Below are 144,179 nucleotides of genomic sequence, written 5' to 3'. Positions count from 1 at the left end.
GAGGCACAGCCAACACAATAAAGGAAGTGTATGTGGGAGACCGCTGGAGGTCCACGGCTCATGAAGCAGGCAGCCTGAGCCATGTGGGGACACCCGGAGGAGTGCTCCCTTCCAGCACGCTTGGCTGTTAGTGCCCAGTCTCCCCCTTTTCTGGGCAGAAGGGGCTGCAGCCAGCAATGGCTTGCTCTCTGCTCCATACACTTCTCAGGGTCTCCTGTGAGTGTCACAGCTACAACTCGGAGGTGCCAACCAGACCCAGGGCTCTGGCCTCTTACGGAGTCAGGCCACTCTTGAAGTCCTTCGCAGACACTTCCTGTTGGCCCGGGACCATTTTCTCTCCCGAGGTACCACTCGCTGACTGAGCACCTGCGTGGCTGACTTGACGATACGGTCCATGATCTCATCGGCCGCATCATCCATGACCTTAGGAGAGTCATCGGTTCCCACAGTGCAGGAGCTCGTGGACCATTGGCTTGCGTGGCTGCGGCTGCGGATAGTGCTAGCATCTTGTACGGGCACTGGTTCGAATACAAGTTGCTGCACTTCTGACAGCTCCCTGCTGATGGCCTGGGAAGGCAGAGGAGAGTGGCCGTATGTATTGGGCCCCTGTACCCAAATGAGAAACCCAGAGGCAGCTCCTGGCTCCACACTGGCTCAGCTCTAGCCAACTGGGGAGTGAACCGATGAATGGAACCATGTTCTCTGTAACTCTCCCTTACAAATAAATAAATTTTTAAAAATGGCAGCAGCAGCTAGGAGGGAAAAAGCAAGACTTGAAGCAGAGTTTCAAAAGGGGGTGCTAGTGTCACTTCTTGAAATGAACCCACCCTACCAAATCAAATCATCTAACGACAGCCCACGAGGGGAGCACTGGAAAAGAATGAGCCTAACTTGATTCTTTGTAAACTGAGTTACAAATGAAACATGTTATGCAGTGTGAATTTGGGGAATTATTGATTATTTGTTTTCCTTACCATTTCATTCATTATTTTAAGTTGCAATGTTATTACTTAAAATTTACTCTCTGCTCTTGTCTCTCAAAACTGGATTTTTCATTCTATTTTGGGGGTAGCATTCCTTTGTTGTGGAGAGGTCCCCAAATGTCCCTTCGTAATTATGACCATGAAAAGCAAGACCTTACCTCTTGTGGTGACAGCCTGGGGTAGAAAACTGCCTCAGAGCCTCACCTGACTAGCCCCATAACCCGGTGCGAGGCCCACCTGGGAGACTGGCACCGAGGGGCCAGAGCCAGCCTGCAGGGCTGGGGGGCTGCATTTTTAGGCAATACTTTCACTGGTGGGTTCTGCCTGCCAGGAGGAATGCTGATTCCTGGGCCAGAGAAAGCAATTTTGTGGAATTTTATAAACTTGGAGGAAACTTGACAGTATTTTAATAATCATTACAATTTAAAATTCACTAATAATTTCGTAAAAGAAACCTGGGCTAAAGGCAACATTGATGATAATTAGCAAGGGCCCAAGTTCATTGCAAAAACTGGGACAGAAACAAAGACAGTAACTTGCATGTGTGCAGCACACGGCTCAAGGGCAATGCCTTCCCATCACTACCTGGCAGGGGCATGTGCACACGGCGCTGACTATAAAAGCAATCAGAGGGAAGGCGAGACCTGGGTCTGACGACCTCTCGTCCTTCCCCATCCCGCCAGCCACCTCACTTGCACAGGCCCAAGGTCAGAAAGCAAGATGGGCAGGGCTGTGAGCAAGAGCCTCTGGCCTACAGAGGCAGTTTTCAGAGCTTTACTGCCCTGTGCTCACACTTCCCTACCTCCCTGTGCTGCAGGATTTAAGCCTGCTCATTTATACAAAGTTTAGACCTTGTCACAGGCAGGGTTTTGTTTAACTGAGGAGGATAAATAATCAGAAGTTGCCAGAAATGAGCAATGCTCCCTTCAAACACCTAATCTCTCTGGCCTTTGTTAGAGAAACATCAGAGGAAATTGATGACCATAAAGATTTATATTTATTAATCTAGGGGGATTTTTTTTCTAGCTCTGGAATGATAATAGTTATTTGAGTTATAGCTAAATAATGGAGACTATTGAATCAGTGAGTCCCCTTACGGTTAACACCCATTAATCATTTTTGTAATTAAAAATACTTTTCTCAACCCAGTCTATTTTTCATATTTAAAGAATAGCTATCTGAATAGAACTTTCCGGACTCTCAATATGACATGTTTTTAAAGAACAGAAAAGGAAGTCTAACCAACACAACATCATTATTCACATCATGCATGGATAGAAATATTTATACTTACAGATATGGGGTTTCCATTTTTAATTAAACATAATGACAACCTGATTTGTAAATGTAAAGTAGCTTCAATTCTATTTACATAAGTTAATTATATGTGCTCACTGAAAAATTTGACACAAAGTACTGTAAAACAAAAACGGCTCCCACTTTCCAAAGGAAGCCACACATCAGGGCTTGGTGACTGCCTTGAGCCAATGCCCAGGCCTGTGTGCACAAGCACATGAAGTTTTCATACTGTCAGGGCAAGTTGAGGCTACCGATTTAGAGCTGGTATAGCAAGGGACTCATCACCTTCAGGTGTACCCATCAGAGACGCGAGGCAGGAAGAGACAGGACATGGATTACAATGCTGATTGCAGGCTGCTGGTGTTAGAAAGTTGGACCGAGCCAACAGGAAGTGGGGCACATCATGTCACTCCTTCTCGGAGTGACTTCCTTCACATCCTTCTCGGAGTGATTTGGAGCTGAAGATAGGGGTGAAAAAACAAACCCAGGAGGGAGCCTGGCAGTGGTGGAGCTGGTCCTTGCGAGGCCACGTTGCAGAGCCCCTGGCTCTTCAGTCTGTCCACTGGCAGGATCCGGAGCAGCCTCAACCACACTCTGGCCCCTGACCTGCCTCTGCAGGGGCTTGCTGACCTCTGTGGCTACAGCTTGGATTTCCCTTTTAACAAACAGGTCCAGTGTTCACTATGACATGTTTAAAGGCTAGATGAACCATAATATAATACTAACTTCATTTTAATGTCATTCAGAGTATTGCAAATTATCTGAAATTTTACAGTGATAACACATGCTTGGAGATCAGCATCTCTACGCTTATCCACTTAATATTTTGAAAATTAATTTCAGAGTCAAGTATATTCACACACATTGAAGTGTGACTACAATGTGCTGAATTCTTCACCTGAACACTAAACTCCATTAGTGAACAGAAGTTTTACTAATCCAGTTGTTTTAAAATATTACTATGTCCAAGCAGGATAAAATTATTCACTGAGGAGAGAGATCATCTTCAAGTATTTGTGTTTCTTTCCTTCCCCGTCTCACCAGGTCATGTCTTTGGCCCACATTTTTGTTGGTAGAATATATTTTTATTCATGAGCTCTTTTTATGTTGAAAATGTTTTACAACGTATTTCAAAATGGTGTTGTGTTTTAGGTTTGCTGGATGAAGCACTTAACTACGAACGACCAAGATTTGATGCCTACATATGAGGAGTTATGGCCAGAGGGCACCATTGTCTTTACAAATAAAGAGAGCGACCGGCTCTGAAAAGCCCATGGTACTACTTCAGTTGTGATTAGAAAAAAGACTTGAAAAAAACGTGTATCTCCCAAATAATTCTGTAAGGACCAATTAGATGTCTTTCTGTTCTTCTGCAGGAAGGTATTTCAATGCATCAGGCTACTCAGGGCCTGCCTTTGCCCAGCTCACTGCGGCCAGTGGGCACAACCCTGGGCTTCCCTTCCTGCTGTTGCCCTGGGTGGGATGCAGCCTTCCTCTGAATGCTGGGACTGCGTGGAACCCAGAAATCCCCACATGGCAAGGTCGAGCCTCCCAGACCCATGGTTTTCCACCCAGAAGGTTCTCACAGCATCTTCAGGGAGTCTCAACATTGGCCATAAATTGGCCATATATCTATATAAAATGCATTGAAATCCTCTTGATCTCATCTCCTTACTAGAACATTTGATTTACTGCTCTGAGGTGGAACCTCAACAAACTTAAAAATTTAAAAAAAAAAAAGAAAAGAAAAGAAAAAAACTTTCCAGGTAATCCAAGGCACCTTGAGTTACTAATCATGTTAATTCACGCCATTTATATAAAACTTACCTTCCATAATATGTCAAATATAAAGTTATTTTCATTTACACTAGCTTGTTAAGCCTTAAATATAGTATGTTACCCTGTGCATAGTTTCAAATATAAAATGAAAGCAACCTGTTATAAATAAGCAGCCTTTCTTCAATATTCAAATCAGATAACGAACCGGGTTCACTGACCACCCACAGACTCATAGATCTGGAAAGATCCGCAGCACTTATCTAGAGGGGACCTGGACAATCACCTAATGTCTAACCATCACATAGCACATGCATGACTTTCATTTACCTGAAAGGAATACATATTACACGGCTACTGCGAAAAGTTCAAGTGAAATGAAAAAACTTTATTTTGCAGCAAAAAGGAGCCCACAGTTATTCCATAATGTGTATTTTTTTTTTAGTTTTTTAGATGGTTTCTTCATGTGATTGAACTCTACAAGTTTTAGACTAAAATACACCTCTAATTTGATTTTCCATAAATTTCTTGAAGTATATGTGTGTTTATATACGGTGTGTGTATGTGTGTATGCATACATCTTTAAGGAAATTGAGACCCAGAATAATTCAGCCACTGATCACAGCGCCATCCAGTCTTGACAGATTTCTTCCCATATGACTGACATACACCTCACGTTACTCAGCAAGTATGTTGTAAGAAATTACTCCAACACTCGTCAAGTGAAACATGCACACGAATGTGTGGCCTCACACTCTTCAGCCCATGTTCAGAGTGGCACAGCTCACAGCTGTCACTTCTGCTCACAGCATGTCATGAGATTGTATTACAATGCTGCGGACTCAGATGCCTGCCTCGGCTGGGAGAGTCTGCTTCCAAGAGGCTCCATTTCTCACACGGCAGCTACGTCAGGCCTAATGCCTCAACGCAAGGACCTTTCACAGGGCCAAACACCTTCCCGACCTGCCAACCGGCTCATCCCAAGAACTCAGGGCTTAACAGCCTCCATTTGCTTTATGCAAGAGACTTGGGAAAACACGTTCCATGTTACAATGTTCTTTTAGCTATACGAGACACCTCTTGCCTTGGGGGTTTGGGATTGAGGAGTCCCCAAGTACACGAGTACCAAGAATCCTACGGGGGCCACTGGAAGGGTTGCCAACCATGGTGTCTTCGCACTGCCACCCTCAGTCTCAGCTCACCAGCAAGTACTCGGTCTAGGAATCTGCCAGCCCCTTTGATTCCACCCACTAACATGACAGTTCATGCTTCGTTATCACCGGCATATCACATTATGATTTGACAATGTCACGTGGTAACAAAATGAAGAAACAAGAACTTGAAAAGAGAATGTATCATTATTCTGTGATGTTTTAGCAAAATCTATTTTGATCTCATTTTAACATTTCTGGCATCATCTTGAAAAAGCATGCACTTTTTTTTCAGTTTAAAAATTCTAAGTAGGGGCTTCCAAAGTTTTATTTGAAAAAGCATTTTAGGTTCATCTTTCCTACATAACTTCAGAAATTTGTAATAATTAGCAATAGAATGTTTCATTTCTCATATTCAGTACCACTTAAAAACATTTTTTTTGGCCTAGAAACCAAGGGTAAAGAATTATACCATGTGAACCCCTCGTTTCAATATAATTATTAATCCCCTATTCGTCTAGAACATCAGCAAAGATTTTGCATTTCAGGACATACTGAGCTGTCTAAATAATTGTGGGTAAATTCAATCAGCAGTTACACTAGTACTAATGCTAAGCCAGCAATAACTAATCTCTATGTCTTGAGCCCAAATCTATCCTGTGGTGAATTTTACATAGTTTAGAAACAAACACCTGAGTGATAGCTTCACACGATGCTGACAAGAAATACATCTTAATGGTTTTAACAGCAAGATCCTGAGACTGCAGGGTACACGCATCATTTTGAGAGAGTGGAACAGGTGTGAGCTAGGTCTCAATGCATTTGCAGCCCGGTGTCTAAGTCTCGTGGACCTTCGCACGCCAGGCCTAACGGACACTTTCCGTACCGATGTTCTGCTGTATTTGAGTCTGACGCTCCCAGCCCACATCTCGATGCCCACTGCTTGAACAAACGAGTTCATCTGACAGCACCTGTATACCTGCATGCTTGTTGGATGTTCCTTTATTTTCTGTGTACATTTTTATGTGTCTTTTTGGGTTGAACAACTGGTTTTTAAGTCACCAATGAGCCATACACCGTTTTCGTTACACCAGGACTTGAGGCAGCTGCACGGGCCTGTAAGTACAAGCTTCTGTATGTCCTCTGGGCCTTCCCCTGCACCTCTGCCTTGCCCTCTCCTTCGCCTGCTTGCTTCCAGGCTGCCAACAACCCCCCGTTTTAAACTATCACCTCTTCTCTGTTCCTCACACTAAAAACGTTGTCACATTAGATGAGCCTCCATACGGTCTTATTAGCAGAAATGGGACTACCCTCTCCATGCCTGCAGGGTTGTTTCAGCACTCCCACGGAGTCTCAAATATATTATAACTAAACTTCACAGAAGTATGCTTCCTAAACTTCAGATCACAGCCTCTGTCCCCAAGCCATGTGAAGATCGATTGCTAAAGAGACAAACTATGTTTGTTCCCAAAGCAAATCTGCTACAGGCAGCGGCGGCTGATGAGTCAGGACCTTACATATCACAATCTAATGAGAGCAGAAAAACACGGGCAGTCATCACAGCGCTGCCTGGTTTTCTGTTGCCTTCCTTAAAAGCAACACCTGCAGTTACTGCTAAGTGAGGTAGTCACTGGACCTAGGAATTGAAAATTATCTTTAAGGTCTTGCTCAACCCTGAGGTTCAAGAACCTATAAATATTGGATTATGAGACAAATTTTCTGAAGGTACATTTTAGGAAACACGATTGGGACAAGATGGTCAGACTGTTTGAGGCTCTGTGTTATGGAAGTGAGATGCCTGACAACAGGAGGTGGGAAGAAGGTGGCTGATATTTTCCAGACACCTCATGAGATGCTGTCTCGTGTTCCTACTGACTGTTTTATGCATAGCCTTACAAGATTAAAGATGGCGGCAAATATTCTAGTAATTTTTTCCATGAAGAAGGTTCTCATTCTCCTCTCTTAGTCTACCGTGGCCTTGGTGACGAGCATAGCTAGACGGACTCAGGAGAAGCTAAAGGATACGGCCTTTCGGTTTTCTCTTGGCTGCGTTTGGAATATAGTTCCCAAAAATTCCCTGAGTCACTGACTGGGATGTGAGGAAACTCCTCAACAAGATGACTGAAGTGAAGCGGCCACGTGCAAGCGCCTGGAAGCCACTCCAGCTGAGCCAGTCCTCAACCGCCCCACAAAGGTGCAAGACATGCAAACCAAGCCGCACTGGGCCTGCCGGTCCACCTCGTAGCTGAATACAAATGTTTTGTCTCCAGAAACTGATGCATACTGGAGACACAGAGCTATTAACCCTATTACACACACCCAATTTATGCTTAGGATTTTTAAAAGCAAATTCTGGAAAAGATCTTCCTTTATACTATGATACACAGGGACTACATTAGCCTCCCAGGATATCACTGTACCCTCTGCGATTAATCTCTGTGCCTCACTGTGTCTGTGTGATCAGTCCATGTGCCTCAACCCTATATATCAACTGAGTACCTTCAATTCCTCAAATCAAAAACCTGTATTTCAGATGCAGTTTCCGAAAAAAATTACCATATTGGCTAGATTTCACAGAGCACAGAAAATAAAGATTTGTATATCAAAGTGAACTTTTAACACCAAGATCCCTTTCAGCAAATTCTTCTTTCCCTATGTGAGTGTTTGAGGAGACCAGCAGCAGACTCTAAGGACACAGGGCACAGGACAGTTAAGCGCACAGGAGGTCTGCTTCAGAGCTGTTAGCAAAAGATTAGAGAAGCTCAAGGAAGGAATTCCCTAGAGGTTATTTTCCCAAACACAGTGATTTTCTGCACCGTAACAGGAAAAGATAAGTCATGAGATTCTAGAGCCGCGGCCAAGCACACAGAGTGTGTAGAAGCTCTGGGCATGATACACACTAAGAAACACCAAACACATCTTTCCAGGAATGCGTGTGACTCGTTACGGAACCCCTCTCTCTCACAGGGCCTCGGGGTCCCCAGGCCACATTCTAAGACACAGCCGGGGCACTGCTCACCTGTCCTTCATCAGGAGCTGTGCTTCAGGGAATGACAGCCACACGGATGCTTCGGATGCTTCGCAGTATCCTCCCAAACTAGAAGTGCATGCTCCGCCTCTGACTGCCCTGCCAGCGCAGGTCTGCCGTCAGCTGCTGCTCACAACTTCTCCAGATAAGCTCATAGCTCTCAACTTGAGCTCAAGTCGTTTTCCCTCTTGACTTTCACGGCTCCTGACTGATTCTGAGTAGACTGGGATGGTTTTTCTTACCAGTGACAACTGAGTAAATACTTCAGGAATTGCAGTTCTCAGAGTAAAACACACCAGCCAGACCGTACCCACGTGCCAGAAAGCGGCACATTCTGGAGCCTCCCGCTCTGAGAAGCACTTCTACAGATTAGAGCTGAGAAATCATGAATTCCTTTTATCCTCTCTGAAGCTTCCTTGCAGCTAGGAATGTTTATTCAGAAGGGTGAACATGTGAAGACACTCGGCCAAGGTAAAAGGAATAGCACAAGAATTTCGTTTTGTTAGCATCGCTCCGATGTCACTGTAACTCAGCTGACTGAACTTGCCTACAGCTGTGGTGTTCCTTTCCATCCAGGTGTTCCCAGATGAGGCATCAGCTCTGTTCAGATCCCATATACCACTGCTGCATCTTGGCACAAAGGACCCTTAATCCCATGTACAGGACGCCAGCATGCAATGTCAGGAGCCAGGACAGCTCTGGCCAGCAGGAGCTCACAGGCCTGGAGACTTGGGTCTCCAAGTCCCAGGTCTCTGAACTACCTGGAACGTGAAGGCAGTGAATGAGCGCAGAGATGTACTCACCCTGTCCTGCCCTCCTCACGTAACTAAGACCAACATGGGCTGTTTTCAACCATGAGAGCAACATTTACTGACTGCATGGACTTTTACTTACTTTACCTAGCGGAGCAACATCTGACAGGAGTTAAATTTCTGAAGTTGCTTATAGAGGTTCACATCATTGAAGAGCTGGTCCTCTTCCCTCAACCCCATATGGCAGCCAAGAGGTGGGTTTCCCTTACTCCACCAGTCTGCCTCCCTCTCAGACACACAGGGGTTTGGAAGCAGCTCGTGATGCTCATCTGAGCTCCAGGGTGCATGGGTCTACACAATCACAGTGCCAAATAAGCCCACTGGGGAATCGCTTCATCAACGGGAATAGGACAAACACGAGAGGCTCACACCTATGTTCACTGACGTCACTGTCAGCCTGCCTTTGCAGCTGTGCCAGGGAAAGCTTACCTCAGGATGGTCTGCTGGGTGCACTACCCCAGCCCTGTGCACACACTACCCAGCCCTGTGCACACTACCCCAGCCCTGTGCACACTACCCCAGCCCTGTGCACACACTACCCAGCCCTGTGCACACTACCCAGCCCTGTGCACACGACCCCAGCCCTGTGCACACTACCATAGCCCTGTGCACACTACCATAGCCCTGAGCACACTACCCCAGCCCTGTGCAAACTACCCAGCCCTGTGCACACTACCCAGCCCTGTGCAAACTACCCAGCCCTGTGCACACTACCCCAGCCCTGTGCACACTACCCAGCCCTGTGCACACTACCCAGCCCTGTGCACACTACCCCAGCCCTGTGCACACTACCCAGCCCTGAGCACACTACCCAGCCCTGTGCACACTACCCAGCCCTGTGCACACTACCCCAGCCCTGTGCACACTACCCAGCCCTGTGCACACTACCCAGCCCTGAGCACACTACCCAGCCCTGAGCACACTACCCAGCCCTGTGCACACTACCCAGCCCTATGCACACTACCCCAGCCCTGTGCACACTACCCCAGCCCTGTGCACACTACCCAGCCCTGTGCACACTACCCCAGCCCTGTGCACACTACCCCAGCCCTGTGCACACTACCCCAGCCCTGAGCACACTACCCCAGCCCTGTGCACACTACCCCAGCCTTGTGCACACACTACCCAGCCCTGTGCACACTACCGCAGCTCTGTGCACACACTACCCAGCCCTTTGCACACTACCCAGCCCTGTGCACACTACCCCAGCCCTGTGCACACACTACCCAGCCCTGTGCACACACTACCCAGCCCTGTGCACACTACCCCAGCCCTGTGCACACTACCCCAGCCCTGTGCACACAGAACCACCACCCAAGCTCCCTGGCCGAACCCCTGTGTTTCTAAATGACTTCTTCCTGCACTTCATCTAGTGTGTAGCATCAATCTGTGTTTCTCAAATAAGGACTATTTTCTTTGCTAATTTTATTTTTATTTCTTTGAAATGTGAAGACATGTCTTTTACCCACTGTTTCACTCTCCCAGCATCTAGCACAGCCAGGAAGGGACAAAGAAGACACCAGGACCCAGGAAGTCCAGCCAGGTCTCCACGTGGGTGGCAGAGGCTCGCCTGAGCCATCCCTTGCTGTCCCCGGGGTGCACATTAGCAGGGAGATGGGCCTGGAACTGGAGCAGGACTTGAATCCAGGTACTCTGACGGGGAGCCCAACAATCCCAAGCAGCATTTTAACTGCAGTGCTGAGCACCGACACAAATCACAACCCTTATCTACTCTTCGTTTTCAAACTGATGACAAAGCTACTTTAACTACAGTTTCTCTAAGTCCAGCAGGGCTCCTAGTCAAACATCCTCAGAGGAGAAATTCTTGAAATCTTTCCAGGGAATTCAGGAAAGGTAGAATTAGCCTAATCTGGGAAAGAAACAAAATAAAAATGGCTAATTGTTCCTCCTGCATGGTTAATGTCACAACTATGCTGGAGAAGTAACAGAAAACCACTCAACTCAATAGCTCCTTCTGTTAGGACCCAAAGGGCCTGCGATGGACTGAACTACAGCCCTCACCACACTCACAGCATGAGGCAGTAACCCTGGTTCCGCAACCTGGGCCTGTGTGGGGTCCGGGGCCTTTACAGAGGCTGGCGGGTGGGCCCCAACCAATCTGACCTGTGTCCTCCCACAAAGAGACGGAATGCAAGAGCCACCCAAAGGGCACACCTGTGCACACCGGCAAGTCCATAAGACACGGGGAGGTTGCACATCAGGAGAAGAATCGGGGTTCAGGGATGAGGGTGGGGGAGCCCACCCTGAGGCCCGCACTCCCGACCTCCAGCTACAAGGAGGCCAGGGCCTGCTGTCACCACCATCAGCCTCCTCTGACAGACATGGCCGCCCTGCATGCTGACTCCGAGGAGTGCTCCTTAGTGACACTGGGTGTCTGCAAATGTCACCCTCCCCCAGTTACACCCATCACATGTTGATAAACCCTTGTTTTTTGTGATTCTCATCTTACATGCACATTAAGCAAGCAATGTCACTGTTCTCAAGGAGAAGAGTACGCATGTGCCCTTCCAGGATATCTACATGTGAAGTGAGTGTGGAAAACAGGATCTGCACCCAAAACAGGCATGAGTTGATGTTAGTTCATCATATCTGATAAAGGTATTAAAATTGTAATCACAAAATCAGAAAAAAAAGTAGATATGCTCTAAGGCTCCTATCTCTTACAGTTTTTTGTTTGTTTGTTTGTTGTTTTGTTTTAAGATTTGTTTCTATTGCAAAGTCAGATTTACAGACAGGAGAGGCAGAGATTTTCCATCTGCAGGTTCACTCCCCAAGTGGCCGCAATGTCTGGAGCTGAGCCAATCCAAAGCCAGGAGCCAGAAGCTTCCTCCAGGTCTCATGTGGTGCAGGGTCCCAAGGCTTTGGGCTGTCCTCAACTGCTTTCCCAGGCCATAAGAAGGGAGCTGGAAGGGTAGTGAAGCAGCCAGGACACAAACCAGCACTTATACGGGACCCCGGTGCACGCAAGGCGAGGACTTAAACCACTAGGCTACCATGTTGAGGCTTCTTACATTTCCTTGTAGTAGACAAGACTTCTCAGAGCAAAAGAGAACTCATGGGGGTTGTATGCTTTGTGTTTGGGTCCTGGTCAACCTGGTACATAATAAAATATACACCTAGTAAACCATATTTTAGCACAACCCAAAGAGGTCTTATGCTTCCTCAAGAAACAACAGTGAGGTCGTAGCTTTGTCTTGGAAGTTTCCTGTTCCCCCTCCCCCAGGTTAAACTATCCCCGTCCCTTAGAGACCAGTCAAGCACAAGCTCATCCTGGGACCCAACTTTAATAAATGTTTTGTACCCCGAGCCAAATCTTGGCATATGCTTCCTTGGGGGCACACATTTTTAAGAAATTTCTATTCAATTTCCTTTCCTGGTTTCCTAATGAACTCTCAGGATAACTCCAAATGGGAGGTTGAGAGGGAACACGGTCGGATGCTCTGACACATGTACGAAAGGAGCATTTATAGGTGATTTCCCTGGGAGCGACTGAGGCCTGACTTCACAAGGGGTTTGTCCACCCGAAGCACATCTGAAACATTCCACGAGGCTCACTTGAACCCTAAAACTCCCGTTTGTCTCCACAGCTCTCAGTTCCCTTTAGTTTTCTTAATGTTAACTTTTCTATTGTGGTTTGTTTTTCTTGTACATAGTTTTCTGTGATGAATCCTTAAATCCGAAAAGCAAGACTCCCTTAGCCGTGGCTGGAACTCATCAGCTACAGCCAGAAAACCTCAAATCCACGGTCTCAGCTAACATCCCGCAGCTCCATCCCAAAATCTACTGAGAATGAACAGGGAGCTGTGTCGAGCCTCGCCTGCGAGGGGACAGGGACTTTGAAACACCTGTCCTTGCAATTATAAACTGTTTTTAACTTGCCTTTTTTAGTATAATAAATAGTGAAAGTGAAGCATCCGTATCTTCCCTTCAGAGCTAGGCTTAAAATTGGGTCATCATTAATTTATCCATATGTTACTATCAGGTGTGATGAAGTTCAGTTTGTAGAAGCTTTGCTGTAAACCTCAATACAAAGTTAATGTGGTTGGGCCTGGCGGCTAAGGTCCTCACTTTGAACGCCCTGGGATCCCATATGGGCTGCCGGTTCTAATCCCGGCAGCTCTACTTCCCGTCCAGCTCCCTGCTTGGGGCCTGGGAAAGCAGTAGAGGATGGCCCAAAGAGACCTGGAAGAGGTTCTAGGTTCCTGGCTTTGGGTCGGCGTAGCATCAGCCGTTGCGCTCACTTGGGGAGTGAATCATTGGACAGAAGATCTTCCTGTCTCTCCTCTCTGTATATCTAACTTTGTAGTGGAAATGAATAAATCTGTAAAAAAAAAAAAAAGTTAATGTGGTTGCTTCCTTAAAAAAAAAAAAGCAAAGCAAAAGCAGTAGCTTGAGCTGAAATTTTCTCCATATCCCTCGTGAATTTCGGACTTACAAGTGTCTACCTTGTCGTCTCACTACATCTCCACATACCAGATTCCGGGGGAAGAGGAGTAAGAGGGACCAGGGAGAATCTGGTGCCTCAGCCACGATGACCAAAGAGTAGGTAAGGTAAGACACTCGCAAACAGTGGGAACTCAGCATGGCCTGCTTGCAACTGGCACCGCTGCTCCAATTTTTCCAAAGTAACAGGAAATCCCATCCCTACCTCTGGGGTTATGCTTAGCAACATATCCACTAGGACAAAGTTGGAGTTGAAAAGTCTGACTAGCCATCCAGGCCCTTGTAGGAGAATGAAATGTGATATCAGGCATCAAGGAGTTTCTTTCAACTTGCTGGCGCCAGCATGGCTTTAGTTACTACTGGCCTAGCAGCGTCTCACTTCCTCTTCAAGAGATTCTCTCGGAACAGCCTGATCTGCAGGGTGCCCACACTGGAATCAGCTACTAAGCACTATCAGGAACTATTGCTTCATCATGAGGGTTTTTAGGTGGAAACAGAAGGATAAGCAAAGCCAAAGTTACACAAACCCGGGGGCAGGGAGGGTCGCAGCATCTGGCAGCTCCTTGGGGAATGCTGGGGGGGTGGGGCAGAAAAAACACTCAGGGAAAAGATTCATCTGCATTCCTTGCGTTACGTAACACTTCACTGTTCCTTTCCTGAATCGAATGGCATGTTTGGTAAGAGTGATAAGTCCTTTTGCAGGGATTTTTAATGTCATACACTTACTCCGGACAGCCAGGCCTTCAGCGGCTGTCTACTTGCTGTTGCTGCACTCTGTTCTGTCAGGGCTGCCTCAAGACTTAGAACTTCAAATGACTGCAAATTGCCATTCCTCCCTACAAACCTGAAGGAACCACTCAGCCTTGATCTAATATTTCTCACAAGTAGAGAGTAAATCCTTCACTCATTAATTTGTTAAATTTATTTATTTATTAAAGGGCAGAATTACAGAGAGAAAGAGGGAAGAGAACGAGAGAAACAAATTCCATGAACCGATTCACTCCCCAAATGAAACCAACCGCTAGGTCCACCCGGGGCTACCTGCTGGCCTGGGACTCCATCTAGATCTACAGGAATGCAAGCGCTCGGTACATTTCCGTGCTTTCCCAGGCATCTAAGCAAGGAGATAGATCAGAAGTGGAGCAGTCAGGACTGGAACAGCACTCATACTGGATCCAGTACTGTAGGCAGAAGCTTAGTCACAGCAATACCCCCTGACCATTGATCGGGAGTGGCCTTGCAAAACCATGAACTCAGCAGCAGTGATGTGCTGGTGAAGCTGTCATTTGCTCGGAGGTGACCCACAGGGAAGTGCTGGCTGCCATCTGAGTTGCTGTTTCTGACCCGGTTTCCCACTAATGCACCCAGTGCCACCCATACAGCAGACCAGAACGGAGTTTTGGCTCCTGACTTCAGCCTGGCCAAAATCCAGTGAATCAGTGAATGAAAGCTTTCTCCCTCTAACATGTTGACATTTCTAAACAAACAATAACAAAAACCAACAAACTTGCCTAGGACATGAAAATGAAGAAAATAATCGGAGCACCTAAATGGGCCAAGCTGTCCCTCAACCTAAGCGCCTCACTTGCTGGCAAGGCCTAAGAGCTGCTCAGGACCAGCCGGCGATTTCCCCCCCGCCGCCCAGGGATGGGACCCTCAGACGGCGGGGACAGCTAGCAAACCATGCACCGGTAGAAGTGATCCCTCGCACAACGGCTTCACGCCTTCTCTTGCCGAGAATCGCACAGAACTGCCTGTGCCAACAGGGTGGCTGCAGTGTCCCACCCGCCACAGTTCCAGCAGGGCTCTCTCAGCACCTGCCAAGCCACAAGTCGTCAAGGTGGCTGCAGCAGGTGCCCTTTGCCCTCTGCTTCCGGCTCTGCACAGGAGGGGAGTGTGCGCAACTGGCAGCACCCCAGCGTGATGAGGTTTAACTGTCCTGCTTTCTTATTTTATTGGAAAGATAAAAATGGCTACAATTTATAATCTGCTGTCAGATACAATCACATGGGATGAAGACTTGCAAAGTGGGAATTGAGACACAGCCCTGCACCTCACAGACTGGAGGACAAAACACACATTGAGGCTACCCGCTGGTTGTGGGGAGAGTGGCACCACTCTAATGTTCGTTTTAGCTCCCATCCCCTGCTTTCTCAGAGGAGGCAGTAATTACACACCAACTGCAGTAACACCTGTCCTGCTGAGGACAGTGTTCTCTGGGAAGAGCGGCAGAGCCAGTGCCATTTAATCAAGTTGAATAAAATGGACTTTAGAAATTAGTGCATCCACACTGTGAACCAGTAGACCTTGGAAAGATTTTCTCAATCCTAGAGTGACAAAACCGACAACGTCTCCGGGCTATCGAGACCACTCAAGTAGCACCCTTGGAACACTCTACCCCACACTGAGTCCTCTGGCCGTCATCAGAGGCCACTCTGATGCCTGGGGGCTGATGCAGTTTGACAGTGAGGAGCAGCCCTCTCCCCTTCTGCTCCTGCAGACACAGGAGAAGAAAACACAAAGGACTAAAACAAATGTCCCATCTACTTTCCTCCAGACCTCATCTTCCCCACCCTAGTCAGAGGTCCACATGGGCATGCATCCCTCTCAACCATGTGGACAATATTAAACTTCTACAAAAAGAAATTAATGTATCCAATCCTTTGGCCTTATGAAATTAGGCAGCCAAAACTAAGAAAGGATTTCCTGAGGCTGCCTCTGAATTGATGCCAGAGCCAGGAACGAAGGACTCCTGACCATCCCTCCGTTTCTCCCCACACGGTACCTGCTTGATTGTGCCTCTGAACCAAGCCACACTTGCCTTCAAATGTGTAACTGTCTGGTGCACCTCCGTTGAACTCCCCAGCTTCTGCAACCCTGAGTTTGTTTTAAAGCAGAGTTTCAAAATGCCTCTTTAGGCTCATGAAAAAGAAGGCAGAGATAACTAAAGAATAGCCTTGTCTCCCAGAGCAATGACTGAGGTTTCAAGGTTTCCTAGGTTTGGCAGGTATGGGTGGAGAGATCAGGCAGGTAGCACTTTGGCCACTTTCACTTGCAGAAATCTGATAGCTCTAACCTGCGGAAGACAGAGAAGGAAAACTACAAAAATCCTATCTGGAAAATAGGCTCGTAGTAACCTGCAAAGCAGGTGGAGGACCTTTTATAATTAACTGTGTTTGCTTCTCCTGACATACACATGAGAATTCGTAATTAAAGTTTCTACTAAGGGACTTAGGTTCAAATGAATTGTGCGTGAAATTGACTCTTGAAGATTCAAGTGGCAAACTTATCTCAGTCCAGAACCTGGCAGGAAAGGAGTCATGTAATTCATGGTGGCTTTGCGCATGTCAGTACTGTTTCATTGTAAGCACCTTCAGACTCCGTGAAGCACTCGGTGACCAAACATGTCGCTCTCCCAATGTTCTATTCCTTCTGTAATCAATCCCCAACCTTAGAGATTGTTACAATTTCCCTCTCAGAGTGTGCACAAACCAACAGTGAAAACCAATATGCTTTTCTTTAATGATTCACACCCACATAAACGACATTTTGAAGCCAAAGAGAAACTGTACGAGGCGGTCTACTAACATCCAATCATTTTATCTTTAACTGTTTTGAAAGAAGATCTTCCAGTAAAACTAGAATTACCCAAGGTGTGGTAAGTGGCTAACCAAGTTGCTTCTCCCGCAGGTGTTGCAGAGCCGAGGGGACTGGGCCTTCCCAAGAGCACCAAGCAGCAGATGCCCGTTCTTGTGCGTCACTCCCCAATGGCTCGTTTTAACCCCATGTCCCCTCAAGATGCCATGACACGCATGGGCTTCTCACTTGGAACCAATCAGTACAAATCCCAAGATCTACTGTCAGAGGCCAAATTTTCCAAGCCTCGGCACCTTCTGTATCCTCCGTGGGACTTTTGCAGAGGGTAGAGAGAGAAAAATTCGAATTTGGCTCCCCTTAGTGAAGCATGTATTCAGGAACACTACCTTGTGATTTCTGGGCACAAACTGTTCCTTTCATTCTAAGACTTCAGAACTGATCAATCATGCAATACAAACTTACTGTACATGTGCAACCTATTGTACGCCCTAGCTTTGTCTTATGCGTGTAATTTTGTATAACACACTGACCCCTGCTTTGATCCTGAAGACATTTTCATCCTGAAGCTACACGGACTCAAGGAGGTGTTTGGGACCCGGCTTCCCAACATTCGGTCTATATTTCTACACTCAGCCCCTGCTCCCCTTCCTTTTTGGATTTTTGCTTACCTCTAGTTCATGATGTTGTCTACATTGCTTTCCTGAGAGAGCTGACCACACTTACGCTTGAAAGACCACAGCAAACATCATTGTAGCACAATGAACTATAACCAACACGGCCAAACCTGCACTTGCTGAATTTTTTGGACAAAACCCCCACGGTAAGATTATATTTAGTCTATAGGGGAACTAGGCTTGGAAAAAATAATGACTAGAAAAATACTTTAAGCATACTCAAAATTTGAAATGAATATATTTAATTAGTTAACAAAACATAATGCATCAATATAAAATGTAAATAACAAAGTAAAGTCAAATTTCAGCAAAATGAACAACATAAAAATTGAAAATGCTTTGTCTGTGTTGCATAGAAAAAAAAAAAAACAATGTACTTGTTGAATAGGGTTGCCATAACAACATAACACAAACTCAGTGGCTTTGCTGCAATTTACGGCCCCAGTCCTGGAGCCTGAAGCCGGAGGTCCAAGTGCCTGCAGCGTGGTTCCTTTCTTCGTCAGAAAGAACACACTGCACCTCTCAGTGTCTGACGCTCGTGGGGGACTTCCGGCATTCCTCGGCTTGCAGACCCCTCCCCTGCACAGCACCCCGGCCTCCCACCTTCCATTTTTCCTCCATGCTATCTTTTCTGCACTTTTTCTCCGTGCTTTTCTAAAGCAGCAGTTTGGATTTGCAAGAGTGCTTTCTAATTCCCATTCACTTGGACAGCAAGCTCTTATTTAAGAGATTCAACATCTTCTCTTACAACTTGGACGATACGTCCAGTTATGGGACTGTCAGTCTAAGTTGGGAAATGTTCACATGTGTTTTTCCTATCTTATTTCTATTTTGTCTATGCTAACCTATTTCTATTCTTTCTATTCTCTATTTTCCAAGGTGAAAATTTTTCTTGAACACCTGTGAATTCTGGTCCTAATGCCCAAGGTGAGCGGGAATTCACTGGAAAACCAAGAGCTGCTGCCTGGCTCTGACATCCTCACTCACCTGCTCTCCTCCAGCCTGGGGGCGAATGCAGCCACACCCAGTCACTAGGGCTCCATCGTTTCTCAGTCTCTTTAACTCTCCTTGTGTCTGTGCAAATAATTATCCAAATCGTTCAGCTAACTTGATGGCTGACTGACATGCCGTACTGGACAATGTAAGATGAAAACCTTGTCTCTCACTTGATTTCCACAGGGTACTCTTAAAAATAGATTGCTTCAGTCAGTTCACTCCAAGGCCAAGTTCCTGTGGTGCAAGCAACTGCTCTTACAACACAGAACCCATAGAGCCTATGTGCACATTTCTAAAGCAGCAATAGCTTCCACCTGGGCTGAGAGAACTCACTATCTCGACAGAGCTTGCAATGATTTTCTTAAACATCTCATTTATCTTCCTGGGGTGTCGCACCTCACACTCTGGCAGCAGACTGCGATGGTCAAAGTCATGAAGACCTTCTCTTCTTCGAGTGCTGCCATTTTAGAAATAAAAATGTGCCTTCAACCTATTTTTTTTCAGCATAGGAGTTTTAAGAACAAATTAATGGCAATATTTCTTTCATAATACCATAAACTTAAATAAATTTTATTGCATGCATTTTCTCATTTAATTCCAAAATGGCATGATACATGTTGCCAAATATCTAATTTATCATTAATAAACTGTAGCTGCTTTCCCAAAGGTGTTGATGTCTATGGCTTTAAGGTTATGCATAATCTTAATTGGAACACAAAAATGTTGTTTAAATTACAAGTTTATAGATATCACTTCATTATTTTAATATGCAAATATAATTACATTTGAGTATTTCTAATTCACTGTCAGAATGTACCGAGTCAGAAGGAAAACAGCAAAGGGTTAAGTTACTATCCAGGACAGCTGGAACAACATCTTATTGAAGCAAACACTGTGAGGCAAAACCTGAAACAGACCAAGTCTCACGAGCATATTGTTTTAATAATTGAATAAGAAAACAGATTCTAAAGCATGTTTCCAAGTGGCATTAGCAAAAGCCCTTCTATAAAGGCAGCAATTTCTTTTTGCAGCACTGTCTCGATTTTTCCTGCCTCACTGTGCCTATTAACTACCATGGCGCTGAAACAGGCAATAATACGAGCGAGGAGGCAAGTTTCATCGCAGAATCTATGTTTCTTTTTACCAAAATTTACAAATCTAAGGGAAAAACACAGAATGGAATGTTTCTAGATATGTAGAAATTTACCATTAAGTAATAAACAGCATCTTTTATTATAGGCTTTCTTTCTTTTCTTTTGTTTGTTTTTGAAGATTGATTTATCTCTATTAGAAAGTCAGATTTACAGAGAGAAGGAGAGACAAAGATCCTTCATCTACTGGTTCACTCCCCAAGTGGCCACAACAGCCAGAGCTGAGCCAATCTGAAGCCAAGAGCCAGGAGCCTCCTCCAGGTCTCAAACACAGGTGCAGGGTCCCAAAGCTCTGGGCCATCTTCTGCTGCTTTCCCAGGCCACAGAGTCGGACAGAAAGAGGAACAGCTAGGACATGAATGGGCACCTACATGGGATCCCAGCCCAAGCAAGGCAAGGACCCACCCAGCTCCTAGGCCATCAACTCAGGACCTTATTAGAGGGTTTTGTTTATTTATTTTATGTATTTGCAAGGCAGAGAGACGGACATACACAACACACGTCCATTGTCTGGTTCACAGGGCAAACCAAGACAGGAATCAGAAGCCAGGAATTCCTCTCCTCCCAAGTGGGTGGCAATCACTCCACCACTTGAGCCACCATTTGTTCCCACAGTGCACACTGGCAGGAAGCTGGAATTGGGATGCAGTTGAGGCTCAGACAGCATCTTTCACATGGGACTGGACATCTCTATCACCAGATCAATGCCTATTCCCATGTTGTCTGATTCTCATCATCTATTAAAGTATTTTGCAATTTTAGGGTCCATAATCTGCTTTCAGTCTACACTGCCAAAAGGCCTTTACTATGCGTCGACACCAATCCAAGCAGTGTCACTCCCTGGACTCTACCCACAAGTCTCCAGTCCAGCTACACCAGCCTGCTTCGGCTGAGTCCACGGCGGCTGTGCAGTTACACCAGCCTGCTTCAACTGAGTCCACGGCGGCTGTGCAGTTACACCAGCCTGCTTCGGCTGAGTCCACGGCGGCTGTGCAGTTACACCAGCCTGCTTCGGCTGAGTCCACGGCGGCTGTGCAGCTACACCAGCCTGCTTCGGCTGAGTCCACGGCGGCTGTGCAGCTACACCAGCCTGCTTCGGCTGAGTCCACGGCGGCTGTGCAGTTACACCAGCCTGCTTCGGCTGAGTCCACGGCGGCTGTGCAGTTACACCAGCCTGCTTCGGCTGAGTCCATGGCAGCTATGGAGCAGCTCACCATGCTGTGAATACACAACTGTGCAAAGAGGAAGGCAAAAGCAGAAAGGCTGGAGATTTCAATACAGAACCAGCCCTTGCATTTACCACCTTCTGTCTTGGGCAAGTGTTGTGGTTTGAAAGTTGGTTCCCTTGCCCCAACATTCTTCAGCTGAAAACTGGTTACAAATAAAGTGTTAATGAGAACAGTGGGAACTTTGGGGAACATTAAGTCATGAGGACTCCACCCTAACGTGTGGTATTTGTGTCCCCTTATAAAATGGACTGAAGATGGTATCTCCTTGCATTGTGTGGTGTCACACTGACATGTATATGGTGCCATCTGTGAGGGGCAAGTTCTTGAGGTTCTGACCTAGGCACTAAACCAGTCTTGGACTTCATGGCTCCCCGATACAACTCCCAGACTAAGGTAGGTTGTTTCAGCAGCACAAATGCACTCAGAGTTGCTGGATTCCTTGACCCTCAGTTGATAACATGTCATGGAAGAACATCACCCTGGAAAATTTGCAGGGTCTTTTAATTCCATTTGCTTACATGTTTTTAGAAACTGCCTCATTTGAGGTATTCATGTCTGATGTAATCTCCATAATAGCTAGCATGCATTAAACTAAACATCTATCTTATTACACATTAAATTCTTCATATTCATCGTCTTCTATAATCCTGGCCATCATGTATGGGGCAGATATCACTGTATGTGGTCTTCCTCATGCTTGGGAGGATCTTGCCTCAAGTCCTTGCTCCAATTCCAATCCAGCTTCCTGCTGATATGCATGCTGGGAGGCAGACGATGGCTCAAGTGTTTGGGCCCCAACTCTCACATTGGAGACTAAATGGAATTTCAGACTTCTGCTTTGGCTTTGGTCTAGTCTTGACTGTTTCAGGCTTCTGTAGAGGAGAGAAAAGAATAGAAAATCTCTCTCTCTCCCCCATCAGTCTGCCTTTCAAATAAATAAAATAAAAGCCCTACGGAGTAGGTACTGTCATCTCTATTTTAGGTGAAGGGTCTGCATTACCTAAAAGCCATAATACACCTTTAGGAAGCAAGAGAAGCAAGCTCTGAACCCAGCCTATCTGGGTCCCTGAAGCCACGGAGCTTGAATGAACTCTGTCGCATGAATTCTAGACATATAAGTGTGGAAAAAAAGTCCTCTGAGCAAGCATTGCTTTAGATGAGTCATTCACTGTGCTGTCCCCTATCTCATCCCCTCCCTACTCATCCTAAAGATCACACATTCTAGAATGGTCTGATAAAAACCCAGACAGGAATCACAAATTGTTTCCCCGGGGATAAACACTCCATGTAATTCTTACCCTCTCTAACCACTCCTCCCTAATAATTACAATAATTGAAAATCACTCCCAGAACACAAGTGCCTCATCATTACCATTTGACAAGAAGCTATCCAGGCAACTTCTGCACGAACCTTGCAAACCAAGATCAAGTATTATGCCACCAAGGCACTCTGCGTAATGGATTACTTGCCTGCATGCTCAAGCCTTAAATCAATCATGCTATGGGCTACAGATTCTTTCTGCTTTCTCCCCACTCCCATCTCCCTATGATTTGATTAGATTAGGGCTGGCATGTTACCGTAAGTCAGCAAAAAGACAATCTGTTTAATTGTCATTCCAATGGAAGGAATTCTGAGGAGGAGCTCTGAAAAATATTCACTTCAAGCATTCCATATGCATATACAAATACTGAATTTACGAGACAGAAGTAAGAAGTCAAGTTCACAATGCCTTTCTTAAAGTGTGTTGTGTCGCCTCTATAGCTCTGCTGTGCACATTTTAGAGCTCTCATTAGTATCTACTATTGACAGTTCCATAAATACTAAACACCTTCCAGGCAAGCTTCTGATCAAAGTAATATGTGATACAGTGTTTAATATATTGAGGATTCCTTTGAATAAAATTTTAATTGCCTGATTCAGTACAAAGGGGAAAAACAGAAACATCTGAGCACCTCAATGAAACTTCAAATCTATGTGCTGAAGTAGTTCTAATTGTCAGCATTATTGCTGAGAGGAAAAAGACCTGGAAAAGTCAAAGTCCATTAGAGAGCTGAGATGTGAGTCTGGGCTTGAGCCCATCGACGGAACTCCAGTCTTGAGGCTTCCCGTGGAGTGACACCCCCTTCCTAGATTGGCTCCCCAGCCAGGTTCCTGTCGCAGCACTCCACAGTTCCTCCCCGTGTGAGTGCCACTGGCCACCAGCAGCAGACCGTATCTGTGGGTGATTTATCCTCATCTTGTAGCAACCTTCACAGCACAAGGGAAAGAAAGTTGTTAGAGCTCATTCAAACTGTGTAAAACTGCAAATTATATCTAGGGCAACTCACAGCACAGGACTCAGGTTCTGCAACCTTAATCTGTGTTTTCCTCCCAAGACCTCTCTTGAAGCACAGTTAACCGTCTCTGTGAAGAATGTCTGGATGTGGGGAACACCTAAAGCAGCCTCAGTGATGCTCTGTGGCAGAGCGCTGCACTCACCCCCATCACATCCAGGAGTGCACCCCAAGACCAGGTCACATCTAAGCCCTCCTCCTGCTGACATCGGCAGCTCCTCTCCAAGCCTGGATATCAGATCTGGAAAATGGAATGAACTATGTATCACCTTCCACAAACACATGCTCAGATCAAATAAATACGTATCTGCAAATCCGCATAGAAAAACAGACAGGAGCAATCTAAAGACGCAGGAAAGTTGTATCTTAAAATTAGAAGCTCCCAAGCTAAAACATCATTCACATAGGTAAACTGTCATCTCTCACTCCCTGCCAAGAAATGAAGTTCCTTTTATTAAGCCTTTAGTTCTAATGTGATGGTATTTCAATTGTTTTTGCATGCTATTGTCTGCCTTCCCAATTTTCTCTTAGCTTTTAAAGTATTACAACTTAATTATAACTTGAAATATAAGCTATGCAAATGCAGAATTTTTTTTTTTGCTCTGTTCTGCTCCTGAGTTTTTGGCACTTAGAGAAATACCTTCCACATGGCAGCCCCAAAATACCACTACACAGAAAAAATGCAAAGCCCTTCAGTGCTAATTTCCAGAGGAATTAAAGCACATGTACATGTTGTGCTATGCATTAACTTCAAAGCTGGTTTATGTACATGACTTCACCTAAGTACCAGAGAAATTCGAAAGGAAGTGTCTTAGATAAAAATAATTATACATTATTCACATCATAAAATTTCCAGAGGAGGTTTCTGACAGCTGAACTCATAATCACAGCAATTGCTATTTGGAGAATTCTAAACTAGACATTTTTGCTAATCTTTATAATAAGCTCAGAAAAAAGGCATTATGCTTGATTCAGAATTTCATTGCTTTTCATAACAAATTATATTTCAAAATATGAATACACCATATTTTTGCTTGATATAATTAATCTGAAAGGGGGAGAGACAGAGAGACAGAGATCTTTGACCCACTGGTCCACTCCTCAAACGCCACAGAAGCAAGGCCAACGCTGGCCAAAGCCAAGAACTCGATCTGGGTCTCCCCGACATGGAGGGCAAGAACCCAAGTACTTGAGAGTCACCAAATGAGGAAGCGGGGGTTAGAGCCAGAATTCAAACCCAAGCTCTCCGTTCCAGACTGCAGCTGTCCTCACCCGTTCCTTGTTCACTGGACCAAATGCATGTGTCATTCATACTTTACGAAGAAGAACCCAATGATCACTAAATTCCTGCCAGTCCTCCCTGAATCGCTCTCACATTCTTCTGAGTCTTTGGTTCCTTGGGATGCTTCTTCTAACTGTGCTCCAGGAGCCAAAAGGAAGATTGAACAGTGAACATTCAAGTGAAGCCATGGCTTTAACCACTGTCAGAACACAAAGACAACTTTGATTCTTATTCCTGACATTCTAATGGAGCCAAACAGTCATTAGGAACATCCAGCATTTTCCCAAATACCAGGAGGGCTGCCCAACAAGCAGATCTGTAGTCTAACCAACGTGGAAGAGAGGGGGCAACAGGTGACTGTAGAGCCTCTGAGAGGCTTTATTTAATATGCAGACTGATTCCTATGGTAAGACTCAGAGCAGCTTGTTCTTCAAGCTGATTTCACCAAGTCTCCTTTCAGAGCACTTACTATTTAGGTGAATTATGCTGACTTCAATCCACTGGCGATAGGAGACCCACTACTGGCAGGTACCAGGATCCAGCATGCAATGTTGTAATCATTTAACACACACAAAAAATGTTCCCCATTAACGTGTCAGCAAAATTCTGTGTGGTTCCAAAGGGTACTGGAAGGAGTTCTATAACTTCCCCAGAAGTCGACTTCATAAGTCCAGGTATCATTGCACAGCTGTATAATGCCTCTTACAGATATGGGTTTTCTGAAAATGAGACTTAATGAAAAATAAGCTCTTGAATTTAACACCATGGGAAATAATTGTCTGATTAGGGCCTGACTACATATTCATAAAAAGTATCTCCTTGTAAACACTTGGCTTAATAAATTTCCTACATTAAATCTGAATTAAATATATAAAGGTAAGATGTTCCTGCGGAAAAATAATTTCCTAATGAGCAGTAAGTCATGCAGCCTATTTCGCAGAGTTAATACAGTTATTACCAGTAAAATCGGTCTCCCATTTAAATGTGGAGAAGCTGCAATGGCCCCAACACCAATTACACATTATCCCTGAATTACGTGCTGGAACTTGGCGGATTCATGCCAAGACGTAATCAGAAGGAATCGTGAGGTGAGCAATTCTCAGAGCTCAATTTAATTCAACATCTTCTAAACTGCATCTCCCGAGATTATAATTACATTTAGCAATCGCTTTGATTGAAGGAAGGAAAAAACCACACTGCTTCAATGGCCACCATTTGATGTGCTTGTTAGACTAGCAGGGCACATGATGTGACCGCAGCGAGACCAAATCCCCTGGATTCTGCTGTAGGTGACATAAAGCAAGGGTCTATGTCTTAAAACTTTGTGCCTATTGATCAGAGCAATTACAGCATTGGTTGACTAGCAGAAATGAACTGATGATCGAGGATTTCAGCTTCAGAATCTGTGAAACCAGGCCAGGTGTGAGCTGTTCTGATCCTTACACTAAAACATGACATATGAGCTTGCTTTACCAAACCTGGGGAGAACTGAGTTTTATACATTTATATGCACTAGACATGTCTATGTTACCTATATACCCATATAAATATATGTCATGAATAGTCATACCGTATATTTTGCCATACATGTTTGTGTACATGTCCGTGTGTTGGGAGACACCTAGGCCCTGCTGAGACACCTGGAGGTCAGAGACCCAGCTGGTGAGAGAGCTCCCAGGAGCCCCAAAGCAGGCAGATGCAAAGACCCAGTAATGCCAGCCATGGAGTCAACCAAGCTGGCTGACCAAGGACCTTCTCATTATGTAGTGTTTCTTTTTGTTTTCTCTACTGGGAGTCTTCCAGCTGAGAACATGGTGATGTCATCCAGCTGGGCAGACTGACAGTCCCGCAGGACCTTGTATTAGTGTGATCAAACAGATGGCAGTTGATGAGCATGATGTTCAAGGTTACCTCAATTCTAAGGTCCTCTGCTTGGGCTAAATCCCATAGTTTTTAATATTTAATGAGTGGAATTATTTACATAATAGAGACTTGGTAGGCCTTTAGTATTTACTTTCTGCAAGGGTTTCCACGTCCCTTCTGAAATTCATATGAAAATCCAGTTGCTGGGGCCATTACTGTAAGAGAGAGGATTAAGCCACAGTCTGTGACGCTGACCACATGAGTCTGGGTCAAGTCCTGGATGCGTGGTTTCAGATCCAGTGGCCACCTCTTGCACATGGAAAGCAGAGGAAGGCAAGCCAAGTGTGTGCCCTCTGCCACCCTCGTGGGACACCAGGGTAGAGTTCTTATCTCTTGGATTGGCCTTGCCAGGACGAAGACATTTCTGTCATTCTTCCTTTCAAACAAATATGCACTGTTTCTTTAAAAAAAAAAAAAAAGAGAAGAAGAAGAAGAAAAGAAAAAGAAACCCAACTGCCAAGAACATTTTGAGAGGTGATTGGCTCCTGGGAGCACCACTGTCATGAATGGATCAAGGTCCCGATCATGTGATGGTTTTCTGGTCCATGCAACCCTGCCATCCTGTCTTGTGTGCACCTGCTTTCCCTTCCCTGTGTTTTGCTGGCAGGTGCCAGTACCAGGATCTCAGGCGTTCCATGAGCCACACAAACTTGTATCACTTATCAGCAACCCCGTCTGCAGTGCCCTGCGATAGCAATAACAGACACACTAAGTCTCTCTAATCTCCACCTTCTGATAAGGTAGATTTCATCAACCTCCATTTCATCAGCCCAGACAGAGATTAACAAAATTCAACCAAGTGGCCCAAGATCACACAGATAGCTAGGCATGTGACAGAGGCTGACTGTAATTACGGAGCACATTTCTCCAACATTTTTGCTTGTAATATCCAAAGATGCTACACCTTTGTCTATGTATAGATGGATAGAACACGCAGATGAAGTGAGAGGACTAGGTGTCTGTGCCTTGCACTGAGGCCTGCTCTCAATAGGACTCCTCATGAAAACGGAACACTTGTTTTCAATCTGCAGTGGCTTGGCACACATTTCAAAATAAGATGCGGACTTGCAGCAAAGTGACGGTGTACGGTCATCTGAGGTAGATGCTACAGTAACTCAGACTTTCAGAACTACACCAAGTCTCATAGTTTAAGGGGCTAATTTCACGCATTTGGCTCCGTGCTAGGTTGCCAGAATCAGCCCACAATCAATGCATCCGGAGAGTGGAAATAGAAAATGTGGACTGCTCTTTCTCCATTCAGTCCTGAGGAAGGAAACACAAGTGCCTTAGAGCCATTTCTGCACCGTGCTCCATGTTAGGGCCAGCGCGGTGGCAATGAGGGCTGAGCTTCTGTCTGCAGTGTCAGTATCTCATATTAGAGAACCAGTTCAACGTCTGCCTACTCTGCCCCTGGTCCAGCTTCCTGCTAGCAGACCTGAGGAAACAGCGGAAGGTATTCCAAGGACATGGCCTGGCCACCCACGTGGGAGACCAGAATTCACGGCTTCTGGCTGTTGACTGAACAAGACCTGCCTCTTGTGGCCATTTGGAGAATGAACTTGTGGATAAGAACTCCCTCCCTTGGCCTCACTACCCCTCTAACTCCTCTCTGCAAATAAATAACTTCTGAAAACTAAAAGCAGGCACAAGAAATGTACTACTCTGGTAGAAACCAGCACGATCAATACTCAGGGAAATACGTATCTCTCCCCTTTCTTCACTGAGTGGATAATCAACGTGTCCCTGTTGACTGACCGGCCACGCCTGGAAATGAATATCTTTCAACATAAATCTTTTCCTGAAATTTATTATGGGGTTAAGAAAGGGTTAAAAATTTTTTTGCTTATTTGCAGATGGTCACAAATAAGCTCCCTCCAAAGCCTTTGTCTTTTGGAACAGCTAAACAGCACAGAGAAACAGCCTGATGGGTTTCTCTTATGTGTCTTTTAGGTGAGCTATTGGGGGGGGTCAAAGTTTAACTACGTTTGAATATTTATACTTCAACAACCCAGTTCACAAAATTCAGCACAATAGCTAAAATAAGAGCTATTAAATGTGAAGTCACTGACATTTTCGTTTAGAGACTGGAAGCAGGCTCTTTCTCATGATTAGGGCAAAGACCACGCTGATCACTGTAAAGTTCATTTGAACATTCCCAAATCAGCTATTTACATATTAAAAGCTAGTGAACCAGACAGCACTCAGAACATCCATCCTGACAGGCGGTGGGCTGTTAGATTCTCTGGTGTCATAGAAACACATAGCCCAAGATACCAGCAGCCTGAAGAAAAAGTGAGAGAGACAGGGAGGAGGCGGGCGTGTGTTAAGCAGCCACACTGAGAAGCCTGTGAACAGGTGGAGGGAACCTGGATTGTAGTACAGCTCTCCTGGTGGTTGCGTTCTTACCTGCAGCATGGAGCAAGCACAGGAGACTGCAGGTGCTCAAACAAACCAGCCACATTTTTATAGGAATACTATTTAACAGGCTGATGATACAGAACAGTGGGAAAAGCCACCATTTGCTCTGCCAGCACCCTGTATGGGCACGAGTTCAGGTCCTGGATTCTCCAGTTCTGATCCAGTTCCTTGCCAATGTGCCTGGGAAAGCTGCAGATGGCCCAAGGGTTTGGGCCTCTGCATCCACCTTGGAGACCAGGAGAAGCCTCTGGCTTCTACTTGGCCTAGTACTGACTGTCGGGGCCATCTGGGGGAGTGAGCCAGAGGAGGAAGCCTTCTCACTCTAACTCTGCCTTTCAAGTAAGAAATAAATTCTGAGAAAATACAAACACTATTTAAGTATTCACTGACGGTATGCAAAATACCTACGCTAGTCTCCTGAAATTACAGCACTTAGCCAGTCAGTGACTCTGGCCTAACATTGTAGCCCTGGATATTATAAACGGGGCTGTTATTAACATGAAAGTTTTAGGCAGAGAATGGAGTCATGCAATTAAGGGTAATAGACTCATGTCTATTACGTGCATGTTTAATATCTTGTCAGTCTTTTTTTTCCCAAAATAGTATTTTTAGTAAAAAGTCACAAGAGGCACGACCATTGACTGCTACATCATTCTTATTGCTTCATTCTGAACATTCAGAAAGTTCTACTGGCATGCTCCTGTCCTCAAGTGTCATATGCATATGTTCTGATTAGTTTATGTGAAATGCATTTCAAACTAAGTTCTCTTTTCAAAGATTTTTGACTCGAATGTGTTAAGCTACTGGGATCCTTTCTGTGTTGAAAGAATGTTAAGCACAGTTCAAAGTCTCTTTCTAAAAAAGAAACCCAAAGATTAACTATTAAACACCCAAAGCAAAGGATTCCTTTTCGCCTTTGTAAATTACTGCCACCCAGTGGACATTTTCTGCATAAGCCACTTCCTGCTTAATTCTTGACAGCCAAGACACTGTCTAGTTAGTTGTATCTAACCTACCTTAGCCCAGAGACTGATGGGCAACATCAAGACAGAAACATAGCCAACAGCTTCCAAAGTTAAAATCTGAACATATCAGAATTGCTTACACATAATTCCACTAACAGTTTGGGATTCAGAATTCTACTATAAACAAGCTGCCTAACCAAGTAAGCTGTGTTGTTACACGTCAGTGTGCTTAGTCATGCAGTAGTTAGTCGTGGTGTCTACCTCACAGGGGGCTGTTCCAAAGAACCACTGAGTTGGCGCCGTGCAGTTTGTGGAGTCACTGTTAGCCCAGAGTTACTCAGCCACTGCTAATCCTAGCCGGTCCATGAGCGTTAGTGGGTCGTGACAATTCCTCCTGCGGCCTCCTCAGAACTACCTGGTCGACTTAAACTGGAGCTAGCTGCCACAGCTCAGATCCTCCCAGATTTCCAGCTCCCACACTTCCTAGCACTCCAACACTGCACCAATTCCCCCAAAACTCCTTTCCCACAAGAGTGGACCGGTCCCTCACGGGGGGTTGCCAGTACGTTGTTAAGAACCCTGCAGTAGATGCTAGCGGGTCAGTTGCAACTGGCAGAAGCAGTGCGATGGACACTTGGTAAACACTGCGACAAGCAGGTGTGCTGTGCTTCCCTGACAGATCACTGCCAACGGCAGGGCTCCAGACAGTGTCAGTGCCTCTTGGGGCCGTGACGGTCGGTGTCCGTGTTGGTCTGCGTGCCTCCCGGACGCCCCCAACGCTCAAGGGTGGGATGCTTCTCCTGGCCTCTTCCAGCTGCTCCTGCATCCTTGCCTCATACCACTCCACTCTCTGCTTCCTCTTCCAATTCCACAGACCTTGCAGCTCCACTGGGCACACCCAAACAGCCCACAACCACCTCTCTCTTCTGGCAGCCTTCACTTAACCCCATCTACAAGGTGCCCTCCCCACATAAGCTGGCACATCATGGGCATGCTTGTAGGCCTATTATCCTGAGGACAAACAAGTTAAACAGGCAACAGGGTGAGACACAGGGACACACGTGGTCAGGATAACTGACCTTCCTGAAGCACGTAGTAGAAAATCCTTAGTAGTCTGAAAGTCAAACCTCATACAAGGAGAGTTGAGAAGTTAATAGAGAGTCTACAGCTCAAACACCATAAACATCTCATTTCAGAACTTCACCAGCAGCTCGCACATTAGAATGAGGGTAGCATTTTCTAGCTCGATGGACTCGAGTAATCAACTAAGCCTCTGAGCTGTGGCTTCCTCATCGGAAAGGAGAGGGAGCAAATGAAAACACCTGTAGAAACAGCAAATGGAATTTATCTGCCTTATTGCTAGCACAAAGCAGCAACTGTCTGGAAATGATTGAACTCGAAATGATCTTAAATAGACTTCTCGGCGCCACTGACACTGTCCTAAGTAAGGGTCAACTCTCCATTCTTCCTGCATCCCTCACATGCTGCAGGGCTTTGGGGGTCTTGCTCCTGTAACAGCAGGGTGGTAACATGGGGCAGAGTGAACCGGACTAACTCCCAACAGTGCCAGCAGTAACAGCCAAAAAGCAAGAGTACCCAACATTATGCCAGACAGCGTTCTCCTGTTTTACGGGCTTCAGACCTTTTACTCCTGACAGTGACCCCATCAGCGCATGAGGACTCATCTGCCATCCTCTCAACAGGGCCCTCCTCATGCTGAGACGACTCACTCATTGGCCTGGTACACAAAAACACATCTGCTAATGCTAGGAAAAGAATCAACGGTGGATGGAATGTAGGACAGCCCTAGGAAGCATCTGAGATGATGGTCTAAAACGTGGTGCTGAGAGATCATGAGATATGCAAACCCAGTGGCCTGCGCAATCCACTTTTCAGTGGAATTTACTGTGATAAACGTGTTTAAAATGTTTGCCAGAGGGCCTGGCATGTGGCCTAGTGGCTAAAGTCCTCTCCTTGAAAGCACCCTGATCCCATATGAGCGTTAGCTCTAATCCCGGCAGAGGTCCTTCCCATCCAGCTCCCTGCTTGTGGCCTGGGAAAGCAGTCAAGGACAGCCCAAAGCCTTGGGACCCTGCACCCGCATGAGAGACATGGAGGAAGTTCCTGGCTCCTAGCTTCGGATTGGCGCAGCTCCGGCCATTGGGGTCACTTGGGGAGTGAACCATAGAATGGAAGATCTTCCTCTCTGTTTCTCCTCCTCTCGGTATATCTGACTTTGCAACAAAAATAAAATAAATCTTAAAAAAAAGCCAGCTTTTCAATGTGAACCTAATAAAGTGGCCAGGAGTCTTGCGACACTGACCATGAATCAGGCCTGCCTTGCGTGCCAACGACCAAAGACTGAAGACCAAAGAAAACTTTCTCACAGATGTATGTTTAAAAGCAAAGTCAATTACAAGCTCATCATCATGCTTGACTCTCTAAAATAAACAGTAGCTAAAAATAACCTAGCAATAGACACAGAAAATGGCATCAGGATTGTAAACTTTCTTTTCCAGTGATCTCATAAAAAGTACCTGAAACATGATGATGTTTTCAAAACTATTGCTTAGGAGGAAGTAAAACGAGCCCACAGTACTTCCGGAAAGAACAATCAGACTTCACCACAAGGGCAAGGCAGAAACACCTCCCTTCATCAGGCGGGAGTTGGGGCGCGGTCCACAGGTGCAAGTGAAACCATTAACAGACCAGGAAGCAACCGGAGACAGCACTGGACAAACACCAAAGCTCCTGGACACGTACATGTCCATGGAGCTGAACTGCTCCATTCCCGTGCAAGGGAATGCGCTTTGAGCCCGGCTGTCCCGTAGCAGAGTGTCCCGAGGACGGCCACGCTGCTCCAGGGAAAGGCCGGTGTGGAGGCTTCCCGCAGCTCAGGCCGCTCCGACCACCGGTCCCCAGGGCGAAAGAGTTTGCTGAAATATCTGCTTCATGTACTCACCTAACACAGGCAGCGCTTACAACATACCTAAGAACTCAGTGAATGTGCAGAAACAAAGAGGAGTATCTGAATACCTATCTTGTGCCAGACATTACCTGAAGCACTCCCAATCTTTGTGGAGTCAATATTGCAGGCAAATCTATGAGTAAGTACTGAGCTATAGAGAATTTGCCCAAGGTGATACAGCAAGCCGGTATGAGAACCAAAGTTCAAAGATTCAGAATCCTCGGGGAAGAATGAGGTGAAAGATGGAGAAAGAACCGTAAGGAGACAAAGGCAGGGAAAGCCAGAGAGGAGGCTGGGATGGTTCTTCCCAAGCCAGGTAGCCAAGGGGCCCGAAAGGTAAAAGAAGCAAAGAAACAGAAAAGACCCCGGCAGCTACTTCACCAAACACGCAGCTAGCTCAGGCCTGGTCCGGCTCACCACCCCCTGCCCTGGCCGGCGGGGGGCAGAGGCCTGGAGCCGGGGTCCTCCACAGCCGCTCCCACCCTCGCATCCCAAACAGCCTCATCTGGGCACAGGAAGGCCCCATCTGCTGTGAGTAACGCTGTGATGTCTCAGGCCACTGCCAAAGACAGCTCCACTTCCCCCTTCTGTCTTCAGCAGCCTGTGGTCACCACGGGGAACAATTTTAAATTAATTGTGCCCTGCTTGCCCATTCGTCATGTTCCTATTAACACGATCTGCTTAAACACCCCTTCCTGCAAGGGCAGACACCCTGAGCACTTGAGCAGGGAGAAACGGCCCTTCAAAGTGGTTTCCGGCTGACCCTCCGGCTCGCCCCCATCCGCTTCTGCTTCTGCGAGGCATGGCCTAATTATGAACCCTCTTCAAAGAGACAAAGGGAAGACTTAAGATGACAGGCACGACCAGCGCCTAGGAGCATCACACACTTCGTAGGTGGAACTATGGAGTAAGGCAGCCCGGGGAGGGGGCTGTAGGGGAGCGTGGGGAGGGGCACCCGAGAGGAAGAGGGGAGGGGGGCCCAGAGCCCTGAGCAAGGTGACACAGCTCCCCATTTTCTCTGAGTGGCTTTGCACCAAGACCCATACTAGGGGTCTGTCCCTGACTCAGCCAGCATTCACAACCACAGCAAGACCCCCTAAACAGGCCCCTTTGTAAAGAAAAGGGGTTGTTTTGACTCACGTTAGAGGTCCAAGTTGGAGGGGTCTCATTTGCTGGTGGCTTGTCTCTGAGAGAGGGCTAGGGTGCCTGGCAGAAGGCCGCTGTGCAGGTATCAGGCCAACCTCCCGCTCTCCTTAGGCCACCAGGCTCGGTCCTAGCGGCTCCTCTCGTAGGAGCTCCCCCAACCCGGCTGCCTCCCAAAGCGCTCCCCACCCTCAAACATCGCTCAGGTCAACGCCTCATGCCTCACACCTCACGATGGTGGATACTCAAGGTGTACCAAATCACAGGCCTCACAGGTGGCTAGGACCCTAAGACTCCGAACACGGCAACCTAAACCCAGGCCGCGAGCTGGGGCAGCTTCCCACCCCGTGTGAGTCCCTCGCTGCTTCTGTGAGACATGACTACATGGGTAGCATCCCACAGAACTTCTGAGAAGAGAACACAGAACACACAGGAAAGTGCCTATGAAACCCAAAGCGTAACAGTGCTTTAGCACTGTTAGCATTTTTATTACTTATGCATGATTGATAAATGCAAGGGCTCCTCAAGGTAACATTTCTGTAGGTATTTCGTCAAATTAAATAGCATACTAACAGGTACAAGAGAAAACTACAATTTTTTTTCTGTAAATATTTGTTTCCTGACTGCCAAGGGTTATGTCAACTACACTTAGAATCTGTGATTGACCAAAAAGATGCTAATTTAATCACCAATTGCCCTGGAGCTGGAATATAAATAATTACTTTGTCACTGGACTTTTTAAAGTTACTTAATAGGATTTACAAATATTGACACATGAGCCATTAAAAAGTAAAAGTTTTGTCTTCTTTTAGATAAGGTTATTTATAATGTCCTTCTATAATTTGGCTAATGTAAATTATAATTCTGCAATTCAATTTTCTACTCCTTGCATCATTCATTCTGACATTATTGAATGTTGAGAAAATATGAAAATTAATTACTTAGAGAATGACTTCAGAATCATTGAATTGTAGAGCTGAAAGGGACCTTGGCAATCACACGCCACTCAAGCTGGAGAAGTAGCACCGTCTTGAGCAAGGAGCTGTTTGTCTTCAAAGACGCTGTCTTCCTGCCCATCCAACCTGTTGTCTGGGAGAGAAAATTTTAGCACAGTATTCCTCACAAGCCAGAAGGCCCCCTCTGGGTTTTCTTCCTGTAAACAGAAGTCACAACCCAATCTGCAGAACACAGCACTCTTCTGCCATAGGGGACATCTCTCTGAGAAGGTCCTCTCACACTGCAAAGTCACATGATCACCCACTCTCAGTACTTGCAACGTGACGTGAAATTAGTGTTACCACTGGAGATCAGTTGGGTTAGTTTACTTCCCATCTTCCCCAAAAGAATGCAAATCTCTCAGTGGGAAGCTTCATCCCCGCATTCAGACATACCTGGGTACCTGGCACAAAGAATGGGCTCATGAATACCAACACCACCCTGGCCCACATCCTACGTGGGCTTATCCAATTCACACTGCAGTGTTGTAGGAGAAGACGCCTCCTGAGGTCTGCAGCAGTAGGAAGGATGTGGCCAACTCTTGGCTAACTACATAGCATGCATATGAAAGATTACGAGGAAAGACAAGCCCCAGCAGAGGAGGAAGGCAGAAAAAGGTAGCAATGAGCCAACTAACTCTGAGAAAAGGCTGCCTCCCAGTAGTACAAGCTCTACAAAGTCATGTCGTCTTTATCTGAAATTATGTTCCTACCATTTGCAACTGCAAGGGTCTTCTCCAAGGATACTGGGAGAAGGACATTTCTGGGGCCTGGGGTTCTCGTTTGTGCCCTCACTGTGACAGCTCAACAAATGCAGTTCTAGGATTCGCATGATTGCCTTCAGTTTCTGTAATTAAAAAAAAATCAAAACCAAAAGGAATATTTATTCATCACAAGGAGGACGTACTTAGTACTGAGGCAATGTCGGAAAAGAAATCAATTTATGGCAAACGCTTCCCTGCACATTTGCAGACTGAGGAAATTATTGAAAGCTGCTGTAATTCACACAAGGAGAATGCCCACTGTGGTGCCAATGGCTCACTTTGATCACTTAGATCCTGGTTGCGTTGAGCGTTGTAAGAAGCCTGGCTTAGGTTCAGGGAAGTACACTATTTGTGAATGCGACCCAGAGGGCTTGGCAACTGAGCACACGCTGGCCACTACGCGCAGACAGCTGTTGGTCATATGCATATAGGACTCCTGCAACTTAAAGGAAATAATGTATTTTATCAGAAAACAAACAGCAAATCTTGCCAGATACAGAAAAGTTAAAATTCAAGACAAGGTATTGGACTCCATCCTTGGGTCTTTTCACAAGCTAAGATGTTGTCAAGGCAACAAACGAGCCCAGAATCACCTCATTCCACTCACCTCACTGAACACATTATTTCCAAACTCTCCTAATTGGCTCCAAATATTTGCCACTAATTTTGTGCCATGACTTGTCCCCTGTGCCACTCAAGAAGTGAGGTGTTGCAACCCCAAGCAGGGTACATTCTACACTTGTATGGCGGGTCAGTGGCTGAAGGAATGGCAAAGGGCAACGCTAGGGGTCTACCCGAGGAGGGGTGGAAGGCAAATGCCAGGAGAGTCATAAATGACTGGACACCAGACACATGGGGCCTGTGCTTAATTCTGTAGAATTCAGGTTTCCTGGCAACAGCTTGGAACAAGGGAACGGAGGGCGGCAGGGTCTGCGTGTCTGGAAGGAGACTCTCCCAGCAGCTCAGACGCTGCGAAGGGCGGGACGGGGAGCTGGTGACACTGTCTCCCCTGGAAGGAGCTTGCCAGCCTCCTGGAGTTTGTCCTAATGAGGCTTCCATTACAGGATGTTTCTTCTGTGATATCTCTAAATGTTCTCTCCTTATTCATGGAGGGTCCATTCCAAGATCCTCAGGGGAGTTTTGAACGTCACATTTTACTGTATTTTTCCCTCCCTACAAATACACACCTACGTAAATGCAAGGCTTTTTCCGTCTTAGCCGATGCTCATGGCACACCGTGACTGGAACTCTTGCAGTTTGAGGACAGCAAAACCAATGTAGATCTGTTTCTTCCTTCCTCACCATTTTATGACTCAAAAAATTTGTTCTTAATGTAAATTTTTTGCCCCCTCCAATGAGTCTTTCTCTTTGCTGATTAAATCGTAACTTTCACCTTCTCACTGGAAGGAAGCACTTTCTAGTTTCTAACACGTCTGAATGGCCAGCATCAATACTCGCATGCTTTGTATTCTAAGAGAGGCTGCTTGTCTTTCTATGAAAACGAACCCAAGATGACGATGTGCTACTGGGAGAGGCAAGTGTCTGAGCCAGGGTTCCCATTGTTACCTCGTGCTCAACCCCTGCACAGGAGGCCTTCTCCGATGCTGCTTCCTGATTGTTAGTTCGAGCCAGCTTCCTTTCGCTCTGTGCTGAGTGAAGATGCTCAGAGGATAACACGTTTATTTGGTGCTGCAAATACTATGTGCACACAGGCTCCCCTCATGTGGCTGCACAGCCACGCCTGTACTCTCACGCTCTGCCTAAGTAATCAGGGCTACTCGGTACCATGACACTGTGGCCATCCAGTAACGGAAACGGATACAAGTGACAACCAGGCAGGGAACGGGCAGGCGGTGCAGTGTGAGTACTCTGGACACTAGGATGATTCGAATCCGGGATGGACACAGTCCTGTGGGACTGCATCATGCTAATCCGAATGATTCACAATTTAAAACACAGGAACCATTTGTTCTTTAATTTTCCATTTTGTGTTTCCAGATCATAGTTCATTCCGAGCAACTGACCCCACTGACCGTGAACCTCAGCTAAGGCTACGCTGCTGTCATCGGAATTAGTCCACGGACCCGATTTCACTGTTGCTTCCTCTGAAACTTGGCAATGTGTCACATACCGCTTTGCCTCCAGCAAATGTAACAGAGAAGCCAACACCTTAATCAAGAATTAGCTCAGAGTTTGCTGATGAACCTCAGGATCAGGTGTAGGACAGGTCTGCTAGTTCATTTGGGGGATATGACCCATTGCTGTTCCAGCAGCTCTGTGCCGAGCGCTGAGGGCCTAGTCAGTCTCGCATGCAGGGCCTGAGGCTACCCTGGGCAAGTCACAGCCCAGCCAGAGCTTCAGAAGCAGAGCAGAGAGAGATCTCACAAAGGGACGGTGCCTGGCACCAGGCAATCAGTACCCATGGCCTGGTAAGCCCCCTGGAAGTCCAGGGTGGAAGAGAGAGCAGGGAAGGGCACAGGGCTACAGACGTCCTCCAGGGCTGTGCGGCCCCATGGCCTCGCATGTACACACGTCCTCCAGGGCTGTGCGGCCCCATGGCCCCGCACGTACACACGTCCTCCAGGGCTGTGCGGCCCCATGGCCCCGCACGTACACACGTCCTCCAGGGCTGTGCGGCCCCATGGCCTCACATGCTTAGCCTGTTGGCAACACCGAATAAATCTTCACTCAGCACAGAGCGAAAGGAAGCTGGCTCAAACTGACAATCAGGAAGCAGCATCGGAGAAGGCCTCGCGTGCAGGCGTTCAGGACAAGGTAACAACGGCTCCCGATGCTCTCCCAGTAGCACATCATCATCGCGGGTTCGTTTTCATAGAGACAAGCAGGCTCCCTCCAAACACAAGCACAACTACACAGTCACACACTGTGAGTCGGAAAGCACATAAAATTGTATCTAGTGGCCCTGCTGACCTAGTAGATGAATGTACTACATGCATGCAACATGAATACATAAAGAACCACATTGATGAGGAATTCAAGGTGAATTCTACCCCACTTTTCAACCAATATAATCTCAAGAAATTTCCTTGTTATTTGATTTGGAGTCACATGGTGTCTAACTCTTTCCCAAGAAACATAGTGGCGGTTTTCAATCCCAGGTTGCTGACTTGCTGGGCCCAGGACCCTGGCCCACGCAGGAATCTGAACCAGGCTCCGAGCTGTTACAGAACATGGTCAGTGGCTGTGGCCACCAGGAGTCCCAGAGGGAAAGCCCCAGCACGCACGGTATGTTCTTCCTCCCAAACTGACTAGAGGTAGCTCTGGTAGCTGTGGCGCCTTTGTAAGCAAGTGGGCCATAGCAGAGAGAGCCTCCTGAGGGGGTGCACGGGTGGACTTGGCCAGGACATTCCAGAAAACATCACCCGGAAGCCATCGGAACGTGCGCCTCCTTCCCCACCTGACTCTCAGCTCACTGGATCTCAGAGCAGCGTTCACTGTTCCTGTTAGGAACCATCCGAATACGGCAGATTTATGCTTGAAAAGGCCGAGTTCCCAGAGATTCTTACACTTAGAAGCCAGTGCTTCAATGACCAAACAGATCCTAAACCCTCCTCAGGACACAGAAGCGGAACCCGCCGCAGTGAGTGACTGGCAGCTCCGACCACCTCGCCCGGCTCTCCATCCTCATCCTCCTCCGAGATCAACCTCAAGGCCCGTTCTACACCAAAACGCCCCCATTGCACTGGTGTTCAGGAATCCACAGCCATCGTACACACTACAGGTCTGCCACGTCACAGGTACAACTCCTTCATTGCCTTCCCTGGTTTGGACACTCTGAAGCCACACTCAGGGCGATGGCATTTCTTAGGTTGTCTAGGAAACGGGAAGGAGACAAAGGCTGTGCTGCAACACAGGAGGGCAGACTCAGCGAGGGGAGACTCAGCGAGGGGAGACTCAGCGAGGGGAGACTCAGCCAGGGGAGACTCAGCGAGGGGAGACTCAGCCAGGGGAGACTCAGCCAGGGGAGACTCAGCCAGGGGAGACTCGGCGAGGGGAGACTCGGCCAGGGGAGACTCGGCCAGGGGAGACTCGGCGAGGGGAGACTCGGCCAGGGGAGACTCGGCCAGGGGAGACTCGGCGAGGGGAGACTCGGCCAGGGGAGACTCGGCCAGGGGAGACTCGGCCAGGGGAGACTCGGCCAGGGGAGACTCGGCGAGGGGAGACTCGGCCAGGGGAGACTCGGCCAGGGGAGACTCGGCGAGGGGAGACTCGGCCAGGGGAGACTCGGCCAGGGGAGACTCGGCCAGGGGAGACTCGGCCAGGGGAGACTCGGCGAGGGGAGACTCGGCCAGGGGAGACTCGGCCAGGGGAGACTCGGCCAGGGGAGACTCGGCGAGGGGAGACTCGGCCAGGGGAGACTCGGCCAGGGGAGACTCGGCGAGGGGAGACGAGGCCAGGGGAGACTCGGCGAGGGGAGACGCAGAGCAGGCTCAGCTGCGACCTTACCTTGAGGCGACTCCGGCGAGCAGGCAGACCTCGGAGCACGGAGAGGACCAGGGGCAGGCCCAGGAGGACGGAGGGGACAACAGGCAGGCCCAGGAGGACAGAGGGGACAACAGGCAGGCCCAGCAGCTGTCTCCCCACGCTCCCGGGGGCCACCAGCCTGTGGGCAGCCAGCTGGCACCTGCAGCTCGGCGCCCAGGCCTGTCAGGGATTTTTTTTCTTTTCTTTTTTTTTTTTTAACTAAAAAGCTTCATGCTTAAGTTCAGGTTTAACAGCTTCTGTCTCTGAGAAGAGCGAATGTGCGAATGTTTCGCCTCAACAGGGTGAACAAACACTCGTCACGCCACGCGAGTTTGTATATGACTGTATTGACCTCATATATGTCACATTGGCACATATAAATTAAAAAAAAATAGTGTTATCTCACCGCGCGGACAAGTCTGGTCAGTGAAGGCACAGTCACACACGAGGGGAGGCCTGAGACTCAGCTGTTACAGTTTAAAGAGAAAACCTCGTTTTTCGAGAAGGGCACACCTGGCAGGGCGGAGGGGAATGTTCGGCCGCCGGAGCGTCTCCCTCAGCTGAGGCGCCTGACGCGGAAGCAGCGAAGGCCACGGTCACGGTCGGCTGCTTGCTGGGCCCTGGGGCGCCCGCCACGGCCGCGCCTTCCCCCAGTCCGAGGCAGGCCCTAGGGCGCGGGTTTACCCAGAAACTCCTTGTTGAAAAATTTTCTGGCCTCGACGTCACTGAGGGAGACGGAGCAGCGAGACGGGTTCTGCCGTCGGTAGGCGATGCTTTCCACCAGGGCGTCCTTTATCACCTGCGGAGGGAGCGGAAGGGGCGGGTCAGGGGGGCAGCACCTGTGCGCCCACAGCAAACCATCTGACATCACTGATGCCGATGGAGTGCTTGACAGGCAGTCGCGACCAGGTGCAAACACTAACGATAACCTCTCAGAACCCTGCCGGTTTCAGCCACTGTTGCGGAAGAAGCTAGCCTGAGAGAAGAGGGAAATTCAGAGCTTGGTAGCAGAGCCTGGGACTGGGAGGCAGGGCCGCTGAGGGCCTTGTCCACACCGGGAGGCCGGCACGCCCTGGCCCGGGACTAGAGAATGGACCACGGGAACCGGGTCATTTGGAGGTGAGTTCTTGCCCAGGGCTTGCTGAGCACCTGCAAGGCAGAGGCACCCCGCGGCTCGGGCCAGGGGCTCCTCGCACTCTAACCTGCGAGGCCCTCGGAAGTGGGGCACTCCCCTTCCTCACCAGCTGTGCCTGGGGACAGAGGTGAGACGTGACCTGTGACCTCATAAGCCACAAGAAGTCATATTCCGTAAGTAGGGGCTGGCCACAGGGTGTAACTCTTTGATACGCTCCGAGGGAAACGGGCTCAGATGTGACCCAGTCACTTGAGAAAGGCAGAGACTTCCTAAGTGGCAGAAATATCAGGGATCCTGTGGCAGCAGGACAGGCTTCTGTGAATTGCTGCTGAGGGAGGCCGCAGGCACAGCCACGCCATCCAGCTGTCCCATTGTTAATGACATTACCAATTTGGGCATCTGTAGAAACCGGAGCTCAGTCCTACCAAGTGCTTTACACGATGCCTGATACTTGGCAGACATCCCAAAGCGAGCAGTGATGACTACTCTTACTCCTTTCAGAAGGTTTATGTGTCTAAAGGCAGAAGGACAGATTTTCCATCACTGGCTCGCTCACCAATGGCCACACAGCAGCCAGGGCCAGGCCAGGCCAGAGTCCATCCTTGTCCCTCCAGGGGGGAAGGGGCTGGGAGGGACACGCACTTGCATCTGGGAGGGGCATCTGCTGCTGCCTTCCCAGGCACAGGAGCAAGGCACTGGACGAGGAGCTGGGATTCGCAAGTGGAAGCTTAACGTGGGGCAGCCCAATTCCCTCTGTTGTTACTATGTGGTAAAGACCAGAGGTGAGGCTTGGAAGTTTGCAGGAAATGACAATAGCATGAAGAGCCATAAGTCAGCTTATTAGGTGGCATAACTCAACAAACTAGTTTTGATGGGGCCAGCATTGTAGCACAGTATACCAAGTTACCGCCTGCAGCAGCGGCAGCCTGTACTTGGAGCCCTGGTTCCAGTGCTACCTACGCCACTGCTGATCCAGCGCCCCAACTACACATCTGGGAAAGCAGTGACTGGTAACTCCAATTGTTGGGCTGCAGCCACCCATCTGGGAGACCCAGATGGGGATCCTGGCTCCCAGTTTCATCATGGCCTGGCCCCAGCGATTGCAGCCATTTCAGACATAAGATAGCAGATGGAAGACTTTTCTGTCACTCTCTGCCTTTCAAATCAATGAAATAAATCTTTAAAAGAGAAAATTCTGCTATTCAAAGTCCCCTCCACACTTGCCTGTCTCCCAGCCCAGCTGGAGAACCACATGGACAAGCTGTGCCATTCACCCCTCCTTTCCCAGAAACTCAAAAAAATAACCCTCATTGCAGAAAACCACCAAGTATACGCAAAAGTAACTACTAACTTTCCAAATACACCCAAAACTTTAAAATATGAAAGGCCAGCAGGAACTTGGACTGATGGTTGTGTCATTCCTTTATAACAAATCCATCTATTAAGAGTGGCAACTATTGTATTCAGCATAATTGAACTCAGCTGTTGTTTCTAGAAGACAGGCTATTTTTATATAGGAAACAATGTCTTTTTAGGCTTTGAAAAGCCCTTCCTGTGCTGCTGGAATACCTACAGTGAGCCACTAGGTGGCAGATTAACACCATGAAACCGTTAACCAGCTTTTCCAGGCTGCTGCAGACACTGACACTCCTGGGAGGTGAAACAATTCATGGTGAGCCCCCAGCTTGAAATGGAAGAACAGAGCACGGGGCTCCCTGAAGACAGGGTAGCGCCTAAAGCCACCACTCATCGGTTGCTAAAGGCAAACCCTGACACACCACTATACAACGCGACTGCTTGTAGCCCCAAAAGGTGGTGTGTCAGTTACTGCATCTTGACGTGCCTAGCTCTGATTTCCCTTGCATTCTCCTCAGGATTCATGGAGATCCCACATTTCAAATCTCAAACTTGTCTGCTGCCCTTGGCTGTGAGGTCTGCCCATGCTGCATTCACTGGGGCTGTCCGGAGCCTCCTAATTACCAAAACAGATGACTCTGAAGCAATAACAGCAGAACACAAAAACACTTGCAAAATTTAAGTGAAAACACACAATATGAGATGCTTCTCTACTCCCAAAAAAGGAGAAAGTCTGGCAAGCAATTCACAATCCAAAGTGAGTTTCTATAATAGGAGGTAAAACATGAGCCCAAGGAGGAAATTACAGTGTATTTGAGGAGAGAAGTTAAGAAAAAAAATTGACAAATGGAGGCGACTACACGGAGGTATTTTTGTCTGAGTGGCTGATGTTAGCCTGCCGCTCAGGAAGGATTGACTTGTCATGAAAGTAACAGCCCTATTAGTCTTGTCGTTTTTGGTCCCAGCACTTACAGCGCAGACATATAATACATACTTGCAAAATCGTAAAGGCACAGAGGGTAGTGCCTGAAACTCAGACTTCATGAGGAAAGGAGATTAGTTGAAACAAAGAATGGACAGTGTTCAGTAAGCAGAGAGAAACCAGGCACCTGGGGGGATGGCTGGGTGTTAGGGCAGGGGGCAGTCGGCAGCTCAGGGCACAGTTGGCAGAGATAGGGTTGTGTTCCGGGAGGCTGTCCGACTGATCTTGAGTGTTAAATATCTGGGGGAAGATATCTGACTCGTTCTCTCTGTGTCCCCTACTGCTAAATGCCTAATTGCTAACACAGAACTTTGTATGGTAGACATGTGATAAATACGGCTGAGACGTTGCGTAACAGCCGGGAAGCAATGACACGCAGCATGAAAAATGGGACAGTTTGGGGCCTGTTGGGCTCAGGAAATGAAACCTCACAATGAAGGCCTCTGAAACAGAGTTCCTCTCTGACTGTCCCCTGTTCCCTTTCTCCCCCACCCCAAGGCAAGCCTCGGAGACCAGAATTCCCTTCCCAAATGGAATGCCAGCAACTGGAATCCCTTTCCCCAAGCAAGTCATAAAGCCAGGAACAGTCCTGTGCACGTCCCTAGCTTTCTGGCCCGGTGCTGGGCACACTGGACCCTCACTTCAGCAGCAGTCCTGCCCCACGGCTGCAGGAGGCAGCGCCACCCAGAGGCCAGGAGGCATCTGAGCAGACAGCCTCGCTGGGACCCGGGGCTCTTCCCTCTCCCATATGCCCATTAAAGTTCCTTTCCATCCAATGTAGAGACTAATGCTACCCTCTCCCCTCCCTGGCTCTCTGGGTCTTCCCTTAGCAGGCTCCCTGCCAGGTAAAACCACAAGCCCACACTTTGTTGTTTTGTTTGTTTGTTTTTTAATGGTACAGTTCCATAGGCTCTGGGATCTCCCTATCCCCTCCCCATCCCACCCCCACCGATCTCCCCTGTATTATTACAATAGCATCGTTCTTCATACACAGTTTGAAGTCTGTCACTTTACTATTAAAGTGTTTCCTGACATTGTGGGCAGTGACAATGGCAGGGTGTCCAGCATCCTACAGCCAAGGTATATAGATATCAGTTCCATTGGGAGCAGTTTCACTCCCCTCCCCCTCCTGGCTCTTTGGGGTTCCCCTTGAAGGCTGCTTGTCAGGTAAAACCACAAGCCCGTACATTTGTTATGCTTTCCCTTGTACACCTGTCTTTTGTCACAGACATATTGGTAGTCGGGCTGACACTGTGGCATAGTGTATTAAGTCACTATCTGTACTGCTGGCATCCCATATGAGCACTGGCTTGAGTCCCGGATGCTCTGTTTGCAATTCAGCTCCCTGCTGATGTGCTGGGAAAGCAGCAGACAACGGCCCAAGTATTTTGTTCCCTTAACTCCATATGGGAGTATAGGTTAGAGTTCCAGGCCCCTAACTTCATCCTAGCCCAGATCCAGCTGTTGCAGACATCTGGGGAGTGAAACAATGGATGGGCGATCTCTCTCTCTCTGCTTGTCTTTAACTTTGTTATTTAAATGAATAATAATTTAAAAACAAAAACCCAGAATGCTGCAGTGCCCCTTTTAAGATGGGCAGGAGAGGTACTGCATCCTTCCTTCCTCCACAGGCACGAGACACAACAGTCAGCTTCCAATCCGAACCTTGCCCTTGCCTGGGAACGTTTGCCAAGAGGATCAACGTGACTAAGTTCCGCATTAGGCACCACTCCTGCTGGAGAAGCGCTTTTCTCCACTCGAATTTGTACATGACATCGAACACGTGGTGCATGATTTGAGAAAAGATCTTCCAAACTCTGTCATGCATCGTTGTCATCTGCGGACAGTTGACAGATTCTTAGACTCTGCCTCCCGAGTTAGTGACTGGGGCGGACAACATTGCCTGCCATGCCGGGAGAATCCACGGGCTCTACCAGGCAGACCTCGGAAAGCCGCTGCCCTCCAGACCCAAGTGGCCATCCGTGAGCACCGTGTGTTGCAATGCCCCCTGGCCAGGTGAACACCAAGGAGACATGCCCAGAGCCAAGCCCTTGGTCTCCTGACGCTCACCGTCTCCAGTGGAACAGTGACTATTTGAAAATCAAGCATAAAAAATGCATGCCTGTTTACTTCAGGTGTCAGGCACTATGATCGGGCTCCAAGATGAACAAGGCAAGGCTGCATTTTTAAGTAGGTTATCACTAAGAGCAGAAGAGACAACGCTTTGAGTTGCTGCCATTGCTTTAGCTGCTCCAACTCACTGGCGGCCACTACGTGCCAAGCCCTCAAGTCATGTTAGTTTGCTTAATCCGCATCTGATCCTACAAGATATCTATCCTTATTCCTTCTGACAAATGAGGAAAGTAAGAGCTGGAAAGATGAACCAACATGGCAGGCACCCAGCCGAGAAGCAGTAGCACAAAGCCCTGAACCTCCAGTTTGGTCTGATTCCAAACTCTGCCTCTCCTGTTCACCAACCATTTGCCAACATAAGTCACTATATTTTACATATCTTAAGAAAAAAAGGGGCGGGGGGACCCTTGAAACTCTGTAATGATAAAGGCATCCAGACAATGTTCAGTGAAAAGGAATTTGGGAGGATGGAGAAGTGGAGGAGGAGGCTGATGAGCAACCCGGGCTCTTGTCACTGAATGAGCACACAGAGCTTACGTATTCCAGAGATCAACTGGACTTCAGCCCCAGCACGCAAGCCAGGGAGGATCTCCAGGGGAAATGAGGCAGCAGGGCCCGTGTGCACTACAGACGGGGCCTGGTCCATGCAAAATCACACTGGGTGTGGATCCAACTGGAAGAGGCTCGGTAAGCCACAGTGAGGGTGGGCGCCAAGCCGGGGACTGTCTCACGTGGGGCGGGCAGATGACAGACTGGAGTCTAAGGCTCATATTCATTGTGCCCTCTGATTTCAACAACTCCAGTAGGCCACAGTGGCACCACACACCGTGTCAGGCAGACATGGGCCAGGGTCTTGGGATGCGTTCACCACAGACGTTTGGAACTCAGGATGTGTGCCTGCTTGAACAGGCAGGTTCCCTCTGCAGGGCACTGTACACAGCTGCCAATCACACCTGCTCCACAGGTGAGCACCCTGAGGCTCCGGAGGCCTGAGCGGCAGACTCAGAGTCACAGGAGTGACCTTTCCAGGACCTGAGGGTGCTGTGAACTCCAAGAAGGTCTTATGGCGACCTGCTGTGGCACACACTTTGGTACAAGCAATCAACAGCTCCATAATGAATGCCATGGGAAAAGTCCGTATTTGGTGAGCTGTAAGTCAGGCCAGCGATTTTCAAACTTAGTCTGTTTTTGCTTAGACTACCTGCTTCATCTGTGTGTCAAACAAACTTTGAGGGATGTTTACAGAATAGATAAACAGAACTATCATTCCTTATAGCAAGCAATTTGGCAGATTTAAATAAAACAGAACAGAAAAATAGCAAGAGAAATGTAGTGTGTGTACATATATATTACATGATATGTGTGTGAATATACATATATATACTTATTAGCAGTGAACCACTTATGTAGTGTATATGTATATATATCATATAATGTAATGTGTATGTATATATAACTTATACACACACATTCATAAACCCAACAGAGTATATATTCCTACAATCTGTTTTTGTTTTCATTTGAAGGTGACCTATCAAACTGAATATACTTCATTCCAAAGAATATGTAATTTGGAGGTCTTGGCATGATTGCTCAATTGCCTATTCCTCCCCTTGCAAGCACTAAGTTCCCGTATGGGCGCCGGTTCTAATCTCGGCAGCTCCACTTCCCATCCAACTCCCTGCTTATGGTCTGGGAAAGCAGTCGCAGACGGCCCAAGTCTTTGGAACCTTGCATCTGCGAAACAGACCCTGAAGAGGCTCCTAGCTCCAGCATTCGAGTTGGATCAGCTCAGCTTGGGCTGTTGTGGCCATCTGGGGAGTGAACCAGCAGATGGAAGATCTTTCTCTCTGTCTCTCCTTTTCTCTGTGCATTTGCCTTTCCAATAAAAATTTTAAAATCTTTTTCAAAGTATAAGTAGCTTTGATATTACTGGCTTCAAATGGGAAAAACAGGATTGCTGTGATAGTACACCTTAGCTTTCCTCACTACGATGGAGTGTTATGACAGACAGTTCTGTTTTAAGAATTTCTGTTTGCTGCCTATACATCACAAACTAAAAATATCATATCTTCAGATTCTTCTCAATTTCCACCATCAATACAGAAATAATGCAGCCTGGATTTCAAATGTCTATTGTTTGAAGATTTTTTAAAAAGACAATATAAACATGTTGAGAAAATCATATAGGCTGTAAATTTGCTCAGTTTGTTTAACATGGATTATCACAAACGTGCAAGTTCAGGTGAAAATGAAGGATAATTAAAGCTGTAGGAATCAAAGCATAAGGAAAAAGTCCATTCACCCAAATGTTCACTGTCAGCACTTGGCTGGGGCAGTTGAGCAGCCCTGTTCTGCCCTCTGCTGTGGTACCAGGTGTCCTCTGCAGGCCACAGTGGACTGCCATATCCTCATGTGCGTCTGAGCATGCCGTCCACTGCAGCATCTGAGCCACTAGGAAGGCCCAGCTCTGACACACACACTCTACAGCCAAACCAGAGATCCCACAATTCTCCCTGTGGCTGGTGCTCTGAGCCCAGCAGTTCAGGTTGTGGGGGGATCCCCACAGAAACCTCCCCTGAGGCGATCCCAGACCTGACTCCTGTGTGTTTGCCAGTACGGGGTCCGGCTCTGTCTGTCACCCATGTCAGTCCACACACACACTGGTGTGTCAGAAGATGGACCCTGGGAGGATTTCCGCATCCTTGGATTGGTGAGATCGACAGCATTTCAGAACTATTGAAACCACTCGAGTGGAACCCTCAGAGCAGGCTCCACATCGGGGACCTGGGATGGCACTGGGTGGCCTGTCCCCATCCCCAGCTACTGGGGCTGCGAGAATGGCTGTGGCTTCTCCCCTTCTGCCAGATACAGGAGGAAGAGGAGGAAGATCTGTAAACAGTGATCCCACCCACACTACCCTAGTCCTCGGCTCTTCACACCCTGGTTAACTAGGCAAACATCATCAAAAAATTTAAATAAAATTTTTTAATTTTGAAAATAAATTCCATGTTTATAAAAATTAAAACTTCTGATTAATAAACACAGTGCCATGACTGCACATGAGCGACCCTGAGTAGTCGCCAGCACCCGCTCTCTGTGCCAGAGCGTTCTTGGCTCACCGAATCCAGTCACATCCCACTGAAACCGAACCCTCTGGGAGTTCCTCCGAGCCTCACAGTCTCCGAGAAGACTGGCAAATCAGACCCGGAGCCTTTGCCTCTCCACTGGCTTTTTCTTTTGTTATTTTTTCCTGATGTCCAAAACCCAAGTAGGTCAATGAACTTGTCTTCTCACAGCTAATAATAATGTGTCAACCACAAGTCAATGACTCCACTCACAGAACAGTGCTCCTAAATGGCGAGTTAGAAACTGAGGAATTCCAGGCACGGAACTTCAGCAGCTGATGTCGAAGCGTCTAAAGCAAGCACCTGATCTCTCAAGGACAAGCTAGAAGGACAAGGCACTGTTCTTGGCAACATGCCCAAAAGCCACGAAAATAAAAATGGAAAAGCATGACGGTATTTGTTAAGATTCAAGTTATGACATTTTTGCAGATCGGTTATGTTTCTGGTTCTACTCACTTTCCTCCTTACATAAATATATGCTTTTCTTGATTGCTCTTTCCTTGTAATCTGTGCTAACACAGGATGAATACATTAGATACTTGGGACAGGGAACTACTAAATGATCAAACAACAAGACTAGAAAATGTGGGCCCTGCTCACTAAAGCCATGGGGGCCTTCACTGTCCGTAATTACAGAAGGATCGTCTGGATATTAGCAGAAAAATTTCCAAGAAGGAAGTGAAATGTTTGGGGTGTGGCCACGCATTAGTCTTGTTTTGATTTGCATGCTGTGGAGCTGTCTGACACAGGTGGGGCAGGAGAAACTCACGTCGATGTTGTTCAGGGTGTTGAAGTACATCAGGTCATGCAGCCTTTTGAATGCTTGATTCGGATATTGGAAGTTGAAGGTTGAAAATGGTGACTCAGGGTCATCAAAAATGTCAAAGTCTGCTATTTCTTTTTCTTCTTTAGTTTCTCTTGGAACACCTAAGGGACCAGAAGAGTCAGATAGTATGACTTTGGTAACTAGAACATACCTCTAAAATCCTTGGGGTGAAACATCTAATTGGCCAGCAAGCCCCAGGCCTGCTGCCCAGAAGGCTCTTCCAGGAACATGGGGGACTGGCGGGTCTGTGTCTCTGGGCCTGAAGGCCTGGGAGGCTCCCCACAGGTGTAGAGGCTGCTTGTAAAATCCTCTAAATAAAACTGTGGCCCCAAGCAGCAGATGATCAAATTGTAGGGAGCTTGTCCCTAGTCCCAGCCTGGGCGCCTGCAGGGTGTGCTGGAGGAGGGACACCGATTCTGCTCCATTTCCTGGACCTTCCCAGCAGGGGCAGGCTCCACCAGGGGAGCCAGTGCTGTCCCCCTTTCTTCCTGACTCATAAGCCAGACAGCTCTCTGGTTCACCCAAATAAGCTATTTACACTTAAACCCTTTTCTAAGACGCTTCTCCTGGAAGAACACCAACCAAAACATTATCTAGTGTTTTATCTAATTATCTAATGCCCCAGAAATCCCCTGTACAGGGCAACTGCCCAAGGAGCCTCCTCTTGAGACATGCCACTCTGTGTCTTCAGACAAAAAGACCATTCTGTTCTCTGTGTCTGCCCCACAGCACCTTCACTGAATATTGCATGAATGTGTGCGTGCATGCACACGCGTGTGTCTTTCCATTCACCAAATGGCAATCTGCACTTCCAGCACTACAGCGTTAGGTTTTATAGTCTTGAACATCCTCCCTAGCAGCCAACAGCTTTCCTTTTCACCGCCGTTCTCCAGGATAAGAAAGAGTCACCAGACTCCGCAGGACCAGGTAAAACAGAATGACTCCTCCTTGAACTTGATTCTCATTTCCTTTGAAACACGACATGGCGACTTGTAACGGCTAGCCATGTTGTAGAGCTAGATCACATACATCCTGCAGTTAAAATTTCCAGAGTATCTCAGCATAGTTTTTTCTACAACAAAATGTCTCCTACAAGGGTGATATTTAAAATATTTAATCTAACTTTGACAAAGATCACAACCATTCAAAAAAAAACCATAACCCAAAGTCTTGTCATAAAGCCCTAAAGATCTTTGCTCGCCAGCTGTTAGCTTCAGTTTTTGTGTTGTGGGGGGTCTTAAGCAGCAGTTTATCAGGGTTAGGGCTTTTGCATCACCAATGCAAGAGAGCTTAATAAGAGTCGCCCTTCCTTCCCGGATTTCTGTTCTATGGAATGGAACAGATTCTCAGCATACCTGGGGACTTGTACTTTCTGAAGTTAATGTTGGCCAAAACGAAGTGGACGATGATTGGACAGTCGTTCTCCACGTCCGTATTCTTGGGTTTAAAGACGTAGCACTCCTTCAGTCCCTCACGATCAAACACGTAGGGATCTATCTTTGGGAAGGGCAGCTTGTTCATCTTAGCCCACTTCTCCGCCAGCAGAAGCTCCTGTGGGAGAAGAAGAAGCTCGCATTCATGAATTTCAGTCTTCAGTTGTTCAGTTGTCCAAACCACCATCCAGTGCCTGCTGGCACTACGTGGAGGTAGCGGGCTGCTTGCTAGGGTGCACACAGTCCTGCTTACAACACAAGTACCCTACAAAAGTGCCGGTTCAAGTCCTGGTTGCTCCACTTCCAGTCCAGCTTCCTGTTAATGCACTTGGGAAAACAGTGGAAGTCACCTCAAGTATTTGCACACCTACACCCACACAAGAGACCCAGATGGACTTCAGGCTCCTGGCTTCAGGCTGCCCCAGCCCCAGCCATCGTGACCATGTGGGAAGTGAACTAACAGATGGACATTTTTTCCTCATCCTGTATCTTTACCTCTCTGTAACTCTGCCTTTGGAATAATAAATAAATCTTTAAAATGTTTTTAATCAGCCTCAAAACTTATCTAAGTACTCTTATAAACAAGTTCACTATCATTATGTCAATTAGTACAAAGTGAGATCCGAAGAAGCCTTTGAGAAATCACTGATGAATTCAAATTGATGAGATTCAGCTGAAGGCATTGCTTGAGAAAACATGACGGGATCAGAGGATTTGTAACTGAATGAGTGCTTTTTAACCCTTAGTAATATAAAAACTCTGACGACGCAGGGTGAAGAAGCCTCTGGCACTGCAATTTCACCACAGTGGCTTTAGAAAGTTAAAATGCATTAGTTTAAAACTCACTGTTTGTATGTATATATTCAGTGACACTGAATCAGCTTTTGTGACTCTGTTCATGAACTGAAGTCAAGATCCTGGCTTTGGCATGTTTAAGTGTGTTGCTATAAAGGGGTAGAGCTGGAGAAGAAGGGGAGTGGAGAGAAACAGCAACATTTTTCACCCGCTGGTTCCTCCACAAGCTCACAGTAGCTGAGGCTGGGCCTACAACTCCCACAGACGTGGCAAGGACCGTAACCTTAACATTGCCGACTGCCTCCCACAGTATGTAGCAGTAGGAAGCTGGGATCAGGAGCTGGGTGCTGAATCCAAGCATTCCAACCTGGGACCAAAACTCTGCCCTGAACACCTACCCCGGCATGCTTCTAATGCCTGTGCAGCAGCCCAACGTGGACCAGATGGTCAGAGCAAGGGCTGGGCAGAAGGATGGGAGCAGGTGGTCTAACCCCTTTACTCTTGCTCCCTTCCTGGTAAGAGGACTGTGCATCCCTCCCGAAATAGAGACGTAGGAGAGGGGCCACTGTAGCTGATTTGCAGTGGACTGACACGTAGCACGGCCAAGAAATATGTGTTGTCATCGACCATCATGAGGTTTGCCACTGTATTAAAGCTGACCAACTCAATGCAGACACACACACAGATCAGTGCTGGAGGACATAAAGCAAAGTGGAGAGGCATGGCGAGGAGGGCCCTGGTGCCTTGGGCACATTCCTAACTCAATGCTCCACATCCCACACCCTCAAGCACGGATGATGGGAACGATACGTGCATCACAGAACTGCAAAGAGATGAACATTGGACGGTATTTACAATGGGGCTTATCAAGAACCACACAACTTTGGATAAATGTATAGCAGTAAAGGAGGGAGAATGTGAAGGGAAAAGGAAGAGACATGGGAAAATCCTGGAGAGAGGACATCGGAGCGAGCATGGCTAGAACCTCAGGCCTCCCCGTGGCTTTGGGCCTCCCATGGACCCGCACACCAGGGACTGAAGCAGGCTCACACAGTGACACTTGAGAGTACGCAGGCCAACTGGCTGCATGTCTGAGGCTGTGATAAATGCCATGGGCACACTGCAGGTGGTCATGGGGCTGTGCAGCCTCCTGCATGCCTTCTGCTGAACTTTTTCACTCTGTGTTCTAGGCGTGAGAAGGAGGCCGTGGCTGGAGTCAGGCAAGGGACTGAGGGTGACAGAGGCCAGCTAGAACACGGATGCCTTCAAGGGCCAGCTCCTGGGTCATCGCACGAGCAGTGGCCACACTGTGTGTGGAAGGCTGTGAGCCCAATGGTCCTGCCCCTTCAGCAACGCGGGGGCCACACGACATAACACACAGGGACTAGCTGTCCCCCACTGCCAGACAGCGGCTCCCGGCTCCCCATCGCGGACCGCCACTGTCCCCTGTGTGTCAGCCCCCGAACCCCTGCCTCTGCAGAGTCAAGCTCATACCCCTGCCTTCTCCCTGGGACTGCTTTGAGGACTGAAGGAAACCTCTCAATAATTTAGGTCCAGGTGAAAAAAAAAAGGCAGATTTTACCATGGTGTCTCAGACTCAGAAGAAAAAGTTTTCAGTCATGCTGCACCGCTCCTGACACTTCTGTCATGAGGAATTTTAACTTGAGTATCTGTCCTGCCCAGTATCACTTACCAAGAAATAAACAACCTGAGGCCAAAAGGTAAGTGAAAAATCCCACATACATGTGAATAATCTCTTATTTGAAACTTGAAACACTTTGGTCCTTAAGTCCTCCCTAACGTTTCCCCCATCTATCTGGCTGAGTTAATCAGCTGGTCATTTTGTGTCTAGTACTGTGCAGGGTTATTCATTCATGATTATTCAGCACCAGAATAAAAACAAAAGTTCACAGAGTGGAGTGCTGCCTGAGTGAGCCTGCCAGTGTTTGCAAACATGACTCAGGGGGCGGCCTGTGACGTGCGTGGCTGTGAAGCAAGAGGGAAAGCAGACAGGAAGTGAAGGCCGGGCTGCTGGGAGACGGGGCTGAGGGAGGCTGGGGACTCTCCCTTTCCCGCTGAGATCCCAGGTGGAAAAGATTAGCAACCGCTGACGACACAGTGGCTGCACAGTGGAAAACCTGCCTCCCTTCTCATGGCTTGTTTTTCTCTGTGACTAAAGCCCCGAGTCTAAAAAAAAAAAAAAAAAAAAAGTATTTTTTAAAATGCAGTGACCAACAAAAAAAAAACCACACCGGCATGCCACAAATGGTGTTCTATCCTGAACGCCCACCTGGGCTATTCTCCGACACCCGCGCAACTTCATGTTTCCACACTCGTTGAGGCCACATTTATGGAGCACAGGCAGAAACAATGTTCCGTGCCATTTCATTTACTTAAATCATAAAGGCAAATCCCACAAAACGGTAGTCCAAATGCACAAAATAAACATCTAATTTACTGGAACTTTTTTAAACTGAAAGTCACACAATGCCCCGTAACTACCAGCCAACCAGAGAACATCATAACATGTGATCTGGGATACGTGTTCAGGGCCAGGGCTGCAGTGCAGTGGGCTAAGCTGCTGCCTGTGGGGCCAGCCTTCCACACTGCGGCACTGGCTGGAGTCCCGGCTGCTCCGTTTCCACCCAGCTCCATGCGCACACAGTGAGAGCAGCTGAGCGTGGTCTCCATGCCTGGGTCCACACCACTCCTGGGCCAGACCCAGACCCAGCTCAAGGCTTTCGCCTCCAGCCCTGCCCAGCCCCGGCTACTGTGGCCATCTGGGATGGATCTCTTTCTCTCTGTTTCCTCCTGTCCGTATCACTCTGCCTTTCCATAAAATATATCCTTTAAAAAAAGCCATGTGGATGATTATATTAAAAAAGCAACAGGACAGCAGTAAGCTGATGCCTCTCTGAGAGGTGTCAAGGGAGAGGCCCCGCCCTCCTCTGGGTGAGCTCACCGAGGGAGCATGCTTCTCCTGGCACGCACAGGACGGCCGGGGCCTCTGCACGCCCTCCAGCTCAAGCCAGCTCCTACACTGGCATCTCACAGTGCCCGGGCAAGCCGTCCTCCCACTGCTCCTCATGGGCCATCAGCTCTGCCTGGCACTCACAGCCACCCACCGGGACCAGGACATCATGACCCTGTGCCTTCCACTGTCCAACTCACCCTACAGTCCACGGTCAGATTAATCATCCAAAAATTCCAAATTCCTAAAGTCATTTGTCTGCTGGCAACCATCCATTTCCTCTTGACTCCCTGTGCCTACACGGCCTCAGAGGCTCCCTTGGAGCTGTCCAAGTGGGAGTGACCATCTGTCACCTCTAATCAGATCACCCTAGGTCTGTGCCTCTGCTCACTGCCTAGATCACCGACTATCCAAGTTCATGGACCCCAGGAGGCATCAGTGAATTCTCAGGTAATCGCCTATAAGGCACATATTTAATAGAACCCTCAATAGCTACTTAACAGTGTCTCGGTTCTCTTTCAACTGATTCTTGCAGATAAAAATATTTTCCCCTGAAAATGGGCAAAACCTACAGACTAGGAAGCAGCTTCCCAAGCACAGCTGCCCCTGCAGCCAGCACAGGAGAAGGCACGGCCTAAAGGGGCAGCCAGTGGGCAGCTGGAGGAGGGCAGCAGGTGCTGCAGCCTTGGAGTTGGTCCCAGCCGCTCTGCCCTCCCCACCTCCAGCCAGACATGACTCGGCTCATTTCACAATCTTTTCTTTCTTTTTTTTTTTTTTTGTTTTTTTAATGTTATGAGACTTTCAAAAAAGACTTATTTTATTTGAAAGGGAGAGTTACAGAGAGAAGGAAAGAGAGATCTTGCATCTGTTTGTTCACACCCCAGATGGACACAACCATGCGTTCTCCACTGCTTTCCCAGGCCATCAGCAGGGAGCTGGATAAGAGTTCATTGGGGGTGTTGGTGCCGCAGGCGGAGGCTTGACCCACCACACCACGGCACCAGAAAAATCTTCCCTCAGTTGTTCATGAAACCTGATCTCACCAAAACTGATCTGAAAATCACAACCGACCTCAAACCCATCAAATACGAACACATCCCGAGAATTTCATGTACGTAAGAGTTAATCACCATGATTAGCGTCGAGAGCAGTGCTGCCCGAGAACTCAGGATCCTGGGTGGCAGAAGCTCGACTCTCCCTGCCCGTGTGTTTCTGTCTCTGTCATGTGTAATTACACTATTTTCTCTCAGCACATCATCCACTCACCTGCCAGAAATGTGCTTTGTGCTCAGATTTCAGCCAACACTTACACCTTGCACACATACACATTCTGATTCTTGAGTTTACAGATAGTACAAACAAAAGATGTCTTAGAAAACATAAAATCTCACCCAACAGATGGACTCAGGCCTACGCACTGTGTCTGCACATGTGGAAGCCAGGAGGTAGGTCTGTGACATCCCAGGCTGAGGGGGCACTGACCACCTGAGGCCTCTGGACGCCCTCAGTCTGCCTGCACGGCCCTTCTAGAACTCTGCCTCATATCCTCATCCAGAGAGATCACTGTGACATGAAACCAGTGCCTCTCTAGCGAATGTCCACGCCCAGCTATTCCGCCCACGTTAGACCCCATGCTTTCAGACCACTTCCAACCTGCATCTTTGTGGCCTGCCTCCCCTGGAGCCTTCCCAGAGGCGCAACAACCTCCCGTGGCATTGTCTCTACTTCCCAGGAACAGTCTCCTCACCCCTGCCTCCCAGACCCCTGGACTGAAGCCCCGCCAGGCTCCAGAGCGGCAGCCCACCCCCACCACACACGCCGCGCTCTGCTTCCCCATCTCCGCTCACAGATGGGGGCATGGCTTTTCCCATGAGCAATCCATAAATGTGCCTCCCTTCGCTTTAGCTCTCACATCCCTGCAGCGCCTCCAGTGTGATTCCCACCCTCCTGACTTCAGATTCCAACATCTTCCTTGTGAATCCCAAGGCCACACGCTGGCTTCAAGCTCTCCTTTCCCTTGGACCTGCCTGTCCTTCCCCGTGTTGTCCTTCCGACTTCTCAGAGCACACTCTCTCCTTGGGCAGCTTTGATGTCTCCACCGACTTCTCAGAGCACACTCTCTCCTTGGGCAGCTTTGATGTCTCCACTAACTTTCAAATTTTAGCCTACCTGCCTCCTTTCTAAATCTCAGATCCATTGACTTGTTCTGGTTCCAAACTTCATTGCGCTCCCTAGACTCACACAAGCACAGCTTTATTTAGAAGCATGACTCAATCACACTAGTCCTGAAAGAAGTGTTGAAGAGACCAGATAAGGCACTGGGGTCAAAAGGAACCAAGAGTGTTGCAAGGAAACGCGAGGAGGAGGCGGAGAGGAACAGGGCGCAAGCCTCCTACCTTAAACGGCGGACTCGTGTCACTTGGCCTTGCAGAAAAGTCAAAGGAAATGATGAGATCAACCCCTCTCTGGGGCCTCAGAATCAAGGGGTACGGCAGGTTAAATGTCAGCCCACTGTCCACCACATGGATCTTTTTACTCTTCACATCCAAGGGTTCGTATATTCGTTCAAATTCATCAGGATCTAAACAGGAAGGAACATGAGAATGAATGAGATGATTGTGCGACCTTACTCAGGATTAACGAAAAAAAATGCTGGCTATAATTGGAGAGTCAGAATCCTCAGGCTGCAGAGACAAGGCAAGTTGGGCCCGAGTCCAGCAGACGTCAGTGGAGCCTTGTTCCCCAGCCTTAGTTTGTTCATCTGCACGGTCAGGATAGAAGTCCTCAAGTGAGTGTTAGAGAAAATGCAATGAATGCTTAGACCTGGTCTTGGTATTAAGTCTTACGTAGGATCCCTTTCAGAGTACTTCTCACTTACATCAAACACACCTCCTTGCTTGGTTCTTGCAGAACTTGGGTGAGGCAGAGGAGAGCTACAGGTGGCTCAGGAAAGGAGTCAGAAGTCACCCCTGAGGTGGCATAACAGGGGGTGGCAGAGGGTGAACCAAGCCATGCAACCTCTTTCTGGCCGGAGGCTGCCTTCCACTCCTGATGGGGAGGGAGTGAAGTAACATAACCAAGACAACACTCAGAGACTCTCTGCAGGTGCAACAGCTGGGGCGCTGAGCCAGCCGGAGAGGGACAGGCCTCCGGAAGAGCTTGCATTCTAGCTCCACCACCAATAAGCCAACGAATGAAGGCAGTCACAACACAGCGACAAAAGCAAGCACGGGAAGGAAGAACTTGAGCTACACAGCGGGCACATCTCCTCCGAGGAGGAGTCCTTGAGTTTTTATAATGTGCTGACACAAGAATCTTCCTGACACAGAACAGCTGTCTAGGATTTGGGGGTGCTGGAGAGGCTTGCAGAGAGAGGAAGAGATAGCACAAGGGCTGATGGGAGGAATAACATTCTAAGTTTAATAAAGCCCAGGTGGCAACACAGAGGGGGGAGGGCACTGAGATGAGCGGAGAGCAAACTAAAACAGGATGTGCTGCTCCTACAGTACATGGTGAAAAACTGACACCAATAATGTACCACGTAACACACCTGTGTCCACTGCTCCTAACTCACTTCGCAGGGGAAGAAGTGTGACCAGAATGAAAGCCACTGAAGTGCCATGCACCTGCCTTGCTCTATCTGCTGCTCCACGAACTCGTTCTTCATTCTCCATCTGGGGTAAGAATGCTGACAGAGCCCAAGGCTATGCCTACTGTGGTCCTGGAGTAGCTGGTGACTGGGATGTGACCTCTCAGTGAATAGTTATTATTTGTGAAAAGCAAATTTACAGAGAAACAGGGAGAAAGAAAGAGAGATTCCACCCACTGGTTTTCTCATAATGGCCGGGCTGAGCCACAGCTAGGACCTAGGTTTCCCACATGGGTGCAGGGGTCCAAGGCCTCGGGCCATCTTTGCTGTTCTCCCAGGCACATCAGTAGGAAGCTGCATCAGAAGTGGAGCAGCTGTGGGGAAATGCTATGCCACAACACCAGCACTTCCAAGCAAGCTCTCCAATCTGTTTTTATCATGTGGACCAACTCCCACTTCAGTACAGTGGCCCCACACAATTGTTCTAAACTTCAGGACAAGTTGACAATAAACGGTGTCTGTCAGATCTGTGACAGAAGCATAGTTTGCCAAGTTGTAAAAGCATATTCAATATGCAAAGTAAGAGTGCCATAATCAAACAAATGCGGAAAAGCCAAGACTTATGAGCTCAAAGCACCAGCCAGCGAGGGTCTGAGAACACTGCTTGGTCCTCACAGCAACTGAAGGCGAGGGTCAGCCACCATCACGCCATGAGTAAACTGCCAGGAAATCCTTAGGATTTGTCAGCTCATCAATAGCATGGCTGAGAGTCAAACCGAAGCCAACCAGCTTGCAGAGTGCCACACCCAAGGCACCTTCAAGTGGCACTCAGCTCCAGGTGCAGGCCAGCGCCTTGTGAAGAGCGGAGCAGAGTTCTGCTTTTCCAAATTCACTCGACTTTGAACCAGTTCACTGTGTATCAATGAGTGCTGAAATGTCCAGGAAACTGGGTAAGTGCCAGGGTAGAAGTAGTTTAAAGCATGCAAAGTCTCCAAACTTGTAAACAAACCCATGGGGTTCACGGAGAGGCCTGAAAACCCAACTGTCTTAAAATTATGTAGCATTTCCTTGGGGCCGCTAGCTGTAGATTGTGTGATGTCATTTCATAAGCACATCACACAAATCCAGTCTATAACAGACAAACATCTGGATGTCTGTGTTCGGAACTCTGGCCAAAGGGAGTTCATGCCTTGCTTTCTGAGTCCAGCTGGGGTGTGTCACAGCAAATAACACAAACACAGAAGTAAACAGGAAAGAGGTCCTGCAACTAACGGAGAGCTTTTCCAAGATTAGTTTCTACAGGTATAAAATGATTCGGCCACAAACTAATGAGGGGGATTTTATCTCTTTTCTCTTGTTTACAAAATATAGTCTGTAAGATGAAGCAATAAGCACAAAGATAGTGCAATTTTCTCTCATTTCAGATTGTTCTGATGCTGACACTCAGATTTTAATTTGTTATAAACAAGATTGCCACAAACTAAAATATTACTTTTAAAAACATAATATCTAAAGTTTCTACCTCTGTGTTTACATGAGAGGGTGTCCAAAATCAAAAGAGAGACTGGTTTAATGATTTAATAAACTGGGGCATTTTATCTGCATAAGAAATGGGAATTCTTATAAAGGCTTTATGAACTAAAATGATCTCAGCTTGTGACACACCTTGCAAGTCCCATTACAAACACATGGATGCCCTAAAACCAGGAAGCAAGCAGGGCAGGGTGAACAGGACTTAGCCCAGTGGGGTCCCGTCCGAGGAAGCACCGCCTGATTCCGGAAGCTCAGCCTGAAAGCGACTTACTGCAAAGCTGCTGTGTAAACAACAAAATTGATGCGCGCAGTCAGTGAAATCAATACTCCATAAACATTTTTAATTGGATAGATATAAAATGTGTAAAGTGCAACTTTTAGTGAAATATACACTTATAAATAAAAGTTAAATTTGTTTATAAAGATTAGTTTAAAGTATCTTAACAAAAGAGATAGTCTGCTTAACACGACGCTTTAGGACAATTAATATTTTCTATTTCTTCATGTTATTTTTAAAACTCCATCCATAACTCTTCTTGCTGGAGGAATCTATCCAGGTAACATGCAACCCCGTGCTCCACACGCCCTATAAAGAGGGCAGCACCTTGACAGTCACCCAGCCCGTCCACAGTGAGTGAGATCTCTGGCTGAAGCTCCGTCCACTGAGCCACAGCCCCATGGGCGCCAGCCTGCTGGCTTCTGCTCTCCCTACCTTTCTGTCCTGATTCACTAAAGCACATGAATAAAAGCTCATAGCAAGACTCATGAGATTGTTTTAACCCTCATGCAGGTACAGATTCCGTCTTTGGAACCCAAGGACCAAGCACATTGTAAATGCACTGCACATACTCTGAGAGCTCAAGCACACAAGGAAAAGAGAGGAGATGAAAACATACAACAATCCGAAAGCAACGAACAGAGCTGAAAATTCCCCAGGGCTGCCAAATGTTACTAATAAAACCAGAGAATTCCTAGTTTAATTCGACTTTCCAATCAACAAACAGTTGTTCAGTGTAGGTGCATCACAAATGTTACAAGGAATACATGTATCTATACTGTACACAAATACGGGGTAGGATACAGACGTTGGTTGAAATTCAAATTTCACTGGGCATTCTGCATTTCACGTGGCAATCCAAATAGCAACAAATCAACATAAAATATTGCAAAACTGCCGGGAAGTTGTTAAAATGTGGAAAGTAGAACGCGTGCTGTGTAAACCACAGAGGAGCAGTGCTGGATGAGGCAATCAAAATAATCGCATGAAACAGATATAATAAAGCGTACACAAAGAAAACTTCCACTTTTACATCATCGTGACAATGACTAAGAAAACCCAGGGTGAAGGGAAAGCAACAGGAGGGTATGTCCCAACCCCAATCCCACGGAGTGATTCTGGGCGAAGAAGATAGGACCATCTTGTTAAGCTCTCTTTTCCGTGCAGTGAAACAACAGGAGGTTCTTTCTGTGGCTCTGTTTCTCTAACCCCCACATCCGCCATCTGAGAGGCTCAGGGCCGCGGAGGCCCAGTCGGCCGCTGGCGCAGTGTCAGCCACAGTGAGGCCCTGACTGTCTGGCAGAGCGTAGCTGTTCTGGATGGATTTTATCTCCAGCAGACCTCTGCCACAGTGCTTGTCAGTGAGCCAGGAGTGGGCGCACACAGCAAGACGCGCCTCGTGTCCTGCAGTTTGAGGTCACTGTTGTCACGCCAGGTAGACTGCACTTGTGCTCACCTTGGGCAAGCAGTACGAGTCACTTCCACTCCTGCAATTCCCTCTCAGGCCAAGCAACACAGAAACAATGCCACCAAAGGTGTCATGAAGTTGAAAGCCATGACCTAACTTTCACAAACAGCTTACAGGTACTGTGTGCAAGTCAGTGCAAAGCTTTCATGCTGGACGTGTCTGCCCTCCCAGGGTCCTTGGCCAGAAATGATGGACAGCAGAGCAAAGATGATGGGCTGCTGAAGGAGGGGAATGTCAGGTTAGCCACCAAGCGGCGGTGTTGTCCTAGGCACAGGTGGAGCTGAAGCATTAAGGGAAATGTCCTTGGGAAGGTGTCTAAGTGACAAGGCTAGCATGGTGAGGATCATAAAGCGTGGCTTTAAGAAAGCTGCCTCACCTCGCTGAGGACCCGAGAGGCTGAGTGCAGAGCCTACCACCTGAGGGACCGTGTGGGCTGGCCGCCCAGGCTCCAGGGCTGCCCCTCTGCTGCCCGCCCGACTACCCCACACTGTGGCTGGAACACACAGACCAGCCGCCCTGAGCTCCAGCTCTGCCAATGCCTGGCTCTGCCAAGAGCAAACACCCTGGCAGGAGACCCAAGGAGGAAGCAAGCTAGGCGGTGCAGCTGCTGCCGCCAGGCTCAGTGATGCAGACCTTGGCGTGGCAAGCTCTCCAGTGCTCCTGAGGCATTCCTGGAAGCCCAGCCCATGGCGCTCTCCTCTAGGCCTTGGAACAGTTTTGTAAACATCCAATTCCCTCTGGAAACCCTCTGCAGCTAAGTGGTGCAGCTTACTCTCTTGTGCAAGCAAACCCTGATCAACACAGACAGAATCTAAGAACGCTCCTAGTACTTTGGTGCAAGTCCCTTCTATCCTGGCATGACTAAGCTAGTCCCTGTTCAGGATAACTTTTCAAAACAATCCCTCCTCCAGATGAGTTACTTGTATCCCTTCTTACATTCAGTGCTTGCTGCTGTAATTTAGGATCAAAAAAAGTGGTAATGATAATGAAAATGTTTCTCCCCAGGGAAGAGGTAACACTCTAGAATCGGCCTGATGGAGTCCAGGCGGTGCACTTGCCTGCGACAGCCGTGTCCAGTTCGTCTTCGTCAAAGGACTCCTGTCTGAAGTCCCGCAGAGGAGACAGTGGATACGAGCTGTTGAGATTCAAGCCCAGCATGAAGTTGTGCACCTTCCCTGCGCGGCCTTCTCTGGTGTTGAATAAAGTGGAGTCACTGACCAAGGCCATGAGCATGCGGTGCACCCAACTGGCCTGATGGTCATCTTGGTATTCTCTCTCTGCCTCTTCACTTTCAGTGCCTAAGCAGAAAGAAAAGATCATTGGACAGGCTCCATAACACATTTTAAAAATATCTTCTTTTGAATCTTTGAATTTTATTTTAAGATTTCTTTTTATTGGAAAAGCCAAATTACACATAGAGGAGAGAGATTTTTTTTCCATCTACTGGTTCACTCCCCAGATAGCAGCAATGACCAGAGCTGAACCAATCCAAAGCCAGGAGCCAGGAGCCAGGAGCCAGGAGCTTTCTCCGGGTCTCCCACATAGGTACAGGTGCATTGGGTCATCCTCTGCTCCTTTCCCAGGCATGCTCGCAGGGAGCTGGATCAGAAATGGAGCAGCTAGAACTTAAACTGGTGCCCATATGGGATGTCAGGTTTAGTCTGATTCTCCACCACACACCAGCCCTGGGTCACCGAATTTTAAAAGGAACCATGAATCTCCAGGACTTTTGATTGGAGGTATGTTTACCTAAATAAGTTAACATAGTTGGTATCTGCATTAAGCTTTTGTGCTCTCTTAAAAGAGCACAAAATACAGAGAAGTACAGAGACAGGGAGGCAGAGAGAAACAGAGAGAGAGAGAAAGAGAGAGAGAGAGAAAATCTTCCTGATTCACTCTCCAGAATGACTGTAGGAGCTGGAGCTGGACCAGATGGAAGCCACGGGCTTTCTTCCACAACTCCCACATGAGGGGCAGGGTCCCAAGCACTTGGGCCATCGTCTGTGGCTTCCCAGGCACGTCAGCAGGAAGCTGGATGAAGGTAGAGCAGCCAAGACTCAAACCTGTGCCTATATGAATTGCAGGTAGCAGATTAACTCACTGCACCACCACACTAGCCCCAGTTGTTTTTCTTTGTAGTGTTCTTGGTTCACTTGTTGTCTAAGGACATTGTGGAGATCATGTTCTTCATACTGCTATCTGGTCTGTTCTTAGATTTCCAAGTAAACGTCCCCCGTTTTCCCTTCCCCAGACATTTTCCCCCCTTTCCCCAACTTCAGGCAAGCACACACAAATGAAAAAATTTCCAGTAGTCAATTTTATCCTCTATATATTCATCCCATAACCACATAATAATGGAGAGACGGCTAAAGGATTCAGCCCGTATCCGCTGCTCAGTAAGTGTCTGCCCTGGCATTTCACCCTAACTTACAAAGTACGTGGCTTTAAAACCTGCACTTCACAACGGCCACGCAACGTGAACTCGGCAATCACCCACCAAAGGTGCTGCGGGGAGGCGGTGCAGGGCTGTATCGGGGCACAGGTCCCGGGACCCCTCAGCACGCTGAGCAGTCCTTCCCGCCTCTCCCTTCACTGCTCCGCACATGCCGCGGGGTCGCCACGGAGCGTGACCCATGTCTGGGGACCCACACATGTAAGGCAAGTTCTCAGAACGTGGCTGACCTGCATTCACTTCCTGCATTCACTTCTCTCCTGATTGTCCTAAGAGTAGAAGCAAGTGCAGTGGTGGCAGCAGTAGCCATCACCTTCAGTCTGCATCACAATCTCAGCCAGAGAACACCGAGCTGGCATCTTCCGCCCTCTGTCTACACCTCGCCTGTCCTGACTTGTATATGCACATGTATCCTTACAAAAGAACTGTGCATACGTGTGTGTGTGTGTGTGAAAGTGAGAAAAGAGAAACGACATTTGAACTTCATCATTTCCAACACATCTAAATTGAACATGCATAAAGCCATAGTAAATGCCGACTTCCATCTTGACAAGCATAGCCGCTCTCTGCTGAGCTCGGGAAGGGCTCTCAATCCAGATGGTTACGTATTCACTGAAACGATTCTTATTTCTTTCTCCCACGCTTTTCTAATGCCAAACGTGACAAAGCTTTCACTACAACAGATTAGGCATAAAATGAATGCTTTTTTCCCTGTTTATACAGGATATGAATAAGGCACTGAGCTGTTTCCAGAGTTGGGATTTCTTGTTTTGACAGTTATGCAACAAGCCCCCACTGCACCAACACAGCATTTGATTCCTGATGATACACTTGAAAATGGCAAGGCTGAACAGTAGCAGCCAACAGATAAACTGTGTCGCTGTTGATTAGATAAAACATGAAGAAAAAAAATTCAGTTTGCATGCTCTTCTCTTTTTTTGTTTGCTTAGTTATGTCTTGCTTTATTTAACTGCCGGAAACATTTTGATAAATGGTCATGTTACAACATCGTGCCAACTACAAAACTCTCTATTCTGTTTCAGGCAAGGCCAGATAATCCATGGCTGACTGTGATGACACACGTCACTCTGAGAGCTGCCTTGTTAGGAGAAGCATGGTTCACATACCCTATCAAATAAAATGCAGCATCCATTTTTGGTCAGTGTTCCCCTTCATCTCTGATTCCTCCCAAGGAGGCGGCCATAAGGTCAGAACATAAGGCTCAAGGATGGGTTAAGAATATATTTATTCACACGTTTCTTAACAGCAAGGATCTAAGGGGGAACATTTAATCCTTAAAGCCATCTAAAAATGTCCCGCAAGTCACAGTGTCCCTGCAGGGACGTCCAATCCCCTCAGTGACACACTTAGCACATCCACCATTTCGGTTCTGTTCCACTGAGATGGTTGTGAGGGACTAAAAAGCCAGGTTAAAAAAAAAAAAGGGAAAGCTAAATCTACTGTCCATCTTGCTGCTCAAGCCATGCTAACCATCTCCACGTAGAAAGCTGCAGCGTGCCCCAACTCCAGACACTCGGCTGAGCACCGCCATCTCCCCTCTGGGATGGGCCATCTCCCCTACCGCCCCAAGTCATCTCCCCTCCAGCCCCGGGCCATCTCCCCTCCAGCCCCAGGCCATCTCCCCTCCAGGCCCTGAGCCATCTCCCCTCCGGATGGGCCATCTCCCCTCTGGCCCCAAGTCATCTCCCCTCCAGCCCTGGGCCATCACCCCTCCAGCCCCGGGCCATCTCCCCTCCGGATGGGCCATCTCCCCTACCGCCCCAAGTCATCTCCCCTCCAGCCCCGGGCCATCTCCCCTCCAGCCCCAGGCCATCTCCCCTCCAGGCCCCGGGCCATCTCCCCTCCAGCCCCCGGGGCCATCTCCCCTCCGGATGGGCCATCTCCCCTCTGGCCCCAAGTCATCTCCCCTCCAGCCCTGGGCCATCACCCCTCCAGCCCCGGGGCCATCTCCCCTCCGGGCCCCAAGTCATCTCCCCTCCGGGCCCCAAGTCATCTCCCCTCCAGCCCCAAGTCATCTCCCCTCCAGGCCCCGGGCATCTCCCCTCTGGGATGGGCCATCTCCCCTCCAGGATGGGCCATCACCCCTCCGGCCCCAGGCCATCTCCCCTCCAGTCCCAGGTCATCTCCCCTTCAGCCAGGCCAGCAGAGCTTCTGGCTCTTACCTTTGGGCTCTTGTGATTCATCGTCGCTATCCGAGCTGTCATTACTCACTATATGTTTTGCTGTAATATTTTCTGTGAAAATCAAACACAACAGTTGAAGCATCACAGATGTGCCAATTCATAACTAAATTTACTGTGAAGAACTCGGCATGCTCACGCAGCCACGGACTGAGACAGGATGACCTACTGCTGTGAATTTAGAGCCATAAGATACATCTAGATTTATTAGTGCTTTCACATTTCTCACTGCAAGGCAAGTTTCTCAGGGCATGAAAATTAAATTCGTGTAAATACTGGGAGATGATCCACAACAAATGTTCTATTCCGGAGCAGTTTCTGCTTATACATGCATCTTGTCTTTGCTTAAATATTTCCTTTTTCTGATCTGGTCTTATTGGCCACTCTGATTTGAGAGATGAATCAACATAATAGTGTCTTCTCTACTGGGAAGTTGTCATGATATGGCTGGCTTCATATTCTGAAATTTTAAGCGTGGCATCTCTATTCTTCACAACACAGAGCTAAGAGTACAGCTCATTCACCTCTTGAGCTGCTTGAAGTAAATAGTCTGACTTAGATTCGCCTCATTGGGCCTAACACACACAGGAAGATAAGCTCCGCCAAGGAGCCCTGCAGGCAGCAGTCAGCCAGAGGCACAGGCCCCCCCTGTCCTCACCGGCCTTTCTGCAAGGGACACGCATCCTGCTTATTCAGGCATCTGGAGTGCATCTCATCCCAGAGTACTGGAAGGCACTGCCAGACCACTGAGCCCCCAGGGGAGCTCTCCACAAAGAGGCTTCTCAAAACCCTGCTCCTTCAGGCTGGCCTTCAGCCACGTCTCACCCACCCACCTTCAGACGTGGGATTTCAGTCCCGGTCTCTTCCTGCCTCAGGAGAAAAACTGAACCAAGCCCGAGTCAGCCGCATGACTCCCCCGGAAGCAGCACCGGAAGACGGCCTCCTAACTAACCAGGAGCTCTTCTTTCCTTTTAGGCTCACTCTTGTATTTCCTCCAAGATCTCCAGATTAATGGAAAGAAGAGTTAAGTAATTCCAAAAATACTGCACTTGAGAATGGGGCGTTCATCTGCCCTGTCTAGAGTGTTCATTAAAAATAAATCAGCAGTATTGTCTCACCATCACAGTCCCAGATAGGAGAACAGGTCTGCCTGCCACAGGTCACCTGCCTGGGGAATTACACGTGGGACACAGGAGAGAAAGCAAGACTTCCAAGTGCCTTTTATGTATATATATATATATAAAACATTATATATATATAATTATTTTTGAACCCTTGGATCAAATGAAATTATATGGTCATTTTTCTTTTACTTGCCAAAAACTGTCCAAAAATACAAAAACAGTCTTGAAAAAAAAAGTCAAGGACTGTAGCAGTTCACTATACTAAATGCAAATACCAAATAAAATATCAAACAGCAACAAAAAGCATGCTGTGAGGTACAGCAGTAGAGTGTTGTTTGTGGGCCTTCTTCTAGTGTTCTCATTGAGGCATTCTCTTTTGCACAGAAATGACCACCGCCCATGATTCCCAGAGGCAGACTGTTAAAATCTTGCAGCAAGTTTTGTGTAGACATGCTTTCTTCACCTGAGTTAAGTTTGGAAATGTCATCACTGCTTTTCCATGAGTCTCTTTGTTCTCAAGTAGAATTTTGACACTCCATCTTAGTTACTGCCTTTCCCGGGTCCCTGCGAGCTCATCAGTCTGAGCACTCTACCACTGCTCCCACCACCGATTCAAACGATAACAAGGGTTTGGGAGATGCTGAGGAGCTGCCAATCACATTTATTTACTTAAGAACATCAGTGCTGCTATGGTTTACTGAGGAATAAAATCACCAGTGTTCAGCTGTGTGTGCATATTTTGTTCAAGTTTTATATAAATAGCATTTTATTTTATTGTGAGCTAATGAGTAATATTCAAAGTAAGTGATTATTAGAGGTGACTGAATTATTTTGTTTGTACTTTGAATTAAATATGCAGTGCTGACAGAATTCTATTGAGCAAGTATTCGGGGGGCAAACCAATAGTGGCAAGCATGGATTTATCTTTAAATGTCAGACTTTCCTCAACTGTTGATAAAGCTGATCTTTAAGAAATTACCCTTTTCTAATAGAAGAAATATTGTCTAGCAAAAATAGCATGCTCAGAGATAGAGCAAGGCGAAGGAATGGAGATGTCCCAGAACAAATTATTTTCAGGAATGAGTGGTCTTTAGGAATTCCATAATCTACCACTTAGAAGTAACTTACACTATGACTTTGAGGAGATATTCAAGTTGACTGAGTTGACTCAACGAAATTACTGATGGATTTTAGATAGTTACAATCTTTGTGAAGACTGAATATTCTTCACAAGATATACCAACACAGCATGGTTCTCATCCGCACAGCACACTCTCACCATACCTAGTTCTTCCTCCATCGTGGCACCTCTGCTTTGTGAGCCGGACACTCCTAAGACTCTGTTGAACAATATAGAAAAGGCACTTCCCCAGACGCCTAAAATAAAGTGGAAGAATAACTTAAAATACACTGGTTCAAGACAATCAGATAAATTAACAAAAGATTTTGATGACTTACCCATTAAGAAATGCAAGGGGTTTTCGTCATACTTCTTCACAACTTTCCCCATAAAAAATTTACTTCCAAATAAGTCAGGAGCCATAAATGTGCCGTATTTAGCCATGCCAATCTCATATGGACTGAATTCAACCCAATCTGAAAGCATGTGAGAAAGCAAGCATTTCATTCACAGACAAATGCCACAGATGTACAAAGATAATGAACAACCCTGATTATTCTTATTTAAAATATTCAAACAAGGAGTGGACATTTGGCACCATGGGTGAATCACTGTCCCACACACCAAATCCTTGTGCCTGGTTTGGGTTCTTGGACCTCCACTCCAGATCCGCACTGACTCGCCCGCCAGGAGGCATAGCTAAGGGTGCAGATCCCTGTCCTGCCCACACAAAATGCCCACACTACTTCCTGGGCTCTTGCCTTGGACCTTGCCCAATCCTCTTGTGAGCATTAGGGCAAAGGATTAGTGGATACGTTATAGCTCTACCCATCACTCATTTTCTGTCTCTGTTTTTCAAACAGAACAACAAGCGTTTTAAAAAATAATTCAATCAAACGAAAACATAACCAAATGCCCATAGCGTTTTTGGCCTTGTGTAGAAACTGGGAGAAAATCTAATGGCGAAGATGAGGAGACACAAAATGATGTTTTCTAATTTGCGTAAGTTGAGTAGCCTTTTCCATTAAAAGACTCAGACATCTTTTACCAAGTCCATTTGTAATTCCAAAGAACAGAAAACTGAAGGAAGCTAGAAAACTAAGCACTCTCTGAATATAAGACTGTTAGAATGGAAAAAAAAATCTTCCAAATTTTTTCTTTTCACTGAATTCTGTCCATTCACCATCTTTCCTAGCTCACAAGTTCACAACGAGAAGTTCCTATGCTCGAAGTCTTAAAAATACATGGTTAAAGCAGTCAGTCTATGAGGCAGAGGGTCTGGGTTCAAACTTGCTCCGCTGCTTACAAAGCACACTTCCAAACTTAATACAGCACGCATTTGATGTCTCCATGCTGTTATCTAGAGTGTTAGAGGAGCCATGGTGTGAGAATCCCATCCAGCGAGGAGCGTAGGGGACTTGGAGGAGGGCACAGCACACTGCAATCATTCAGTAAACAGTGGCTGCTATTATATGTCATACATCCCTGGCTATAGCTAAACACTCTATATATAATCTAAATCTATATCCCTATATAATCTAAATACCATATCTATGTATCTGTCTAAATCTTCTGAATCTAAATCAGCTAATTCCAAGTGGCTCCAAAGAATATTCCTCATTTTTGGTGTCCATTTCAACACCTAAACACCTTCATCTTCCCCCGCCCCCCCCCCTTTTTTTAAAGATTTACCTATTTTTATAAGAAAGGCAGATTTACGGAGAAAGGGATAGACAGAGAGATTTTCCTTTTGCTGGTCCACTCCCCCAAATGGCTGCAACAGCCAGACCTGAGCTGACCCAAAGCTTCTTCCAGGTCTCCCACTTGGGTACAGGGTCCCAAGGCTTTGGGCCATTCTCTACTGCTTTCCCAGACCACAAGCAGAGAGCTGGATGGGAAGTGGAGCAGCCAGGATATGAACTGGGATGGTGGAGGATTAGCCAGTTGAACCCACACACTGACCTACCTATCCGCACCCCACACTTCACCCTGCCACCCAGTCTTTACTTTCTGGAAAATAATATTACTGTCCATACCACTTTTAACACTGTGGGGTTATCCTTAAGGCTCTCTTCCCCTCTTTCCTTCTAGCTTACACCCCCAAACCAACACCTTTGCAATGACTTCCAGATGAAACAGAAGTGAAGACGCAGTCTGCTGGCTCCAGGATGGCACGGCCCCAGCGCCATGTGCTCACATCCGTGCAGCTGTCTCCCATCATTATTGCCTGGCTTACTCCAGCTGGGAACATAGGCCTTCTTGGGGCTCCTCCTGGGGGTTGAGCCCAGTCCCACCTCTGCGCCTCAGCCTCACACGACTTTCCTGTAACATCTCTGCAGGATCCTCTGAAAACTCACCCCTCAGCCCTGTCCTCGCTTGGATTCACTTTCTTGGTGAAATTATAGTAGAGCCATGACCTCTTATCCAACAATCCAAAATCCAATTCTAAAATTCACAGGCTTTTTATTGTTGTTATTTATTGGCTGGCAAAATCTGATTGGACATCATTTTAGAGTGAGGTAGCACTCTTCCACAGTGTATGGCACTCAACGTCACTATGGATACATTCTATTGGAGAAACCTCACTCTAAGACACTCCCACTGGGTACTATATAATATACAGAACAAGTACCTTCCCGACTTTTAAAAACATTGTGGAAAAAGGCTCATGGATAAGTGGTTCTGTTGGCTCACTTGGAAAGCCGAACATCCTACTAAGGTGAAGGAAAATAAAAAATTACACTAGTGGCAGGTAATAGTGCAGCTCATTTCCAATGAAAGCCAAATGGCACACATGGCCTTGCTCAAAAAGTAATATGTTTTATTGTGACGATCTACATGCAGTAAGTGAGGCATGACTAACGATGAGTTAGTGGTTGTTAGGAAAATTCCTGTGTCAGGGCACGTAGATCTTATCTCGGAATTCTGCTCCCCTGTTCTGGGACCTGGAGCAGAACGCCTCCTGCGGCTCACTCTTAGAGTGAGCACCTCTTCGTCACTGATGAGACTGCCCCCCAACCCACCGGGGACATTCCCAAGAGCTAAGCTATACAGAAGAGCAAGAGGACTCAGCTGCTGCCGTCCTGCGGCTGCCGCGCACTGGCCAGCTGAGACCGTCCTTCTGCGCCTGCAAGGAAGCACACCCTGCTGCCTTGCTCCTTCCAGGCAGATCACTCACTTCAGCAAAACATACCATCACAACCCAAGCAAGGGTTCCGTTCTGCTCCCTGCCACCCTCCCAACCACTGCTTCACTCCACCCGACCATCCTCACCCTCATGGATGACCTGAGTCTTTCTCATCCATCCACTCTTTGAATTCCTCATCAGTGTGTCCCTACTCCCAGACCTTACAGAAAGATAGCTATCACCTTGCTTCCACTTTTACTTTTTTTCCTGGCCACATACTATATGAATCATCAAAGTTTTTTTTTCAAAGATACTACTCCAATCATTGTATTGCTCTACCCAAACATTAAATATTTTCCATTATTATTAAGTTAAAAGCTTCTGCCTGGAATTCCAATTTTTCCATAGCTTGGCACCAAAGTTTTATTCAAATATACCACTTACATTTTGCTAGTGTGTGCATAATTCCCAGGCTAGTTGCTTTTTTTATGATTTCCAAAACATGATTTCTGTTAGATTTGCCGCTTGCCAAAATGTTAGATTCGCCGCTCAACAGGGAAAGAATAACTCGGCCAAATATATAAAAAGAATTTAGATGGCCTTTATATCAGGATCCACGATCACGGGCTTCCCTTCCCCATGCAGCAGAAAGTCAGACATGAAGGAATGGGCTGCGGGGGAAGGGCGCGGAAGAGGCGGGAAGGGGCTTTTTAAACTCTCCTTGACTCGGAAGCTGGAACAGGCCCTTATTTGGTGGGGGGATATGGGTCAGTGCCCCTCATTGGCGCAATGGTGGTTTCACAGTCTGGGGGGGTCCCCCCTGCCAGAATTCTGCCATCTGGTCTGGGTTTGGTTGGAGGCAAACTCCGCCCTTCTCGGGTTACCATGGTAGCCATCAATTTCCAAACCTTTGATTTCCCTCTGAGCGTGTTTTCGTACTGCTTGCACACAAAGATGCATTTTCACCTGCACTTGGATTCAAATTCCATCAGATCCACAAAGTCTGTCTTATAACTGTGCTAAACTTCAATGATCTGTTACACTGACATCAAGTCTAAGTGCCTTAGAAAACAATACTATTCTAAGAGTAGACAGTGACTTTCCACGTTTAATTTTTCCCTCTTCAGGCGAGATAGTAATTTTTTTGAAGAACTCTACTATGTTTTACCCCTGTTTGTTATTTATTTATTTATTTTTTACTCCTATAATTTTTGTCAAAGATTTAGCAGGATGCTGAAGCCACAACTGTAAGTCATATTCAGTATGTGCAATTTACTCAGCAACTGAAATGTTTAAATTGAAGTCTTAAATCTTCCCTACAATTTAGTAGAGCGGAAGAGACAGCAATACTTAGCAGTTGAAACAGTGATGCTTATTTGTTGAAAAATGTTAAAAGGAAAAGGGTGTTTAAGACTATTTCAAAGAACAGAAGCATTTTTGGTAATCAAGCAAAGTTGTTAATAAAACCATGATCTGATTTGGTTCTTGAGTATTTTAAGTATAATACAGGGATAATTTCAATGGTTTTTTTTAAATAATCATCCTCAAAATAAGAATCTTGAAAATCAATAACAGACGTGTCTCCACTCTTGCCCCCTCCCCACCCCAGCCTCACCCCGTAACTCAGGTAAAGCTACTTTAACATTCACTTGGACACAGGACTCAGGCAATGATGGAAAGGCACAGCCGGCGTGGCAGGGAAGGCTGCCGGCGAAGACCAGTGGCAGGCTGTCCTTGGTGTAGACTGCAGTGTGCTGGGACCACAGTGGGCCCTATCCAACCCCAAGACTCACTCCAGCTTTAGAGGAAGCATCTCCGCACGCACTCACTCCAACAGCATTTACTCTTACAGATTTGTGAAGGCGGTGTGAAGATCGAATCAGTGTAGTTAGTTTCTCTGAGTCAGGTTTTCTCCTGAGAATAACTGTTAAGCAGAAATTCAACACGAAAAGCGGCCACTCTGAAGATGTCCTAAGAATGCTAACAAAGGGAGGAGAGCTGTTGCAACCTTCCGTCTCATCCGGGTATCCGACTGACAGCTATCTCCTGTGACTAAGTGATCCCATGCGATAAGGCTGACAGCTAATAGTATCTGCTTTACTTTTACAATGAAGAAAACAAGAACCAGAGGTTAAAAGACCTACTAAGGAACTTCAGTTTAGAATTATGACAGAACTCTCCCGCCGAGCCCAGTGGTCTTCACGCCATGGCATCAAACTTCACGGGGTGTGTGTGTGTGTGTGTGTGTGTGTGTGTAGGGGTAAGGAGTAACTTACTTACTTGGTCATATAGCCATCAAACAGGCAGGACAGTGCTGGTTTTCAACCAGTTCCAAAAATCCCAAGAGCTCACAAGAGAACACACGGGGGATAAACAACCTGCCACAGGGCTGCCTGCTCTCACAATGAAGACGAACCTCCTCACTGCGGGCTCCCTCACAGTGTGAGCTGGCCTCCCAAGCGCTGCTCATCTTGGGGATCCGGATCACTGGCTTTTCTTAACACGCCTAGAACAAACACTAAATTGCTTTGACTGACTCAAAACTCTTGGGCCTGCCCGTGCTTTAGGGAGTCTATAGACGTTACCTCATGTGTCACCTCTTACAAACTCCTGCAGGAGGATCTCATCATTTGGCTAGCTGAAGAGAAACCAGAGGCTAAAGGGATTATGCAAATTGGTCAAGGCAACAGGATATCTATACATTCCTGATCTCTCCCCAGCCCTAATGATGGGGCTTTTTCCTATGTAGTCTACAGAATGGGACAACAAGTCACAGAGGAAGGAGTGTCCTCACCATCCTCCTGCACTGTCCCTGGTCAGCCATCAGAGAAGACAATAGGATACCATGAAAACCAAGGCCCCCTCTCGGCTCTGCTACTTTCCTTGCATGTGGCAACATTCACATCACTGAATGTACACAACCATTCTTGGGCTGTACTGCAAACAAAATCAATAACAATTGTGATATTTGCTTTATAAACCACAGGGACAAAAAACACTTTTGTCAATGTTATTAGTGAACAGTTGTTAAAAGGGTGAATTCCAGGCGTATCACTTTCTGTAAACCACCTAAGATTCCTCCCTGAGAAAAATCAGTCAGGGGAAAAAGTGACAGCAAAATTACGAAAGGATTTAGGATGCAAATCTGTTCATTACATGCCATTTGTGATAAGCCATGCAAGCTTTTGGCACCACTGAAGTCAATGATACTTTTTCTGAAAATAACACAAATCCAGTGTCCACAGCGAGCAGCGCCATTGTGCTGGGTTGGGCACCAGCAGACCCCCAGGAGCCACACGACGTGCCCCTCCCACACACCTGAGCAAGGAGGCCAGCAGAAAAGAGAAACCCCTAGCCCTCCCCCACAGAGGAGTTCCCTCCATGCACTACCAAGAGTAGACACCGGGAGGTTTAAAAATCAGAAGAGAACTCTAAATGACAAACATAGACAACCAATGAAAACATACTCAGTAAGCAGAAGACGATGCACCGGCTAAAACACTGTGTTGCTGGAAGTGACTGAGAAACAGGTAAAACTGAGTCGGCGGCTACGGTGTGGGTGTGGTTTGCGTCTCACCAGCCTAAGAGAAGACCAGGTACTGGCTCCCTGGGATATTCGTGATGACCAGAGTATCATCGAGCTTATCATTTTATTTTCAAGCATTGTTATGTTGCAGGAAAAAAAATGGCCAAGCAAGCATCCGCATTCACTCCCGCTCTCCCTCTGTGAGATCAGGGGAAGCTGCAGGCTGCGGGAACTGTGTGGAGGGAGGGAGGAAGGACGCACCTGCGAACATGAGCTCGGAGACATCGGGCTTGACGTGCAGGCAGGTGAAGAGCGGCAGTGGGCACTGCGCAGCGCTGACTTTTTCCTTCAGGCTGCTCAGGGTAGTGTTCATCCTCTGTCGACAGCACAGAAACAGGTGGCTTTAAGACGCAGACACAGACTGCCTAAAGTAGTACTTCCCGGGAAAACACTTCCTATTTTATAATGACAGTAAGCCGTCCCTTCTAGAAATCTCCAGGGCCAAAACAAAAAGACAAATTTAAGCTCTATGCGAGGAATTATCTGCATTCCAAAACTAGCCTTACGTCACGTTTGGACTGGGGAATGAGTTGGCAGCCATGGGGCCTGGAAAGAACTCAGCCCCTGAACGCCCTGGCACAGGCTCCTCCCACCCTCCTCTGGGCCCTCAGCTGAGAGGTCATGCCATGCTCAGGCACCAAGTGTTTTCGCCCCATGCCATCCACTTGCTTTTCAGACACGTTCAGTGTAACACCCACTTCTAATCTTCTGCAAAATTATCATTGTATTTAACTCCTCATGTAAACAAAGACTACCGAATGTGCAGCTAAAGGTTAAAAATGTGACTTTTTCCAAAGAAAAGGAATACAAAGCGCTTCCCCACCCTTCACAACAGATACGCAGTCAGTGGGAAGTGCTGAAGCGTTTACAACATGCGGCAGGTACACCGGAAGCTATGACGTCTGCTAACACCCTGATGAAAGAACAAGTCAAGCGAATTGATGCTGAGCCAGTCGGCCGCCCTGGCTTTCCCTGTAACATCATGGCTCTTGCCGTGTCCTTGTGGCGCGAGGATGGCGATTGAGCCAGGACTTACATTGTGAATCAGCGTCTCTCCTATCAACATCCCAAAGATGTCGGTGAAGGTGACAGGTTGGCCAGAGCTTTTCTTCTTCCATAAAGACTCGACATATCTCTTAACCTTCTGCGGTGTGAGGAGCAAGAGGGGGTTGTGGCTAACATTTTGCATTAGCTCTTCGTTAATCTCCTCTGGCCCTTTCTCTGGAAAATCAGGGTGGGAATACAAGGTGGACATGTACCTGCAGAGAAAGCAGAACGGCACTGGTAAGGAGGAAGGGCCTGGCACAGCAGCTCTCAGACAGGCAGCAGTGTCAGAAGGCGTAAAGAGAATGCTGGCTGTTTGATTAGCTTCAGCATCTGACTAAAGATATTAACCTATCTGAAGGAAGAATGCACCGTCAGAGAGGAGCTGGCCCAGAGCTGTAAGACAAAGCCAGGTTTGGAAGGAAGCTTGGTTCCTAGCCCACGCAGGGGAGGCCACACCCTCCCGGGCCTACTGCGCTCTGTGTGGTCTGCCAGGAACGGGCACCTCTCAGACTGCGAGACTGACACCACAGCCGGGCACACGGATCCACACACTTGGCTGGATGCATTACCAGTCAAGCAGTTTGGCAATTCGACTTTCCATCATGATTATCTTCATGCAGAAAACGCATTGTTTCAACTACTGTGAATGACTACTTGTCCTGACACATGTGATTGTTTATGATCATCATTGGCAAACTAGGAAAACAAAACAGACCTGCAGATGTGCAGATCTCTGAATTTCTCAGCACGCGTAGCTGAAGGAAAGTTCTGCAGAGAAATGGCATCTTTAAGGCTCATGCTATCTTGTGGGTGCTGTTAACCACCAGCCACCTGGCAACTTGGGGTACATTGAAAGTCACCTTGGGTTTTGGCACTTGATCTAGCCTGTAATCATGTAGCTGTCTGCCAGTATATGTCTCAGATTGAATCGTGACCTCCTTCAGGTCCTGAAATAAGGTGGTCCTTACGGGTGCATAGTAAGCATAGCTTGTTGATGACAGAACAAACTAAACCAAAGATATAACCACTCTGCCACATCATCCAAGCAGAGAGAAAATAGCCCATGCTTTCCTTGGGATTCAGATAAAAATGTCAGTCATAATGACTTCTCTTCCCTTCAGGGACCATGGAGCTGCTGTCTGGCTCTGGCACTGTGCTGGTCAAGTGTGCAGAGTGTTGCCTGGTGACCCCAGGGGCTCCCGGGTCTCCGACCTCACAGATGAGAAAGGGAAGGGTGGGTGAGTGCAACATAGGCCTACAGCCCCAACCAAAGACAGCCACTAGCATGCGAGACTTGCCAGCTCTCTCTGAAAAGCTCTGCTTCTCAAATCTACTTTTAAAAATTTCAGTTCTTAGAGAACAAACTATTTCCACTTCACAACAACTTAGAATTTCTTCTTGGAGTCAGAGTGCTTTTTTAGGAGATGAACTGGGAAAATCAGTAAGTTAATAAATGAATAACAATGAAGGTACAATGAAACACAAAATCAGCAAATTTTTTTTAAATCCTTAAGGATTTTTAAAATCTTGTACTGAATTCATAACTGCTCCAACACGTGTGGTAAAGATAAACCAAATTGGCTTACTTTGAACTCAAGCCTAATTTAATCACCAAATATCTAATTAAAAAATAGAGCTTAGAAGACATGAAAGCCATAGTAACTCATTCCTACAGTTATTCTAAAGTACACGACATGATTCACCCAGACCTGATTTTCTAGACTTTGCCATGCTTTTTAAACACACACACACATTGTTGGTATGGCTCTTGTTCACATTTAACGAATCATAAAACCAGGAATATAAAGTAGCCTTTGAATGAAAGTCAATTCTGAAGGCAGCCAGGGTATGCCTCATTCTTCATGACAACACTAAGAAACTTTTGGCTGTCTTTTTAGTAAGAAATCCCTACTCACGGGTCATTGGCTTGGCCTTCTTAAAAATACCTATCCTGTTTGCATTTGTCTTGAGTTCTAGAAAACTGGAGTCTAAAACTGTGCTGCAAATCTCTCAAATCTAAAGTTTAAAATGAAATTTTTAATCTGACATCTGTCTACTTTTGGCCTTTCCTTTGTCTTTAATGCATGCAATACAGTTTTGTTCTAAGATATGATAACTACTTTCCATAATGAGACAGGATCAACATAAGGAAAAGAATGAAAGAATTAATTAATACCATACTAACAGGCATCACCTCAGTCACTGAATGATGTTTGAAAGTCACATGAAAAGTAAATGATATGATTATTCCTGTGGGAACTGGCATCCCTAACTGCTCACAGATGTGCCACTGTGGCAATCTGATCTATGTTACATGAATTCAGCCTCCATATACATTCAGCTCAACTTGAAATGCACTGACCAAGATTCCAATGATAGCTCTGCCCAATAGATCATCTCTAGCAAGATCTGAGGGCTCTTGTTCTTTCTCTCCTTATAATTTAAGAAAATCTAGAACTATGTGCCACAATTTCAGAGATCTTCTTTCCAAGAGGCAAAAATGTATGTGGCTCACAATCCAAGCCGCCCTCCCTGTTTTCTTGTTTGTTTCATTTCTGTTCTCTAAGCAAACTCCTTCATTCATGTTCTATCTTTCTTCTCTCAAACATCAGTTCACTTGGGAATACAGGCCATCATGGGAAACAAAAGATCTAGAATATTTTAATCACAGGCATTGTGTTCACGGCTTTGCTTGTTCAGTACTTAGGAATACATATTCTTAGAATTCGCTATTGTGGGTTGGATAGAGGACAGCTTTCCAATGATGTCATTGCAGTACACCCGAAACTCTGGTCGGGGATTTGTTGACAGCCAAAAATGGGTTAGTAGGCAATATTTATCTTTACTTGGAGCTCTTTAAGCTTAAATAGCATTGTTCGCTGTTTCTTGGATTGCACCAAGGCAGATTCAGACATGATTAGCTTCTGTGAGTATAAAATTGTCTGTAACACATAAATTTCGCCCAGTTTCACGGTTAAACTTTGACATGTACCTCTTTACCAATAATTACTTTCAAGTATACCATTCAAGGTGGGAAAAGTTGGTTCTTGGGCTGGTTGTTGGACATGATGGGTCCACAGATGCTTGGGATCCGTCCATCCCATACCTGAATGCCTGCTTTGGGTTCTGGCTACTCGCCTGCTGTGGGTGAGAAGCCAGAGGGGATGGACAGACAGCTCCGGGGAGTGGCCCATCACGCCAGACACGTGGAAGGAGCTGCAGGTTTCAGGTCCGATGTGGCCCTATCCTAGCCATTGTAGGTATTTGGAGAGATGGCAGATGTTTGCGGTTTTTTTCTCTCTCTAACATTCACATAAAATAAAAATACATTTTAAGAGATGGATGTCTTATTTCCCTGTAAATCTGGGAACAATTACCTGTAACATTGCGACATATTTATATGATGGGATACTTCATTTTCTCCATCTAAAAGAACTTTCGGTTAAGTGAAATTTTCAAAGCTAAACCATGAAAAAAAAGATTTTCATTTTAATCCTTAACACCAAAATCACACAGTGGACCCCCTGAACTCTCATCAGCCAAGCAGGGCGGCCAGTCCCCACAGCCCTTGACGGTGCGGTAGGGGTACAGCTTCACTGTGGGCGAGCCTGGCAGGAGGCCTGAGCGGGACGGGCGGACGGTGCGACTGTCAGTTTCCTCACAACCAGCTCCCCAGCTCAGTGAACACTTACACCGAATGAATCACATGTATCATCCCATAATTATTACAGAAACAGCTGCCATTGAGGTAGCACGAGGGACATGGAAACTTTGTGCTAAAATCCTATTTTGTGATCAGAGAAAACTTTCTGGGAGGTCCAGGGCTGCTCCAGGTAGTTCCGCATTACCTCATTTATGCAGAAGCATGGTCACGGATCATCAGAATATAACAAGTTACACAACACAGTGTAATTTATTTTTCCAAGTCTTTCCAAATTCCTTCCTTTGAAGTTTTTACTTTCTCACCTATGCTCGCCGACAGGTGGTTGTTAACATGACTCACCCTGCGCACACTCCGTCTCAGGAAACGTCTCTTCCTTCCGCGGTCGTCGCCCCCACCTGTGCTTCCCAGGGCTCCACTCGGGCGTCTCCGCCTGAACCTTCCTCTCCCTGGGATCCTCCTGCACATCTGCCTTCCATCTCTGCCTCTCCCCATCTCCCTTCCCTCCCGCATCCACAAACGGTCCCAAGGCTCTTAAATTCTACAAACCAAACTGAAACACTTTCTGTTCATTCTAACAAGCCAGGCTCGTTCCACTCCTTTCCAAGCACAGCACCTAAAATCATGCACAGCCCATTCCCACAGTTTGCTCTTGAACTTTCTTCTCCCTTTTTGCCCTTTGCAAATGCACCATCCAAACTACTCTTTATTTACTTTTTGCTCTTATTTAAATTGTCAATGGTCTGCAATCCTAGCCCCAAGCTAAGCCTCGTGGGGATTTTCAACTCCATTAAAGTGATCACTACGTCTGGAAGCCCTCTCTCTCCTTCCTCCAAGGAAGCCAAGGGGCATGAGGACTTCAAAAGGCATCACCGCAGTTGGAAGGTAACTGATTTGTGAGAGAACATTCTATTGAGGATCAAACCTGTCACATTGCCTTTAAGGCAGCAGAACAACAACAAAGTGATGTTCATCTTTCAGAAAAATAAAACTGGAAGATACCGGTTACAGACACACCAGTGTGGATGCACATTTATATCATCGTAATTCCATGTCACAGGACATAGTTCCATTTCCTAGGATCTCCTTCCAAAACCCTGAAAGGAGAGGTCAGGAAGTTGCCACCTCAGCTTTATAACAAAGGCACTCCTGCAGCTTCCCCGGGCCCACAGCGGCATGATCAGAAGCCCACAGCTGCAGCCAGGCTTGGCTTTCCTGGGGGATGAGTTCCAGCCTGTGAGCTTCTTGCGCTGTGTTAGTCACTGCTGGACAGCGGGCACCCAGGATGGGGTACAGTGAGTGAGAACCACCCAAAAGATGAAAACAAAATGATGAAAGAAATGATCAAGTGGGCGAATTCATGCAAAGATGCAAGTTTTTCCATCACATTACTCACTAAACAGGCAGATGCCTGCTCTGCAAGGGAGAAACTTGCAACACCCTGCTTTCCGAGGAGTTCAACCACACAGAGGGCACTGACTAGAAGAAGCCAACAACGGCTCTGGGGCGTGGCTTCTCAACCCTAGATTCTGACTCAAAACAGTCAACCATCTGCATCGTATCTGCATGTGGAGCTCCACACAGAATGCGGAGTTCTCCAGGAGATTGTGTTTTTGTAGGAGTCATGGAACGGGGATGTAAATGACCGCGTTCATGTACCAACTAAGCTAGCAACTAGAATGGATCGCTTGGCTTCTAAGCCTAATTTCCTTTATCCAAGAAATGAAGCCACCCATATCCTTGTCATGGAAGAGAATGGCACAACTTTAAGTTGCTAAGCCTGTATGCTCCTACGGATGACAAATGAGCTCTGCATGAGTGAGGGCCCAGAAAGCACTTGGATGGTGTGTGGTAATAAGGCAGTGTTTATATTTGAGACACTTGAGCAAGAACTTTCACTTGCTTTCCGGAATGCTTACGTGCAACAAGCAAACAAAGGGTCTACACTCTCTTCTTTGAAACTATGTCCTATTTGTAGAAAGGACATGCATCTAAATGACTGCTTTCATGTTTAGCTAATTAGATACCAATCAGTAAAATTTATTGCATTTTTGAACTCAAAGTCGTTTATCATCCTCTTGCATTTCATTCTATTTGCCCTAAAGAATAAAATGAATAGCCAGTGAATCACACAGATGCAGACATGTTCGCTGAAGGACTGCACATCAGCAAATTATATGGAGCTTAAATTAATTATGGGTGGAGTGTGTTATTCCACTTCTGTGATATGTATCAAGAATTATCTTCAATTTTTAAAAACGTTACATTTTAATGACATTTTAAGTTGCAAACAAGCTTAGAAAGGAGTAAACAAATGGCAAAAGTCATTATTATTGTATACAATTTTAAAACATTTTCAAGCACATTTGGCATTAAACTAGAACATTTCAGGAATTTGAGGTTAAGCAAATTTTCTACATTCTTTTTCCCTTCTAATGTTTGAGTTAGCTAAATCCTAAGCATCTAGCATGACAGGAAGGACAGTTAGAAAATGCACACTGACCATGTGGAGCCAGAAAGCCCAGCAATGTAGGTTGCACAATCCAAGATTCCTGATTCATAGAGCGCCTTCATCACACCGGAGAATCCCACCATGGCTCGGAATCCGCCGCCAGAACCCAGGATGGCCACCACCGGCACCTGCAGTGATTCAACACAGGCACTGTGGGCGCAGTGAGACACAACAGCATGCTACCGTCTGCTCTGCCTCTGTGGTAGCATCCCACATTGTCATACACAGGTATAAATGCACTCATGCCTTGATAAAGTCGGATTTTATTATATTTATAATATATAGAGAGAATGTATTTATTTTCATTTGAAGGGCAGATTTACCGATAGGAGAGACAGAGAGAGATCTTCCATCCACTGATTCACTCCCCCAAATGGCTACATTGGCCCAGTCTGAGTCCATCCAAATCTAGGAGCCAGGAGATTTTATCAGGTCTCCCAGTGGCTACAGGGGCCCAAGGACCTGAGCCATCCTTCAGTGCTTTCCCAGGAAAAAGCAGGGAGGCTGGCTGGAACTACAGCAGCTAGGAGTAGAATTGGCACCCATGTGGGATGCTTGTGTGAAAGTGGTGGATTAGCCTCCTATGCCACTTCACCACCCCAATAATGTCTGTGTTTTTAAGTAGATAGCCAAGTCTCTTGGGAAGCACATGTTGCAATTATCGCCAACTTATTTGAATAATGACAACAGCAGCTATGTTGAACCTTTTGCAGCTTTTCCTTTCCTTTCAGCTACATTGTTTCATCTGATTCTCTGAGAGGTCCTTTAGGGTGAGTATGTGTCCATTCCTGAAACTCCTAGGACTAACTGTGAGGCCTGACAGCTGTCTTCAGGTCTCAGTGACAGGGGGAGTCGAGCGATCATGTGCCGGGAATAGCAGAGAGGAAGGTGGGCCAGACTGACCAGGTTTCTAGATTTGTATCAAAGCAGATGTTATGGCTCATTTTAAGAAATGGATTATGTGCTTTAAGGGAGGATTTGGGGTAAGACACCAAGACTCCAAGAAAACATTTTTCCAATGTTGCAAAGTAAGATGTTGTCTGGATATATTCTTTTGGCTACTAGCAGAAATTAGTAGAGTATACATATTTTTTTATAAATAATTATAGGTAATATAAAATTATAAGCTCTTATAAACAATAAAATAATGGAAAATAAGATGTTGCAAATGTACTGTGTACTGGGTATCCTCACAGACAACTTGACTCAGTTTACTTGATTTTCCAAAATCTTGCAAGGACGTCATTGTGATTTTCCATTTCCAAAGGAGTTGAGCACATGCATACCTTGTCTACACATAGCAAGTGACTACCTGGTACAACCAGGATTGGCTATGACTATGTGCATATTCATGTTCTTTTTGCTGTATCATTGCACAGGGAAAAGGGGGAATCAATTCTACCGATCCGTATTTCAGATTCATGTGTGACTTCAACAGTATTGGTCCAATGTTATGCAACAGGTGTGAGTACAGTCTAAGTCATTCTAACACAGCAAAACAACCAGAGGTTTGTAAGGTGCAGCTGTGAGTCCTGGCTCTAATTCCAATAGAACCAAATAAAGACGCGTTGAGGAGGTTTTGGTTTATATTTAGACCTACTATTACGAGGATTTGTGTGAATGAAGTCAGCAAATATTTCTCATACTTCTCTCATATGAATACAGGAAATGAATTTTCACTTGCTAAAATCCCCCATCATTTGACTACAGTTGTCTTGACACGTGGTTTTACAGAGTACTGTCGTCTGGATACAGGGGCTTTGGGATCTTAACAAATTCCTCCCTTACACAAAGGAAATTCCAAAGTGCTCAAGGCTTTTACAGATTTCCATAAATTTCAAAATCTGACCATTCCATGAAGACATTTGTCTACTCAGGGTCTCAAAGACGACAACAGAGCCAACAGGATGAGGACACACACAGCAAGAGATGCATCAACAGGAATCGGCCTACACAGCTGAGCAGACTGGGAAGGCCAAGCCTTCAGCACACGCCCGGCCCTGGAGGGGCCCTGGTGGCCCAGGAGGCCGGCCTTGCTGTCTCATGCTGGCCTTCACCGAGCAGACAGGACCCACCTGTGCTGCAGACGTAACCAGCAGCTCAAAGCAAGCTGGAACACCTGTTCACACAAACCCCTTCCTTCATGGCCAGGACAAGCATGGGTCTGCTGGCTCTTTCTCGCTCCTGTTTCCCCAGCAGCTCTGTGCTCCTCAGGGCCAGGGCCCTTGGCACCCCACTGCTGACTACAGTCTGGGCCTCTCGGGCCACTGCTCTCCAGGCTGCTGAAATGCTAGCACTTCCCCAAACACAAAAAGTTAAGCTCCATCTGCCTAGTCCGAAGCACCACCCTTGGAGGTCCACACCTGCTCAGCTCATCAGCGTGCACTCCACTAACAGGAGCCCTGCACTATGTGCGCTTCTGTGTCTACAGCCAACATGGGAAAAAGAACTAACAGCCTACACTGTTACGTGGTGAAGGCAGAAATGGAGGAAGAAGATTCTGGAAGAAGGAAACTGCAGAAACAAAGGAACAATCATTCTTCCCAACTAAATCTGGTTTCCCCCTTCGGCAGGTGTGTGGTTCTGCTTCGTTGCCACACACTCTGGTCCACTCTCCTCTGGTATGGCTAACTTACTCGGTGAACTGAGCGCAGCACTAGGGAACTTCCACTTTATTCCTCTGCTTCCATCTAAAGCTATCTGGTCGCATTTCTTTAAAATGAATTACATTCTTCCCAGTCTTCTTCAAAAATGTTTTCTCCTTAGGTTCTGAGGAGGCCTTGGTAGTTCCTTCTGTCCTTTCCACATTATTCTAATCTCCAATTTTGACTCCCAAACCAACCTTGCTCTCTGCTCCATTTTGAGGATCATGGACCAAAAGATACCTTACAGTGAAAAGAATTAACAGTAGGGTTGACACAATGGCTCAACTGGCTAATCCTCCACCTGCAAGTGCTGGCCAACACAATGGTATAATAAGCTAATCCTCCACCTATGGTGCCAGGATCCCATATGGGCACCAGTTCTCATCCTGGCTGCTCCACTTCCCATCCAGCTCCTTGCTCATGGACAGGGAAAGCAGAGGAGGACGAACCAAGTCCTTGGAACTCTGCACCCATGTGGAAGACCTGGCAGAAGATCCTGGCTCCTGGCTTTAGGTCAGCTCAGCTCTGGCAGTTGTGGCCACTTGGAGAGTGAATCAGCAGACAGAAGATCTGTCTATCCTCTGTGTAAAACTGCCTTTCCAAAAAATAAATAAATAAATCTAAAAATTAAAAGAAAAACACGAACAACTCCTGAGCACAGGGTCTTCCAAGGGAGGCGCTCAGGCCACGAGCCTCCCGGCAGGAGTCACCCTCGGTCCATACACTATCCCAGCGACAAACTCGTCTACCAGGCTGGGAGTCCACAGCCATGGAGCTGAAAGGAAATCAGGCACAGAGAATGCGGGAAGAGGCGGCGGATTGTCAAGGGTCCAGAGCTTGAGAAAACTTCAATCATTTTGATTTCAGCAAGGAATTACACATTACAGAAGACCCCCACCCAAATGATCAAAATAAATAATAGATATTTTTTGAAATCTTATTACTATTTCCATCTTAAACTCCTGAGTTTTCAGAAACCTTAATTACCTGACGAGCTCACTGTCCAGGCAGGAAGAGAATGTTCTTAAGTGAGTGAGTCACGGCCTATTCAGGGGGTGCTAGACTAGGTCAACGGGACCCCGGGGGTGCGTAAGGACTACGGTCTCCATGAATAACTGCTGTTCTAGTGAGGAACTCCGGTGTCAACATTTTGTTGAATGTGCTATAGCACTGGTGTTCATCCTCTCATCTTTGTAAAGGCCTCATCTCCTCCTGCACCCTCAGAAGCCAGTGGACTGGGCCAAGGCAAGATGTGTTCAGGCAGCAGGTGACGTGGGAGCCTGAGAGACCCAAGGTTAGCAGAAAAACAGAACAAAAAAGGTCCTTTTCTTTGGGGACTTGGTGATGCTAACTTTGTCAAAGCTGATCGCTTCTCCCAAAGCAAAATGACATTCTCACTTGTACGGGCAGGAGGAAAAGCTTTGCTGTCCCAGGAAGACTCCTTCCCCTTTCCAGAACAGATGCATGCTTAGGCTCTTGGGCTCACACGCTCCTTTTGGGGAACCTATGAACAGAGGCCTCAGGGTGCCTGCAGCCACATCCAGTGTCACAGTGCCTGGCCTGAGTCTCCGCTCTGCCTCTGAGCCCAGCTTCCCGGGAGGCATCATGGCCTGATTCAAGCAGCTGAGTTCCTGTACCACAGGAGAGGCCTGGACTGGGGACTGGCTCTCAGCTCCCACTTCCCACACACTCTTTTGAGGTTCCTTCCTTTCTTTATCTGCTTTCTCTGGAGAACCCTAGCATGCAGGTGTGGTACCAGTGCGAGAGTGGGGACAGGGACTCACACGAGGTCACCCTATCCTTCCTGCTCAGTTTTGCTCTAAACCTAATGCTGCTCTAAAAAATAAGTAGAAATAAAAATAAGCATGGTATCAGATAAACATCTGCAATCATGGGCAGCATTCAAATGGACTTCCTCAAATAGTTTCTTACCTAGAATCACTTTCCTAATCTAGAAGCTGAAGGAATAATAATGCTTAACCCGGAACTGGCACACAGGCATGAAAGTCTGAAGGCAACATTCAGTCAGCTATCCCACCGCACGGTAACCACTTCTGAACAATGTCCAACTCACATCCCGTGTGGAACACAATCCTTCACTCTTCTTGGGACCCAGGAGTTTCTTCATGTTCTCCTTAACGTGCCCCTTTCTCAGCTGTCTGAAAGCTTTCTCCTGATCACACAGAGCCATGCTGAACCGCAGGTCTGGGCTTGAGCTGCAACAAACGACAGACAGACAGACGTGAGCCAGGGATGTCTGCAGCCTTGCCTCACTTCCACCCTGCCCCTTTAATCCCTTTCCCACCATGGACCTAAAAAAGAGTGCAAAACGCTGGCTGAGCAGTGTTTCCCAAGGCATGTTTTCAGAAGACAAAACAAAAAAGGAATATGAGATGCCCCTGGTGAGTTGTTTATTGCGGTCTGAGAGCATAGGGAGTTGTTCAGGAAAGCCTCAGGTTGACACCTGCTGGCTGCAAGGGTCCTCACCCGTCCCTCCACCTCCACCAGTCCACCGCCATAGCACTCAGTGGCACACCAAGGCTGTGTTCTAAGGAAGACACTGGCAGAAACCCTGTCTTCAGTGGCCCGTGCTAATGGATACACCTGCTTGGGTTTGGATAGGGCTTGGTCCCCAGAGTGGCAATGCTCAGAGGGGTTGGGAACACTTAGAATCAGGGCCCTGTGGGAGCTCAGTTAGTTCAGGGGGGATTCAATCTGATCTCAGGGCAGGAGCTGTTTTCTAGAAGTGTGAATTACTATGAAAAAAGCAGGAGAGGCCCTGTGCCCCCCAGCACTCCCCAGCATTCCCCCTTGCTCCACTGCACTCTCCTGCACACCAGCTCTGGCTTCTCAGGTGACCTTCCACCTGCTCCCATCTCTACGCCTTGCCATGCGAGAAGGGATAGAATTGTACAGCCTTGGAGTTTCAGCCTCCAAAACCGTGGGCCAATAGAAGCTCTTTTCTGTGTCTACACTCCAACCTCAGGTACTTTGTGGTAGCAACAGATATGAGACTAAGTCATCCCTCTTAAACTTCAGGTAATGCCAGCAGGTTCACATAGCTGGAGAACCTCTTCCCTTCCAGCAACGGCAGTGATTCCTCACAAAGCACTTTCTGTTCATGTAACAATGCAAAGACATGGGGCAAACATCAACCTTTGTTATAGAGTTCACTGTTACACGGCACTGCTCTTCAATAAGACAACTGAAGTTGTGCAGGCTAGGATCCCAAGCAGTACATCACTTATCTTCAACGTGCCCCAAGTCCACATGAATAGGGGTTCCAATACTGAACCCCATGCACCAGCTACTGAACCAAAAAATTAGCAAAAAAAAGAAAAACCTAGTCATTTATGTTGGGATGTAAGCAAATCCCAAATGGAGAAGCCAAGAATACCACCAGTAAAATATTGTTTCTGTGTTATGCATAAATGTAACATCTTAACTATAAAGTCTCATTTTGGTTAGTTTAGCAAAATACTAGTATCAGCATACTATTGATTTTAAATTTTTCTAATATTTATTTTCCAGTGTTGGAAAAGGTAAAGCAATACTATTATTTTCATAATTTTAGGTGGATTTGCAAATCAGTTTTGAACAACCATTCAATAACAAGCATCAAAATTAATTAAGATATAACCTCCTTGATTCAGAAATTCTACTTCTTTCTATCTAAGGGAAGTAGCTGTGAACTTGAAATGATCAGTTACCCAACAAGTAGCAAAGGATCACTAAGTCATGGTAAACAAAGCACCGAGTCACACAGTCAATCCAACTGCTATGAAGGCCACTATCTCAAAGGTGCAAAAGAATAAGAAAACTGAACAAACACGGCAGAACAGGGTAAGGACACATTTAAACATACAGAGAAATATTAGCCAGTGTGAACCAGAGAGGGCACATTCCAGGAAATAGGAGAGGACAGAACAACAGCAGAGGGGTACCTGGAGACTGACAGACACAGGAAAACAGTAGAGACAAAGATATGGTATTGCAGTGACTGATACCCCAGCAGCATTCAGGAGTGCCATTCCGAATTGCACCAGCAGCCAGAAATCCATCAGCAACCAAGTGGGAAGAGACGTCTACTGGGAGCTCAGGCAGTGAACCCAGACGAAGAACTGCCTGTCCTGCTGATCTGTTTGATTTGACCAGAAGCAGAGACAAAGCAGCAGATCCCAGTAGTGCAGGAACAGGGTGGATTTCACAACCCAGTCTTCCCCCTAGAGCCCTATCAGGCACCATTTTGTTTAAGGAAGCAAGGGCTATGGACTGAGCTGGGAGTGAACTCATTTCTGGCTCAGTAAACTGCAACAATGTGGCAACCTACAGGGTCCACCCAAGATAGATACAGCTAGCCCTCAAACCTGATGGCCAGCAGATCAGGAACTCTAGTAGTGGCACATCAGATGCCATTTCTTAGAGTGTAGCAAAGAATTTAAGACTGCAGGGACAACAGTGAGCTGTGCATGTGCTGAGTTCTCACTGAGCTCAGTGTAGTGCACTGGTCCCACAGGAAAATAATACTGACCATGGCATTGTATGGGTCAAAATAGGTCTGTGTGGCCCTCAGACCTAACAACCAAGAGGTTCTGGCAAGATCAGCACCACCAGTAACCTAGATATATATAGGATACCTGGTGTCTCCCTAATCCTGGGACCTGCTCCAACTGCAAGTGTAAGAAAGCTTGTACAGACAACGGTGTAGCCTCAGCACAGTATCACAGGAGGTGGAGCCAGGAGCTGGGGTTTTGGAGACCATGGTGGAAATCCAACATAAGAACCCAGACCTGGAACTCGCTGGAGGGAGCCATGTACCAACAAAAAGCCATGTACCAACTACAATAAGTAAAATCAAACTGTAGACCTGTGGGTGACAGAGCTTAGAAACCTGCCCCAAGGAGAAGAATCTGCTAACCAGAGGTTCAGTGACCAGGAACAAAAGAAGAAACAAAGGCACAATGAATATTACTGAAGGAGCAAAGCCCTTTGCCAACCTCAGATTTCACTGAGGAAGACATCAAGAAAATGGGGGATACAGAATTCAAAACACTTGTTATAAAACTTCTTAACAATGAGAAGCACATAATACAGGAGTTCAAGAAAATTTAAGGAACATGTCACACAGGAAGTAAATCAAATGAAAGCTGATATATCAGAAATGAAGAAGACAGTGGAGCAAACTAAAAGTACAGTGGAGAGTCTCCAAAATAGAATGAAGGAGGCAGAAGAAAGAATCTCAGAATTGGAAAATATTTCCTGTCACCAGGGGGAAACAAACAAAAAGCTAGAAGCAGAGCTGGGTCAGGCCAAAAAAAGTATTCATGAACTGCAAGACACTATTAAAAGGACAAATATAAGAGTTATGGGAGTCCCAGAAGGTGCAGAAAGAGAAACTGGGATTACAGGTGTATTCAATGAAATAATAAGGGAAATTTTCCCTAATCTAGAGAAAAAATTGGGAAACAATATCCAGGAGGGTCATAGAACACCCAACAGGGTTGACCAAAAGTGATCTTCACCTCAACACATGATCATCAAGCTCTCTTCAATCGAACGTAAGGAAAAGATTCTTAAATGTGCACGTGAAAAAAATCAGTTGGCATAAAGGAATGCCAATTAAACTCACAGGAGACCTCTCACAAGAAACTCTATAGGCAAGAAAAGAATAGAGCGACATATTCCATATCCTAAAAGCAAAAAATTGTCAGCCCAGGATAATATACTCCACAAAACCTTCCTTTGTCTTTGAAAATGAAATAAAATTCTTCCACAGTAAAGAAAATTTAAAAGAATATGCCTCTTCCAAACCTGCCCTACAAATGAAACTTAAAGATGTTCTCTTGACAGAAGAGGAATAACACCCATTAGAACCAAAGGCAAATGGGAAGAACATCCCAGTCAAATGACAACAGAAGACCAAATGAATGAACAACCTATGTTAAAATGACAGGACCAAATTTCCACCCATCCATATAAATCTTGAAAATAAATGGCTTAAACTCATCAATCAAATGTCATGAATTAGTAGACTGGATTAAAAAACAAAACCCATCTATTTGTTGCCTACAGGAGACACATTTCACCAATAAAGATCAGCAAAAACTTTGTATCTCATGGGTTTTGATTTTTTTTGTTAGTTTCACCTCTTTAAAACACTTTCTTCTGATTAAATTCTTCAATGACTCATAGATCATAGAGTAGCATCATTTTCTTCAAGAAGGTTCTTGATTTTCTTTTTCATTGCTTCAGTTACACATTAGCCATTCAGTAGCATGTTATTGAACTTCATGGTGTTGTTCATTTCTTTTTTATTCTTCCTGCTGTTGATTTTGTATTGTGGCTTTTCATTGAAGGGGATGTACAGTAACTGTGTAACGGAGACTATCATATCCAAATGTGAGGATACAATGCAGTATGCATCTCTACTTCCAGATCAAAGACAGACTCCCAATGTAACTTTTTACTGTATTTTGACAATAGGATAGTGAACTCTCTGCCATTGTCCATGCCCACAATGATGGACATATGACTATGTATGAAGACCTACAGTAATGATATAGGGGAACTCGGTGAGTGGGGAGGGAATTGGAGAGGGGATATGGAGAATCCCATGATTTATGGAACTATATCATAAAATGAAAAAATAAAATTAAAATAAAATAACAACAATAATAAATATTTTATTATTATTTATAATAATATTAACAATAATATAATAATTATATGATATTATTAATAGTGTATTATTATTATTTATAACAAACTATTTTATTAGAATAAACAATAAAAAGAAATTAAAATTTTCAAAAATAACACCAAAAAAAGAATAAGCTAATAAATTTATTTTCTACTCTAGTCTTGAGCTATGCTTTCTTCCACTGTTAATGTCTAAATACTATAGAGGATCATCTTACAGGGTTATACTTTTGCTAAAAATGCAACTAATAAAAATTATTTTTCCACTGTACATTTGGTTTATAAGAATCATATGTTTTTACATAAACAAAGTATCTCAAATATTTATATTCTTGTCAAGGAATTTCACTGTTTGAATATGCTGTATATCCACTGATGTTTCCAGAAGTATATACTTTTAAAAGAAATTCTCAATAATCACAGTAGATTTGCTGATCAAGCTCTCTTTTGATTTTATCATTGAGTAAAAAGCGATTAGAAATCTTTCAGCATCAGCATCATTAACAAGTGGTAGATTTAAATCCAGGATTTCTCATTCTGGAACCCTCGATGTTAAAAATATACTGTTTTTTAAGGAATTGTGATTTCTTTAAAAAACATATACAGTGTCACAAACATGAAGCCTTTGGAAGATATCACTAAAAAAATCCAACAGAAAATTCAAACAGCACTCAGCAATTTTATAAATATAATGTTAGCATTATAGTTCATTTATTTCTTCTTTAATGTATTAACTTTCTAATTAATGCTCTTTATTGATTTTATGTTATAGTTCATGGAAAGAGTTAAAAAGAAAAAGTTTTATTTAAATGAATCCTAATCAGGAGATAAATTAACACATGAAACATGGGCTTGAGTAATGTTCATTGTAATGCTCACGTAGTATCACTTCCAGATAAGCCATTTACTGAACTCTCCCTGCATTTAAAATTACCATTATTGCGAAAGCCCATTTCTTCTGTATCATTGTATGAATTTTGTCAGTGATGATCATTTTCCATTGAAAATGATACCATTTTCAACTGGTATTTTAACTGGTATTGAGAATACTAGTCAGTCAAATAACAAAAACATTTCAAGTTCATGCTAAAAAAAACACCATTTAATGACAAATAATATGTCAGCAAATCTATTGCTATTTGTTGAAGTATGCTGAGAGGTGGTGGACATTCATGCTAACCATTTACTAAACTGAAATCTACATGCTGCAGTGATCAAGAGAAAGAGATTTCTGAACCACCATACACTTGGCAAATCACAACACATATGACTGCTAAGTCAATTTGTATGGAGTTTGCATAAAACATGTAACAGCAACTTTGTTGAAATCAACTTCAAGAGCGAAGTTCAAAAGATCGAGACAGACTGTAGAAGGGAGATTCACTGAGCTCGCCCTCAGCTGGAGCTCAGCCAGATCAAGGCAGCTGGAGATGCCCTTGGATATGACCCGGTGGAACAGACACATGGCTTTCCAGGCCCATAGTGGAGGCCCCTGTGAACCAGTGACAGCGTCCCATAGGACTTCACCACCTGCTGCCTTGCTGAGTTCACTTACAATAAATCCCAATTTTCACTTTTTTTTTTTTATCAAAAAGCACTTGGTCTGGCATTATTTAATCACCAGACTACTGGGAAATGAAGCAAAGAACAGCAGATTAAAAAAAAAATGGAGCTATTAAGAAAAAGTAAAGAAAAGCAATTATTGCACTTGCATACAATCAGAGCTGTCAAAATTGTTTCCTATATATAAAATATGCTGGTTAGAAAAATAAATCGGTGGCTCACTCACAACTTTCCAACTAATCGCTCACAGTATTTTCATCTACTTACCAAACTTCAAGAGACATTTGCAGAATCATTTCAGTGACCTATAAAAAGATAGTTAATCAAATTAGGTTTTAAAACAGCTGTAGCAAATAATACAAACAAAGGCAAAATAAACTTTAGGTGCTAGATCATTTTTAACCCAGGAAAAACTAAACATGAAACTCACGCAGACACGGAAAACGTCCCAATAAAACAACAAAAGAAGACTGAATCCAAAAATGAGCAATCCATCGCTAAAACGACAGGACCAAATCACCAACCATCGATATTAACCCTGAATGTAAATGGCTTACACTCATCCAGCAGCACAGATTAGCAGACTGGGTCAAAAAGCAAAGTCCATCTGTCTAATGCCTACAGGAGACACATCTCATCAACGACATGCAGAAATCGAAAGTGGAAAGACGGAAAACATTCCAGGTTAATGGAAAAGAAAAACAAGCTTGTGTTATATCATATGGACTTACGATCATATATGATCTATATGATCTTAGATCGTACAGACTTTGACACGAAAAATCTAAAGTGATGAAGAGGGACGTCACATAATGATCAAAGGATCCACTCAGCAAGAAGAGAACGCCTTACTAGTTTCTCAGGATGTTTTCTTTTTCATCTCTAATTTTACTTGGTTTTTTCTCTCTTGTTTTCCCTTGCTAGTCTGGCTAAGTTTGTTTTGCTCATCTTCTTAACAACATGGCTCTTCCTTGTTGCAATTCGTAGTTTTTTAGTTTTAATTCCATTCATTTTTGCTGTATTTTTTATGATTTCTTGCTTCCTGTTCATTTTTTAATAAGCCCTTAAATTGCATTATTAGATCATTTGTTTGAGATATTTCAACTTTTTCTAAGCACCTAATATTATAAATGTCAATTTAAATACTATTTTTGGTACTCTCGTGATTTTGCTCTTTTTGTTTTTATTTTCATTTCTTTGAAAAAGTTTTTTTTTCCTAGTAATTTCCATGACACATAGGTTATACCGTAGCATCGTTTTCCTCAAAGTCCCTGATTTCCTTTTTCATTTCTTTAGAGACACATTGGTCCTTCAGTAGCTTGGTATTGGACTTCATGGTGTTGTACGTTTTCTATTTTTCTTTTTGTTGCTGATTTTGTTTTATGGCTTTTCGCTTAAGGGGATGTACAGTAGCTGTGTAATAGAGACTGTCACATCCAGACGTGAGGATGCAATGCAGTGTGCGTCTCTACTTCCAAACGAAGGACGGACTCCCAGTGAAACTGTTCAATGCATCTTCACAATAGGATGCTGGACTCTGTCACTGTCCCTGCCTACAATGTCAGGATACACTTAAATAGCAGAATGGGCTTATCCCTGCTTATGAAGGACTATACTACTGCAATAATAAAGGGGAAATCAGTTGGGGGGGGTTGTGTACAAAACAATTAATGCAAGTGCCATCCATTTTCCAATGCAAAGACTTTTCCAAACACAAACCAGCACATTACACCTTCTGGTATTCTAAAGTTTCAATTGCAGCCCTTCCTAAAGCAGGCTTAGGAAACACTGCAGATTTAATGAGTACTAATGATAAGCATTGTAAAAACCAAGACAAGGGAAGAAAATGGTTTGCTTCAATAAGGAACACAAGAGCACTAACATGAAGAGGACATGAGGCGTAATGTTCTTTCTGCAGAAGGTAAAACCACCATGGGAGAATGGAAATGAAGTGAATAATGCAACAGCTCAATACAGAATTTTCTGTTCTAATGGAAGAGGCCTCATGGAAAGACTTGCAAGCAGAAGAGGCCTCATGTTCAATGCGCCATCTCCTAACAGAACATGTTTGGGAGGAAACCCACTTCTCTTAAAATGTTCAGTGTTTGAATATATCCCAAAGCCTACTTGTTCTGACAACAATGTAAATCAAAAGGAAGATCAACCGTGTGCTGTTTATAATGTGTATCTGTCTTTTCCTAATATATCCCTCCTGTAAAATTTCTTCACTAAGACATCGAACATTCCAGATAGAGGGACAAGGTCCTCAACGTCAAGTCATGGTGGGAGAAGGGAAGACATTCTGATGCCACAGGATGTGTGACCAAGAGCTCCGTCACTTGGCTTCCACGTGTGGCTCCAGCAGGTTGCCCATGACGCAGAGGAGGTGTTAACCTCTCCTTTGTGTATCTTACATTCACACCTTTTACCTGGAACATGTCATTCAAATACAATAGTCACGAAAGTATGTGCTTCCTGTGAGACAGTCACGATTATCATAAACTTCTCCCACACAGTGCATTGCAGATTGCACGTTGCATGTTGTATCAGGAACATTAGAAAACAAAGCAACTGAATCTACCAGACCCTCCTCAACTACGTCATCCCAGCCAGGAACATGAATAAATCAGAACTCCACCTCTTCCAGGAATTACCAACACAAGAAGGAGGCTATACCCACCAAACATGAACATAGGAACCAACAATCTCTTCTTCAATTTCTACAGTGGAAAGCAATTTTAGAAACGTACAATGGGGGATGGTCGTTTGGGAGAGAGGAGCGGAGAAGAGAAACTATGAAAAGAATGGGCATTTCAAACTTTAACTTTTAAAGCCGCCAATGATTAATGCTCTTGCAATTTTCCAGGAACCCTGAAATAATGAAGCCAGAGCAGCAAGCATAGCGCTTCTAATAAAATTATTACCAAAAAGATACATAGTAGGCCAATTTCTAATTTGATCATCTACCCTTCAGAGATCCTTAAATACGCCATTCCTTCTCTTATAAATTCCAGTATTTAAGATATTTTCTCTCAATAAGAATTATTTTGAAATCTGATCCTTCAAGTGAAATCATTTAGCTTGTTTTGCAAGTAGAAATAAACAGTAACCAGGTATCATTCAATGTTTTAATTCTTTATATCTTTGCCAAAATGACATGATATTATCTGCTTTGCCTGTATTTACCTGACCTGCACAAGGTAATAACATTTTTAAAATAGACATAGAGGCAAATCTCACCAGAAGGAGGAGCAGAGTAGAATTACAACCCTGCCGACTCAAACTAGTCCAATCTACATGCATTTTACATGCTTAAAACTGAACGGGACATGCTAATAAAATTATTTTAATTTACAAGTTTTTCTGTAAAATAAACTTAGTATCTCATTCTAGGAATCATTTAATTCTTCACTCAAAAAATTAGGGCAATTATCCTAACACCATAAACTAGAAATTTTTAAAAAGACTTTTAAAGTACACTGCTTCCCCTATAACCTTATTTCACTCTAGCACTCTGAGGGTCCTCTGACACTGGCTGGCCCTTTTCCTTCTGGGGACTTCAGGGACGATTTTGCAGAGCTGGGAAATCACTCATTGTCGCCTAGTGAACCAGGTTTCCTGGAGCACAACCACCAAAGCCCTCCTGCGTGTGGTCCAACTGCTCTCCTCTGAGCATCCTCTGTCCTGATCTGAACCGTCACAGGCACTGCCCAGCTTTTCAGCACCATGTGTGTGCATTCATTTATCTACTGCTCAAAAAGATGACCCATGCTCTCAGGATCTAGAATGCAATGGTAAACAGATGTTTTATTCCCTGACCAAACTCGCCATCCAAGAGATTTCACATGACCTAGAGTCTGCAAATTACACATTGTAGAAGTAGAAAAAGAGAGAGAGAGAGAGAGAGAGAGAGAGAGAGAGAGAGAGAGAGAGAAACTTGAGTTTTCATTATTAATAACGTAAATGCCAAAAGGCCTTGAAGTCAGAAATCCTTGGCCCACCCCGGCATTCTGCTTTGCCTGAATATCTGCTGGCCTTCACATCTCAGCTAAAGAGCTCTTAAATTTCTCATAAAATTATGTCCTTGATGCACAGTGGGTTATGGTTCAATAAACTCATCATACATTGAAAATATTGCAAGTTGGACGTGCATCTATCACACAAAGCCTCCGGGCTTCCCAGCTTAGTAACAGGGCTCTCTGCAGAATGCGGGTGGGTTCTACCCCAACAACAGGGTGGCCGGGGAGCTGGGCTCACTGCTGCCATAAGCTCAGACCACACAGGGCTCTCCAGGGAAAGGCCAACACTCCGCAGCTAGAGAGCATGGTTTCTACAGAAAGCAAACTCTTTCAACACCATCGTGATGTCAGAAATCTTAAGTCGAAACATCAAAACTCAAGGACCACATGTAGTCTTCTTTTTTGCCTCCAAACTCCTTTGTCTCTTTAATTTACCCAAAAACCATCGCCACTGTCTTCACACATAGTACAGTTTTCCAATGAAATCATCCTGATAGAAATTAACATTCTAACCTCATCATCAAAACTCTCACTGATCTTTTTAAGCTAAGTTTGCCAGTGTGTCTTCCTGCCTAAGTTATTGTCAAGGAACAATCAAAAGTAACCAACAACCAAAGGAATAAATCATCCAAAATAAGACAAATGCCACCTGGGCCAGGGGACTCAAAAGATTGGCCAAGACAAACTTAGCTTATTCAGAGAAACAAAGAAGTGTGATCTTTCTCTGTCTTACTTCGAAGTCTTAGCATTTTCATCATTCATTACAAGTGGCAATCCTGTTTACACAAAACACACTGAGGTTGAAATACGCCACTCTTTCCACTTGAAAATGGGTTGACCAGAGGTGTACAAGCTCTAACTGTCCAAACAGCAGCTTCATTTTGTTTGGTATATCAAACAAAGCCTTGCTGTCCTGTGACACCAGCACCATGCAACAAGGGCAAAAAGTTGGTGCTTACGAAGCCAGGGGCTGTTTTACACTTTCCTTTACCCGTAACTTCAACCCCAAGAGGCACGTATGCATGGAACCATACTGCACAGATGACGATGAGGAGGAAGAAAAACCACATTCAGCACCACCCAGGTCGTGGGCAGCAGAACGCAGTGCCATGCAGGCCGGGTCCCTGTGACCACACCTGCACCAGAAGCAACAGGGAAAGCCAGCTACTCTCACAGCACAACTAGAGGTTCTCCAGGCTTCTGCATCCAACAAATGCAGCCGAGCCCAGATGACATTGAGTCCTGCTACAATGAGAACTCTGCACCCAGGCCACTGTCGGGCTCTAAATAATTCAAGTTTTAAAGTTATTGTGTAATGAAGGGCTGAACCCACAACTTCAGCCAACTTTTCAGCTCCCCAGCTTCAGCCAATCTTCGCTGCCACTCTCCTCGGGGCATGTGAAACCCACGGTCCATCATGTCCACAAGTCATCCTGCACTCCCCCCAAGTCCCTTCCACAGAGGCACCCTGCTGCCAGCTGTACCAGCCCTGTGGTTTTCTCTATCAACATTCCCTACCTTCCCTTGCTCAATTCACTTGCTAAGAGTTCCAAGGAGAAAGTTAAACCCTATCTGCTACCAGTTTCCCCTGAGTAGGTAGCAACCTTTGGGGTGACTCACAGGAAGAACACCACCCAGATTCCCACCTCACACAGCTCGGCTGTAGCACAGGCAGACCCCACCGTCCCAACAATGCACCAACAATCTGCGTCCATCAACTAGCTGTCCCTTCCAGGCCCGTGCCTTCCAGCAGCGCTGTCTCCACCCCTATCATAACCCAACAAGCCACACTCTTTCCTCTAGAATAGCCAGCCGCTGATGTCCACTGTAACCCACAATGACCCACACCCCACAGAGACCACCGGCTCTTCGGCCTCATGTCCCACCACTCTCCCTACTGCTCGTGGTTTGGCTCCAGTCATACCGTCCTCCTGCCGCTGCTCAGCATGACAGGTGTACTAGGCTTACACCTCAGCACTGTTTCTAATTCCCCATTCCTCTGACATGTACCCTGGGAGGCAAAAGTTAATGGCTCAAGTGGTGGGGGCCCTGCCACCCATGCTAGCCTTGGGCCCAGCTGTCACCAGCATTTCAGGAGTCAATCAAATGACGGAAGGTATCTTCCTGTCTGGTTGTCTGTCTGACTTTTTCTATTTTCTTTTTAATAAATGAAAAGGAACAATTGTTTAAATGCCTGCCCATGCATAATTTTTCTTAATTTTATAATACGTACTTTCCATAAGCATTTTTAGGCCCTACCTGTGTGTGGATTTCAAACTTTCTGGACCAAATATTTTGTCTCTTAATTCTGTTTTCCATAAGTGTTCCAAAGCCCGCTTGTGCGTGCCTCTTGTCTTGCTCTGCTGCACTCGGCACTTGCCACTGCTTGTGTTTAGCCATGGTACCACTGATTAACGTATCTGGCGGCTTCCATCTCCCCAAACAGGGTCATGGCTTGTTCAAGTCTCTGCTCTGTCAAAATGCCGTCTTTCACAATTCCTATGAATGTTTTATAATAAAGACTGTGCCTTCAGGAAGGTGGGGATGAGGGCAGGAGGCTGCAGGGCTGACACAGGGCCCTCTTACCTGATCCACGGGACGGCCAAGGACTGTCCACTCAGCCAGCATGCACCTGCTTGTTCTCCAGCTGCCCCTATCACCTCACACATGAATCCTTTAGATACAAACCCACAAAGGGCTGTTGACATTGGGGGAATGAAGACAGGTTGTTGGGCCAGCTGTTTTCTCAAGCACACTAAGGAACATAATTATGTAAGCTACTAGAAATGCAGCAATGTGGAAGCCTTCAGAGCCCAGGAGCCACACACCTAACCATAGAAATGACACAAGAGGAAATGCATTTCTTCTCACCATATCTGCTCTGAGCATCAGCATTTGTGTCATGGACTGGAGTGCAGAAGGTAAATATTTTACTCTGGGGAGGTCAGCCAGTGCTCACCTACCTCCTCTCTGCGAGGCCACCTGAGTGACACGTCACAGGCAAAGCGTGCGGATCAGGCCTTCACCCACCTTCACACTGTTGCAGAGCGCTCACCAGCACGCAGCTGTCGGCCCGTTAACTCGCCATGCCCCACCACGCTCTCTTTCCGGACTCTAGGCTTTTGCCAGCTCTTCTGCCTTGGGTGTCCCTATCTACAGTTCTACCTATTGAAATTCCACTCTTCTCTGAACATGCAGTCACGGCAACAATATGAAAAAGTGTGTAGTGTGTCCATCCAAATGGGTATCGCATTCATCTGCTTTTAATAAATTACCATTCTTAACTTCATGTACCATGTTACATTGATCACATACATTTTAATAATATGCTGTTTATATTTTAATAGTAAACCATAAATATGTTATCTGCAATATACATTTTATGTAAATGTTATACAAAGGTGTGTCAAAAAACGGTAAATGGTACTAAAAATCAATTCATTTTGGTGAAAAATGTGAGAATTCATGCAAAAATTTCAAATATTTCCCATGAACTGTTTTCAAAACTCCTCAAATCCAAGATAAATTTGTTTAACCACAACAACTCCTGTATAGGCTATCAGCTCCATTATTAGAAACGAGCAAACTGTGGCATGAGCTAAGTGATTTCCCTGGATGACACAGGGCAAGGGGCAGAGCTCAAGCTGAAATGCTAAGTAGTCTGCCTTTAAACAGCAGGGTGTGAACCACCATCCACAACCACCCACTGCCACACAGCCACACTGAGCCCTCGCAGCCACTCCGACGTCCACTGCACCCTTCATCCATCCCCGACACCTGTCTCACCCTGTGTGGCTTCTTTTCACCACCTCCCTTTCCACCTACTACCTCACCTCCACCCTACATGACAAGAAGTGAGGAAGAACTTAGCAACCTTTCTGTTCATTGTTCTTCCGGGCATTGTACAGACATATACATATCTCTGTCTATCTGTCTGTCTGTCTGTCTTTGAGAAGAGGCCCTTTGGGTCTCATTTGCTATCTGAAGAAGGTGTATATTCACTTAGTAGAAATAAGCTATCTAGGACTCCAGTAGTCAGGAATAAGCAGTGTTCACTCCGGTTTACAGGGGAAAGATGGAAGATGGGACAGTGAGAATAGTTCAGTCCCAGTGGATACCACAAAGGATTTCCAGGGAGACTGAAGCAGGGGAGCAGGCACTCAGGGTGTCCCCAAGCACCCCGAGAGAGTGCGGGGAGAGTGAGGAGTGGGTGGGTTAGTGGGACGAGGGATCTGAAGAGTCAATGTAAGGACAAATTAATGTGTAGGGCATAAACATAGCCCACCAAGTTCATACGTTTCTTACTCTAATCTACTAAATTAGTTTCTCAGAGAATTCATTAATCGATGGGTTCTCTCCAAGTAAACAATTTTCCTGAGGTTTCACTAATCCTTATCAATCACAATTTTCCTAATACAGTGTGCCTAGAAAGAGAAAGATAGCAAAGACCTCAAGACAGTGTCCTATGGTCTCCACTGCCTTGACCCAAGCAAGACACACTCCCCCAGTGAGACCCAATTTATCATACTACATACAGTAGCAACGTGTGTTCATCAAAATAGTAGTTAAGATTGGTTACAACAGAAGAGCAGGCAGGTTTATAATAACATTTTTCCTGAAGTGTCTTCTGCCTCTGTCATTCCCCTCAGCTCCTGCCCCCCTTAGCTCCCCAAACGTTTCTACCAGACCTGCCAATGCAGCCCAAAGCCAGAGCCCAGCCTCACTGTCAGCATCTGGAGCAAACAGACGGGTGCCTTGTTAGCATTTAGTGGAACACTTCTGTCAAATGTACAGATAGCAGAAGCAGAATAATATATTCCGATGACTAAAATAGCAAGTGAATTAGAGAACGATATTTTTTTTAAAAAAGCAAAACATTCTATAAAGACAAGTTTTCAAATTTTAAATCAAACTGTCTGAGAGCATTAGTTTCTCTGAGGAAGCTGTCACTTACCTGATTGAAAATAAAAGGCACCTCCTTCTCCTCTCCCACTTTCATAGAGGACACAGGGAACTTCGCCGTCCCCAGAGTTTCATCCATGACATAATTGGCATCCATCAGTGTGATCTATGGGGTCAAACACAGACCCAAGGGTGAGAATTCCCAAGGATCTCTGGAAAATATGCCTAAAGATATCACATTTACAAAATGAAAATTCTCAAATGATATTAGCGCTCGTTTGAGTTCCCAATATTAAACGTTTAACAACATTTTTATCTTTTCCTACTGAATACTACATTTGCTCTGAAAGTAATCATTATTGTTTTATTTTCTTGATTGCTCTGTTTTCAGAAATGGACTTTATCTCTTCACTATTTTGGATTAGGAAAAAGCAATAAATGCAGAAAAGTGGTACAGCTATTTTTTTTTGAAAAATCTATTTTTAGGGCAATTAACAGTGACTCTGTTCTCCCCTCAGAGGTGTCTTCTCTGCTCAGCAGAAGCTCTGTTCTCTTGAGAGCACGATGGAAGGAAGCCAGTGTCCCCAGGCCCCTTCACTCCAGCATTGCCCTGAGGCGCACATTGCTTGAGCGGCACCGTGTGGGAGCTGCTCTACCAGGTGGCCCAGCAGCCCTCCGGCTGCACCTGCCCAAGGGGAAGGAAGGCACCGTGGGAACAATGCCAAGCATCTCTCTCATCTTGAGTTCTGACCAGTGCAGCAGCCCCCACGCAATTTGCTCACCTCTAGAACGTTTTCCTGGTTAGGATCCAAGATGAACTCAAAGGTCTCGTTCCACACAGGGTTGATGTCATTGTTGAAGTGTCTTGTTCTCTTCCTGCTGTCGGGGGTTGTAGAGATGAACAGCTCCACGTAGGGATCCGGGGTGTCAACTGCAGAGAGCAAGGATGCGATGCGTTTCAGTGAGTCCACAGCCAGGGAATTGGAACAACTGAGACAGGACAGCGGTGAGGGAACACCACAGGCTATACACAGCGTGCTCCCCCCATTGAGAAAGCCCCCTCACGGCAAATCATGGATTGGGTGATTTTGTCCAAAGCTGCCCACCCTTCCTGAGCGTCTTTCCTCACAGCAGTCAGCACCCCAGCCCAGCTCCTACAGGTGGAGCGTGACGCACCGAGCTAATGCCAGGGCCAGGATGTCCCTCTGCATTACAAATCTCATTCCAGTTACTCCGTTTACCAAGTACAATAATGAAAGTCATTACAAAAAGAATAGTTGTAAGGATGATCTGTACGATTCTACTGCTTGCACGCTGAGCAAGCCTGAAGGGCAGCGTCCATACTGTAGCCAGTAGGGATGGATGGCAGCAGTATTCAGTCAGCAGGTGGTTTCTCTCCCATGTAAGGGTCGCCTCAAGTCAGGGGATGATGTGTGTCTACCGAAATAGGGACAACTGCAAGGTACAACATTGTGACAAAGCAAGTGAAGCCTCCCACACTGGAACACCGGTGAGAGTCCCAGCTGCTCCATTTCTCATCCGGCTTCCTGCCAATGTTGCTGGGAAGGCAATGGAAGACGGCCTACGTGCTTGGGACCCTTCCAGCCTTGTGGGAGACCAGGATGGAGTCCTGGCTCCAGGTTTTGGCCTGTCCCAGACCCAGGTATTGTGATCATTTGAGGAATGAAGTAGCAGACAAAAGATTTTCTCTTGGTTGTTCTGACTTTGAGATAAATACATTTTTTTCCTAAAAAGAAACTGCAAATAAAAGAAATATTTAAATTTCTTCTCACTATATGTATATACACTCACAGTGGGTGATCAATGCAGTGTAGATACTGATCACCTCTCTTCAGTGAATCCACTAAATCTTATACCAACTCACAACTACAAAGGTTGCATTTCTGAATGAAATTCCACATCCTTCTTTTCATACAATACTATAAATAAATTGAGGGCAAGGATCTCATCCTACTCGTCTCTAATTCTTCTGAACATAAAACAACTATGCTCTAACATGTCTTTCCCTGTGGCTATTGCCATCCTTCAAATATCTGTTTATTTATTATTTGAAAGGCAGAACCATACAGGTAGAGAGAATAAAAGACAGGCGGGGGTGGGCGGAGAGGTGCAGAGACAGAGCGTGCAAGCTTCCATCCATAAATCACTCCCTAGATGCCTGCAACACCCAAGGCTGGGCAGGGCAAAGTCAGGAGCATGGAGCTGTCTGCATCCGCCACACGGGCGGCCTGGACCCGAACACAGGAGCCTTCACCTCCTCCTGCAGGATGTGTGTCAGCAGGAAGCCGGAATTGGAAGTGGTGCTGGGACTCCCACCGGTCACAGGTTCTTAGACACGTCAGACACCTGTCTGAAATCACACAGCCAGTATGTAAAGAGAGCAAGATCCTGAACCTGGAGCATCCTCCCCATGGCCTCACCATCCTATCCTTACAATGAGGTCATGAGGAGTGGGTTGCTGTGGAAGGAGACAGACGTTAGGAGGAAGGGAGGCAAATGCAGTGTAAGAGCAAAGCAAGTGGTGGGCAAAGAAGAGGCGAAGAGGGAGAGGGAGGGACGCAGGCATCAGTGCAACACAAAGGTAACTGTGTCCGTATTCATTAATCTTCGGAGAAAATGCAAACCCTGCTCTTGGACACCTGTGTACTGGTCCGTCAGGGTAATCACCAGCCCTCATAGAATATTTCTAGATCCTGCTACACAGTCATCAGATTTATCTTTTTAACTGTTTTTATTTTTTTTTTTTCTTAAAAGTGGGAAGCTCTGCTAGAGAGGCACCAGCAGTTGGGATCATCTTTTCTTAGATTTCCCAGCCAAGAGCTCATGCATCATTGAGCCTGGGCAGTAGCTCTCAAAAGAGAGTTCAGATGTGGGGACCTCTGGTGAGCATGCAGACCTCTGGTCCTCACGGCCCCGAGCACCACCTGCAGAGCTGCAGTGGAACCAGGAACCCATGCTGGTAGCCAGTCGAGTGGGCCATCTTCTGGAGGCACTTTTGGTGTCCTGTTTTAGACACGCAGAAGGGACAACTGCAGCTCTTACTGATGCCAGCACGGCATCTCTCAGCCGACCCACAGAAGACCAACTGCAAATAGGAAGTCTGAGTAGGAAGCATGGCAAGGGGAGCAGGGCCCAAGGAGCAAAGGACAGGCTGCGAGGTAACAGCCACACGGCAACCAGAGGCTGTGGCTCTGCCCTGAGAGTCCCTCAACTCTGCAGCCCTCAGGATTGCAGCAGGCAACAAAGGGACAGGTTGGGCAGAGCAAGTGGGGAAATACGTGACTTCAAGGGCATTGTTCAATGGACTCTTCAGATTAAGTGAAAAATGCATAGCCTGCCTCGCCTATAAGACCAGTTCACTCTCATGGGGCCAAGGCTCTTGTTTATCTGTTTCCCAGAAATGCCAGAGAAAGCCAAGCCAAGTGAAAGTCAATCTGAAACACATGAAGTGCGTGGGAAGGGGAGGCACGCAGATGGTAAACACCGTTCACTCACTCACCAAATATGTGAGTGCCCACCACATGCCAGGAACTGCCCGTCAAAGGGCAATGCGGCTTTGATAGCAGGCCAAGCCCCAAACAGCAGATCCAAATTATGGAAGTGAGTCAAATGCTAATATCTAATTTTAGAGGCCAGGTAACCTGGAGACAAGCAGGTACACTATGCCGCTGACTAGTCACTCAGTCACTCGGATGATTGCACAAAAATGAGGTCAGGCCTCCGGGGGGTGGGGGGAGGAACTGTCTTTTGAAACTAGATCTCCGTTTGAATGTTGGAGTAAGAGGAGGGAGAGGTCTTTTTTGGCCCAAACAAGGAAGAGAAAGCAGAAAGGCATGGTTCGTTGGGAAGAACCAGATAAGGAAGAGCTGAGCAGGCTGGAGCCGCGTGAGCCCAGCAGGGAGACGGGGGGCTGCCCAGCCTGCTCAGATCCTCAACAAGTCATGCGTTCCAGCATACTAGAACTCAGACGAGATAAGGAACGCATCATGGAAACAAGGCTGCGCAACGGCTTTCTGTGTCAAAACAGCAGAAGAAGCCAGTCACTTTCATTTCTTAGCGTTTATCTATTTATTTTAAAAGATTTATTGACTTTTGTTGGAAAGCCAGATTTACAGAGAAGAGAGACTGAAAGATCTTCCATCCACTGGCTCACTCCCCAAGTGGCTGCAACAGCCAGAGCTGAGTTGATAATGAAGCCAGGAACCAGGGTGCTTCTTCTGGGCCTCCCACTAGACTGGGTGGGTGCAGGGTCCCAAGACTTTGGGCCGCCCTCTACTGCTTTCCCAGGCCACAAGCAGGGAGCTAGAGGGGAAGCGAGGCAGTCGGGACACTAACTGGCGCTCACTTGGGATCCCAGCACATGCACGGCGAGGACTTGAGCCACTGGGCTACCACGCCAAGCCCCTTTGCATCTATTTTTACTTTAAAATAATGTCAATATTCTACGCAGCTGGTCTGGAGTGACTATTGCTCTAGTTACTCTTCTTGCTTTCATTAGCCAGGAACTGCAAAGCTAGGGTGCGGAAGGATGCCGGTCAGTGGGAAACTTTGCTACAGCAATCTGCATCGTGCTAATCTGGATGAACTAAGCAACAAGAGAGGCAGTAACAGACGCTGCAGGATGAAGAACAGCTTCAAGGCATTTTAAAGCAAGAGGAATGCAAGCAGTACCCAGGTCCCCTTCTACCTCCGGGCTGCATTCTCGTTGGCATGGGAGCAAAGCTAAAACAGGCAGCTGCACAGAGCACGAAGGGCCCATTTTGCCAGCATGGTCTAGTGCTGCCTTTAGGTAAATTCCTAGAAATGCATTAGGGGGAAAAAAGAGTCAAAAGTAAGAATTTGTTTCCCTCCCGTATATCTGCTCCATGGCATCGTGAGTAACACCTACAGGACAATCAGAGGCTGAGTCACAGGCTCAGCCCCAGCCAACAGGCGGGGAAGCAGAATTGTAGTGAGTGGGCAGAAACCCTCTTACATCCCATTCTTTTATCTAAATCTTGACAAACAAAAATGCTTGAGGGTGTGGCACACATGTCTTTTATATTCCCATAAAGAGGACATGAAGCTACATGCGCCAGAAATAGATTCACGATTCTGTGGTTGGAAATTCGCTCATAAACGTCAATGATTTAAGGAGTGACTTTCCTGAAGTAACAAGAGATCTCACTCCCAGCTCTGTCCGAGTACTGCTACACGATCTGGGATGGGAAATGATGGCAGCTTCGGTACCCCAATTTCTTTAGACACACACACATACATATTTGTATATATGAATGTGCGTGTGTGTATACATTTGTGCATACAGATACACAGATAGGTAGATTTGAAAGGCAGAGTGACAGAAAAGAGAGAGAGGGAGGGAGGGAGAGAGAGAGAGGATCTTTCATCCATTGGTTCACTGCCCAAGTGGCTGAAGGAGCCTGGACCTCCATCTGGGTTTCCCAAGTGAGTGGCAGAGGCCTATGGACTTGCTGCTCTCCAGGCATATTATTAAGTAGGGAGCTGGACCAGCAGTGGAACGGGCAGGACTCAGACGAGCACTCATATGGCATGCTGTTGTTGCACGAGATAGCTTAACCCTCTGGGCTAAAACATCCCTCTCCGTACCTCAAATTCTATCTTAAATATTTCTTATCTGCTTCCTCAGTCCCATTTCATTCAGTAGAGATTTAAACTCTTTGCTTAAAGTAAAGATGATCAGTACTCCAATATGATTTTTACGACAAACAGCAAAATGATTTCCCCTCCAAGCATCAATCTAAATAGCTATGCCCCCATGAAGGGGAACTTGAAACACTGTTTCTCCAAATGTAATTCCCTTAACCACTTTCACTAATCTAAGTGTGCATTCAGAATACAAGACCCTTGTGTCATCACGTCCTGCAGCCTGGGCTTGGAAACCTGCGCTTTTAAAAACTTGGGCACAGTGAACTTGTACATACAATTTAAAAACACAAGCTTAAATCAGGCATTCACCCTGCAGGTTAAAATGCCCACAGCTCACACTAGCGTCCTGAGCTCAGGTCCCGGATCTAGTTTTTGACTCCAGATGTCTACAAATCCAGATGCTGGGAGACAGCAAGGACGACCGAGCCAGATGGGCTCCTGCTTCCCACATGGCACACCGGGGTGGTCCTCCTGGCTTCCAACTCGCCCCAGCCTAGCACCAGGTCTCACAGGCATGGGGAGTGAGTCTCTCTCTCTTTCTTTGTGTGTCTTTTTGTCCTCTCCGTTTCAGCATGGATATTTTCTCTGGCTTTGTTTTTAGGGTCACCGATGATCTCTCCAACTCCTAGCTATAGTAGATCCCTCTAGATGCAGTTTTTTTTTTAAAAGATTTATTTATTTTATTACAAAGTCAGATATACAGAGAGGAGGAGAGACAGAGAGGAAGATCTTCCGTCCAATGATTCACTCCCCAAGTGAGTGCAACAGCTGGTGCTGCGCCAATCTGAAGCCAGGAGCCAGGAACTTCCTCCAGGTCTCCCACACCAATGCAGGGTCCCAAGGCTTTGGGCCATCTTCAACTGCTTTCCCAGGCCACAAGCAGGGAGCTGGATGGGAAGTGGAGCTGCCGGGATTAGAACCGGCGTCCATATGGGATCCCGGTGCGTTCAAGGCGAGGACTTTAGCTGCTAGGCCACACTGCCGGGCCCTAGACGCAGTTTTAAACTTCAGTTATTATATGTTTTATTTCTAAATTTTACACTCGAATCTTTTATAAACATCTTGCTCCTTGGAAAAGTACTCAAGGTTTGTCATCTACTTTCTGGAACATATTGTTCTTGGTTATATTAAAGATCATATCTAAAGTTGCAGAGGTATTTCTTACTTCCGGATTTTATCTTTGGTGTGTTTTAACTTTTTGTAAAGAATTCTGGATGAGTTAGATCTGTCCTGGCAGGTAGAGAGTACAGAGGCTCCTTCTACAGAATACATTTACTCATAATTTATCGAAATCATTGTGTGGTTTAGTCCGTTTCTTGTCTACTCCTGTACTTAGGACCCCAACTGAAGCTAGAGTTTTTGTCTGGCCCATTTTCCTTGGGCAATTCTAGTCTCCTTTTGCTTTGCTGTCTTTCAGGCACTCCATGTTTGCATCTGAGCCAGTTGCCCTGCAAATACAGCTGCCCCCTCACAATGGAGCTCTGGTATTGTTTTCTGAGTCTATCAAATTCAACTCGGTTGACGGTTGACGTTGAAATACAGTTTTTACCGAGTCCTCTGAGATAGCCCAAACTCTGCCGTATTCCTGCCTGCCCACTGCTTGACCATTTCCCAGTGCCTGATGAGCACGCAGACTTACCCGGATGGCGGCGATGAAGGGAAGGCAATGTGGCTTGTGGCCCACTCGGACCACTGCAATGCCTTCCGATCTCCAAGAGACCTTGGACCCCTCAAGTATCAGTTTGTCCAATAGCTTTTCATGTCTTTAGATTTTAAAAGTAAGTATGTATATTTAAGTAATTCTGAGAAGAAACGAATATTTGCTATTGGCTACTTTAGCTTAGTTCAATAACCTTTTAGTTCTTAACTTTGTCTAAAGCATAGTAATTCTTCTCTATTATTATTATTATTTTTTAATTCTTCAGATGGCTGCCCAAACTTTTGCCATTTTCCAGGTCACCTGCTATAATCACTACTCCTCAGTTGAGGAATTAAGTAGGACTCACACTTCCCTTGGAAAACAAAGGGGACAATCAGTTGGAGTCTTTCAGTTTCCTTTCCCCACAACTCCAAAAAAATTGCATTTATCATTCATAATGCACCTATTCATACCAATTTTCTCCCTTTGTATTAAAAAGGTTTTAGAGAAAAAAATCCATATTACCCTCACTAAGTCTTATGTCATTGTATGCATATATTTCTCATTTATTAACCTCAGTTCCAAATTTAATCTGGAAATACTGACTTTTCCCTAACAGCTCTTTCTAACTTTTAAATACAAACTTTAATCACTCCCTTTAAGGCATTACTGCTGAACACGCTATTGGAACGCAGTTGTGCGTATTTCAGTGGCTCCAAAACAACGGGCACATCACAGAATAATACTATTTACCACAGTCATCAGACCTAAAACACTAGTACACAAATTTGAGCTTCTAGTGTAACTGAAATAGGGAAAGGATTATTTGTTGATTTTATAAACTGCACCATGTTCAAAGTGAATGAGGAACTGAAGTGCTCCCAACACATCACACTTCTATATTACACAGAAAACACAAAATATGAGATACAGAGTAAACATGTGATACACTTGACTCATTCTGAAATTATCTCCCATGAAGACTCCATTGAGAAATAATTTAATTTTACTCAGAATTTTTAAAAATTTAGGCATATACTGAAAAAAATTCCAAAACTGACAGTAAACTAAAGCTCATGCACAATCAAAACCTAAAGACTAATTTAAAGCAGAAAAAAATACTATAAGGAAGAAAGTAGCTATAAGCCAGTAGCCTATACTTTTATCATTAATAAAAGTAAGAATTTGACAGCATAATTCATCTAAGGAAATATTTGCTAAATCAATCCAAGAGTATTATAATTTTACGTACGTTGAACCTTGGGAAAAAATCTAGTTAATAGTGGACAGAAATACCAGAGCCATTTGTAATATACCAAAACATAGATTATAAATTTATTTTTTAATTTTTTTGTAGTAAGGCAATAAATGAAGAAATCTTTAAAAACAAAGTAATAGCTATACATTCCTGTATTCCACTAATCAATTCAATATTCCCTGAGTTCTTGCTACCGTGGCAGACTTGGGGCTCAACACTAACTCTTCAGGAAACGGGCAAGCCACGGCCCTGTGTCACAAGCACATGATAGCCCTGCGACACAGCAAGTGCTAAAGGCAACTGGGACACCTGCCGGAGGGAACTGCGCCCAGGCCTCTCAGCAAGCTTACCAGCGGGGCACCATTCTACCTCCTGGTTATCTCAAGCTGACAGGGAAGGGTGCAACAACTTGCTCAACACAGAAATTCGGAATGACAATCTCTTGTCTCCAAGTTAAGAAACAGAGTTATGGACCCGGCAGCATGGCCTAGTGGCTAAAGTCCTCGCCTTGAAAGCCCCGGGATCCCATATGGGCACCGGTTCTAATCCCGGCAGCTCCACTTCCCATCCAGCTCCCTGCTTGTGGCCTGGGAAAGCTGTCGAGGACGGCCCAATGCATTGGGACCCTGCATTGGTGTGGGAGACCTGGAGGCAGTTCCTGGTTCCCGGCATCGGATTGGCGCGTACCGGCCCGTTGCGGCTCACTTGGGGAGTGAAACATCGGATGGAAGATCTTCCTCTCTGTCTCTCCTCCTCTCTGTATATCCGGCTTTCCAATAATAATAAAATCTTTAAAAAAAAAAAAAAAACAGAGTTATGCCAGGGCACAGATTGCTGGAAAAAAAAAAAAAAAGGAGTCTTTGGGTCAAGTAAAGATACTGTTCAAGAAATAAATATCTTTTTATGTTGACGGGTGAAGTCACGTTAATAAGAACCAGTCACGTTGCCTGGGCACTTACTATCTTCCAGGCACGTGAAGGGACTTCACCATTTACATTATCTTTTACATCTAGTTAAGTACCAACCACTGGAAGCCACCTCATGTAGGTCCGAATCCTCACGTCACCAAGACGAAGCAGCGAGCTGGGAGTACAGGCAAGTGCCCACGCACAGGGGCTGCAGCGGAGGCTGCCTGGGCCGAGTGGCCTGCACGTCACACACCCTGCTCCAGCCTCTCTTGGATTCACAGGCCTGTTCTATATCTTTGAAGAAGGGCTGCAAATGCCCCTGCCTGGGCTTACTGCATAACCTCTGTTACTAACACTGACCTACACAGCTCAAATTCCCCACCGACAGCACCAAGTGCCTCAGAATGCGGACAGCTCAAGGTCGCTCCTCATTTCTCAAGCAGTGTGCCACACGCACAGCATGGCTCCCTTTCACCCTGCCAACTGACTCCCACCTGAGACAGTCCTACTGCACTGTACTACCTGGGAGGAAGGTAACCCCACGACGCACCTGAGCCTCGGAGCGCCACAGCGCTCGGCCTGAGGTTCCTCCTGAGCAGCCAAGCCCTGAACTTGGACAGAACTCAACAAGGAAGGCGCAGGAACCAGAGCTGCTGCTAACTAGTGCTTTGTTGATAAAGGCAAATTAGGCCTCTCTTTTGCAAGCCTGGGCAGTTGGTGACCTAGTGTGTGGCTTTTCTAACAGTGTGGCCTTTCTGGCTGTAAGACCTGTCTGTGGCTTTGCTCAAGTTCAAGGGGAAATGACTTCTTTCAATGAAGAAAACTCAAGGTATCATGAAACCGAAGTAGGAATAGCCCGAGGAAGCCTCCGCCAAGGAGGGGTCATGTCTGAGCTGGAGCTCAGGACACAGAGCTCTGAGCGCTACCCTTGCTCCCATGGAGGCCCCGGCTCTGCGAACTCACCTCTCCTTTTGCCCTCACTTCCCGGCTTCCCCCCTGCTGCATACCCTGTAGTCCCGGAAGGCTGGAGCAGAGCGCACCTCCTCCCTGCGCAGGGGCCTTCCCCAGCCATTACAAGCTCCAGTCCCTCTTGCTCCTTGGAAACAAACTCAAGCTATTTGTCACATTTCACACCCCACCAGTCTGACAAGCACAGAACAGCCAAAGCCTTCCTGATATGAAGATCCAGTCACCCCACTTGCTCTTAGTCTCAGGGCTAGCCCCGGTCCTCGCGGGTCTTTGTCCTCCTGTCACATCCTGGCGCTGCACCTGGGCAGCACGGGTGGCTCCAGCCCCCAGGCGCACCTGCTCTCCTCCCTGCTTGGGATACGCCCCTTTGGCTACTTTCAACTCCTTCCTCATTTCCCCTACTGAGAAATCACAATCCCTTTCTTTCTGTGAGACACATTTGGGGAGTTAAAACCCCCATTTCTGTACTTTGGCAATACTCTAAAGGTTCACCAAATTTATCATCATGATATTCACCCATTTTCTTTGCAATTCCACCTCCATGAACCTAGTCATCTGAACTGTAAGATTAACAAAGGAAACTTTCTTAAAGCATGACAAAGTCTGCCAAGCAGTTAATGCAACAGTGACCTCTGACCTCAGGCTGTAGCTCTGAGTCTCGGGCATGGACTAGCTTCTCCAGCCACTCCTCACACACTGCGCATGCGAAGGCGCGAGAAGGGCGGCCGCCTGTTCTAACCCTATACATAATCACTTCCGGCCTGTCGAGGCCTTGACTCAGCACTCTTCTCAAAATAGAATCACACAGAAACTCTCCGAATTCCAGAAATCTATATGTCACGTGACAGTCCTTTTGTGTGACTGCAAGTGTTCACAGCTCATGGACAGCCTTGGGGAAGTGTGGTTCTGACAGCACGCTGCGTCAGAACGCTGGTCGGAATTCTGTCACTCCAAGAGCTACACAGAGAAAACCACATTTGAGGAAGGGACAGCCCCTTGCTCTCAAGGAACCAGAGCAAGCCAAGCAAACCGCAGAGCCATTTTGACAGTAAAGCAAGAACGCACTTACGCATATCCCCGAAGGCACCCTTTGTCACTCTGGTGGCACGTAACACCACGACCGTGAACTTGTGGGAGTACTGGTGCTCCACCTGCAAACAAACAACAGGCGGTTTAAGATGAGCTTTGGCCCTGGAGACTCATGGACATGGCTGTCGTTGAAAACAGACACACACACACACATACACACACAGACAACCGGCAACACACATACCAGGAACATGCTGACCCGATGCCTCTCCCACCGCGGAATTATTGAGAGCTTGAATCCGTCTTTAAAATGTCGCACAGGTTCAATTATTAGCTCAACTGCTGGCCCTACTTCGCTGTCAGGTTTGCCCAGTGCTTAGGAAAAAAATGTAAATCAGGCATCCTGGGAACACAATCGGGCTTTATACTCAGGCACCCTGGCTTGGGAAGGCCAACTCAGAGGAAGACATTTGCCTCATTGAGTTTGTTTGTTTTCGCTGTTGCTGGTGAATGAATCCATTATATACCGTGAGTGTAGCATTAGACATCTCTATTGGCCTAATAGATTGCAGGTCATAATAACTATTAGCAGATAGTGGGCTTTTGTCAACACCTCACCTGAATGGAAATGAGTTATCAGACAATCTATCTCACTAAAACAGAAAACGGAAGTAGGCACCCCAAGTTCTCAGAGCAACGGGAGAGCCTACTAGGTCCACAAAGCTCAGGTGTTTTCTGTCTCAATCGCAGTGAGGCAGGCCTCACTGAACCCAGGAGGCTTCTCCACCGGCCTAAACCCACCACTGTCTGAGAAAGTGACTAACATTCTTTCAACACTGAGATGTGAGCATTTTTTTTTTTACTTATTTATCTTTACTGGAAAGTCAGATATATAGAGAGGAGGAGAGACAGAGAGGAAGATCTTCTGTCCCTTGATTCACCCCCCAAGTGACCACAACGGCCAGAGCTCAGCCGATCTGAAACCAAGAGCCAGGAGTTTCTTCCAGGTCCCCCACGTGGATGCAGGGTCCGAAGGCTTTGGGCCGTCCTCAGCTGCTTTCCCAGGCCACAAGCAGGGAGCTGGATGGGAAGAGGGGCCGCCAGGTTTGGAACCGGTGCCCATATGGGATCCTGCACATGCAAGGTGAGGACTTTAGCCAGTAGGCTACCACAGCAGGCCTGAGAAGTGAGTACTTTAAGAAGTGTAAAAAGGACACACCGATTGATGAGCATCTGAAGTAGTGAAAGTGGCACTTACAGGAAATATGTAACATTGAACACACATAATTTAAAAGAAGAAAACTCTAAAGTCAGTAAGCTAAGCTTCCATGCTAGTAGATTAGAAAAAGAAAAGCAAGTGAAATTCAAAGTAAGCAGAAGAAAAGTAGTAAAAATTAGAGAAGAAATAAAAATTAAAACCAGGAAAAAAGAGAAAATTAATAGAATCAAAGTCAGTTCTTTGGGAAGACCAACAAAATTGATAAGGTAACCCAGGCTAACTAAGAAAAAGACTTGAGTTTTAGAGCATCATGTCAACAGATTAAAGAAAAAACACATAATAATGTCAATAGCTATATTAAAAGAATTTGACAAAATTAAACATCTGTTTAATGTGAACCTCCAGCAAACTACGACCATAAAGGAATGTGTTCAAGTTGAAGAACATATTCAAAACACGTATAAGTCAACACGCCACCTAACGAGGAGACATTAGATGGATGCAAAAGTCCAGTGAGGTAGGATTGTCACTCCATCATTCCTTCCCAGAACTGAGTCAGGAGGAACAGGAAGAAATAAAACTAGCTTTATCTGCAGATGAAATTATCCACGTATACAGACCAATGCAATTTTTTAAAAAATTGGAACTAAGAATTTTATACTATAAAATTAGTATAAAATCCAATTGTTTTCCCACATACTTGTAATAAACAAGTGGGAGCTAAAATTCTAAAGGCAATATAGTTTCTGTTAGCATCCCCAGAAATGAAACACTTAGCAGTAATAGATTCAGTAAAATATATACAAGAGCTACATTAGCAAAACTCCATGAGAGATGGGGAGAAATCGAAGAACTCAATCAGAGTAAGCGGAATGACAAGCCACGCTGCCGCACAGGAAGTTGCAACACAATCAAGAATGTCAGCTCTTCTTTTTTTTTTTTAAAGATTTTATTTATTTTTATTGCAAAGTCAGATATACAGAGAGGAGGAGAGACAGAGAGGAAGATCTTCGTCCAATGATTCACTCCCCAAGTGACCACAATGGCCGGTGCTGCACCAATCCAAAGCCAGGAGCCAGGAACTTCCTCCAGGTCTCCCACACCGGTGCAGGGTCCCAAGGCCTTGGGCCACCTTGACTTCTTTCCCAGGTCACAAGCAGGGAGCTGGATGGGAAGTGGAGCTGCCGGGATTAGAACCGGCGTCCATATGGGATCCCGGTGCGTTCAAGGTGAGGACTTTAGCTGCTAGACTACCGTGCTGGGCCCATCAGTTGTTCTTGATTTGATCTATGGATTCAAAACTGCACCAACCAGAATCACAGTAACCTAGTTGGTAAGGATGATAAGCTGACTTGACAATTTACAGAGGTCAACAATAATGAGTGCAAAACTGAGGGAGAGTAACAAAGTTGTAGAACTGACATTACCTGATTTAGAAACAATCTAAAGCTGTAGTAACCAAGAAGTGTTGGCAGGAGGAAAAAAAGACAAGTAGATGAACGGAAGGAAGAGAATCCAAAAACAGACACTCCGAGTCGGCTGGTTGCCAAGGAACAACTTTATGAGGGGACAGGTATCCTTTTCTTTAAAGTGGTGCTACTTCAGATGGACAGTCACATGCAAGAACAAAAGAATCCAGAGAAACAATGAGACCTGAAACACAATGAAAAAATTCCTTGAACGCTCCAGTGGAGATTTAGTGTCTGCCACTGAAGAGACCTTCTAAGAACTGATAATTGTATATAACACTGCTTCCCTTCCCACGTGTCTATACCATGTCCTAAAACTAGGTTTAGATGAACACATGAATTTTCAAATATCAGAGAATGTCTCAAACTACATGGATTTACAAGTGCCTCAACAGTCTGTTGTAACATAAAATTATGAGACAGGCTTTATTATTTAATGTTAAATTTTTAAAATCATTATAAATATATTCATATGTTATGTGTTTATTAACTGTTACAGCAAGACTCATTGATTATGAACCCTATACTACATATGCTATTAGATTCCAAGGCTCATTTCATCTTTTAAACAATGCTATTATATTCATGTCATTATTTATATTTATAGGTGATTAAAATTTGAAAAATTAATTTCCTAATAACTCAGATTTTAAATTGGTAAACTTTATTATAATCTAGTGCCTTTATTCTTCCTACATTTTTTGTTACTTAGATAATAATAATGCCAAAACTTGTAACTTTCATAATAATAAAATGTCACCACTTATTAAAACAGTATACTTATGGTTATAATATAGTTTGTAACCTGCATGATTGATCTAAAGACCTACTGAGTTATTTCCTATAAATCCACTTAGCTGTCCTTTTCTTGACTTGTTTTCATTTGCATCAGCCTCGATTCTACTCTTCTGATTGGAACTGACGGAGCCCTCGTGCTGTTCACAGTAAATGACCAAGTGGCCACTATGTTCATGCTACACGGAACTTCCAGCCTGTGCAGACAGCGCTCGGTTCTGACTTGCACAGTGAGATTTTTGTTACAGCTCGGGACTTGTGCCAGAGGAAATAGTATGACTGAATCCACAGCCCGTGCTCCCCAGGGAAAACCACTGACTCAGGGCCATGACAGTCAGCAGCTGGCACAGAGAGATGCCATATTTCAATTGAGATGTCAAATCAAAGCCCAATCCACTGACTTAGTCACCAAGAGTCAGTTTTTCCTTCAGGTCTTGGATTATCTTACTTTGTCTCGCTTCGTCCATAATCTTTTCCATAATGGAACCCAAGACCCTCTGTCTTGCCACATTTACAAGTTCCAAGTCATTAGGCAATTACTACTGTACAAAATTCATCCTGTACAGTTATATTTATGCCTGTAGCTAAGATGATTGGCAACTGTGAAAAACTGCCAGTCCGTCTGCACCTAGTCAATTTGATGATTTTACTAACTTGCATGAAGGTCTACTGACACTTGCAGAATTAATGAAACAATTATAAGTCAAATCCAATGGAAGACAAGGTGGAGTCTACACGAAAATGCTGGGGGGTGGTTTCCTCTGCTCAATTATCAATGTCTAATTTTACCTCAAACTAAAACTAAAGACTGTGAGCAAAACAGAGAGTTCAGAGCCTTAGTACTGAACCCAGAGATCATGATCCCCCAAATCAACCACACGCAACTTCAAACGCAGCTCAGGGATGTTTCAAAGCTACAGTTCCATTGAAGTCAAACATCAATAATGATGCTTTTTGTGATTAGAATCTTATTTTCAGTTTCATTTCCTAGTGTAGAATTCCATTCTAACACAATTAACAGCACAGACGCTGTGCTAACAGTCCCCAACATTTTTCAAAGGATCATCAACAGGATTTATAGTTTGCGATGTTATCTCACTTGCTTTAAGACTTCTCAGTCATGGGTTGGCTATGTACACAAATGAATGCTCCAAACACCTAATTTGGCCACAGGGTTGGTTGGCTCTAGCAGACATCATTATAGGAAAAATAGAACTTCACTTTGACATTCTCTTCCACATACAACAAAGCTGTCACTTGCAAGCATTACAGTAGGATTTTTTACAGATTTATTTATTTTTATTGGAAAGGCAGATATATAGAGAGGAGGGGAGACAGAGAGGAAGTCCCGTCCAAGGATTCATTCCCCAAGTGGCTGCAATGGCCAGAGCTCAGCCAATCTGAAGCCAGGAGCCAGGAGTTTCTTCCGGGTCCCCCACGTGGGTGCAGGGTCCCAAGGCTTTGGGCCATCCATGTCCACTTTCTCAAACCACAAGCAGAGAGCAGGATGGCAAACAGGGCCACCGGGATTAGAACTGGTGCCCATATGGGATCCTGCACAGGCAAAGCTAGGACTTCAGGCACTAGGCTACTAGGCTATGCCCTGCAGTAAGATTTTAAGTCCTCCTTTAATGAAGATCGCAGATAATGCTCTTTTGTGGGAAAATTAATACAAGAAAATATTTGATGTGGACAGCTTAACTCTAAAATGCTTATTACTTGCTTAAGTCTACCGTGACTGCTGCACCTCCAAGTTACAAAGAGAGAGATTCTAATCGGTTGGTAATGAAACAGTTGCAACAGCATAAAAAGACATTGGAACCTGAGCCTTTGCAACCTCCGTACTCCTGAAGATCCTACTCTCTCCTCGAGCCAAGGCGGCACCTGGCCAAGGCAGCAAGGGCCGGAAGCAAGGCCCGCTCTCGTCTGGAGTAGCTTGTTAGACACATGAACAGCCAAGTGCATCGGGGAGCTTCCCCACCAATCCCTACAGACATGGAAGAGGCTGTGGGTGGGGGACACTAAGCGCTCACGGCCAGCAAATCCCAAACTACTCCTGTTTTAAAAACTTTTTGTTGCCTTACATGTTCTTTTTCTAAAGCAATCAGGAAAAGGCACACAGCTACATACACATGTAAGATGAACATTTCAACAACGTATCCATTTTTTTTTAATCCCCGATTTCCAGATTTTCTGACTTGGTTTTCCCATCTGTCAGATAGTATTCATGTAACCAACCGCCAGTATCTTTCTAACAGTGAATTGATTATTTGTAGGGAGCTGAAAAAAGACCTCAGTATTTCACACAGTCAGGACTGTTACTCCTATGACGATGATATGAAGTGAAATGAGATGTTCCCACGCCCATCCTCAGCATTTGATTGTCTCATTCAGTGAGCGGTGGAATCCACAAGCCAGGAGAACCTGCATGAACTTGGCCGGAAACCCAGCGTTCTGGCCACGAATAGAGGACTAACACACTCCTCAGTGTAAATCCAAGCTGATCACACTAAACGGAAATCCTATAAAATGGGACAATTGCCAATATTGTTGGGCTTATCTGGAGGCACACCTGACTAAATGCAGTAGACAGATATTCCACAGGCTGAAAATAGCAGGAAAAAAATCTGAATGACTACCTCCCACTGAAGATAAAAAGCTTGATAATGGTATTAAAACAACAACAACAACAAAGGAATGCATGCCTCAAGGTAGCAAAGACATAACAAGGTTAAAGATGTGACCCACCAGGACAAAGTTCAAAAATATAGCAACCAAGGGCCGTGGGCTTGGTTTTGTCCTGGGGTACCTGCTGACCCGGAAGTGGGAAGGCTGGGAGTTTCAGGGTAAAGATCCCAGTGGGCCACACTGCTGTCTCCCGTGGAGGCTGCAGAGAAAACAGCGGGCCTGAAGCTGGGGTGAGGGCTGTCCCAGGCTGCCGGCTCCCTGAAGAAGACCTGAAGCTCTCTGAAAGAACAGTGTCGAAGAATTGTCCATTTTAACGTTCAGTGTATGATCAAACACGGTCAGGAAGTGAGGTGACGAAAGGCCAAGGCTACAAGCCCGCCTGATCCACTGGCAGGCACAAAACAGAGCGGTCCAACAGCAGCTGGAGACTATGTATGGAGGGCAAGGATTTGAACGTCAAACTGAAACAGGAGTGCGTGGAACTGGAAACCACACAAAATGGCTAAGAAGGTTTTCTTTGTTAAACAGAAAGATAAAAATGTAATGATCTTCTAGGGACGTGTGAGTTACTCTGACATGCCACATGGTGCCCAGGTGTGCCTGTGGGGTGGACTAGCACTGGGACCAGAGACCTCACCGAGGGGACTGCCTGGGGTCCCTGGGAATGATCTGAGCAGAGCAGAGCAGGTGGAGGAGGAAGCAGGGTACCCCTCCGCCTCCCAAAGCCTACCCCTCTCATGGGCAGCCCGGGCTCTTCTGAGTGTGTTACCCATGTGCCTTCTCTCCCAGGGTGCTGGCTTGAGAAGCCACTTCCTGGGACTTCTCAGTCTCCATCATCAAGGGAGCTAATCCCGCATAATTAATGAATTAATACCTCCTTCCAGTTCTCTTCCACTGGAGAAACCTAACTGAGGCACGAGCCTTCCTCTTGCCTACTTACATCAGTGGACGGCAAAGCCAGGGCCCAGTGCCTCCACACCTGCTGGCTGTGCACAGCGCTGCCGCTTGGCCAACGTCGTGTTTCATATTTCCAGATCTCACCTTGTGAGTTCCCTGGAAATATCTTACATGGCCAGGTTTCGAAAGAAACTTCTGTGCAAACAATAATTTCCTATTTATGGGAGCCCGGTGAAGCAGACACACCAGGAACTACTCACACCGCTCGCCAGAAGGGCCGAGTGCTCCTGAGCACGTAGCAAGTAAGATGAGACTGTCACTCAATACTGGCTCCTTGACTTTTGTCTCTTTGTTTGTGTTACCATGATCATCTGGAATGCAGCCTTTCCACATTTTTTGGAAAAAATTATCAGCTGTTCTATGGTGTTTCCTAAAGACGCTTCTACTTTATTTGGCAGGTAGTCACACTAGCACACCCCTGTGACTGACAGCCTCTGGGGTGGGTGTGTGTGTGTGTGTGTGTGTGTGTGTGTGTGTGTGTATGTGTGTGTGTGTGTGTGGCAGGGAGACCTGCCATGGCTCACAGGTGCTAAAAACAGACCGAGTTTTCTTGCTCTAGGGGAAAAAAGGGGAAATTTCTATCAACATTTCATATTGACCGTGTCTTTTAAAGCAGATGTCTCTAGTCTTAAAAAATAACCCAATTCTAAAGGTGCAGATATCTTCAGGCTGGAAAGTCCAACTCCAGGCACAGAACAGCGAAGCCCATTACGCACGAGGTCCTGCACACTCTGCCCCCTCGTAGGAGCCGGCACAGGAGGCGGGCTGCAAACCTTTGCCACTCAGCACTCCGTCCCAGCTGTGGGGAATAGCAGTGGAGTTTTCTCTGCTGGAGGCGGGTCCCATCAGCTGGCCCAGCTGGTCCAAACTGCTCAGAACTGGCTAGCGGGCTCCACTCCCTTCGTCTTGCTTTCGTACCAACACCCTGGATGGACTGCGCTCACCCCCATTACTGTGAAAGCCGTATTTCTATGAAGCCAGAGCAGGAGTCGTGTCATAAAACAACGGACTCTTAACCATGAGCACAATGCTTGTTCCATATTCACAGCAGGAAGAAGGAACAAAAGTGATCCTTGTCATTTTAAAGGGCTCTGAACTCAAACACTAACTGTGTGTGCTTCTGAGGCGGGAAACCTAAAGTGATAATGGATATGTGGAGGGCTGGTCTGCGTGTGTCGCCATCTTATGATGTCACACGGGTAGTTACTATAGCCCAGCTGTTTAATTGTAGTTAACAAAATCGGTAAGCAGAGGCGTCAGAGCAGAGCTTTGAAGCAGTGCATGTAGTTGGATTCTCACGCACATTCTGATCTTATATATGATTTTCAATATAAAAGTCCTACTAAAGCAGAAAACTGAGTGGCCCATGCCAAGTCAGCCAGCCTGAAAGATGTCGGGCTACCCAACAACTGGCAACTCTGAGAGTTAGAACAGCTGCTCACCTCTGACATGGTGATCGAGCAAGGGATTAAAGAAGCATCCATGTCGGAGACACAGACACACTTCACTACTATGAAACCAATTCAAGGGAAGCCAATTTCATTTAATTAATCCACAGAAATTACGGTTATGAAAGGAGTGTAGTATGTTACTTAAAAAAAATGTTCTCACAGTGTTTGTATAAGGAAAGCATGGAACGGGTGTTGGGTACAGTGGTTAAGGCCACTCTTGGGAAGTGCACGTGACTTACAGGAGCCGAGGTTTGAGGCCCGGCTCCGCTCTTGCTAATGTACATTCAGAGAGGGCAAATGATGGCTCCGGGATGGGGTCCCTGCCACCTCAGGACAGATCTTGAGTCCCTAACTCCTGGCTCTGTGCTAGTCCACACCAGCTTTACTGGCATCTGTGGAGTAAACCAGTAAGTGGCAGATCTCTATCCATCTCTCTCTCTGTCTCTCTCTGAATTTCAAATTAACAAGTAAATAAAAAGGAAAGCTTGATTCTATGAGTTTAATAAAACTCACTCTTTTACATGAAGAAAATACTGACTGAAAGTAAAAGGATGCATACACTATAGAAACAAGAGGGGGTATATTAATAAAAGATGAAGCAAAATTTAAAACAAATGCATCATTATAGATAACAAAGGACTTATCACAATGATAAACTATCAGTTCAACAGACATCTATACTTTATATGTAAAAATGGTATTGTGGGTTATTTCTCAATATCTATATAATGAACTTTTAATCCATATAAGCCTAAGTGAGTCTCAAGGAGATCTCTGCTGTTACTTATTTGAAGAGGCAGGGGGCCAGGACACCTAGAGAGAGCCCTGGCCTCCTGGGTCATCTCCTCCCTCCTCCCGCAAACGCCCACAGCGACTGGAGAGCTCAGTCCATGACTCCCGAGCAGGTGGCAGGAGCCTACTCCAGGGACCACCACCCCTGCCTCCCCACATCTGCTTTAGCAGGAAGCTGGGTTCAGGATGCTCCAGGGCAGCACCTTCACCAGCATCTTAGCCACTAGGCTATATCCTTCCTCTGCTTTGCTGGTGGTTGTTTAATCAGAAAAGAAAATGCGCCCTTTTAGTGAAGTTTGGAAAATTGCATACCAATTTAAAATTACTCATCTCTTTACTGAAAACAATTACACAGGCTCAGAATTGCTGTGCAATAACTATATATTTCGTTGTCTCATAGAAGTTCAGTATTGCTGCAGTTGCTTGCTGTTTATTCCCCTCCCAACCACTCTTTTGCAGAAACTTACAGTGATAAAAAGAGATGAGTTTGTGCTACTGTCGCCCACGTGGATCACACTAAGGTCAAGAGGAGTTTGGTAACAAACCCAGCAGCTGCCAGCGCCACCACACTGACACACAGAAATGTGTCTGCCCCTCCAGGCAGAAGGCAAACAGGGAACGACTTACTATAATGTGCTGATACGGATCTATAAACGACATTTTGCTTTCAGTTACAGGAAATCTTTTCACACTTCAAAGTTCTTCTCTGGCACTTGAGCGTCTCCAAAACCTACAAAATAAACAGTCACTATTGTTAAGTTTCCCGTTGGACGAGGGGCCAGGCCTTGGTGGGACAGAAGGGATCTCGGAAAGCCGAAGGCCCCCCAGGGAGCGGAGGGGCTGTTCCCGAGCCCTGGGCACGCGCAAACCGGGAAAGAGAAACTGGTTCTGACCACACCGTTTAATTTCTATATTTATTTGTCCAAGTTAATTCCGTGAGGAATTATTAGACAATTAGGGTTTATTTTTTCATTTGCCAAGAATTTTATGAAAAAGTCACTGAAGTTACGGAAAAAAATTTTTTTTAACTGATTGTAATCTAAAGGCCACATGTCTTTGTTTTCTGTTTGCTTTACACAAATTCACAATGAAAAAGGAAAAGTTTCTCACCTGGGCTATTTGCTAGGAATTTTTAAAAATGGGTCCTGGCGTAATGGTTTAGCGGCTAAAGGTGAGGACCTTACACACACTGCAATCCAATATAGGCATAGGTTTCTGTCTTGGCAGCTCCACTTCCCATCCAGCTCCCTGCTTCTGGTCTGGGAAAGCAGCTGAGGACAGCCCAAAGCCTTGGGACCCTCCACCTGAGTGGAAGACCAAGAAGAAGCTCCAGGCTCTTGGCATCAATTAGGCTCAGCTCCTGCCATTGTAGCTACACGGGGAGTGAACCCGTGGATAGAAAATATTATCTCTGTATCTCTTTCTCTCCACAAATCTGCCTTTCCAGTAAAAATAAATAAATCTTTTTTGAAAGTCATTATTAGTATGGAGAACATTCAAACAACTCAAAATCAACATACTGTATGATCCAGCAATAGCACTCCTAGGAATATATCCAGAACACTTGTTTTATGAGAAACCAACATGCACTCCTATGTTCATAGCAGCACAATCAGTAATTGCAAAAACATGGAAGCAGCCAAAATGCCCATCAACAGAGGATTGGATAAGAAAGTTATGGGTTCATCTACTCCATGGAATACTACTCAGCTATTAAACAAAACAAAATGCAGTTCTTTGTGGCCAAATGGGCCAAACTGGAAACCATAATGCTAAGGGAAATGAGCCAATCCCAAAAGGTTAAATACCACGTTTGCCTTAATTTAAGATGATATGATGTTATGTATAACATGTTATGTTATATATGTTATATGTTGTGTATAAACTAAAATTGAAATGTTAATGAGGTGGTCACAGAAAGTGGTTAAGAACTCGCATTTACTTTTAACATATTGGTTACTCATTACTATGTCAATTAATTCCATGGTGATGGAAATTTTCGCTGATGGTATGTTCGAGCTTTTGATTGATCGGGATGATACTCTGCTGGCTCTGTTTTCAGACCAGAGAGGGTATACCTAAGAAACTGATGAACTTGACTGGACAATAAGATGCTGGACTCTATGTTTGGTATATGCTTGCAATGGGGGATTCTCAACTGAACTTGAACTATGGTTATGCAACAAGGTGGAGGAATCCACCATGGTGGGAAGGTTTGGGGAGGGGTGGGGAGAATCCAAGTACCTATAAAACTGTGTCACATAATACAATGTAATTAATGAATTAATAAAAATACTAAAAGCAATTAATAATTAAAATGATAAAATACTAATTATCAGATTATAACAAAAAAAAGAAAGTCATTATTAAAGTCCAAATTTAACATGAATGTATTTTTTAGTAGATTTATTTTTATTGGAAAGGCTGATTTACAGAGAGGAGACACAGATCTCCCATCTGCTTGTTCACCCTCAAGTGGCTGCAATTGCCAGAGATGAGCTAATTCAAAGCCAGGAGCCAGGAGCTTCCTCCAGGTCTCTCACTTGGGTGCAGGGTCCCAAGGCTCTGGGCCGTCCTCCACTGCTTTCCCAGGCCACAAGCAGGGAGCTGGATGGGAAGTGGAGCAGACCTGACACAAACTGCCACCTATATGTACTGCCAGTGCTTATAAGAGGAGGATTAGTCAGGAGGATGCCATCTTGAGAGCCCAGACCTGCTGGTGCCTTGGCCCTCGGACCCCCAGCCGAGGAGCTAAGCACCTCCAGCAGGGAAAGGACCTTGGAACTCACTCCCCGTGAAAATGTCTTCAATGACTTTCTATTCCTTTAGGGGAAAAGCTGAAATCCTCAGCATGGCCCAGCTGTGGCTTTCACACCTAGTTGATATAAGCTAAAACAAGAAGGCCCTTATATTTCACAACACAACGTAAAAACACATACATACATACACGTACAGAAATAAACTACGAAAGAGCATCTGATGTAAAACTCCTAAGAACGATGCATCTGACTTGTCTTCTGTCGCTTAAACAGCAGCAAGCAGCCCCCTGGAGCTATGTAACCATTCACTAACATTCTTTAAAACTCGGAAAGACTTCAAGATGGGAGCCCATCTCCTTCTCCAGCACCATGGTTTCCCTCTCCATTCTCCCATGCTATATCCCATAGTGCCTTTTCTCTCCTTTCCTCAAGTTTACCAGTGTGTACCCAATGCAGGGCTGTAGCTTAACATCCATCCATCCGTCTGTTTAGCAAACATCTGAGCCCTACTTGTACAGCACTCATTGTCTCAGGAACTGGAGAGGTGAAAGTGACGCCTTCCATGAGGAGAGCTGAGGGTCACAAATGCTGGGAACAGCAAAGGCAGAAACAAGACAACCTAAGCAGCGCTGGAGAAAGTCAGAGGGCAGCAGGGGCAGCTGAGACACAGCGTTGGTGGCACTGGAGTCCAACGTCCCAGGCAGGAAGTCTGAGGAAGTAAAGGAAGACATGTGACTGCTGAATGGTGACCAAAAGCAAAAGCTCATGGTGAGGCTGGAAGCAGAGTTCTGTGGGGCCGCAAAGGCAACTGCTCTTCACCTCCGTGAACCAACCCCTTCTTCAAAGGATGTTAAATATCAGCCTCTACAATTCAGCAAAGAAACAGAAGAAGTGAAATCTCAGTGGGGGTAGGGTGAACACTGGAAACACTTCAAGGAAAGGGGTTGCTAGGGCCCAAAGTTTGTTGTCAGCTACTTTAGTTCCTGTTCTCATTTCTGGTAAGTTCATTCATAACCACTGGTTCACCACCTAAGTAAGTGGATATCACTTCAACTTGAAGCCAGACTTGGAGGAAGACTACTGGAGTCCAAAGAGAGAGAGAAAAGTGTTGAAATATTTCTGATGTAAGTTTCCAGGCTGATTCTCTCTCTCTCTCTCTCTCTCCTTCCCTCCCTCCCTGCCTCCCTTCCTCTCCTTCTCCGTGTGTGTGTGTGTGTGTGTGCATATGCACACACAGGGTTAAGAGGTTCAAGATAACTAAATACAAATCAAACATGACTCATGGCACTTACTCCTTGAGTCCTTCTGTTCTTTAATTCAGCTCTTCTCTTGCCTTGATGAAGCTTCAGCTGGCCTCAGAACTTCCCTGTTCACTCTTGCATCCCATTTCAGAGGAAACAACAACAGCAGTTGAAACACCAGACGCGCTCAGTGTTGACCTTCCTCTCCCCAGGCGAGGGCTGTGGCCGCAGCGAAGGACAGGTCCTGACTCCCTCCCTCTGCTCTGCCCAGAGTCTACGCGTTCCAAGCCTGATCAATTTCATTTCTGGCCACTTACGGTTGTGTCATGGCGATGAGAAAGGGATACTGGGCTTAAGTGAAAGTGATAACTTCCTGGCCTTGCTGTGAGTTGGCTTTGTGCTCTCTGGAGTTCAATGCATGCCATTAAACTGAATGCATCCTTCTTTCCCGGATGGTTTGCATGGAGGCTCTGCTTGGGATCTCTTTGCTTTGTTCCCTGATGCTGAACTTACCCAAGCTCATCTCTGCTGGAGTTAGGAGTCCGTACTTCCTCTGACATCCCAATACCTCTCATGATCTACTTCCGGGTCTATGCTTATGAGGTCCTTTCATTCCACCAGGCAAACCACTTGTACAGCGCGTGCAGGACCCAGAGCCCCTTCCCAGCCTTCTCCTCACTCTGTGAAGAACACACGTGTTCTTTCTTCCAACAGACTCTGAGGATGTAATTATTTCTGAAATGAAACTCTCTATTCTGCTGCATGTGTCCCTTTCCAATTCTGCAAAACCAGACATCGGCCAACTCCAGAAGACACATATTGAACCCTCCGGTGAGCTGGCCGTGTTGTCTTCCACAGGCCCTCACTCAGCTGGGATTCAGGAGGTGTATTCCTCCCCACGTTTCCCTCCAGGGGCAGAGGGCTCATACTCAGCACAAGTTTCCAAAATAAAGGAACACCAACAAACCCTACCGAGGTTCCCCCAGCTGGCCACTAATTCAATCCTTCAACACCTGTGAAGTTGGTAAGGTTTAGATTGATACAATGCTGCTTGTCTGCTTTCCACAAAACAGAAAAGGTAGATGCTTTGCAGTGTGTTTTAGGATTTTACATCTTCAGGTCTTGGTAATAACTTCCATGTTAAGGTTAAATACCTAGATGGGCCATTTGTAGAAACAAAGAAGCAGGGAACCAGGGAAATCCTCTCTCCAACCAAGCTAGGCAGAGTTATCACAACAACCTAACAGCCCTGGAGACTGACCAAGAGACATAGAGCAAAGGAAAAGAATGTTTGTTCGGAAGAACAGTTGGCGTGTGGGTTGCTCCCACTCGACCCCTGCTTTGCAGCTCACATGCCCTGGAACACAGGGCAGCCTGAAGGTTCACAGCTCGGCCCTTGGTTGGCTGCACGGGGAGGCAGGATTCTGCATCCAGAGCAGGCAGAGCGAATTCCACACGCAGAGTTTGTGCAAGACAGCAGAGAGCATTTCTTCTATGGAATAAAGTGTAGTCTCATTGCAGAATTGAAAATCAAGTGAATTGACATCTTTCACAAACATGCAAAAAAGACCACAGAGATCCCAGTACTAGATAACCAGGGACCTCAGTGCTGTCTGGGGTCTTTCCTGGTTGCAGCAAGCAACAGGAAAGCAGAACCAGAGAACCTAGCTAAGGCCTCGCTTGTTCCTGGTGAGCTGGAAAACCGTGTGTATGCAAGCCAACCAGATGCAACACTTGTGAGTGCAGAATGTGAAAGCCACAGAGGGCCGTTACACTCCCTGTTACACTCCCTGTTTACACTCCCCAGGCTCTGCAAACCTTCCCTAAGCCATACACACAGAATGGTAGAGTCAAAGACACTTTCCCAGCAAAATGGGTGCAACTGGAGACCAGCAGGCAGCAAAAGAGCCAATCCCACAGGCAGACAGCTTCAGAAACATGTAATATAAATGACCAAAACTGCCATCTGGAGATTTGGTTTGTTTATAGTCCTTGTCTACACTCTTGGGGAAAAGTTTGTCTACCTACTCCTTGTTGAACTCTGTATTTAAAATAATTATATAAATAAATGCCTAGTAAAAAAAATCAAAGAAATACTCACTTAAAGTGTTTATGCCAGTCTTTGGCCACTCACTGACCGGCAGCTAAGCTGTACTGCTTCAGGGGCAGTCGTAAGGAAGCCGACCTAAAGAAACAAGCAAGCAGACAGAAGAATCAGGGCACACGTGTCACACCCTGCTCAGGACACCTGCAGGCTTACTGATCGCCTGGGTTCCAGACCAGATCCCACTCCGACCCCAGCTTTCTGCCTGTGCACACCCAGGGAGCCAGCCCAGGACGGCTCGGGACCGGCTCGGGGACCGGCGAGACCTGCTTGGGCTTCCCGGCACTCGGCGTGACCTCAGCTAGCCTCTGTCTCGTCGACATCTGAGAAGCAAACCAACAAACGGAACATGGCCCTCTTCCTGACCGTTTCTGTCCCTACATTTTTCAAATAAATAAAAATAGTAAACTCAGTTTTTAGATAAAATATTAACATTAAAAAAGGGAAACTCAGAAGATCCATGAGAAGCTGAGTAGGCAAGTCACTAAGGCACACTAGCTTTCCAAGAAAAGGGTCAGAAGGCCAAGGCACCACCACGTAGGCTGCAAGCTGAGCTGTAATTTAAAATCCACACGATGCCAGGAGAGATGAGCCATACACAGGAGAAACAGTCACGACCCAGTGTCTCTGCAAGACTCCACAGTGTGAGCTTAGATAACAAACTTGTCAATGTGTCTGTCACACGTATGTCTGTGTGTCTGAAACCTGAAGCAAAACATGCTTAGAAAGCTATAAGAAAGATAAAGAGGGCCCGGCACGATAGCGTAGTGGTTAAAGTCCTCACCTTGCACGTGCTGGGATCCCATAGGGGCGCCGGTTCTAATCCCGGCGGCCCTGCTTCCCATCCAGCTCCCTGCTTGTGGTCTGGGAAAGCAGTCGAGGACGGCCCAAAGCTCTGGGACCCTGCACCCGCCTGGGAGACCTGGAAGAGCTCCTGGCTCCTGGCTTCAGATTGGCTCAGCTCCAGCCGTTGCACTCACTTGGGAAGTAAACCATCGGACAGAAGATCTTCCTCTCTGTCTCTCCTCTTCTCTGTATATCTGCCTTTCCAGTAAAAACTAAATAAATCTTTTTTTAAAAAAAAGAAAGATAAAGATTAGCCAGTTAAATCTTTTCACCAGTAAGGCACTCAACAGCCCATGAGATATTTATTAAAAATGTCAAGTAAATCCTCTCATTTTTGTATCATAGTGTCAAATAGCAGTAAAACAAACATGTTAAGATCCTTAATCTACTGCTATGTTTCACTGTAAAATTTACCTTTGTTAAAATTTGCTTCTGTTCAAATTTGTTGAGATCGCACGTAAAAGTATCCTAATATTACCTTGGCTGGTATTTTCTCATTACTGTATAATATTTTGGGAATGCAAATTTCATTTGAACATCAACTACAGTTAAGCATGTGCCGTTTGTTTTTCTTACTCAGGTTTTGTAATTTGATGGAATGTTTTTATCACAACTTAATAAATGTTTGCTTTATTTAATAACAATAAAAAAAAAGACTGTCAATAAAAGAACACAGACATCAGGAAAGAAAAAAGCAGGTGGAAACTCTGCAGTGACAAAGGCGTCTCTAAAATCTGAACCTGTGTAAGGGGAGTCTGCATCGAGCTGGCAGCGGCGAGGAATTTAAATATACAAGAATGAAGACAACAGCCCAATATGGAAAACAAAACAAAACAAAGAAAGCAGAATGAGCTGAGTCGTAGAGACCTGATGACACAAAGTACACCAACATATACATGGTAAGGTTTAAATGAAAAGAAAAACTCTATATGGTAAAAATAACGGCTAAAGCTTTATCCCATTTTATTGAAAGCAAAACAAGAAACTCAAGCATTCCAGAGGGACAAATACACAACATTTTGCACATGGACACATTATAAGCAGTGCGTTCTGACAGAAAAAGACAGGACTGGCATCCCAGATGGCTGCTCCGCTTCCGATCCAGCTTCCTTCTAATGTCCGGGAAAAGCAATGGTCGCCCAAGTGCTCAGGCCCCCGGACATGTGGGAGACCAGGAAGAAGTCCCTGGCTTTGACCTGGCCCAGCACTGGCCATGCTGGCCATTTGGGAAATAAATCAGCGGACAGAAGGCAGCTCTCTGTCTCGGTCACTCTTTCTCTCTCTTTCTCATCGTCTCCCTGTGAAGCTGACTTCCAAAAAATAAATAAATAAATCTTATTTTTAAGTTATTTAAAAAGAATCAAACCCAATCCATGTGGATAGGTGTCATTTATCTGCATGGGTTTTACTCCAGTTTTATGGGTAAAAGGTCAGCCCTGGGTCACCTCCTTGGGGACAGCATCACCAGTCACTGGGTCCCCCAGGAAGGTCACTTGCCACTGAAGTTGGCAGGTGCATCCATTCATCTTCCCACCCTCCATGAGGCCAGCAGCAGCGTTCCCAGGCTTCCACGGAATTGAACTTCTCTGTCAAGCTGTCCACGCTCATCAGTTCCAGGGCAACACCCCAGCACCCATGCTGAGCTCAGTTCTGGAAACCTTACTCAAACCAGGTTGCACAACCACTATCAAGATGCTCAACACATCGCAAGGCTGGGGGAGGGGCAGTGTTTCTTCTAAGTTACACATTCAGTGTTGGTGAGTGTGCAGAGTGCTGTGGAAAGTAAGAGAGTGAGAGACAGGAAGTCTGCACCATCTTCTTTCTCTCTGTGTTTCCCTCGCCCTCCCCTCCAACCCTCCTGCTGTAAAGAAGTCTTCCTGGGAAGGGATGCGAGGGGAATCCAGCCACATTTCCCAGCCCGTGCTTGCCCTCTCAAACTCGGCCACACACAGGCCGTGAGCACTCCCCCAGGAAGTGGGAGGTTGGCTCCAGCCACTTCCCTCTGCCCAGTGGCGTTTGTGGAAAGGAAAAGAAGTCTCATTAGGTCCCTGGTGCCTGGAGGAAGAGGGGGCTGGGAGTGCAGAGGGTGCCTGTCTCCCTGTTACTCTGTGCACCTTCTGTGCTGCCAGAGGAGGTGGCAGGAGGCCCAGTGGGACAGTCCTACAGCATGAGCATGGTAGTCAGGCCCAGGGCGAGCCTGGCTCCTCCCTGCACATCCGTGGGATCCTCCTGCTCGGTTGTCCCATCTTCCTGTGGTGCACAGAAATGTCAGGAGGACAGGAGAAAGGGTCTGTTGGTCACCCAGCACAGCTCGGGCAGGCCATGCCTCATCGGTGCGGTCTATGCACCTGCTGCAAGAGCCTCGTCGGCCTCCAGGGAGCTCTCCAAGTAAAGCGGCCACTTGAGCTTTGCATGCAGAATGTGTGACTCTGCCTACCCCAGTGTGAGCTTTTAGTAAAATTAAGAAACACTGTTGTGTGTCTAACCCATTACTGTTTGTAACTATAAGTCACACGGCCCCTGTCTGTGCTAAAGCCCCCTGCATGCTCAAGCTCTAAAAGATGTCTTAAAAGCTACACGGAGGGAGCATCACTGTCCATCCAGCATCGTGGCTCCTGTTAGATTAGTAGCTACTATTGCTGAAGCTTTAATTTCTTAACTGTCTGCCTGTGCTGTTCTTTTTTTCCAATCCTAGACTAAGAGTTTACCCTAACCACAGGCGCTGGGGAACACAAGGACAATGGCAGATAAGAGGGCAAGCAAGCTGCTGCCGCTGCTGCCGTAGATATGAAATGTCCCATGGCCACACTCTTAGCTTAGCACAGATCCTCCATCGTGAGAGCTGCTCTGCTTACAAGGAGAGCCAGGCACTGGGTCAGTCCCCTAAGGCAGAACCCGCCAGGACAGACTGGCTGCGGCCTTCCGGCGCCAGCCACCTGCTGCCCTGCGCTCGCGTCCCTACTGCTCGGGCTCACTGATGGTTTTTCTTCTCAACACTATGCTTCAGTTTCTGAAACAGCTTCTTACTCTGTCAAGTTCATGTTTCTGAAACCTCATGACCTGCACACACGAGTATGCACAGGACACCACCCGAGGCTGAGAGAAGCGAGGGTTGTCAGTGGCTTCGACAGGAAAGGCTTTGCAGAGAGCTGGTGCTGGACAACTGGGTGGGACTCGGATGTAGACGTGCCAGAAAACATGCGTCATCTCTAGAAACCGTGAGTGGATTTCAAACAGGTTTTGTGCCAAACAAGCTTATCTTCCAATTTCATTTTCGGGCCTTTTTGATGTAGTAGAGCGAAAACAGAAACCTTATCCCATGAGCCTGGGAGTTGCTCTCTCCCAGCTCAGCCTCTCAGACGCTGGACCTTCCTCGCGCCTCCTCCACAGGACGGCGTCCGGTCGGTCCATTGCTAGGGTGTACAGTACACCGCCTGGCCTCCGAGCTGAGACCCTCCCACTCCGCCTTCAGACCTCCCACCACAAGCTCACACGTGGAACACTCCTGCTTGCTGCCCGTGCCTCCCGAAGCCCAGCCTCCCTCCCCCTGCCCGGCTTCCGGACTCACAGCAACCATGCCATTCCCAGTGATGAGGGCACGAACAGAGACAGGTGAAAGCAGCCATGGCTTCCCAAAGAGCATCAACAAGGCTTTAGGTTGAGGATATAGGGAAGCAGAGCCTGCTCGCTGAACCCAGAGAGAGCCAACGTTGTGTCAGCAACGGCTCAGAGCAAGATGGGATCGTATAGCTACACACTGTCATGATGTCCCAGGTAACAGGCATTTTGCTAAGTGACTTTATCTATGTTCACACACACACACACACACTCATGCATGTGTGTGTACACATCATCTGTGTGTGCACACTTCTGTAAAAACATGGTGATTAAGATCACCAGTCTCGAGTTGTTTTCAAAGGTGATTTTAGCTAAGCACTTACGCAGCTCTGCACAGTGCCCTGCAGGAGAGCGGTGTGTCAGAAGGAGCCGGAACACTCCCCAGGCCCTCTGCATGGAGAGGCCGTTCCCCAGGCAGCCACAGAATGACGACAGAGCCTTCACAGGGAGGAAGTGTGGCAGATGTGTCACTTTGGTCCCTAACAAGACGCCACAGACTGCACAGCTCAAAGACAGAAATGTGTTTTCTCCCAGGTCTGTGAGTGGAAGCCCGAGCCCAGGTTCTGGGTCATCTGGGGCATCTCTTCTTGGCGTCCAGAGGGCCACAGACTCCTTCCTATCCACAGGTGCTTCCCACTGCAGGTGGCAAGCTGGCATCTCTCCCCTCCCCAGGATGCCCATCCCACTGGACGGGAGCCCATCCAGCTGGGCTTGCTGGAAGGCCATCAGTTCTGAAAAGGCCCTCCCTCCAAAGTGAGCTGCCATGTGAGTGTGAGGGGGCTGGGACGCCACCGTGTCAGGGACACAATTCAACACAAACCCAGAAACCTACTACAATTAGAGCAGTACGTGGCAGCTCGGAGAGCAGGGGGAACAGCGCACTGGAGAAGCTGGGCAGGATGTGATGCCCAGCTGTGCAGTGACGTGGAGGGCAGCTGATTAGTTACAGAGCGCACACACACACACACACACACACACACTTTCTATATGAAGAAAACCCAGTATGTGACGCAGCGTCTTTCCCTATGTCTCCTCTAGGAAGTCCAAGTCCAGGTGAGCTCGTCAACCCCTCAGGGAAACTGACCAGTCCAGTTCCACGTGCTGCATTACCAAGGCAGCAGGAATGTCTGCCCACTCCTGGGGCCGGCTGTCTGCTGTTCTATCTTAGACCAATCCCGCTTTGCTGGTATTTTCCATTGTTTCACTCCTCCATTGGGAAAGACAAGGGGCCATTCTGGCTGTATTGCAAGGTAGGAGGCCTTCACATGTGTCTCTAGGGAAAGAAAAACCTGCATTTGCATTTAAAAAATAGGTTTGCACCAACATAAACTTATCTTTCAATCTCATCCTTCCAAAAACTTTTTGAAGGATTCTCATTTTCATAATCATCATCTAGAAAGTACTTTGCTGGGTGAACCTGTAAGCTGAGGCGTGCAGACTTCAATCACCCTAGCGAGGCTTGCTCGGAGACTCAGCTGCCCTCCCGTCTCTCTGCACCCTGCTGCCGCCTCTCCCTCACCACCCAAGGCAGGTGGAGGGGAAACAGAGTGGGTGCAACACAGAACCTGCATGACCTGTAGTTTGAGCAAGAATCATGCTACTGAGTTATTGCTTGGTGACGTGGAGGAGCCTCGAAAGTGAGTTTGAGGGGAGTCACTGATGAAACGTCTCTACGGGACTGGTCCACGCTCATCCTTTACACTTATCGAGGCTTGAGTGCTGGGTGTGAGGTGCTTGCCTACACACCTTAGAATGTAAGAATTAAAAATAGCAAGTGCCCTCTTCCCACACAGACTGTTGTGGAATCCTAGGACTGACAGGTGTGGACGCAGGACACCATTCTGCTCCTCAAAGAAGCTGGGCCGAGGTGACACGCCGAGGTTTAGCTCCTTCCCCAGGGCTGGCCACATGTCACAACGTGCATTTTGGACAGGCACCTTATTTCTGCAGCTATCTCGCCCTGGACCGGAAGTTTTATAATCATGCTGCCCTGGGAGTATTTTGCTAAGAGCCCCACCCCCGCTCTAATTGCTGCCTTTTCTTTGAGACTCAAGGAACCAGTGCAGGCGACGTCCTAGCTTCTAAGATAGACAGTGGTGGAACAGCTCCAGCAAGCCACCAGGCTCGCCTGACCCTTCTGCACCAGGCTCTGTCACCGGCCTAGCCTTGCTTTTCTTTTTTCTTTTTTTTTTCTATATATTTTCTTTTCTTTTTTATTTTATTGCATTGTTGACAATCTTTACATAGTTTTCCATCATGTATCTGAGGTAAAGGAGGATATTGAGGGAGAAGCCCCACCCGGTTTCCCGCCCACCCCAAGTCCCGGATGTGGGGCATGCTCTGAGATATTTGCTCAAGTGGTTTTAATAGTTCTCCAGTTATGAATCGCTGCCAGTTTCGCTTGATGAGGTCGTCCACTGATTGATATGGTCCATCATAAAGTCTCCGTTTGCCCCATATTTCGCTGCCAACATATAGCTGAGATGAATGATTGACCTGTTCTGTCTTCTGTCTTTTCTTGGTTAGAGTTCTGAGTCCAGCAGTTCGATTGGGGAGATCTCCAAAGAAACCTTGAGGTATTCCCAGACCAGATTCTTGTATGTTCTAGCAAGCACAGGGCCCGGCACAGTCCATCACGCCGATCAGCTGGTGGTTGCAATTGCTGGGTTGGTTCTGTTTTCAGTCCCGAGTTGCACTGGAACCAATGGGTGTTGCAGTCCAGTCTGGTTCTGCCCAGCACATACTCGGCCCTTACATCAACCAGTGGGAGCTGCAGCCTAGTCGGGGCGACCCACAATAACCCCCATCAGGCCCACCCCCTACCCTGGTTTGCCAGTATGTGTAGCAGTAGACCAGTCTGTCCCCCATCCCATTGGGCTCTTGTACTTGTCAATGGGTATTAAGGCTTAGTTATCTAACCAACTCAACCATCCAGCCCTCACGGATGTTGTTGAGTGCCTCTCTATCTAGCCATCCCAGCCCCCGTCCTAGTTTTCATGCCCTCCCACGGGACTAGTGACCCAAGAAGGGGGAACCCACTTTTTCCCTCCCAGGTCTCTCTCAGTCCCGGTTTATGCACTCTTTAGGTGGTTCTGTGGTTTGACTTGACAGAATTAGTCCCCAGTGCCAGCTTCTGCCAGCTGATGCTGCGGCCAAGCCCAAACATCCCTCACCCGCTCTAATTTATGCTTGCACCCACAGGAATAATCAGCCCAGCCTGGCTTTTCCCTGATCTAGTCCACATGCAGTGCACAGGTGTTGCAGCCTTGCTTAGTCTGGTCTGTCCACATCCCAGCCCACACTCTCCAGTGGGAGTAGCTGTCCGGAGAGGGGACCAGCCCCTTAATCCCCCTGCCAGCTCTGTCCCTCCCTTCCTGGATCTCACGTGTGCTGGTTGGGTGCTGCACTCATATCCAGTACAGGCAACCTCACCCTGGCATTCTATAATGTGTACTGGTTTTGTCGCAACCAAACCCGGCTCAACCCACTCTATTCTGGTGTTCGGATTTGCCAGTGGATGACATGAACTGATTCAGCCTGGTCTGACCCTGACCCATGCCAAATGTGTGCCAGTGGGAAACTTTCCATGGCCTATTCTGGGCTGTTTCCTATCATGCTTCTTGCGCTTACCTGGCCTTGCTTTTCAACTTGCATAGGAACTGCTGCAGGCACCTGGTGAGGTCCACCTTGTATTTAAAAATATGAACATTGAGGCCAGCACAATGGTATAATAAACTAACCCTCCACCTGCAGTGCGATCACCCTACACAAGCGCTGGTTCTAGTCCCAGCTGCTCCACTTCCCAACCAGCTCCCTGGTACTGTGCCTGGGAAAGCAGCACAAGAACCTAGATGTTTCCTGCTTTTGTCATTTCTGCCTTACTTGCTTGGCTGGGGGCTGTGTGAACTTCAGGCCTGACTACGTTACACCCAGCAGGACACCCGGCAGGACACTCCGCAGGAAGGAGGTCCCTGGTGTTTGATAAGATTCCCCGCCCTATAGCCCATCAGTTGGTACCTTCTGAAAGTTGCTTGCTTCAGACCCACCAATAGAAGCCTGCCAACTTGCTCTTTTTGAAAGTTAACAGTTAAACTGACCAATCATGGCTATGATTATATGGAATTGTCCTGAAATGCGTAAGAACCCTATGCTGTTCAACTTCACCCCTTTTCTGCCCTGCTGTTCCTGCTGCAGCCTCAGCTGCTGCTTCTCCTCCCCTCCCAGCCCTGCTGGGCTGGGGGCATGGGGATGGCTGGAAGACCTAGGCTAACCTGAATAACCCACCTTTATGCCTTAGCACCGACTTCAGACTCAATGATTTTCTGGGGATCTCAAAATCCGGCACAACACACTCATGTAGGAGACCTGGACGAAACTCCTGGCTCCTGGCTTCAGATCAGCTCAGCTCTGGCCACTGTGGCCACTTGGGGAGTGAATCAGAAAATCTCTGTCTCTCCTTCTCTCTCTGTTACTCTGCCTTTCAAATAAAAGTAAATAATAAAGTACAAAAAGTACGGACACCAATTATGACCACTTCAAAGGAATGAATCGACCAAACTACAGTGGGTGTTGGGGAAGCTCAGAGGAGCTGTGCTCCCCAGCCAGTGCCAGGCATTGCTGCAAAGTCATGCCACTAAACACCAGCCAGCCCTGGGCAAGGTCCAGGCTCATAAACTGTGGTGGGGGCTGCAGCCTCTCTGCTGAGGTTGGCAGAGGCTTCAGAAATGTGCTTCTGGATGCCACCAGTGGAGAGTCGCCTTCGCAGGGGAGAAGAAAGACTGTTGTGCAGCGGTTGAAGAGCTCCACCAGTAGCAACACGTGCCTTCAGGCCTCTTGGGCTTCATGCTGTGGGATCTGGGCAGCCCTTGACACCGTTCACAAGCTAAAACAGCAGATCATTAAGGATCACAAGCCCAGAGGCGCCCCTGGTTCACACGCAGCGGCAGAGACGAAGTCGCAGCTGCACCTGCTTGGGACGCTGGCTGTGGGCCTTCCCTTTCTACCTCTGTGCAGTGCACAGCACACTTTCCAGGTTTGACATAAAGCTTCCCCAGAGAGAACTTGCGACACCAGGTACACTAGTATATGATGCCTCATCAGAGCATAACCTCCCTCTGCTAGCACGGTGAGCAACAACAGGCACATGGGCTCCGTATCAGAAACACGGATTGCGGTAAAAGATGAAGTCCTACGCATACTCACTCACATACCTCCTCCACCTCTGACCAGCAAGGTACAGAGCTGTTCCAAGGGCATTATGAAAAACCTGTGGTGGGCCCAGCATGGTAGCCTAGTGGCTAAAGCCTTTGCCTGTACACACCAGGATCCCATATGGGCACTGGTTCTAATCCCGGCAGCCCTGCCTCCCATCCAGCTCCCTGCTTGTGGCCTGGGAAAGCAGTCAAGGATGGCCCAATGCCTTGGGACCCTGAACCCGTGTGGGAAACCCAGAAGAAGATCTGGCTCCTGGGTTCGGTTTGGCTCAGTTCTGGCTGTTGTGGCCACTTGGGGAGTGGACAGATCTTCCTCTCTGTCTCCCCTCCTCTCTGTATATGACTTTCCAATAAAAAATAAATAATAAATCTTAAAAAAAAACTTGTGGCACTTTCCACTGAGCGGATGCTGACGAGATAGAGTGACTCAGGGTTTTTTCCTTACATATGCAATTAACAACAACTGTAGTCTTCCCTTCATTTTGCAAATGAGGAACTGGACAGGGGAAGTGAGACCACGGCAGCTAAACCAGAGCCAAACACGTACAGCATACCATGAACCTCAAGTACCATTTCCAAGTCACGATGTGGCTCATGGAGTCAGGGAGCAGAGAGAAGGCAGCGCTGTGAGGCAGCAGGTGGCAGAGCTGGTGAGGGGCAGGGCCACAGGCTGGCATGGGTGCGCCCCAGCAGGAGGCACCACCCCCTTCCTCCACCGGCAGCCCGGCTCTCACTAAGACGAAACCAACATGCCTGCTTCTGAGGATTTCTGAGAAATGGCTGCAGGAGTCCTGGGAAAGAGGAAATGTGAGGGGCAATATTTCTATATATTTAGTCCTTTAAAAAAAAAACCCAGTAGCCAGATGTCGCCCAAAAGTCTGAAAATGGAAAAATCAAAGGCAGTGTGTTTTAGGCTGGCCAAGCGGCATGGTGAAGCAAGGCGCCGCTGCGGCCCTCGGAGCTGACAGCCCTCCTTGCCAGTGTTTCACGTGTGTTACTTGGAGAGTCTCTGGAGGAAGTGCCAGGGAGCACTCAGAAACCTGAGCAAGTTGGCAAAGCAGGACGGGTACCACGGGGCTCCAGGATAGACGGGATCCAGTGAAGGCCGGGGAGGCAACAGCCACTGTCTCCTCCACTTGGCACAGCAAGGACAGACTCCAGAGGGGTGGCTGCAGCACCAGGGAAAGGCCCCGAGAAGCACAGAGCTGCAAAAGCCAGCCCAGCTACAGGCCGGGCAACGCACTCCGAAAGAGCTCAGACGGAACAACGGCCCCACTCCTGCCCAGCAAGCCTGGCAGTCGGGCCACGCGGCCTGACCACTGCCGAGCAGTCGCCAACTAGCTAGCTGAAAGGACCTGTGCTCCAGCATGGCAGGGAGGCCTCTGCTCCCCACTGTGCCTTGTTTTGTTCTGTTTGATGTTTGGTTCACTGGCAAGGATTCCCAGCCTCTGTTCTCTCTGGAAGACCCACTCCTGTGGCCTCGCCACTCCCGGCTGTGGCAGAGCTGCATCACCTGGCTTGCTGGCTCCATTTTGGCTCCACATGCTCCAACTCCAAGATGCTCCCCTGCCCACGGCAGGCAGGCCTTCTTCCCGGAGTCCCCCCGGCGCTTGCATTCCCACAGCAGGACTGTGCTCCCTTAGGTCTCCAGGCTCCCTCCACCCCACCCAACCCACACTTAGCATGATCTCTTCCTCCCCTGCTGAGAAGGCAGAAAACAGCCTAGGGAAGTTCTCCTCCACATCCCAGCTGCAGGCGTCCTCCTTGTTGCGGAGCTGGCCCCTCTCGCACAGTCCCTCTCTGCTTTTCAAGGACTTCACTCTGACCGCCCAGTCCTTCCTGTATCATCCAACTTATCTCTCCAAACTGGAAACCCAGCACCCGTACAGCATCTTTGCTGCAGACACTAGAAACCATCAGGTCCTGGCCTGCCTTGGTGTCCTCTTCTTCCTTCAGCCCAAGTCTCCTGGCCCTGTTTGTGCTGAACCAATGTACTGAATGTAGGGAGAGGCGCAGCTGACCTTCAGGGTGCGTGAGCACGAGACTCCTGAGGTCAGGTAGCCTCTTCATAGACAACATCTTGAGCGGTGGCTTTTCCAGGACCCCCAGGCCCCAAGCAACAAGTCCCCACCACCTGAGTGACTGCCGTCAGTGTTCCATCACTAACAATCCCACAAGCACATGCCAGCCCGCCCAACCACAGGAGGGCCGGCAGACCTACAGTCAGCTAAGGACACAGACACGGCTGAACACGTGCCTTCAAACCCCAGCTCTCCAGTGCAGTGTGCATGGTCTCTGGCCCTGAGGAGCCCAGGAATTCAGCAGCGGCTGCCCAGCTCCTCACTCTGTGATTTACAATACACTCTTATGGTCTCCCACCACCACGGACCCAGCGACTGGCAAGCTCTGCAGCAAGTGAGCAGCTCCAAGCTGGGGGTTCCATAGAGACTCCCCCACCCAGACCTGGGAGCGTACCCCCTTCTCCTGCCAGGACTCCATCCAGTGTTTCTCTAAGGGTCATTTGCTCAGCCACCTGAATGCATGTGCTGGCCATCCCCATACCAAACCCGTCACCTCACCTCCATTCTTTGCCAGGCTCACCCTCACTCCATACCGGCTCCTCTTCTTTCTGATGTCTGCCCACCCGACCTCTAGTCGTCACCAGGGACAACAACCAAGTGACAGGCAATAACAAGTGGCTGACAGCTCTCCATTTAGCATTAAAGCAGCCATATCTGCTAAAGTGTGTGAGTGGCAGTCGTCCTGGAGTCAGGGACACAGGCGCTTGGAGAACACTCTTAGTGCAGTGCTCTGCAGGAGTGATTGGCAGGCCTGGGCCTCACACTGCAGAGACCCCAGGGACCTGTCAGACCCAACTTCCTAAGCCATCTGTCTCCTCTTCATGACAGTTAAGTGGAAAGGCAGGTGATAGCCGTGTGAGGCTTGCCACAGAAACCAGAAGGGACTGATGGAGAGCGGGACCACAGTGACAGACGCAGGATCCCCGGCAGGATGAGCCCGCAAGGACAGGCAGCTGCAGGCACCCCTCCGCACACAGCTTCTCTATGGATTCTCACGTTCCAGCTTACTTTACTGCACACTTTGGTAAGGTTGTAACACTCACGTGTTTCAAAAACCAGTGCCTTTTTCCTCATAAGCCAGATATCGGCCTGGTCTCTCCCAAGCCAGGAGGGTCTTCTCCAACTACAGACTCCCACACTCGGTGAGGTCTGTCCTCCACTAGGGGCCATCACCCTGCGTACTGACCACAGGCTGCTGTAAGCACACTGATCTTGTCAAAGTTGTGGGCATAAAGCCACAGGGCAAATAGGAAATGTGTCAATTAAGCACCTGAAGGTGAGAAGTCACAGCCGACCCCAGCAGCCAAGTTCCCTGTGTCAGGCATGCGCAGGATACCGAGCCCGCTCTCTGCATTGCTTTTTTACCTTCATAGGAGCATCAGCTTAAGCTACTGGATCGTTTGGAAAAGTAAAATAATAATGACTTTTTTTCTATAAGTAATGAATCCATGGTCAAAGCAGCCACTTCAATTCACACGCTTTCTAGCAATGACCACGCTAATCTGAGCCAGACAGCAACTCAGGCTCCATTGGTCACATTTAGAATGCTCTTAGAACTTTATCTATATTCCAAGTAAAACATGTGGTGAGATGTTCACTCTTTACAGAACTCAATCACTGGTTCATGTGTCTATTTTATTTTTTAATAAAATGTCACAGATTCTCCTTACATAGCTAATGTAAAAAAATATAGCTCCCAAAAGCAAAACCATAAATTATACATCATTCCTGAGGGGTTGTACAACTTCCTTCTCTATGTTAATCAGTAACCACGTTACAAGGCCCAGACGGTTGAGTTATTATGGAAATGCGCACTGGAGCCATGCACTTTCTGGTGCTTATAGCTTTTCTGATGTTAATCCCACTAGGAAATGGTTGACAACTTCAAACAACGCACACCAAAACTGAATATAAACCAATTCCTTAATCAGTTTAAACACACTGAATGGAGCATCTCCTTGTCAGCTCTGTGCGACAGGTGCAGCCTGTGAGGATGGCTCCCAGAATGGGACAGGGTTTGTGACAGCAGCCCTCGTCCAAACAGGGAGAGGAAAAGGCACAGAGGACTAAAGAAACAGTTCTAACTCTACCTTCTTCTTCTTTTATTCCTTCAACATTTTAAATATTCAAATGATCTAGTTTGAGGACTTTGCTTTCTAAGTCACAGCCCTGGAAGGACACCAATGGGTTAGCAACAGGTGCAAGCCATCCTTGCAGAATGAACTGTATCAGGTCCTAACAAACCTAACCAATATTTCTGCTTTTTCCTAACTATACTTCAAAATCAACTTAGGAAGTCCAAAAGAAACAGCCTCTTGTCCCATAGAATGCAGGCAGCTTCAACACTTCACACATTTCACAACCACTGCTTAAGTCAACACGGAACTCTTGCTGAGCTCAGAGAATGCACAGAACCTGCTTCGTAGCCCATCAAAATGGATGGGCAGGTTCTAGAAACTTCCAGGGTGTAACTTAATCACCGAACCAGGTTGTCTTTCAACACAGTTTTTCTGGGGGCTACAATTCCCCTGACTCATGCGACAAACAGAAACAAAACACTGCAAACCCTCCTGCAACCCAGATGCCCTTTGCAACACAACTTCAGAATACACGCCCACCCGTGGCCCGCCCCTCACGCTGGCTCTCTACCGCCCGCTCAGCTCAGCTGAGTGATGGCTCAGGCGACCAACCAACGTGAGCAGTGAGTCTCCTTTGAGGGTTTGAGGCAATAGAA

The 144,179-nt window shown here is 46.6% G+C and overlaps 1 protein-coding gene across 1 annotated transcript; it reads right to left on the bottom strand.

Moving 5' to 3' along the window:
- Positions 1-41,026: 41,026 nt before the first annotated feature.
- On the bottom strand, positions 41,027-129,763 carry PLA2G4A (phospholipase A2 group IVA). Its single transcript, XM_004578970.2, has 18 exons — positions 129,685-129,763; positions 124,211-124,313; positions 114,253-114,334; positions 103,504-103,652; positions 102,774-102,887; positions 94,068-94,105; positions 87,613-87,754; positions 82,885-83,021; positions 76,710-76,932; positions 75,875-75,989; positions 69,299-69,436; positions 69,125-69,217; positions 66,699-66,770; positions 63,122-63,361; positions 57,593-57,777; positions 51,353-51,548; positions 49,941-50,098; positions 41,027-41,236 (listed from the first exon to the last, which is right to left on the bottom strand). The coding sequence occupies exons 2-18, from the start codon at positions 124,241-124,243 to the stop codon at positions 41,105-41,107; spliced, it is 2,247 nt and encodes a 748-aa protein (XP_004579027.2). The 5' UTR covers positions 124,244-124,313; positions 129,685-129,763; the 3' UTR covers positions 41,027-41,104.
- Positions 129,764-144,179: the final 14,416 nt, after the last annotated feature.

The sequence above is a fragment of the Ochotona princeps genome, chromosome 10 (assembly GCF_030435755.1).
Source record: "Ochotona princeps isolate mOchPri1 chromosome 10, mOchPri1.hap1, whole genome shotgun sequence".
NCBI lineage: Eukaryota > Metazoa > Chordata > Mammalia > Lagomorpha > Ochotonidae > Ochotona > Ochotona princeps.
This window is presented reverse-complemented; position numbering and strand designations above follow the sequence as displayed.

Coding starts and splice junctions, on each gene's coding strand:
- PLA2G4A (XM_004578970.2), bottom strand. CDS start 124,243: ATGTCGTTTATAGATCCGTATCAGCACATTATA. Junction 114,335..124,210: donor ATCCGTATCAGCACATTATA/GTAAGTCGTTCC, acceptor GTTTGTTTGCAG/GTGGAGCACCAGTACTCCCA. Junction 103,653..114,252: donor GGGTGCCTTCGGGGATATGC/GTAAGTGCGTTC, acceptor TGCTCTCTGCAG/TTGACACCCCGGATCCCTAC.